The sequence below is a fragment of the Hemicordylus capensis genome, chromosome 2, assembly GCF_027244095.1.
Source record: "Hemicordylus capensis ecotype Gifberg chromosome 2, rHemCap1.1.pri, whole genome shotgun sequence".
Lineage (NCBI taxonomy): Eukaryota > Metazoa > Chordata > Lepidosauria > Squamata > Cordylidae > Hemicordylus > Hemicordylus capensis.
The window spans coordinates 171,607,950-171,723,869 of record NC_069658.1 but is presented as its reverse complement, the minus strand read 5'-3'; the positions used below and the strand labels follow the sequence as shown (position 1 = coordinate 171,723,869).

At 45.5% G+C, this 115,920-nt stretch overlaps 2 protein-coding genes and 1 long non-coding RNA gene across 7 annotated transcripts; all 3 read right to left on the bottom strand.

Moving 5' to 3' along the window:
* Positions 1–1,067: 1,067 nt before the first annotated feature.
* Positions 1,068–58,008, bottom strand: PHC1 (polyhomeotic homolog 1). Of its 4 annotated transcripts, none has more exons than XM_053303023.1 (15): positions 57,856–58,008; positions 34,738–34,896; positions 32,087–32,197; positions 29,533–29,610; positions 27,813–27,962; positions 26,701–26,856; positions 24,901–25,402; positions 23,514–24,292; positions 21,551–21,710; positions 21,097–21,293; positions 20,646–20,760; positions 13,782–13,890; positions 13,151–13,298; positions 5,128–5,359; positions 1,068–2,141 (listed from the first exon to the last, which is right to left on the bottom strand). In XM_053303023.1, exons 1-15 carry the CDS (start codon positions 57,877–57,879, stop codon positions 1,987–1,989), a joined length of 3,075 nt encoding a protein of 1,024 aa, XP_053158998.1. In that variant the 5' UTR covers positions 57,880–58,008; the 3' UTR covers positions 1,068–1,986. The 4 variants fall into 4 exon arrangements, with proteins under 4 accessions (XP_053158998.1, XP_053159001.1, XP_053158999.1 ...); XM_053303026.1 differs by having other exon boundaries at positions 25,093–25,402; XM_053303024.1 differs by lacking the exon at positions 57,856–58,008 and adding an exon at positions 57,432–57,808.
* A 12,033-nt stretch (positions 58,009–70,041) lies between these two features.
* AICDA (activation induced cytidine deaminase) lies at positions 70,042–93,091 on the bottom strand. 2 transcript variants are annotated; one of them, XM_053298800.1, is made up of 5 exons: positions 93,084–93,091; positions 92,275–92,422; positions 76,539–76,809; positions 75,401–75,516; positions 70,042–71,057 (listed from the first exon to the last, which is right to left on the bottom strand). In XM_053298800.1, exons 1-5 carry the CDS (start codon positions 93,089–93,091, stop codon positions 71,004–71,006), a joined length of 597 nt encoding a protein of 198 aa, XP_053154775.1. In that variant the 3' UTR covers positions 70,042–71,003. The 2 variants fall into 2 exon arrangements, with proteins under 2 accessions (XP_053154775.1, XP_053154774.1); XM_053298799.1 differs by lacking the exon at positions 93,084–93,091 and having other exon boundaries at positions 92,275–92,519.
* A 7,128-nt stretch (positions 93,092–100,219) lies between these two features.
* Positions 100,220–110,283, bottom strand: LOC128348100 (uncharacterized). Its single transcript, XR_008317922.1, has 3 exons — positions 110,096–110,283; positions 109,847–109,920; positions 100,220–100,340 (listed from the first exon to the last, which is right to left on the bottom strand). It is a non-coding gene; the product is annotated as an uncharacterized LOC128348100 (long non-coding RNA).
* Positions 110,284–115,920: the final 5,637 nt, after the last annotated feature.

The following is a 115,920-nucleotide window of genomic DNA, read 5'->3' as shown; positions in this document are numbered from 1 at the left end:
TATTTACTACAACTGCTACTGTTGCCACTCCATCCTCAGAGTGTTATATTACACTTCAGGGCCCTGTATGTTACAATATAGTTATTAGGAAGGGAAGGTAGAACAGCCCACCCTTAATAAAAAGCCATGGCTATCATCTGACATTGCAAGGCCTTCCAAATTTGGTCTTCAGAGAGTCATGCTTAAAAAATATAAATGATGGAAGATGTCACCCACAAGTCTTTCTTTCAGACTTGTTCCAAACAGATGGAACTAAGCAGAAATATCTATTCCAAAATGTTTACTCAAAATTTGAAAGACACAGATATAAAAGTTACAAGTGCCCATTTGTTGCCAATATTTTGAATACATGCATTCATGGATGTAAGTTTACTTCTGCACTTAGAAATACAGCAGTACAGCACTTTTGAAAATCCCTTAGTTGTTAATAGGGGTTCACATAATTTTTAAGACTGGGTTCTCAAGTACCAGCAGAAATAGTTCAATACTCACAGATATATCAGACATCTGGCTAGCTCCTCTTTCTCCTCATCTACCACTTTGGTGATGCAGCCCTTCGCTCAAAATGGACAGCTCCTGTTGCCCTTGCTATTGGCTCTCCAGGCCCCTGCAGACAGGAACAGGGCCTTCCTCCACTCTAAGCAGCCCGAAAACTGCTGAGAATGGACTGCATGTTGTCCATTCCCACTGGCTCTCCAACCGCTCAAATGTTCCGTTCCTGTCTGCTGAAGAAAGAAAGGGGCCTTTTCTCCTTCTGAGTGGCCTGGAGAGCCACTGGCAAGCATCAGCAGTGAGGGCAGCTGACAGGAGGAGGGTTCAGGCTAGTGGAGGTGGCCACAGACAGTATTCATTTGAATATTTTCTGAATGTTTGGGATATGCTTTTACAAATTTTGGATACTCATGAGTACCATTTATGTTAATCCCTGGTTAACATGAACTTGATTTCTTTATTCAGAGCCTGCTAGAGATTTCCCTTTGATAGTCAAAACACTGTACTGTGTCATTGTTATGTACTAGGCAAGTGAGAGTGGGGAATGAAATCCAGTCACAAAAAGGAGCAGTAGCTTAATTTTTGAAGCATTTTTCTTTACTGAGCAAGAGAATATTTGTATAATAAACAAAAATAAACAGACCTCTGACAGAGGATACACACCTGCTAGCAGAAGCATTGTCCCATAGGTTCTTTCATGGGAGGAAACAAATTACAAAACTGATAAAAGAAAAATTTAAAAAGCAAGATAGAAACAACTGGAGCCTCAGTATACCTGAATTCTCCTTTGGATCTTGAGTGGTATCTCTGAACCCCACAAGACATAGTATTAAAGATCTTGTGTTAAAATTCCCCCTTTCTCCAATGCCACTGTCAGAAATGCCCATATTGTCTTACAAAGGACCCCATTAAATGTCAACAAGTCTCAATCTTTAAGTAATCCATGTTTTGCCTTCAGTGTTCTGTATGGAGTAGGTTTGCAACTTACTTCCACCCAACACCATAAATTCGTGATCTAAACAAATAGCGAGGGAAGAAGTCATTTAACAATTATAGTTTTCTTCACTGTTCCAAATGGAATCTTCCAAACTTCCCTCCATCAGCAAGAAAAACATGGCCAAGCTTCAGCATTAATTGGCTCCCTGCAAAGTGAACCTTACTGTGCAGAGAAAGATCCCATGGGAAGGAGAATGTGACAACCCACCAACTCTACTCTGAAAAGAGGAATCGACTTCTCAGCCCTTCTCCCCAGGAGCCCCAGCAGACTATTACAGAAAATATCTCCTCTTGGCTGTATTATCTTCTGCAACAATTCAGAGGCTAAAGAACTGACAGGCAACACAAGATGCTCTTGAAGAGAGAAGTTTCAAGGCCTCCTGGAGAGCAGCTTCTCCCCTACATAGCACCAGGACACAGGCTTATTTAGTTAGATCAATTTCCCTCCACTGGGAAATTGATGGAGGAGGGGGAGGGGTGTGTTAGCTTCTCACACTTCTAGGTCTCTTTGAGGATGTTTATCTTGGCGCAGATCTTGAGGGCAGGACCCAACTTTATGTTCATGGCACTCATGAGGTGCTCTTCCTTCAGCAAAAGTAGAGCCTGACCATCAATCTCCTGGGAGCGAAACTCCTCTGCAATCTCCTGGCAGCCTGAAAAATCAAGTAATGAAGAAACCTTGCAAGAGGTGTAGCAGATAAGCAGTTGCCCTACCCCAGCCTTCCATGTTATTTTAGAACATGCATGTTTTAAACCCTTAGAATGTATGTGTAGTACTTTCAGGTGTTCAAGATGTTTCACATACTGTCTCATTAATTCTCAAAACACCCCTGTAAAAACGGTTGTATTCTCCGTGTCATGAAAGGCCTCTTTTAAATCACATACCAGAACCTTCCGGGATTCTAAAATCGATTTTAAAGTTGTCTGACCTCACATTTGTTCCATGTGTGCATGCCTCTTTGACATGTAGCCAACCTGCTTGCTATATGATCCCCTTCCTGTGACCAAGCCATCAATGCAAATAGGATCTTTGCAACTAAGATCTTTGCCTAACACCAGGAAAATGAGAAAGGTACCTCGTTTATATATTTTGACCAGTAGCCTTGTTTGCCTGTAAACTATTTCCTTTTATATATGTATTTAAAGAATCTACATTTTTAGTTGCTTTAAATACTGTCTGTGCTGGAAGTGCTCAGTTCTGCCTTGCTCATGATGCCCCACTTGGAGTCACATGCTACTTTGAAAGGTTTTGAGACATTTTTATATGCTTGAGTTTACCCATTTCTGGGTTAAATAGGGAAGAATTTTTAAAGAGTATCTCTCCCTCAGGATAAGGTTAAAATGGAGCCTGGGAGGCACAGTGAGGGAACTGCACCCCTGCTGGCTGTGATAATCTCCATAATGCAGATGAGAGTGGAGGAGAGAATCCAAGGTGTTAAGGGTACCTGGTTGAACTTGGACCTCTTAGGCCACAACTCGTACATTTTAGCCATTATGCTACACTTACACCCACAGAAAGTCACTGTCATCCCCAAATGCACAATTCCCAAACCACAGCACTACTACTAAAATTCTACAAAAAGCAGCCTTAACCATGCCTAGATGCCCAACTTAGCCCTTCGCTTCCAGGCTAGTATGTGCCCCTTACCCCTCGAATCAGTATTTGGAACCAACAGTTACTCGCGGTGACTTTTTAAATGAGTTTTTTGTGGACAAAATATCTTGTATTCAAACAGACTTATATTCAACCTCCACGATTGTTACAGTATCTGATGCTGAGGTATCCAGCAGCTCCTCTTATGTGGTGACCCTGGATCAGTTTCAGTTTGAGACTCCTGAGGATGCGGACAAGTTGCTTGGAATGGTGCGGCCTACCATCTGCCTTCTTGATCCCTGCCCCACATGTCTTATACTATCTGGCAGGGAGGCTGTGGTAGAGGGCCTGGTAGAGATTATAAATGCTTCTCTGAGGGAAGGCAGGATTCCTCCTTGTCTTAAGGAGGCAATCATTAGACTGCTTCTGAAGAAACCTGCCTTGGAGCTAAGCAACTACAGGCCTGTCTCCAACCTTCCGTGGCTGGGCAAGGTAATTGAGAGGGTGGTGGCCTAGCTCCAGGTGGTCTTGGAGTAAACTGATTATATAGACCCATTTCAAACTGGCTTTTGGGCAGGCTATGGGGTGGAGACTGCCTTGATCAGCCTAATGGATGATCCCCAACTGGGAATTGTCAAAGGGAGTATGACTCTGTTGGTCCTTATGGATCTCTTGGCGGCCTTCAATACTATAGACCAGTGATTCTCAAACTTGGGTCCTCAGTTTGGACTTCAACTCCCATAATCCCCAACCAAAGGCCACTGAGGCTGGGGATTATAGCAATAGCAATAGCACTTACATTTATATACCGCTCTATAGCCGAAGCTCTCTAAGCGGTTTACAATGATTTAGCATATTGCCCCCAACATTCTGGGTACTCATTTTACCGACCTCGGAAGAATGGAAGGCTGAGTCAAACTTGAGCCCCTGGTCAGGATCGAACTTGTAACCTGCTGGTTACAGGGCGGCAGTTTTACCACTGTGCCACCAGGGGCTCATTATGGGAGTTGAAGTCCAATAACACCTGAGGACCCAAGTTTGAGAATCACTGCTATAGACCATAGTATCCTTCTGGAACATCTGAGGTGATTGGCGGTGGGAGGCACTGCTTTAGGGTGGTTCCGCTCCTACCTCATGGACAGATTCCAGATGGTGTCTCTTGGAGACTGTTCTTTAAAATTTGAACTATGGAGTCTCTCAGAGCTCCATACTGTCTCTGATGTTTTTTTAACATTTACATGAAGCCACTGAGAGAGATCATCAGGAGATTTGGTGCAGGGTGTTATCAGTATGTTGATGACACCCAGATCTATTTCTCCATGTCAGCATCACCAGGAGAAGGCATAACCTCCCTAAATGCCTGCCTGGAGTCGGTGATGGGCTGGATGAGGGATAACAAATTGAAGCTGAATCCGGATTAAGATGGAGGTACTTACTGTACAGGGTTGGAACTCAGGAGACAATTTTGATCCGCCGGTTCTGGATGGCGTCACGCTCCCCCAGAAGGAGGAGTCTGGGAGTGCTTCTGGATCCGAACCTCTCCCTGGTGTCTCAGGTTGAGGTGCTAGCCAGAAGTGCTTTCTATCAACTTTGGCTAATATAACAGCTGAGTCCATTTCTTGAGATTGAACGACCTCAGAATGGTGGTACATATGCTGGTAATCTCCAGACTGGACTAGCGCAATGCGCTCTATGTGGGGCTGCCTCTGTACATAGTCCAGAAACTTCAGTTGATATAGAATATGGCAGGCCACTTGGGGACAGGTCTTCTCTGTTACTTCCCCTGTTGACATAAGAGCCTCCCCATTTCTGGCAGCTTTTAAACAGGCCCTGAAGACATATTTGTTCACCCAGGGATTTAATTATATTTGTTTTAATGTGTTTAATGTTGGGTTTTAAATGATTTTAACATTTTAATAATTTCTGATTTTGTTCAATTTGTATTGTTTGTTGTTGTGCACCACCCAGAGACGTATATTTTGGGCGGTACATAAATACTTTAAATAAATATAAAGTGGATGGCACAATGTGTGCACCATACTCACCTTGCAGGGATGCGATGAACTCGTACACTTCCTCTACACTCCAGCGGCTGGGGTTGCTGGACAGAAAGACTGGGTTTATGCCATGCAGGTCAGGGGTTGGAGGAGTCATGTTGGAGCTGGCAGGGTCTCGCTCTCCATGACTGCCCCTCACAGACAGGGGTCCTGGAGATGTAGGGGATAGAGCTTCATCATAACTTGAATTATCAGATCCTCTGCTAGAGTCTTCTTGGCCCTGCAAAAACCAAGCATCAGAAAATGGAGCAGGGCGGGGGGCATTAAATGAAAATAGAAGACAATGAACACAAGCCAGGATACACAATCCCATGACTGCTCTGTTGCAATAGCAACCGAAGAGTCTCCAGGAATGTTGCATAGCTGTGGAAAAGCCACATAAAAATCCTATCTTTACATGCACACACGGGCCCAGTTTGACGCATGGCTGGTATACCCAAGAGGAACCTTTTACTGATATTGAGAACTTACTTTAATGGGAAGAATCTTAGTGGTGAAAATGAATATCTTGCCTAAAATGTTATTTCTCTTTCAGACTATTCCTATAATCAATACTTTAACTTGTTTTAAGCAATGGCAGAAGGATATAACGAAGTTTGTTTTAGGGGTGTGCACGGAACCGTGGAGCTGCGGTCTGGCACTTGGGTAGGGGGTTCCAAAAGGGAATAGGGGGGGTGTTACTCACCCCCTCAAGAATGGCGCCGTATTTTATAGAGTAAGCGGGTGGCATACTCCCTGCCGCCCGCTTCATTCCCCCCCCTCTCGGCGCGGCTGCAGTCAGTCATTGCAAATAATCTTCCTCCTCCGTTTTGAACACGCAATCGGGCGGCAGGGTATCACTTCCTAGAAGCCATTTGCAGCTCAGCGGGCGAAGGGGACGGGTTGGCAGGGGAGTTCTCCTGCTGACCCGTTGAGTATGGGAAGGGAAGGGGCGGCAGGGGTCCTCGGGCTGCGGGGGGCGGCCGCCAGCCGAGCCGGGAGAATTGAAGAGCTGGGCGGCAGGGACTGGGTGATACCCTGCCGCCCGATTGCGTGTTCAAAACAGAGGAGGAAGATTTATAATGAATTAAAGAAAATATTTAAAATGACATTTCCTAGGAAGCCAGAATCCTTCCTGCTGGGAATAACACAAGGTGTAATTTCTACAACTAATTTAACATTTTTAATGTATGCTTCTACGGCGGCCAGAATAATATATGCACAGAAATGGAAGAATAATGAACTGCCTTCAAAAGAAGATTGGCTGATAAAAATTTTGGAATATGCGGAGATGGCAAAACTTACAACATTTATAAGAGACCAAAACTTAGAATGCTTTAAAGAAGATTGGAAACCATTTTTATTGTATCTAAAGAACTGTTTTCCTACTATGGACTTTACAGCAGGGTTTGAAATTTAGTAAAAATTGCAGGTTGGGTAGATTAACTGTGTTTGTAAGGGTTTAAATCTATGTTTTGAATTATTATTATAGCAAGGATAAATTTTATAGCTGATGATTCACGAAGAGATGTGTGTGGGAAGTCCACTTTTGTTTATTTGTTAATGATAATATTACTATTGTTAAAATCAATAAAAATTGAATTTGGGAATTTAAAAAAAAGATATTGAGAACTGACAGGAGAAAGAGGGCTGTCAAGTACATATTGGGTCCAGCCTACGAAAGACTCCAAAGCTAAAAAGCTCTACCTTGAACTCTGGGCAAAGTACTGGAAGGTAGCCAGCCTATACTGCTTGTAGAATGCACCCCCATCAGGAAACACGCCTCCATGCTCTGTATCACCAGAAGCTTCTTGAACAGAATTCAGCTCATTACAATTGTTTAATCAAAAATCAAGTAATGAAGAAACCTCACAAATGAATGGCTCAAACACAGAAAAAAGTGAACATCTTCTCAACTGGATAATTAACTCTCCTTGACTACCATCACTAGTCTTTTAACTCTCAAATATTGGTCAGGAAAACACTACAGCTTCAGACCTTGAGAGAATGGAACACTGGACTTTTTTTCCAGTGAATGGAGAATGGGGGTGTGCCCAAAACGTGGTTCGAGCACTTGTAGGGAAATGCAAAAGAGAACTTTAAGAGAAAGGAGAGCAGATGCTTACCTGCTCTCCACTGTTCCTTCCAGCTTCCTGCACATCCCCCAAAGCCCCGCATGCCATCAGCATGCATACGGTTCCCTTTTGCATTTGCCTACAAGTGCTGGAACCGCGCTGCAAATTGCAGTTCAGGTACATCCCTAATGGAGGATATCCCTAAGTGGGTTATTCCTCCCACTCACTTCAATAGGCAACTGAATGTAGCATATAGCTATGTTAATTTATTTTTGCCTAGTTACTTCCTATAGGAGGAGATTAGTGTTCCCTCTAACAGGGATTCCCAGATGTTGTTGACTACAACTCGCAGAATCACCAGCTGCAATGGCTTTGGCTTGGTGATTATGGGAGTTGTAGTCAACAACATCTGGGAATCCCTGTTAGAGGGAACACTGGAGGAGATCCCTACCAGTTTCATGTATAGTGCAGCAGAAAGCAAAACAATTTTTTTAACACATTCTTCAACAATTATGAACTTTTGAACAGGCTAGAAAAAGGCTCCCAATTCAAAAGGCAAAAATGCTCTAAGATCAAAGAGAAAGATGGTAGGATAGAAGATAATCCCCAGGACTTGAATTATTCTGGGAGCTGGAGATAGATCCACCAAAGGAGAGACACCCAGGAAGGTAGGATACCTTCCATTCAGTGAAGAGAATGAACTTTGCACAGCAAGTCCAACATTTCCCTCTTCTTCAGTGGAAGAAGGGATCTTCAAAGTGGGATCTCCAGTAACAGTGTCCAACCTGGGCGACAGTGCCCATCCTGGGGTAGGTATGGTTTATGACTACATGTGTATTCCCACCACTGAAGTACACACCCCACAAAAGCTGCTTCTCCTGAGCTGAAAAAGTATGGCTTTTAACAATGAACTATTTATCAGGTCACAGTTGATGCAGGGTGGCTACCCATTATGGCTGGGTTATTGCATCACTTTTCATCTTCCCCTTATCTAACTGGTGGCAAAATGAGAAATAAAAACCCTGTGAGGGGAAGATACTTTCTCCCATTGCCTTAAGCTCAGTGAGCAGACATAGGAAGTTGCCATATACCAAGTCAGACCATTGCTCCATCTAGCTCAGTACTGTCTACACAGACTAGCAGAGGCAGGAAGCTCTCTCTCTCAGTCCTCAATTGGAGATGCCAACTTGGAACCATTCACAGGCAACCAGGGTGGACCCTGCTTAGCAAAGGGGACAATTCATGCTTGCTACTACAAGACCACGCAAACTCAGCTCTGACAGTCTTAAACATCAAAGGAAAGGATGGACATGATTAGCTGCGTATTCTCTGCCTGAGATTCAGCCATGCTGGAAGGAGCTCCTGCTACCTGTGCTTGAAACTGCCCAATTTAACAGGCACATGTGCTAACCCAACTCCCTTCCCACCCTAGACAGCTAACCCAGGGAACACAAGAAAGAAAAGGTCCAGCCTCTTCTCAAGTAAGAACTCAGGATCAGAACTGGGAGGCACTAGGCAAGAGTCACATAACACAATCCTAGAGGAACTTCATGAGGGAGCTTATTCCACAATGTCTCAAAAATAAACAAAGGATGCACAAATTCATTATACTGAGACTCAAGCTAAAAACAAAGTTTCTAGCTCTCCAGGCTGCAAATGTATGCTTGGAAGTGTCTGGGCAATGCCTGTTGAGTCAGACTGCTGAAGCCTGAGAAAGAGGGCCTGAGAAAGATTCCCAGTAGTCAAAAGGCAGTGCCCTTCAGAGCTCCTTACCTCTCCATATGAATCAGTACAATAAACGTTTATGCAAAGCAACAACATAAAGGTTTGGACAGAAAATTCCCTTACCTGTGAATTCTCCTGCTTGTTCACACTGGCAGTGGCCCACTACTCTGGAGTGCTCTTCAGTTCATCCACTAAGAGGAAAGTTCTTTGAAGAAAAACTTGCTTGGAGGCACCTCTTTGCCTAGGAGGCACTTCCCACGTTCTCTCAAAGCCAATCCTACTGTTGTCCTTGAATGGTCCAGTACTCTGGGGCGTACGAGGGCAGGTGGACTGTCTGGGCTTTAAGACTGCAGCACCGCCCTACCAGGCTACTTCAGAGGAGATAAACAGGTTGGTCTTGTGAATGTGTGTTTGGACATAGCAGCCCAGTGAACCTCATCAAAGGCTTTGGAACTAATAGGCCAGGAGTGGTGGCTGCCCAGGTGGAATGGGGTAAAATGCCTCCAGGCAGGGTCCCCCCCCCGCCCGATGAACTGTATGCTTCTGTAATGCACACCTTGAGCCACCTAGAGAGCAAGGTCTTGGAGACTGTCTGACCTCTGCCCTTGATTCCTGAGATGGCAAACAAGGTAAGAGTCCCAGTGGAAAGGCCAAGTTCTTTTAAGCTGTACTTTGAGGGCCCTTAGAATGTCTAACCTGTGCCATTCCCTTCCTCTGGGATGGGACAGGCTAGGACAGAAAGTAGCCAGGACTAATTCCTGCTGATGGTAAAGTGTCAGCTTTGGGAACAAAGGAAGGGCCAGGACTGAGTGCTATCCTGTCTTTACAGAAAATAAAACGGGCTAGATCAGCAGGCAACATCAACATCACCAGTTCAGACACTCTGTGGGCTCAAGTAAGAGCTACTAGAAAGAAAGTCTTGATTAATAGGAGGCCTCTTTTAAAGGCTCAAAGGGTGATCCCATAAGACCACACTGAGTTGCCAGGTTGAGAAACTTGGGGTGAGGCTGAAAGTAGCCCTGAGGAAATGGCTGATTACAGGGTTAGAACCAAGTGGAGGTGTCCCTCACCTTCAGTACCTAAAAGCTGTCTGTCGGCATAGAGTGTTGGGCTGGAGACCAACTAACCAACCAACCAACTCTAGCCCATCCTGGAGAAATTCCAATATGGATAGAACAGAAGCTTCTCTTCTATGAGAACAGAAGAGAAGCTTCTCTACTGTTCCTCTTCTTGAGGAACAGGAATAACTGAACAAAGAGGCAACTTTTAAAGTGGCCATTCTTTTATATTTTGCAAGGGGAGAGCAACAGGCCCTATCCAACCCCAGCATAGCATCCATCCAATACAGTGGTGGTTGTTGGTGTCTACCTTATGTTTCTTTTATATTGCGAGCCCTTTTAGGAGAGGGGCCATCTTATTTATTATTATTTCTTCTTCTATGTAAACCACATTTTGCTTAATTCCCCCCCCCCCCCAGGACTGAGCAGCAAGGCCTCAGTCAGCTGCCTGCAGCAAGTCTAACACCTTGCTTGGCCAACCATAAGCAAGCGTTGCTTCTTGATTCCTGTGGAGCCCTCTCCTGGGAATGGGAGCATTAACCCCCCCCCACCAAATGTTTTTAAAGAACAGAAAATTAAAATTAAGTGAAATTAATTTCTTAACGGAGATGCATGAGAATGGCTGATTGTATAGTCTCATGAGTGTACAGGATCATCTGCGAGCCCAAGTCAATAAGATTTCCACCTACCCCTGAGTTGTATGGCATAAACTCAGTCTCTATGTCCAGTCAAATGGCTGTCAAAATGAGAATGCAAATGCAGTCACTCAAAATGGCCACCATGAATGCAGGCAGTAAAATCTACCATTCAAATAGCCACCAGCAGATGGGAACATGAGGCTCCAACAGCAACAGCCAGATAAAGAGAGGGGGAGTATTTGGGGTTGGAGGAGGCTGGAGACTGCCCCCCCCACCACCACCAGGGCATCCATTCCTGCCTAAGCTGGGCACCCAGGACAAGCTCTCTCTCTTTTAAGAGAGCTGGACCATCTGGATGATCCCATGTCCACCTAGCACTTGAAAGGAGTGCTTCATCCAGCCTACTCCAGCCCTCCTCCAATCCTGTGCTAGCCCCACCACATCACCAGTTGTAGCCACATCACTTTGCCAAATCCATTAAAAACGGAGATGGCAGGGACTAACCCCAAGAGACCGGGGGCAGAGTCAGAAGCAGGACAGGGAAGCAACACACACACACCCATCACACATTTGTGGGCAGCGGGGGAGTGTCATGCCCTCGATCTCAGACAGCGAGGAGGAAGGGGAAGCTATCAACTTTCCAGGCGATGCAGGAGTGTCTGAGGGGCAGAACCCGGCTGTCAGTGAAACAGCTGTGGCTAATAATTCAGAGCAGGCACAACAACCTGAGGCAGCAGAAATTGTGAAAGACCAATCTGAAGAGGAGCTATGCAACCAACCCCCGCTTACTCCACAACAGCAGCGTGTCACGAGACACAGGGATCAATTGGAGACTATTAGGAGAAGCAAACACCTCTTGCAGAGGGCTGATAAGCCTTGAATTCCTGCCAGCTGGGAGCTCTCGGCTTGCACTATAAACCACGTCACCAGTCTTCTACTCACTGCTGAAAAGCAACATTCGTCAACCTATGTGTCGACAGTGTGCAGCCAAGTCCAGTCAAGACGAACTTCCCAAGCCGTATCCAATTTCAGCAGCTCCGCTTTGTATTGTGATCTTCCCTGGCAGTTGGCCAGACCTTGACAGTGAGGACACACATTACTTGCCATATCTTGGGTCCTTCTCTGCAGAGTTCTGTGCCACCACCAATGGCTAGAGCTGCTGGGTCTAGGCACACAATCCTCTGCAGTCCTGGATCACAAGGGGGAGGGATCTGCTGGGTGTTCAAGGGACAGCACGGAACAAGCCCATTAGAAGAGGGCAGGCTAATTGTAGCCTGCTTCATTCTTCTCACTTGACCATTGGAGAGGGAAAGACAGCCAGCTATAGCCAGTACCTCTGGCCAGGCTGTGAACTTGTATCCATACACAGCAGAGGCAGTAAAGAGACTGGCTCTGAGAGGAAGTGGGAGTGGCCTCCTAGGTCACATTCAAGCAAGTCTTTCTTCAAAGAATCTACCTCCAAGTGGACCACTGAGGAGCGACATGTAGGAATAATTCGGCTTTTCTTAACACAAAAATTGGGTCCCAGATTTCATGCAGAAATTTCCTGTTTTTACATGCAGTATACACAAAAGCTTTGCACAAATCACAAGCCCTGCTGGATATCCCTGTTTCACTTCCATAACAAAGGATGTAACTTACAGATGGACTAGAGCTCACAAGCTTCTCATGTAGAAATCAGGCACTATATGAACCTTATAGATATAGAAGAATGGAGAAAGCAGGAAAATGTAAACAGAGGAAAAGCTGCTACTGAGGCCAAGCCCAGCCATGTACTACCACCCCACTGTCAAAGCTATTATGATATGAAGAGCTGGTTTGCACAAGGCTCTAAGTTGGTAGAGCCCACCCATGGAGTGGAGAAGGGGACTCTCTCTCTCTCTCTCTCTCTCTCTCTCTCTCTCTCTCACACACACACACACACACACACACACACACACACACACACACTTTCTCTACCCACAAGACCTGCCTGCTATTCCCCATGCTTTGATGAAACACTGGAATAGGGTCTGTGCAGTTAACATATGCCCTATTGTAACATCAATACCAGCTAGGAGATCTCAAGCATGACCCTGTTTTCCCCACCATATGTAGGCTCTTCACAGCTGGAGGTGTGTGTGTGTACACCAGTCCATCGTGTTCTGGGGAATAAACCACAGTGATCTGAGCATGTATGTGCTATAGATTGAGATGAAGGTATCTGAAAAAGTAGGTCATTCACAGCCTACTATGAAGGATGTGGCATCTCCATAGCTGGTATTAGGACACCATGTGAAGACTGACTTTTTGCAAATTATCCTACTACTCTGGAACAGCGGAAAGGGAAACAATGCGGAAGAGGTCTGATGCATGGAATAAGGGTCAGATACAAAAGAATCTTGGTTACACTAAATTATTCAACACTCTGCTTTCAGTCTTAGCTAGATGAACCCCTTGCAACAAGAGGCAACCTCTTGCAACAAGAAGGGTACAAAAAAATCTCCAAATGAAGATTGCCTCTCCTAGGCACTGCAGAAGAAGATTACATCCTCACCCGGTGACGCTTGCCCTGGATTTTGGCTCGGGCAATCTCCGAGCTGCTGCGTCGAGGCCCACGCCGCCGACGGGCATAGGTTGCTTCCTGGAGTTCCTTAATCTTTTTCCTTTGCAGCCGAAGTTGGTGGCTGCAGCCCACATTGTACCTATGAAGAAAATGAGTAAGTCTTGTTCTCTACAAATAAAGCAAGGATCAACTCCTTTACAATCTTAGTCCCTTTCCGCAGAACAGTTTGGTGCTGGGGTTCTAAAATCCCCACATACTTGCAGGAAAAGTATGACGCAGCCAACTACCAGGCCATAAATCCATCAGGGTCAGCAAAGTTAGACACATTTGCATGAGGGACACCAAACAGGAAGGGTAACAGTAATATCAGCCAATAACCCTTAACTCTGAAAGTAATGGTAAAAGCACAACAGCTTGACAGATCCATTTCCCAGGAAAGCCAGCATTATCTATTATTTATATATTTATCAAAGCATCTGAAAAAGTACTATATAGGTACTAAAGTTAAATAGATCCCTGCCTGCAGGCTTACAAGTTACCACCACCTTGGAGGCAAAATCAGATTACTCCACTGAAGTATAACTTAAAACATTAGGTTAATCAAGTTAACACAGAGAGTTACCTTTTGGCACATGTTACGGAACAGAACCTCTTGGAACCACGGAACTGATTGGCTGGGCCATATTTTCCACAGAATTCGCATTTCAAGAGGTTCCCTTTCTTGTCTTGCTCTAAGTCAGAGAGGTACAGAAATATTTAGACTACTAAAGAAACCGACTTCACTGACACGCAACAGCAAAATGCAAGCTTAAGATCTATGTGAGAGAAAGTTTCCTTTCTCAGTTGAAAGACTAGCAAGTGATTCAGGCATGGAAAGGTCTCCCCAAGAAGAACTCCTGGAACGACAGGTTGTTGACCTCTAACTTTGGTTCTTCTAATGATCATCTGTGCTCTTACACAAATGGACTTTGAGCCTGCGCAGAGACCTTGTCAGAGCTTTCCAAGCTAGGATCTCAGACTTTTGGCGGTAACCCCACCCCCTCCATATATATGCAGCTGCACGGGCTTCCCTCCTCAGTCTCCTGAGTCTGCAAAAACTGGAAAAGACTAGCAGAAAACATTAGAAGAGGGGAGGAAGGGAGGGCATGTAAGAGCGCAGATAACCAATAGAAGAACCAAAGTTACAGGTAAGCAACCTGTTCTTGGACGTGGTCTCTGTGCTTTACATGAATGGGTGCATAGCAAGCTGCACCCAGTGCTCTACTCACCTGGAGGCAGGTTAAGGAAAAGATAGATTGCAGTACCGCCCTGCCAAACGCAGTGTCTCTTTTGGCATGAACATCCAGGGCATAATGTTGAATGAAGGAGTGTTTTGAAACCCATGTAGCTGCTTGGCAGATGACCTCTAGTGGGATAGCCCTGTCAAAGGCTGTCAAAACTGCGACGGCTCTGGTCAAATGTGCCCGGATCGAGGGTGACAAGGGTCACTTGGCTAGTTAATAAGCCAACTCTATGGTACCTACAGTCCTTCTGGTACTGTCAAAGGCTGTCAAAACTGTGACGGCTCTGGTCAAATGTGCCTGGATCGAGGGTGACAAGGGTCACTTGGCTAGTTAATAAGCCAACTCTATGGTACCTACAGTCCTTCTGGTACTTCAGTATTGAGCAGATGCTTGTTTGCCCTTGGCAGGGCCAGAATGTAGAACGAAGAGAGATTGTCACTTATGGAACGAGGAGGTTCTATCTGCATAGAAGGCTAGTGCCCTGCAGACATCTAGGGTGTGGAGCCTTCATTGAGCATCATCAGATGGGTCGGCAAAGAAGGTGGGCAACGAAACAGGCTGAGAATGGTGGAAGGAGGTAACCACCTTAGGTAAAAATACAATATCCGACCAAAGGACCACCTTATCCTTGTGGAAGATGAGGTCTGCTTGGAGCGCTCTGAGTTCACCGACGCGTCTGGCCGAGGTGATCACTGTGAGGAAGATGGCCTTGCAGGTTAAAAGGTCTAGAGAGATAGTGGCAAGGGGTTCAAGTCGATACGCCATAATGGCAGAGAGAACTAGCGTAAGATCCCACGCTGGGGCCATGGTGGGTCAGGGTACAACTGCGAGAGGCCCTTAAGGAATTGTTTAACAGTGGGATTTCGGAACCAGGACTGAGTAGAGGACAGTGAGTGAGCCATTATAGCCACTAGGTGCACTTTCAGGGAAGGCAGTTTGAGGCCTGATTCTTTGAGCATGAGAAGGTAGGCTCATATATGGTCCACAGAGAGCAAAGGTAGCGGAATTGAACAGCCACAGAGAAAATGCAGAAAACGAGTCTATTTATGTGAATATGAGTGCTTGGTGGAAGGCTTTCGGGCTGCGTCGAGGAGCTGTTGGAGGTTCACCGGGAGGGATGAGGAGCCAAGCCATGAGGTGGATGAGGAAGGTTGGGGTGGAAGAGGCGGCCTTCTTCTTGGGTGAGGAAGGTACGGCAAGCGCCTGTAGCGGTGCTGTGAGAGAAGGAGAAGGCAAGGGAACCAGGGCCTCCTAGGCCACCAAGGGGCGAGCAAGATGCAGCTAGGTTGGTCTTGCGAGATCTTCTGGAGAACTCGAGGGAGGAGAGGTATGGCTGGAAATACGTAGGTCAAGAGGTTCGTCCATGGTATGGTGAACACATCTCCAAAGGAGTTCCAACCGGCTCCGGAGCAAAATTTGCAGCATTGCGCCTTTTCTGCTGAGGTGAATAGGTCCAGGTTGGGAGTGAACCAGAGGGTGAAGAGAGATTGCAGAGTTGGCTGGTGGATCTGCCATTCGTGGGAGGACACCCGGTCCTGCTCAGGGCGTCCGCTGTAATGTTGGCTGTCCCTTGAATGTGCACTGCTATGGGTGTGATCCCATGCTGAATGTACCAGAACCAGAGGTCCATGGAGACGTGGAGCAGTTTCTTGGATGAGGTACCACCCTGGCGGTTTAGGTATGCTTTCACGGTTGTATTGTCCGTTTGAATGAGAACGGATGTATGTATGATAAGTAGAAGGAAGCTCCTGCGAGAGCTTTGAAGATGACCAGCAGTTCTAGGTAATTTATGTGTTCCAATGCTTCTCCTGGGGACCACAGGCCATGAATATGTTGACCCTGAGCATGCGCACCCCAGCCCTCCATGGAGGTGTCCGTGGTGAGCACCAGGGCATGTCGAGGGGCTTGAAACGGGGTTCCGACCTGTTGGCTGGTACCGTCCACCATGTGAGAGAGTCCAGCATGTAAGGTGGAATGTGTACAGGGAGCAGGATGGAGTCTGTTTGAGGGCAAAACACGGAGAGGAACCAGTGTTGAAGGGTCCTGGTCCTCAGACGGGTGTGCAGGAGAACATAAGTAGTGGGTGCCATGTGGCCCATTAACTGCTGAATGACCCGTGCTGGTTGATGGGGGAAAGATATCAAGTGAGAAGAGAGGTCCAAGATGGCATGGATTCTGTATTCTGGAAGGAATACTTGTGCCTGAACAGAGTTGAATAGGATCCCCAGAAACTATAGTTCTGGAGGGGGTCAATTTTGATTTTTCGGGATTGAGTTGGAGCCCAAGGGAGGTGAGGAGAGTGGTGACCGCCCACAGGTCTGCTAGCAATGAGTGAGCGTTGTCTGCCACCAGCAACCAGTCATCGAGAAGTGGGAATAACTAGATTTTTGTTGTTGGAGATGTGCCACCACCATGGCCATATATTTGGTGAAGACCCTCGGTGCTGACGCGAGTCCAAATGGAAGGGCCTAGAATTGGTGGAGTCGCCGATCTGGAAGCGGAGGAAGCAGCAATGTCGTGGCTGTATGGTAATATGATAGTATGTGTCGCGTAGATCTATCAATACAAACCATTGATCATTGTGGAGCAAGGTAGTGATGGTGAGGATCGTGACCATGCGAAAACGACGGTATGTGACATGTTTGTTGAGGTCATAAAGATCCAGGATTGGATGAAGGGAGCTGTCTGGCTTTGGGACCGCAAAGTACCAGAAATGAAATCCCAGGGTGTGTCGATTCTTGACAGGTTCTATTGCAGATTTGGAGAGAAGAGATTGGACTTTGTCCAAAAGGGCCTGAGTGGCCAGAGTGGAGGGTTATAGGGCAGAAGGGAGAATTTGATGGCGTAGCCTATGCGGACTACCGTCAGCGCCCCCAGAGTCTGTGGTGATTTGTTCCCAATTTTGGAGAAAGGGAGGAGCCTGGTACCCCATGGTGGGGGTGGGGTGTGAGGTGAGGGAGTCATTGTCGCTTGGAGATGGGCTGAGATTGCCTAGGTTGTTTTGGGAACCATTTTTACTTTAAGAATTATTTTTCTAATATGGACCTTTCAGCAGGGTTTGAAATATAGCAATAACAGGTTAGGTTGGGTAAAATCGAGTAGCAATGTGGAGTATGAATGTTTTGAATTATTATAGCAATGGTTTATATGTATAGTTAACATGAACTGCGCAGACTAGTAAGCGGGAAGTCAATATTTACTTAATCAAATAAATGAATGTAGTTGATTGTAAAGTTATTGTAAAAGTCAATAAAATTTTAAAATGCAATAATTGGCTAGGGTGTTGAGGCTGTTGGTTGGTGAAGGAAGAGTGTTTCTTGTATGGCTGAAAATGGTGGGGGGGGGGGGGAGAGAAAGAACCGTTCTTGAGTTTGGTATTGCTGTTTCCATTGCTATGTTTTATAAGGGCGAAAGGAGGACTGGTGCCTGCTCATGTACTGAGTGTTGTTATGGAGTTTTTGGACCTTTTGGAGAGTATAGTAGGTTTTTTTGCCGAATAATGTTTCGCCCTCAAAAGGAAGGTCCTCTATGTGTGCCCTAGCATCTGGGGCAAGACCAGAAGAGCGAACCCAGGCATGTCTGTCGAGGGCGACTGAGGTTGCCATGACCTCTGATGCCCCTTCTGTGGCATGACAGATGGCGTGAAGTTCCTGTTTGGATACTTGTGTCGCCTCACGTAAGACGACCTTTTCTGGCCCTTGTTGGTTTTGAGGAAGATGGTCCAGAAAGGGAGTTACTTGGCTCCAGAGGAAAGATTGATAACGTGCATAATACGCTTGGTAATTGGTGATTGGTCAGCAGAGAAGAAATCGAATACAGATGCCATCCAAAGGCATCCAATTTCCTGCCCTCCTTATCAGAGGGTGAGGAGAAAGTCTATCCGCGAGATTTAGCCAATTTAGAGATTCTACTACTACTGAATTGGTAGAGGGATTTTTCTTGAGAAAAGAGTCATCTTGTTCACCGGTGGCTTGAACCTTGTAGAAATTATCCAATTTCTTGGAGGTTTGTGGCAATGAGGAAGGTTTTTTGCCAAAAGGCCTTGGTGACCTAGAGTATAGAACCATTAAGAGGCAGGGATAATGGAAAGCGAGTATCCTCTTCTATAAGTTGGAAAAGCAGGTCAGGCTCAGTATTATCATCCTGGGATAGCTGCATCCCTAAAGAAGATGCCGTATGGGAGATGAAATCCACGTAAATCTTGTAATCTTCCAACAGTGAACTAGGCCATATGTTGGAGAGTAGAGCGGGTGTCAAGGAGCCCAGGGAGAGTACGTAGGAGACAAGTCTGGACAATTGTCCTCGGAGGAAGAGTCAGAGGAGTCGTCTTCCCTGGAAATAGGGTTTTGCAGAGGCCTCTGAGAATGTTCGGGCCAGGCACCTGGAGTGACTGTGACTGCTTGTACAGGGTAGCTACGTGGTGGCACTCTTGGAAGTGGGAGAGAAGTGGTCCGATGAGGAGGAGACGGTGGCACCTCGGAAGTTAGAGAGCGCGTCGGGATCGAGGCCGAAGTAGAATATAGGGGAGAACGAGAGCGGTCTCTCAATATCGTGAATTCACCAACGTGAATCCAGTGTGGTGCGTTCCAATATAGGCCAGTGAGTCTTGTGCGCGCTTTGCTCTCGTTGAGCATCGGAATCTTGGGCTAGCTATGGAGCATAGCGTTCATTGAGCACTGCTTCTAGTTCCTGCGTAGTCCAACGACGGGGTTCTTCATGAGCTTCCCTGTCCGAGTAGTGTTCAGATTCGTAGACCGGGTCACCAGGGCTCTAGAGGTAGGACGGTCTCTGTTTTAATGGAACCTCGAGGGGGTTCAATACCGACAACCTGTCAACTTATCAACTTATGTCGAGTTGAGGGAGATTCTTCCTCCTCGTGAATGTGAACCCTCTTCTTTTTCTTCTTCATAGGCGGTTCCGTGGAAACCAAGGGTGTGGCCATCGATGTCGACGTCTTCAGTATCAAAAGGGGTCTCGAGATCCAGGTCAAAGTCCGAGCTGCAGGATAGACCGGTAAGTTAACTTCAGGTGTCGAGACTACGATCCCCATGGGGGTGGTAATGAGCTGTGAGCCCCTGGCTGGGGTGAAAGTACTGGCCAACGCCTACATGGTCTAATTAGGTGAGGGTTTCGACTTTGCCGAGGTAGAGGATTTCAGGGCTTGTTCCCAAAGCCAGGAGAACCCATTTTTTCTAGCCTGTTTGGTGAAGGTGGCACAGTGGGAACAAGACTCGAGTCTTGTGGCACAGTGGGAACAAGACTCGAGTGAATCCTTATGGGATTCACCGAGGTAAAACAAGCAATGTTTGTGGCTGTCTGTTGAAGGAATTTTAGCCCCACAACAGACGCACCATTTAAAGTTGGTAGTCTTGGCCACAGGTCGCAAAATGGCTAACGGGGGCACCAGGCCTTAAGGCCGCAGCGGTGGGGAGTAGAGGGACCAAGTTTAAATAAAAACGCTAAAGATAGGGATAACAAACTAAAATATTGGGAGAAAAATGAGAGAAGATGAGTACTTATCGATCTAGCAATGGTAAAGCTCTAGCTATGTCAATCTGTCCGCAGACGAAGAAAGACTGAGAAGGGAAGCCTGTGCAGCCGCATATATATAGAGGGAGCGGGGTTACCGCCAAAAGTCTGAGATCCTAGCTTGGAAAGCTCCGATGAGGTCTCTGCGCAGGCTCAAAGCCCATTCGTGTAAAGCACAGAGAGCACGTCGAAGAAACTTCATTACACTGCAGAAGCAGGCCGCACAACTTTGGCCCTGCAGCTGTTTTCAAACTACAACTCCCATCATCTCCAGCCACAATGGCCAATAGTCATGGTTTATTGAAGCTGCAGTCCAACATCTGCAAGAGGAGAGCCAAAGTTGTGCAGAACATTACACATGCTTCTCTGGAGAACTTTACTGATGGATTTAGCTACTTTTCCTTACTGAAATCAAGTGGACAGTTTCTCAATATAGATTTTGCAATACAACCAAACATTTCTACCAAGGTTTAGAGCAGCAGAACTCTTATGTTCCTGTTTTCCAGACACCCACATTCAAGAAAGTAATCCAGTCTGAGCCCCTGGCTTGGCTCTCAGTCAATTACATTCTTCTTGGAAAAGGAGAGAACCAAGTAGTCAACGGCAAGGAAACAATTCATCTTAACCCTTCACTATTCCTTCCTGATCAACTACAGCCTCCAGAAAAGACTCACCTGTTGACATACTTTCTCCTCCTGGGGAGCTGCCAGACTGGTTCTCAGTCTGCCTAGGGGAAGCCCCTCCCGGAAGAGGTTTTTCAAACTCTTTTAGGAGCTGAGAGCAACCCACCTGCATTTAAGGGGGAAAGAACAGATCAGCAAGCAACCTTGCCCAGAGCATTCAGCATGCTTTTCTAGGAGGGGCTTCAAGAATAATCAATTTCTTCCAGGTTTCAACACACAAATGTAGGCTAAGTTTGGCAAGTTGGAAGGAAAGACAACAGGCAGCATGCACACTAAAGTTAGTCATGATAAAGTCAGATCTAAATTAATGGGATTTAAATTAGCCATGACCAACTTCTCTCACTGATTTCAACAGTATGTAGTCATGACTAACTTGTCTGGATACTGCTCAATGACAACAGCAGTCCTGGTCCAGGGTACTCTATACTCTTTATCCTCTTACCGGGAAAGGCTCTGCTCCTTCCTGGATGACAAAGCCCTCTATGATGTGTGTAAGAATCTGGGGCTTGACAATGGCTTGTGGGGGCTTGGAGTCTCCACTCTGACGTGACAGCATAGCCAGGGTAGGCACAGCAGCACAAGTTGGAGTGACTGAGCCTGGGTCACTTGGTGCACTTGGGGTGGCACTGGGAAAAGACTCTGAAAGAACAGAAACAGTATTCACAATTCTGTCTTCATTATGCAAATTGGCATACATTTCCAAAATAGGCTATAGTTCAAATGCCAATAGAATTGGAGCAGTCTTGCACCAATGTTGCCTAGAGCATGAAGCCACAGAACAAGGCCTGGCCCAAATTCCTCCCTGAGACTGAGAGGCTTTTTCAGCCATATTCTGTGTTCAGGGGATATCTTTGCCCAACTGTACAACTGATGTAGTGGGAGGATACAGAACTCACCCCTGTTCCCTTCACTTCCAAGGCCACCTTTATCTTCTGTGGCTTTAGGATTCTCTGCCACAGGAGATTTGGCAGGCAGGAGAGAAGGTGGTGCACTGGACTCCTCCCTCTCCTCTTCAGATTCTGCCTTGCGCTTGACAGCCAATGTCTGGGGCTTGCTCTGTGTGGGGAGAACAAGATTTAGACAGGAATGGACTACATGGCAGAGGCTATCTGGAAAAAAGTGTTGTCACCTCTTACCAACTTTCACACAGAGGGGATTGAATCTAGAGAAGTGAAACCTGTACCAGAGAGTTTTCTGGTCTCTTCCCTTTTGCCACAATCCCTTGCACCTCCCAAAAAACCTACTCCAGACCCCCTGGAACTGTGGCATAAGGAGGGGGACTGCATCACATGGAAGGAATTGGTAGAAGTCAGTGAGGGATGCCCTGTGTGAGTAGAAGTGCTTCCCACTTACACAAGAGACCTCTGGCTCCCTGCCAGAAACACCACCTTCAACTCTGTACTATCGCTTACAGTGGCTGCCATGTTCTCACCCAGGAAGAAGCTATGGTGCCAGCATTATTCCACTCAACTACCATCTTCTTCTACACCCTGCCATATGAAGAACACTTCCTGTGATGAAGTCAAAACTCAAAGCTCAGAATTAGTTATTTTCTCTCATCTTAACTCTCACACAAACAGAAGAAAAATCCAAAATGGCCATTTTGAGAATGTAGCATTCCTATAAACAGGGCTGGCCTTGATGTCTCAGTACCTGAGGCAGAAAATCTAAATGGAATTCCTCCTCTCACTAATAAAGGACACCGTCCTCTATGAAGTTTTCCTACTCTAGCCCCAATGAATAGAACAAGAGCTGCACAAGATAGTAATGAGGCTGTGGGAAGCTTCTCAGCAGATTGTAACCATGATGGTTCCTCTGCACACTTCTAGCTTTAATTTCCTATCTGAAGAAGTCCAAAAAATACCACAGCATCAATAGCAAGGAAACATCCTGCAAGCACTGAAGCAGAGGTTCATGTACTCCAACAGGAGACAGGACTTACAACCATTAGAGGGGAATGGTCTAGTAACAGATGGAATCACTGGATACAAGACATGAGCTAGGATCCTCCAAAGTACCATGAGAAAAACTTTCAAGTAATTGGTTTGCTTTGGAAAGCTTTATATCCAGAGATTGGGGATAAGACTGTAGCTTTCGATGCAGAACATTTTCCACAGAGAGCTTTACAAGCAGAGCATCTGCTTTCCATACTGGGAGAGACTTCTGCCAATCAGAGTAGGCCAGGGCTAACTTTGGTCCTCCAGCTGTTGGACTGCAACTCTCATCAGCCCCACCCAGCAGCCAATAGTCAGGGATGATGGGAGCTGTAGTCCAACATCTGCAGGACAGCCAAAGTTGTGCAACCCTGGTGTAGACAATGCTAAACTAGATAGACCAGGCCTGCTCAACTTAGGCCCCCCAGCTGTTTTTGGACTACAACTCCCATAAGCCCCAGCCACAGGGGCCAATAGCCAGGGATTATGGGAGTTGTAGGCCAACATCTGCAGGAGGGCCGAAGTTGAACAGGCCTGAGATAGACCAATGGTCTGACTCGGTATAAGGCAGCTTCCTATGTTTCAGAGGAAAACAGATCACATTTCACCACTCATGGTTTGCCAAAAACCTGAAGGAGCAATGAATGCTGCTTTGGCCAATAACTTTAAGGAGCACCTTTCTGTTCCCATTAACAAAGACTATCAGAGAGCCTACACCATTTGTGACCTACAAAGCCAAATGTAATCCAGCAAGGCTTCAACATACTCGTTTTGCTCCCTGCCTAGGTTTGCAAATAGGGGGTTACAGAATATCTACCATCTTTTGGTTAATGGCGACCTAAAGTAGGCCCGCACCCCCTGTACAGCCAAATTGGGGAACCCACCCACCCTGCATTGTTCCCCATTCCATTGTGGTGTCACTTACAGGTAACTGGACAGGCTGGACATAATATGCTGGTGGTGGTGCTTGAGCCATGACTGGAGAGGAAGCAGTGCTCTTCACCTGTGCAGTGCCTTGCACTTGAGCCACGTTGACTCCAGGAGTGAGTGGGGGAGGAGCTTCTTGGAGAGGAGGAGGGGAAGAAGAAAATGAGGCAGAAGAAGCTTGGGACAATGGGGATGCTGTGTGGGTCTGCGACACTGGCTGGACGACAGCTGGCATGCCCCGGGGAGCCTGCACAGCTGTGTTCATCTGAGGAAGGCCCAGTGCTTGTGCCTGGGCTGAGCCTTGCTGGCGGCTACCCACCACCTGCACTGGGATGTGAGGTGGGGGCTGCTGGGATGCTGACATTTTGGCAGCACCAAGCTGTGGAGATTTGAGAGGGGCTATGGGTGGCTTGGACTGAATGGGGACAGGCGATTTGGTGGATGCCTGGCAAAGATTGTCCTGCTGAAGCTGCACTGGCTGAGGCTGTGACTGTAACATGGGCTGGACGACAAGGGTCTGGGCCTGCTGTTGACCCTGAAGAGGCGGGGCCTGCTGCTGAGCCTGGGGCGGCCCCTGCTGCTGTTGGGCCAGAGGTGGAGCTTGCTGCTGCTGGGCCAACTGAAGGTGGGTAGCGGTGTGCAAGAGCTGGGACTGGCGATGCTGGAACTGCTGCTGGTGATGGATGGCGATTTGCTGCTGGATCACTACTTGCTTCTGGAGGTGAATCTGCTGCTGCTGTTGGATCAACGAGTGGGGCTGGATCTGGGTATACGTGGCTATAAAGCAGTAAGAAATATTATACAGCACCATCAGGATACATGGCACCTTACTAAATAAAATAAAGTAAAAGCAGCCAGGTATTTGTCCCAAGGAGATCACAATCAGGGGAAAGATGCAGGGGAGGGAAGAGTCAGGCTAACAAGGGATGGACACAGGCTTATGCAGTTCCATGCATTTATGAGCAGGGCGGACCACAGTTCAATGGCAGAATACATGCTTCTTATGTAGAAGGTCCCAGATCCTTTCACCGGCATCACCAGTTAAAAGGAACTCAGAGAACAGGGCAAGATCCCCAGCTGAGACCTTGGAGAGCCACTGCTTGTCAGGACAGAGTCCAACTCTGAACATACAAAAACTACCTTCTCCAATAAATAACCCATTTGCCCAGAATGAAGAACATATAAGCTCTTCTCTAGTGCACACTGGCTCTATGCCAGAAAGCCTGAAAATGAAATCTTTCATCTCCAAGTCCAGTCCCAATGAGAAGCAACCCACAGATTAAGATGGATCAAAGCCAATCTTTCCTATGGCACACAGCTGTAATACACAGATGAAAGCACTAAGCAGCCATGAAAGGCTCTCCAGAGCATCAACTGTCACCTACCAGAACTGATCAGAGTCTGGCTTGGGGCTGGTGTAGCCGTCCTAGTCAAGTTCATGCCCACAGTCTGTTGACCATTACCATCTGCTTCAGCCTTCTTTGCTGCTGCATTTTCTGCCTCTGTCTGGCTTCCCTGGCTCACAGTCACTGCCTGGGCAGCAGAAGCTACAGGTAAAGGCTGAACCACACCAGTACCTTTCCTTTGGCAGCTGCCCCCTGGGCCGGATGAGGTTGTCTGGCTCAGCCCGGTGGTAGCATGATTCCCCACAGATGATGCCACGCTCCCAGAAATGCCATTACTTCCAGCTGCCCCTTGACTAAGATTGAGCGACTGGCCCACATTGCCTGAAGAGGCTTGTGTCACTGTCAAGGTCTGGCCAGCATGAGCAGCCTGGGGCAGTACTGAAGCCTGGGAATTCCCTGGCAAGACAGCCTTTGGAACAGAAGGCTGGAGCTGAGCATTAGCTGCTGAGGTCTGCTGACTCCTGACAGCCAAATTCTGCACCTGGGGGGGGAAATGCAGAGAGGAAAAAGGAGCCATTAGCTTAAATTCCAAGGGTGGTGGCTGACAGAGCAGGGAGCCCTAGAATCTACTCTGGCTTCATCAGCAGTCAAACTACGGATGCTTGAAAAACCATTCCAAGGCTCCAAGGTTTTTGCTTTTGGTGCTGCCCCTTCTTTTTCATGTGCTTAAAACTAAGTGTTGACCAGTATTACAAGGTATCACTGGGAATGTGGAACAATCTGTAGAAGGATCAATCCCTTCAAAGAGGTATTAGTCTCAGCTCCCTTCTTTCTTATTTTGAGTAAAGTTAAAGATCTCATGGCACTTTCTGTAAAGAGCTTGAAGAAAATCCCTTCCTCAAGAGTACTTACTCAAGACTGTGGGATCTCCCTCAGACCTGTGCTGCCAACACCTTAATGGCTGCCTGCTCCATATTCTCCCAGTCAGAACTGGCCCTCTGCCCCTTCAGAGCAGAGCTTGGTATTCACTAAGCCAAATCATAACAAAAACAATTTGTTATGAAGTGCTTAACAAAAAGTTATTTATTATTATTTCTCATCATCATCTTATTGTGTGATAAGCGTTCCTTTTTGCTTGTACTTTTAGGATAAAGAAACATTAGTTAAGAGAGAAAACATACGCAGAACAAAGACAGAGCAGTTTGCTCTGAAATCCTTCTAAACAGTCTTCTGGGGAAAGGATAAGCAGCAAGTCATGGAAGCAGCCCAAACCATAACCTATAAGGGGAGGGATTTGGTCCATAGCCTAATAATTATGGCCAAAGCAGCCTGCTCAAGTTGCATGCCCTACCATACCAAATTCTCTTTCTCTGCTCCCCCTCTCTCCAAGAAACTCCCATAATAACCGCCCTGAGCCATTTTTAGAAGGGTGGTATATAATAAATAAAATCATGCAGAAGGCAAGCACTTCAGGTTTCTGGAACCCAATCAACGTGTGAGCTACCCTTGAAACCTGGAGCACTTGTTAATGTTTAATCAGCATGTAATATATCATGTTCTTTTGAGGAGGAGAATAAGGGCATTCCACACAGGATGACCAGTGAACACAAGTCATCTAGCTGACTAGAAGACTATATCAACTCCAGAATTGAACCCTAAACTTGAGAAGTGGTATGTCACTGGCTGAAGGGTGCAAAAACTGAATGGATCTTGTCATGAACTCCAGAGTGCAGCACAGTATTAATGCTCTACTCAAGGAACACTTGAGCTACAAGGACACACCCAAGACTGGGCTAGGCCAGGCTGGTCGTGGGAACCCCAGAAGAGGGCATCACTGACCTGGTCTGTGTCTGTGTGGACCCCAGGAGAATGAGCAGGTGGCGCCTCCTGCTGAACAGCAGCCACGGCCCCATTAGGCATCAGGATGAGCTGGGAGGTAAGAGGCACATTGCGGCCCAAGGTCCGGTTCACCTGCAACAGGTTCCCCAGCTGCGGCTGTCAGGGAGGGTTAGGTGGTATGGAGATGGGAAGAGTAGAAGGGAGAGAAAGGAGGAAAGAAAGCGAACCACAAGCAAATAGATTATAATGTGACATGGGGCCTGGGGTCTCCTAGAGACACTCATCCCATTTCAGCAGTGTCCTCTTCATCATGGCCACTATGAGGAGATGGAAAGCAAAAATGACTTCTTTCTAGAGACCAAATCACTGCCATCTCACCATGCTGGGCTCAACAGCACTGGTTACCTAGCAATAAATAGTTGTGGCTTTTGGGGTAGCAATGAAAAGGGAGGGGAAACATGTATTTGCTAGCTTAAGCCAACTGAGAAACATGTGCCTCATTTTAAAAAAGTATAACCAAGTCAATTGATTTGTTAAGTGCAAGTTGAAAAATCTGAGGCCAACTTGATCATATTATTTCACAAATATTTATTCATTCACAGATAATAAGCAATCAATTTCCAAAGTAGAACAGAGACTAGTGAGGGGCAGAGAGAGAGAGAGAGAGAGAGAGAGAGAGAGAGAGAGAGAGAGAGAGAGATAGGTTTGTTTCTCATTTAAACTGACTAGGTTCTTTAACTGATCAACGTGCTCATATTTCAGATGAGCACCTTACCAAGACTGGTTTAAAGAGTGATTTATGACCTATATCTGAGGCCCAGATGTGCCAAAAAGGAGAGATCTATATTCAAAAGCATCACATAAAGTCATACAAAGTGCCATGGGATCTTTAACATTTATGGAAAATAAAATTGTAAATTAAGTATTCTCCATCCCCACTGTACATCTACAACTGAGCTGAGAATCAAGGAAGTACTCAAAGAAATAGAAGTTGTCAACTTACAATCTATGTCATCCTGTGTTCAGCTGTTTCAGAGTTGAAAATTGGTCCAGAGACATGTAATATCACAGAGCAAAGTCAAAGTGATGGGGGAAACAATGTCTGTACATACCCGAAGATACATCTGAGCTTGTGACTGATTAAGAGGTGGCGAGGTGGTATTCCCCAGAAGTACCGATTGTGTCAGGGTGGTGGCACTAGGTGAACTCACGCTTTGTGAACGGCTGATTAATTGTGCAGCTGATGTGGTGGCCAAATTAATCTGTAAAGAGAAATACATACAGAGGAAAGGTTGAGAATTATAGTAACAGAGACTAAGCTGAAACTGATTTCAAGGAGGTGCAAGTGATCACCAGCAACACAAGAGAAACAAGGCCATACCCTACCAGATCCCTCCAGACACTTGTAACCACTAATTTCATGCCCTTTCCTCTGTTTGCTAACAGTCCTGTGAAAATTTGGAAGTTGGAGTTAGTCACACAAGCTGCTGTAGCTTGAGTGAAAAGCAGCTGGAGGCTTAACACAGCTCTCAAGAACCCTTGGTCCACAATATGCTTAGACCTTCAGTACCCAGGGGAAGGTCAGAAAGGGCTTATAAGCCAACACCATCCAATTTCTGGGCAAAGTACAAAGTGCTGGTTATTATTTTTAAAGCCCCGAATGGCTTAGCTCCGGGTTACCTAAGAACATGCCTTTTTCTACAAGATCCCCACTGCTGATTAAGATCATAGGGAGGGGTCCAGCTTCAGGTACCACCAGTTCATCTGGTGGTGACCTGGGATCGGGCCATCTCAGTTGTTGTCCCCGGGCTGTGGAACACACTCCCTGTATAAGATTATCTTCCTTGGAGGCCTTCAGGAGAGCCTTAAAAGACCCATCTTGTTAGCCTGACATTTGATATATAGTTTTAATTCTAATCTGGTGGTTTTTTTTAAAAAAAAATTGTTTTATTACAAGCAATATAAAATCAATGTTTTTTATTTTAGTGAAAACCATCCTAAGCCACTTTAGGAAGGGCGATACATAAATTGAATGACTGACTGACTGAATAAATGCTTTACACATCAGACTAAACAAAAGGATCATGTGCAGTACAATTCTGCGCACATGGCAAGTCACAAACACTATAAAGGAAGACCCCCCCCCCTTTCTGCAGATGCTGATGAAGGTGATGCAGATGCCCTTCCTTTGAGCCACCTCATTAAGCCACGATCTCCCTCTTAGATATGCTCCTCAGTCTTCTTGCTCACAAATAAGAACCTCCCAATAACAGATCTGTTTCCTTCTCCTTTCCCACTGGCAACGTATTTGTCCTTTTCCCTTTCAAAGCAAACATACTATCTTGGTTCCATATACTCAAGCCTACCCATGAACTTTCCCCTTCATAGCCAACAAATTCTCCTAGAGAAATAAACTCAGGAAAGTAAGTCACACAAGGGCAGACATACAGGTGGACCTTGTTACTCATGCTCCTGGCACCTGTGGCTGGCCAATTGACACCCAACCTATATAGGTGGTAAATAAAAGGGTTAAAAACTGCATGTCCACGGTTCCTAGGTGGCCAGAAAGAAGTTCCAAGGTAATTTCCAGCCACCATTTTGCAGTGCAGAGCTATTGTGTGGATTGGGGGGAGGTGGGGAGAATGTGCATGGGATGGCACTTTCTTTCAATTATTGCTTCAGTTTTCACCTTTTATAACCCATTTTTTCTCCAGGAACTTAACCTCCCGATTCCCATTGCCTCAATGCTTGGTTATCTGCGGTTTTGCTATCTGCAGCTTCAGCCAAGAACGGAACCCCCATGGATAAAGAGGTCTACCACTATTTACTTACAGAGGCCTGTGTAGTTGCTGTCTGTTGAGGGGTGCTTGTGTTTGGAGAGTTTGCTTGTCTGCTGGCTGCAATCGTGGCCTGCAAAAAACAAAACGCAGAATCAATCTTTTTAGAATATGATTTGTTGGCAAAAATAGGACTTCCTTCCAAAATGAGAGGACCATATAGATGTAACATTTTCCAGAAATGTTTAAGCCACTGCGGGGGGGGGGGGGGAGGTGGAGAAGCCCCCCTCCTGACTTTTTTTTAAAACATGGAAATATATACAATACTTATTTTAATATCATATTTATACTTGTTCTAAAGACACAAAATCAACTATGTACAGTTGATTTTCCTTTTTAAAAATAAAATGAAGGCAGTTCTATTTTTACAAGTGGACTTAACAATTACAAATATATGTAGTGCTAGAAATTGTCCTGCAAGCTGATGTATCTGGACATGGTTGGTATTTTACCAACTGAAAGATCAGGGAGTATGGATCAAAAGATGCTGTAAGATGAAGTTTATATACTTCCTTTTATGGATCTTGTTGTCAAGGCGGAATGGGATGAGACCAGGAAATTGCTACCCAATTTGAATGTTCAGGTTTCCTGTGAGGTCTTGCTACCCACAATGAGCCTCTCTCAGCATCTGCCCCATCTGACTTTCTTTTTACTCTCAATATCCAACAGGTTAAAATCTATAAATATCTTGGCCTGGTATTGCATGCGTGAAAATCATGGAAACCTCACTGCGAGTATGCAGCTGCTAACGCCCAGAGATCTATGGCAGCGAAAACCAAAATTCTTCTTTACTAAAGGAGCTCATTATATATCGGCGGCGCTTAGGGTTTTGAAAGCTAAAACCCTGGTGCAGATGCTGTATGGAGCGCAGATATTTCCCACAGGCAACTTACAAACCCTTGAAGTTGTTAAGGCGAGCTTTTTGTGAGCCATTTTTCAGCTGTCTAGATGTGTCCCAAATGCGGCCTTACGTTTGCAATCTGGAATGATTAGGTTTGTGGTGCAGGTGTGGTTGCGCACAGTCACCTTTTGGCTCAAGGAACATAGGAAGCTGCCATATACTGAGTCAGACCATTGGTCTATCTAGTTCAGTATTGTCTTCACAGACTGACAGCGGCTGCTCCAAGGTTGCAGGCAGGAATCTCTCTCAGCCCTATCTTGGAGAAGCCAGGGAGAGAACTTGGAACCTTATGCTCTTCCCAGAGCAGCTTCATCCCCTGAGGGGAATATCTTGCAGTGCTCACACATCAAGCCTCCCATTCATATGCAACCAGGGCAGACCCTGCCTAGCTATGGGGACATGTCATGCTTGCTACTACAAGACCAGCTCTCCTCAAACTTCACACTTACTCTTCGGGCCTTATCCCACTAGTTTTGTGGGATGACTTTCAGTCTCCCTGGATAAAGAATGTCCAAACCATCTTAGGTAAATCTGGCTTCTCAGTACTATTTATTCATACCACAATGTAGCTAAAAAGATTTTCAAAGAGACCTAAGTTTGATTGCTCCTAGGAATATTTGTGGCAGTTTTTTTTAATTACCCGGCACCTGCCACTTATTTAACTCAACCCTCTACTTTAAGGTTAAGAAGAGTTCTTTCCCAGGCACGACTTAATGTTCTTCCCTCGGCTGTATTAGCTGGAAGATATAAAAGAGTCCCTCTAAGGGTCTACCTTGTGGTGTAGGCACTGTTGAGTCAATAGCTCATGTTTTGCTTCACTGTTCCTTTTATAAATCAATTCGTTCCATTTGGATTGAGCCTTATATGAAAAAATGTTCTGGGCTTCCTGAAGATTATCATGTTGCTTTCTTTCTAGCAGATCACCAGGAGGAGACTACTTACAGAATTGCATGTTTTTGTGCCGCAGAATGCAAAATAAGATCCTTGCAAACTGGAGTTTAAATTTATTTTATTTAGTTTTATATTTGTAATTGTGTACTTACTGTTCAGGTGTTGTTTTGTTTGGTCACTGACCGTAAATAAATAACTAAACTAAACTTTTTACTCTCTCCACACAAGCAGACAAGGCAATCTGTTACTTACTTTCCTGTAGCAAGGTGAAACACGATATTGCAGTACTTTTGAGGTAAGAGAACGTCTCCAAGATGAAGGCAGGCTAAATCAGGAGAACAGTATATCTACCACTCTCCAGATCAAAGAGAAAGGCAGGCCAGAGGACTATTAGAGGATACTGTGTACATTTTTTCCAACACTTTGTCCTCCTGCAGCATCCCTGTCAGTGAGAGTTATGCCACCAGCAACTGGGTTGCAAGTTAAATCTACATGCAAAGCAGATGCTTTGCCAACGAGCTACAGACCCATTACTTAAGGGGAATATCTTACAGCAAACAGTGCTCACATGTAATCACAAACTAGGGCAGACCATGCTTAGCCAAGGTCACTACTGCAAGAACAGCACTACTACTCTCTACATCACCTACTTGGACCCTATCTATCCAAAAAACTTGTCTTTATTGCAAACCAGGTGCATTTATCTTCCCAAGCTATCCCATTTCAGGTGGTTCTGGCACTTTTGTCTGCATCTCACCTGCTGGACTGCAGCCAGGCTGTGCAGCTGAGCACTGTTGAGCTGTTGTTGGAGCATGAACTGATGGAAATACTGGGCTGCATTGGGCTGTCTCTGCAGTGCTTGAAGGGCCTGCAAGTAAAGAAAAAACCCAGATTCAGAACACAGAGCACACAACCTAACATGCTCACAGCAACATATGTCTACAGTGCAGTAAGACTAAAAGAACGAGAACATCAGCCCTACATAAACTGATCTGGACCACAACATTTAATATTAAATTATTCAGCTTGACCAGATCATGCAAGACTGGACTGGTCTTGTTAACAGATTTAAAGCAGGGATGGCCATCTGGAAACTCTGCTTAACCTTTTGGGGCCCTTGTCATACCTCCATGCACCAGACTGCGAGTGCAAGGCACAGTGCAATCTCTTTATCTGGCAAGTACTTCTAATTTCCTGACAGGGGCACCAACAAGGACAGCAGCACCAGCACTTCTCTTCACCACTGGGAAAAAGGTTGTCTCAGAGGCCTTTGCCCCGCACTCCTTCCCCACTGGTCAATGGTAGGGGTGGAGCAGGGCCCTTCTCACCCCACCCGACTGCCAGCCTCCCTCTCACCTTGCCCCACCACAATGCTAACCCCAGCTGTGCACTGCAGGCTGCGCATTCACCAACTTGCGAAACTTGGTGTGAATGAACAGCCCTGCACATCTGTAGTTAATGCTGTGGCAGGGCAAGGTGAGAGCGAGTGGGCAGCCAGGCAGGCTGAGAAGTAACTTCTATCCACCCCACACTGCAGAGAAAGTCGGTTTAAGAAATACATGCAACTCTTGCATATTGCATTTATTCAAGTCAATGCCAGTCTCTCAAAACAGCAGTTTATCACAGAGGCCTTTGCAACATCCTCTCCTTGTCCAATGGAAAGAGTGCCTGCTAGGTAAACAGCAGCATGTGACTTTCCAAGCGCAACTTAGGAGACACCCCTCTCCCCCGCCATCAACTTCTTGAGCCAGGTCCAGGGATGGGGGGGAAAGAAGAGAACTGTCTTGACAAGGGCTGCGCCCAGGGGAGTGTGCAGGGTTCCTTGTATATAATTAAACATTTCCTGTAAAGGGCTTCCAGAAGCCAAGTAGTTCACAAGCCACACAGCTATGCTACACAGCTAGGAACAGGGCTGCCAGTTACAGCCTGATCTCATCAGCCTTGCCTTGGGCTGAGAGGTCACCAATGGCTCCCTTACCAGCCTCCTCCTCCAGCATGCACATCCCATACTGTAGCAGTGTGTATCTAACAGCTGCTGCACTTGCACAGGGTTTGTTGTCACCTCTAGCCGCTCCAGCAACAGCAACTCACTTGCCTATCCCTCTCTCCAGCACTGCACTTGTACTAGGGGTGTGCACACACCAATTCGCAGGCCATGATGGAGACCTGAGAACCAGTTTGCTGGTCCGCATGTGCTCATGTCGGCGGCGGGCGCATGCGCGCCTGTTACTTCTGCATTTGGGCACTAACAAGGGGGCAGGGCGGCAGGGAGGACCGCTGCCGCCCCAAAGATTCTGCCAAAAACTACAGCGCTGGAGGGGGGGAAAGCAGCAGGAGGGGCGAGTACAACCACCCCACCCTTAAAGCAAAACACACACGCTAGCGTCAGACCGCACCTTCATGGTCCATGCATATCACTAACTTGTACTGCTTTGATTCTTCCCTTCAAGCATCCCACAGAAGAAAGGATGCCTGAATGGTGGAAACAAAGCAGTACAAGTGTGGTGCTGGAAAGAGTGATAGAGGGATGAGCAAGCCAGTTGTGAGAGCAGCTGACAATGACAGCACACATGGACCCAGAGCAGGTGGATGCCAGTAGATGCACTGGTACAGCATGCAAAGCAGCAGAAGAAGAACATGCACCAGAAATGGGAGGCTGAGGCGGAGGAAGACAAGAAGCTTCCGTGGCCTCTGGCCCAGGGTGGCACATTTTACCTCTTTGCTTCAAGTGGCAAATTGCACAGAACTGCTGCTGCACCATAGCCCTTGCAGGAGCTTTTATAGAGCATTTCCCAAACTACAGGTCCCTGGAACACAAAATCTTCTTATAACCACTCCCGGCCCTTCCTCAGCTCAGACAGACAGCTGGGCCAGTCCATTTCAGGTAGTGACAAGCTCCAGGCATGTGACCTGTGGGGCCTCTCTATCCCTGATTTACTGTATTAGGGATAGCCCTGCTCTTGACCAAGCTGCTCGGGGAAGGAGGCTATGACATAATGTCCAATGGTCCCCAGCTCACAAAGAGCTTGCCCTCAATTCATCCCTCATCTAACTATTACAACAGGGAAAGCTGCATCCATTGAGCGGAGAGATTACAAACACAATGGGACAGCCATTGTTACCCTCAAAGAGATGGATACAAGCTAGAGACCACTGGTTATTTGGGCACAGAAGGAAGAACTAAACACTGAGCTGTCTGCTGCGGAATGAGGGCTGAACTAGTACAGAAAGAATACCAAACTGAGCAGACCAATGTTTTTGGTCTGCAGGGACTTGAATCCCAACATCTGATGGGTGCTGGGTTCTTCCACTATAAACAAGTTGAACACTTTCATCATTCATTCTATGAGGAAGCCCAATATACACCAGGGCAGTTTGCCTGTCCCAAGAACAAAGATGGCCCCTCACCTGTACAGCCTGTCGCTCATAGAGAGTCATTTGTGATATCTGAGGACGAGTGCTTCCTCCCGAACCCGAGCTTCCACTGGCTGAATTTGAGTTCTGTTCACTTTCTGTCTCCATAGTATCAGGTCCTGGAGATACTTGCCTGAAGCTTTGTCTCAAGCCCTACAAAGGAAATTAGAAGTTACTTTTCATCAGAGAAAAGAGCCATACTTGCTTTGCTCTGCTTTACAAATTACTTGATCACTTCCTCCCTGGGCTTTCCATGCAGCTTAGCCAAAGCCTCTCAAAAGCCTGCCCTACATTATAGCCAAATGAGTACACTCAATTGTTAAGGCTATCGTTTTAAACAACCACTTCAAGTTACACAAGTTCAATAGCAAATCTCTCCGATTAATAACCATGCTTCTCTAGCAGTAAAATAAAGTTCAAAGACAACCAAAGAGGTTTAAAGGAAAGAAAGTGGAGAGGAGAGCTGGTCTTGTGGTAGCAAGCATGACTTGTCCCCTTAGCTAAGCATGGTCTGCCCTGGTTGCATATGAAAGGGAGACTAGAAATGTGAGCACTGTAAGATATTCCCCTTAGGGAATAGAGCCGCTCTGGGAAGAGCATCTAGGTTTCAAGTTCCTTCTCTGGCTTCTCCAAGATAGGGCTGAGAGAGATTCCTGCCTACAACCTCAGAGAAGCCGCTGTCAGTCTGTGAAGACAATACCATACTGTACTAGATAGACCAATGGTCTGACTCAGTATATGGCAGCTTCCTATGTTCCTAAAGTGAAGAGTCATATGCTGAATATTCATTCCGAGCAGTCATTCACCTCTGATGTTCAGCAAGGATTTCGCAAGGATGCAAGCATGAGAAAAGAAAATATGAGTGATTCATTCTATATCATATTTATTTCACATATAATGTTCCTTTTCTCCTGTATTAGAATTCAAGGCAACAAACAAGGGGTCCCCAGAAAGGCTCCCATCCAGGCATTGGCTAGAACCAAACCTGCTTAGCTTCAGCAAGGCCGCTTGCCTTATTACATACAGAAGCATTACCATGCCTCTATACTTAAGGTAAAGACAAAAGGGAAAAAAACTTGTTTTCCTATGTAACCTTGCCTAAACCCTTTTGCATTCTAGAAATTATAACATCTATATCCCTCATACAAGCACTATCACATAGCCATATTTTGTCCAATCTTAACCAAAATTGGAGGAGATAAAGGAGACTAAATTTTTTTCTATGTAAGCTACCAGAAATTGTTGCAATTTTTAAGTATTGTTCTTTGAGTTCAAAGAACAAGAGGACAAACAAAAGTGCATGTTTCTAAAATATTACATGCTCGGGGATCCACAAATTTAGGATTAGCTCGTTAGCCAGGAATTATTTCTGGTCACCACCAATCAGTGTTCCCTCTAATTTTTATCATCAGTGGGCAGAGAGAATTTTGTTCTGGGTGGCGCACACTGTATGCACACACCTCTCCCTACCCACCCCCAAACACAGTGAAAGTATCCTGTGTTTCATCGCACCACTCATTAATATTTTTTATTTCCCCCGCCCCCAGGCCGCAAACGTGACAGGTTTTAATTATTTTTAAAAAACTGCAGTGGCAGTAGCTGTGGGGCAGGGGGGTTGAGGGGAGAGTTCTCCATTTTGTCCCCTAAAGATCACCACTGCTGGGGTGGTGGCTGGAGGAGCGAAGAGGGGAAAGTGCCCCCCTTTTAACCTCTGAAAGCCCACCGCTGTGCAGCGCAGTGGGATGTGGGGTGGTGAGCTCCTTCCACCTCCCTTCCTCTCAAGTGACTGCACGGGCTCTGCTCTCTGCAGCCCATTTCTGGCACTGCACAGCGGCGGGCCTTCAGAGATTTAAAAAGGAGGCAAAGTCCACTGTGCACAGCCGGGAGGGGGGGGGAGGTAGCGGCACAGTGGGGAGTTGGGGAAACGGGGCAATGCTTCTCAGCCAGGGAGAGGGGGAAACGGTGCCAGGCAGTTGGGTGATGGTGGCTGGCGCAGCAGAGACCATACGCCTGCCAGAAACTGCTGTGCGGGGGCCTGGGGGTTTGCACGCTGTTACCTTACAGGGAATAGTGCTAACAATCCCTTCTTTTCTGGTACATAGGCACAAGTCTTAGGAAAGAAGTGAGTCTTCTCATTTGCATGGGGATATGGGAATAGTAAGAAATAGTGGGAGCGCACTCCTACTGTTCAGAAAGGATTCCTGCCGTTTCTTACTTTCTCAAAAATGGCAGTGGAAAGGAGATTTCATATGAAGAAGAGTTCTAGTCTTCTGAACTTAATATTTCACTAATATGATAACTTAATATTTCAGCATGAGCAACACATCACAGTGCATAAGCAATAGCACTGTTTGAGGTTGCTCACATTACAACTCTGCCCACAAACATGGCCACCCACACTGTTACAACTGATTGGAATCACTGCCCATCCCTCTTTAATCATGTTCCACTGTACAATGTTGGGCCACAGCCTGGAGAGGTGAAGGCCTGGGAAAAAACCCATTCCCCCCCAACCCCCCCACCCCCAGCCTTCATATCTCTACACTAGCTGGTCTCCCAGAGTCCAGGAAATCATAGGAAGTTCAGTATGTCAACAGTTACAAAAACAGAAGGAAAAGACTTTACTCACCCACCCACCTCCAAAAAGGTTATCTACAAATACTGCCGATTTAGATAAACAGAACTTCAGAAATCAAATCCAAACTCCAAACCAATTCACCACTGAACCTGTTCATCCCTATCAAACAGTGCAGACGTGGTATTTCTCTCTAAGTGTAACATGGACACTATGTAAATAGTTAAAATTCTGTTTTATTTCACAACAGAAACTGGAAAGTATTCATACTAGAATATCACGAAGAGTGCCCTCAGTGAAAGAAAACTGTTCAAGTCAGACCACTGCATTAGCAGTCAAGTAACAGCATATCTTAAACATGCTCAAAAGCAGTATATATTATTTCTGTTCAGGGCCATAACCTTATATGTAAAATTAACGTGGTGTACTTTCTCTTTTAGTGTTTTAAGCTAAATACAGAGGACAAACAACATGCCATATAGATTTATTCATTATTTGGGGGAAATTTGCAAGGTAAGCTGCCAGGGAATTACCGTCCTATCAGTCTTCTTAGCACAGAGAGTAAGTTGTATGCTAGACATTTGTATAACTGTCTGGAAGATTGGCTCGACACAGAAGAGGAGCAAAATGGTTTTAGGGCAGGTTGCTTGGTAGTGGACCCAGCCTTGGTACCGAAAAATATACAGGAAAGTCAAATTCTACATTATAGGCTGCGTTCGTAAGTAAAAGTAGTATTTGTTGGAGATTGCTGTGATGAGTTCCATTTCTGGCCTTGAGGCTAACTTGTGCTTCACTCACTCTGGTCTGCTCTGCATTGCAAGATGTACTCTAGGTGTGGCTGAAGTTGCTCTAGTTGAGTTATGCTTGCTGCCAAGCATTAAAAAAACTAAAATTTATTTTTTATACACATTTTTAACCTTTACTCAAAACCCCCATAGAACCCGAACCCAAGGGGTGTGTGTGTTGTGGGAATGGTTAAAAGTTTAACATCACCCACTTGCCCATTTCTTGTGTGGTAGGTAGCATCCATCATGCCCTACCACACAACCCACTTTGGTGTCCCTAGGAACTACATATGGGGTTTTTTGAGTTCCGATAGTTCCCTATGGCCAGAACACTGGAAATGTTTCGAATTTGTTTCGTTGAAACAACTGAGGTCAACCACTGTTTCGACGAAACATTTCAGCCTGGAACAAAACACAAAATCCGTTTCATGCACATTCCTACTGGTTATATTTTGTGTAGCAGGACATGCAGGAAACTGTCAATGTAGATGCAAACCAATAAACCATATATGCAACTAAAACCAAATTATGTAAACATTACACCTATTTTCCTAATTGGGTATTTTCAACTGTATTTAACTCTTTTAGAAGTTTACTTAAGTTAACATGTAAATTGAGTACGTAGTGTAGACATGCAAGACAGACATAGCACCAGCACTGTAAAAATATTTCACATTCTTAAGTGTCAAGGTCAGATGTTTAGGCAGCTAGGATTTTTCCAGTCTAGTATTGCAATAGGGAAGGACCAGCAGCACAAAGATATAAAGTATACAGCATTACAAGAGGAACTGTAGCACCAGCAAACCCATTATTTTTCTGTTGAGGCACACAAAACTTTGTGTTGAGAATATCCACACTCTATACCAATCAAATTCAAATTCTGCACTTCCTATTTATATCAATGAATTTATATATTTCAAAATTAAAGCTGCTCATTTACCTGAAGTGTTTTACACTTTTACAATTGGCAGACCTGAAGCAGAAAGTGGTATGGGTGATAGATGGGCAAATAGTTTACTAAGCTCTAGAGTTCTTTTAAAGCTATATATATCCCTCTTGGAGCATTAAACTATGGTTTTAAAGGGCACAGAAAGAAACATTGTTCTTACCTGTGAAGGGTTCTTTTTCGTAGAGTCTGAGGTCATCCTGAATACTGGGTTGTGTGCCAAATCATGCCTCAGGAGACAGGAAGAAGATTTTAAAAGCTGTGATTCATATCCGGTAGTTAGGTAGGAGGCACCGAAAAACCCAGTTCTGGACTGTTGAGCCAGGTAACCGTAGAAGCTATAAAAGAAAGTTTAAAGTACTGGAAGGACAGAGAGGGGAATACTAGTGATAGGAAGATAGTAGGCGCCATGTACCCCCCCCCCAAAAAAAGAGTTAGAAGAAGAAAGCACTGTTACCCTGGGAGTCACCACCTCCTACAAGTGCACCCAAGCCCAAGGGAGGGAAGGAGCGTCCACGGGCGGGGCGGATGACCTCAGACACTGAGAAAAAGAACCCTTCACAGGTAAGACCAATGCTTCTTTTTCAGCAGTTGTCTGAGTTCATCCTGAATACTGGGACATGCCCAAGCAGTAGAAAGAGACAGGGAGGGAAGTGCGGACTAGGGGTGTGCATGGAACCGCCAACTGCGGTCCGGCACTGGGGTGGGGGGGTCCCTTTAAGAGCGGCAGGAGGGTTTACTTACCCCTTCTGCCGCTTTTCTGCTCTGGCGCCCGTAATCCGTAGAGTAATTGGGGCGGCAGGACACCTCCCTGCCACCCCTTCCCCGACGTTGCTTGAAATCCCAGGAGTCCTTTGCGTGCACGCACGTCAGGATTTCAAGCAACGTCGGGGAAGGGGTGGCAGGGAGGTGTCCTGCCGCCCCAATTACTCTACGGATTACGTGCGCCAGAGCGGAAAAGCGGCGGGAGGGGTAAGTAAACCCTCCTGCCGCTCTTAAAGGGACCCCCCCACCCGAACCGACCAGGTCCGACCGGTCCGGAGGCTATTTTAATGGCCTCCGGATCGGTCCAGGCCCATCCCTAGTGCGGACGGTTAAACAACCTGCTGCAGAACTGTGCGAGCCATGGCCGCTTGATCGGAATGGAAAAATGAGACTTTATAATGTTTGATAAACTGAGAGATAGAGGACCACGTAGCCACTTAACAGATGACCTGAAGTGGAGCGTTAACTGAGAATGCGGCTGACGTACTGGTACTACGGGTGGAGTGAGCAGTGATGCCCCTGGGAACTGGTAGGTGCAGTGTTTTGTACGCCAGGTAGATAGTGGCTCTGATTAACTTAGCTAGGGTAGTCTTGGATACTTTGTGTCCTAGAGAATTAGGGTGAAAGGAGACATATAGGTCATCCCAACTACAATGAGGTTTGGTACGCTTCAGGTAAATTCAAAGTGCCCTGCGTATGTCTAGAATGTGCCTCCCTCCTGGAGGGACGACAGAACTTCAGGGATCCCCACGGTGATGGGAGAGAAGTGTTTCCTGCACAACCATCTAGAGAAAGCTGACCAAGTGGCTTGATAAATCCTGTTAGTGGAAGGTCTCATTGATGCCAGTATGGTATCCTGCACTGAAGCTATGTATCCAGTTTCAGGGGGGGTGTTCAATCTCAAGGAGCATAGTTGAAGCTGGTCTGGATCCGGATGTAGTATGGGGCCCTGGGCCAGCAGATCTGGGTGATGGGGAAGAGGCCATGGTTCCCTTGAGGACAGAGTGATCAGATCCACAAACCATTACCTCCTCAGCCAGCATGGGGCAATGAGAATTATGTTTGCTTTTTCTATAATCAGCTTCTGCAGGACTTTGGCTATGACTGTTGGCAGAAAGGCGTACAGGGGCCCGGGGTGCCAGGATGCCGTGAGGGTGTCCATAGCCTCGGCTAGCAGTGAGTGGAACCTGGTGTAAAACCTGCTGAGGTGGTGTTTGGACGGGGACGCGAAGAGATCCACGATTGGGAGACCGAACTCTGCCGTGATCTGTTTAAAGACTTATGTGTAGGGGCCATTCCACCAGATCTATGGTCTGATGGCTGAGCCAGTCCACCATCATGTTGGTTGTCCCGCCGAGATATTCGGCTGTGATTGAGGCTAGATGTTTCTCTGCCCAAGTGAACAGTAGAGTGGATTCTTTCATCATGGGCCGGAATCTGGTGCCACCCTGATTCACGACATGTGCTTTCGCTGCTACATTATCTGTGTGTACTAGCATGTGTTAGTCCTGTATCAAGTGAAGGAATTGTCAGAGGGCAAGACGAATAGCTCTTAGTTCGAGCAGGGTGATGCTCAATGAGGTCTCTCAGGAGGACCAAACTCCCTGGGCAGGTTGTTGGAGGCAATGTGCTCCCCATACCATCAGGCTTGCATCTGTGGTGATGATGATCCTGTCTGGTGGGGAGTAAGGCAGACCTCATAGGATAGCAGGTGACACCCACCAGCGTAGAGAATGCAGAACTTTCGTGATGAGTACAATCGGCCTGTGAGTTCTGGATATGATGAGGTCCTGGAAGGGGAGAAGTAGCCATTGGAGCGAGTGGGAGTGCCAGTGTGGGTGAACTCCAGGCAGGATATCATGGAGCCTAGTATGTGTGCCAGAAAGATGAGATCAGCTGTTGGTCTGATCAGAAAGGGGAGGATTAATGTTGCTATCTTGTTCCTGCGGTCTGTTGGTAACTAGATTGTGCCCTGAATGCTGTCGAAGAGGGCTCCCAGATGTTGTAGGGATTGAGAGGGAACAAGGCAGCTTTTTTGCCTGTTGACTACAAAGCCATGTGATTTCAGTAGATGTAGGGTCTGCCGTACATCCCTGTGAGCTTGGGAGAGAGACAAAGAGCGGATGTGGAGGTTGTCGAGATATGGTTGTGCGTGTAGTGTTTCCACACGCATCCGGGCTATTAAGGCTACCATGATCTTGGTGAATACCCTTGGAGCGGAGGAAAGCCCAAACGGCACTGCTTTGTATTGATAATGGATGGATGTGAAAAAAGAAGTATCTGTGGTGGGACAGATGGATGGGAATGTGGAGATATGCCTCCGAAAGGTCTATGGAGGCTAGGAACTCCCGATTGTGTATCGCTTCCTTAATGGTACGGAGGGACTCCATCCTGAAAGGTCTTTTTCAGAATCAATGGTTTAGCCTCTTGAGGTCTAGAAGCGCCCTCCTTCGGTACCAGGAATAATATGGAGTAAATTCCCTGAGTGTGCTCTATTGAGGATTGGTTCAATGGCATGGATCTGAATTAGATGTTGTATTGCCCAAGACATCCGCCGCATTTTCGTTGGATTTCTGGATGTGGGAGTGTGTGTAGGAATCATGAGGAGGTGTCGTGAATTCCAAACGGAGGCTGTGGGAGACGGTTTCTAGCACCCAGGCATCTGATGTAGAATGGCTCCATGTTGTTGAGAAAAGACGGAGCCGGCTCCCGACAGGTAAGGAGTCATTGTTTTCTTCCTTGTTGGAATCCAGATCTGAAGGGGTGCCTTGGGGCTTGGGCCCTATTGTTTCCTCTGAACCGCTGTTGCTGGCCCTGTTGTCGCCAGGAGGGACTGAAATTGTTATTGAATGGCTGGTAGTCTCTGGAAGAGTTGAAGGAGGATCTCTAGGGACGAAAACTGTTCGGAGAGAACCTACCTGGTCGGTTATATTTCCTTCTGGACAAGGACATCACCTTTTTCTTATCCCTAGAATGGGTTCCAGAGAATCCCAAAAAAGCTTTGACCCAGAAGAGGGGGATGAGGCCAGGTTAAGTTTGGATTTGTGGTCTACTTTCCAGTTCTTCAACCAAAGGCATCTTCGTACTGCCACTCTTGCAGCCATAGATCTAGATGCGTGTTGAATACAATCCAAACTAGAATCAGCCATGAAGGCTGTAGCTTTAGCTAGTTTGTTAATCCCTTGTCTAAGCTGCTTGTTCTCAGGGGGAATGAGTTGCATCAATTCTTTTGCCCATAAGACTGATGCCCATGCGAAAATGGAATTAGCAGTGGTTGCTTTGACCACTGTTGCCGCGCCATCATGTACTTTGTAAGGGAAGGAAGTCGCACTTCTTATCTTTGGGAATTTTTAAGCTGCTCGTCCCTGTCCTTATTCATGAGTGTTCCGAAAACCAATTGTGCCACAGGAGCATCTACAATGGGAGAAACCAATAAGGCCATAACAACGTCAGGTAGAGCATACAGCTTTTTAGGATATGGAGCGGTTGGTTTGGGGGCAAAAGGCACTTTCCACTCAGAAAACATGGCATCCCTGAAGAGGGGGGGAAAGGGTACAGTGGCAGAGGAGTCTGAGGTGGAAGGGAAAACCACTTGGTCAAGGCCTGGTTGCGGCTGAGCAATGGACTCTGGGGAGATATCCTTAATAACCCTCCGTGCCTTTGCTAATAAGACCTCAAAGTCAGATGGTTGAAACAGTCTGAATGAACTGACTTGCTGAGAGGGAGATTCCTCCTATGATAGCTCGCCTTCCTCTATATCAGAGGAGGAGGAGTCATGAGAGGGTGGGCTGGTGGGCTGGTTAGGGTTTAGAGGAGCAGGGGCAGGAACCAGAGGTTTGGGTACTGAAGGGAGGGGGCTTGGAGCCAAAGGAGGCGGGTGCATGTGTCTTGCGGGGGAGGGGGAGTAGGGTCCTCTTCAGATGAGGAAGAAGAAGGGGAAGGGCAGGCAGGCCTTTTCGTTTTTCACTGCCTACGTGGTCTAGGAAGAAATTGTCCCCGTTCATTGGGGGCTATGACCCCTCTAGTTGGGTTTGATCCAGGGGAAGAAGAGAGAAAGCTAGGTTTGGCTGGGTGTGAGTTGTCCCATTGTGGCAGAGGAGCGATTGCAGAAAGCTCCACGCGAGCAGCCTGCCTGTTTTGTAGCCCAATAGTGAAAGGTAAGGTACTCACGCCCTCTGCTAGGATCCGGAGTCATTCCAGAACGGTCCCCGCGGGAACCAAAGTCGGGCTCGTGGTGCTTGGAGTTGCTGGCTGGGATGCGCAGGAAATGACCGGCAAACCAGGTTCCCCCTTCCCCTGTAGATCGCCAGTATCCGCTGTTGTGGGCGCACATAGGTTGCCCATCTCAATGGCTGCTAAATCTGCCCCTCCCTGAACTCTGAGCAGGGTGGGAGAGAGGCCAGTCGTTGCTGTCAAACTGCCTGCAGTAGCAGGCACTCGCTCAAGCAACTGGAGGATGTTTTCTTTTTGTGCCGCTTCTGCTGCTCATGGGCTTGTTTCTGCTTTTTGGAGGACTTAACTCCATCTCCTTTGAGGTGCTTTGATTCCTTAGGTGCCTTTCTAGGTGAAGCCTCAGCATCCTCCAACGTAAGTGTGGTTCCCAGTATGTTAGGGAGGTGGGCTGAGGAGGCAGGAAGAGCGACGCTGCCCAAATCAGCAGGCGACAAGGAATGGGGAAGTTTGCTGCTGCGTGAGTGAGATTTGCGAGGCTTTTCTTTAATGGGTCCCGTTTTAGGTTCTGAGAGGGAACCCTCCAATAGATCTCCTGTGTGGGCAGGCTCCATAAGGAGTAGAGTGAAGGCAAAAAACAAAGTTTAAACAAACTAAAAGGTAAGATGAGCCAATGGACTGAATCAGAATTTTAAAAATGTTTAGCATTTGAATAAAAGAAATAAAGATACTCCCTTCCCACCCTTGCACAATGGAATAGGACGGAGGGGATGGCAACGGAAGTGGAGTTTTGGGTGCGTCCTACCTAACTACCAGATATGGACCACAAGTTTTAAAATGTACTTCCTGTCTCCTGAGGCATAAATTGGCACACAACCCAGTATTCAGGATGAAAAGACAACTGCGGAAAAGGTATGAAATTTACAAACATATTGTGTGAAATTTATGGTAATAATAATAATAATAATAATAATAATAATAATAATAATTAGATTTCTATACTGCCCTTCCAAAAATGGCTCATAGATGGACAGATAGATAGATCCCTGTCCCCAAAGGGCTCACAATCTAAAAGAAACATAAGATAGACACCAGCAACAGTCACTGGAAGTACTGTGCTGGGGGTGGATAGGGCCAGTTACTCTCCCCCTGCTAAATAAAGAGAATCACCATGGTAAAAGGTGCCTCTTTGCCAAGTTAGCAGGGCGTGCAACCTTTAGGGTTGTTTCCCACATTCCTACCCCTGCCAATCACCCTCTCTTATGCAACAACTGGATTTCAAATCATACCATTAAATGAGGAATGACAGGACAATTCTGTGAAGACTACATACAATTACATCAGTTACAATCTACATAAGCCCATACTTCGACCCTACATCTGTTTTAGTTTGATACCCTCTGCGGAGGATAAGGATTAATCCTCCACTATGTTGAATTACTTATTATCTTTCTGTTGCTTGTATTTGAGTGTCGGTGTACAGGTGGACCTCATTATCTGTGTTGGTTCTGTTCTGTCCTACAACTGCAGGTAGCAAGACACTGAGTGAATGATAATTGAGGGGTTCGGTTCTTGGAGGGGATAAAAGGCTGACAGACAAAAAAAGTCAGAAATAGTTTCAATGTCTCCAGCAATGTCCCTCAAAACCCCTAAATTTGGCCAATTTCCTACAAAAAAATCAAAGGGAATTTTTTTAACCAAAGAGCCACAAAGTGGCTACTTTCAGCAAAATGTTGGCTGGAAATGACGGAGAGCATTTCTGGCCACCTAGGAACCACCAATTTTAACCCTTTGTTTAACTGTATATACTAAGGTCGGATCTTCATTGTCTGACTGTGGATATGCAAAACCATAGTTGTCTGGACCATGTGCGATGAGGTCTACCTGTTTTCCCCATGTTCTGTTCTGTAAATTGTGTGGAAGGTCAAAAGTTCATGGTTTCCCTTCTTAACCAACCTGTGAACTGAAAGGAAGTTTAAATTTAATTGGTTTTTAAAATTGGAGGGAAATATTATTGGGTGCACTCCAATAGTGGAGGGAAAAGGTTAAGCTTATAAGGGAGGCTGTCATGCACTGAAGGGCTCAGTCAGTCAGTCTGGGTCCAGTCTGGAGACATCAGCAGCAGAGATGAAGGAGCCAAGAGAGCTGCCAGAAACTGCTGAAAAGAGCTGAACTTCACAGAGCTGAAATCACTAAGAGCTGAAAACTCCATTAGAGTGGCTGCTGATGACAGGAGAGGCCAATTCTGCCAGAATAGAGGGAATCAGACCTGCTACAGGAATCAGAGAGGCTTAGGGAAAAGGCTGATCTAGGAGCTCTGGCGAGACAATTTTGTAAGGTCCAAGACTTTTTTTCTAAGCCCTAATATCCATATAACTGTTTGACTTTAAATACTTTTTTGAACTAAAATGATGTTTTAGAACTTCTGAATCTTTCTCGTCTTTCCATCTTACCGATTCTACCAGTTTTGAAAAAAAGTAAATGACAGAGAATACTAAGGCTGATTTCCAGCCACAGCAATTCCACCTTGGGATTGTTTGAAATGAAACAATGAAAGGTGGTATATAAATTTATCAATCAATCAACCAGACACTTCTATCTAGGGCTGGCTGAGCCAGATCCCTGACACCCTCACTCATCGGTCAAACAACTTGTCTACCAATGGTGACTCAGGAATCATTACAAGACTGTTTTGGCACCACTGCAAAATGGATAGAAGTCAAATGATTTTTACCATTTTAAAATGTTATTTTTTTAAAAGGAGATCTTAATTTAATGCAAGCTAACATGTTATGAATATCTTAATCTGAAACAAATACCATCTATTAAAAAAAATACTGTTTAAGGCTGATTTTCTATACAAGAGAACACTATGGGCAAAAATATCCAACCTGTGGTAAAGCATTACATGCTTCAGAAGATGCTGCATGGGAGAGCAACGCTAAAATCTTATTCTAGAATTTAAAACCACAATTAGTTGAGAAAGGTTACGAATTTTGCTCATTCAGTCTTAAGCAAAGGAAGTCTCAATTCCAATACCGCGTAAGTAGTTATGCTGCTGCTTTTATTTTCAGTTAAACATGAATCACTTTCCACTATGCAAGAATTGGCTGTCAAAATTAAACATTGAGAATTTACAGGACTATATCTTATTCAAGACTGGCATCCCACTGACAATTCTGATTCCAGCTTCAGAATTGTCCCCAACGCAAAGCAAGCTGGGGCTGAAAAACAAATGCAAACTTTGGGTGCATGGAGGCTAAGTTGTAGGTAATGCACTGCAGAATGTACTTATATACATAGTGCATTATTTAAGAGGAGCCACCTTAACTTGCAATTATTATTTATTTATTATTTCTTGTTTACACAGTCAAACAGGTGTTATTGACTGGTTTGTTTTATCCAGACATCGAGTCCTTCCCAAGGACCTAGGATGGCTGAATTTTATTATCAATATTATTATTATAGATATCGTCGTAGAATATAGGCTGTTCCCAGTAAAGTTGCTTTTTGTAGTTGGCTGATGGTGATTTCTGTGGCCCCTATGGAGTTGAGGTCTTCAAGGTCTTTTGGAATTGCACCTAGGGTGCCAATTATTATTATTATTACTTGCAATTTCCATTCTTTTTAGTGCAGGAGTTTGTTCAAGTGTTAACTCTTACAATCAAATGTTTTTAATCCTGAAATGTCCTTGAGTGTTTTTTATTTTTTAAGTTTATTGATTTGCTACAAATCCTCTTATTGGAGGGAAATTCAACCTCAACTTCATTGTGCTCCATAATTAGCATTTATGCTGTGCTTTAATATGTAGAAAGCCTTCATGTTTATTATCTCAGTAATATTTAAGTCAACATTAAGGTAGCTAATTTTTAAAATCCCCATATTATTCCTACTTTAATCTTTTTGTACTTGTCCAACAGTTTAAGAACTGCACTACATATAAAATGCAGTCCATTGTTTTGCATATGATTCACCCAGGGTGGATATGGGGGCTAAAACTCAAGCAGTCAGTTATATGGGGCAGACAACTTCCTGAAATGAAACATTTTCCAGGTAGTTTTTACACAGAAAATTCTCATTTCTAATTCTTTCATACAAAAGAATTGTATTTTCATAAAATTAGTAGCACTATTGCCACATTGGGATGTTTTAAGGTGGCATACTAATACTAATAATAAAAACAAATAATACATTAGGAGATGTCAAACTGGGCAGTTTCAAATTTTCCTGATCATCCTTTTCTAACTTTTCATCCACATATTTAATCAACAAATGGAAGGAACACACTCATGACTGCTGGCCCCTCCCATGACCTCAGTAAAGTGGCTCTGCCCCACCACTTTTACACATTCAGAGGAAGGTGAGAATGTACACATGAAGAGACTCTTAGTAGCTTCCACTGAATGCATGGTTAGGGGCACAAACTATTCTACTTTACACCCATGTTATCAATACCTAGAAATTCTCTTTGTGTTTGTAATGCAACTCCCTGTGTGTGCTACAACTAGTACGTTGCCTTCATTTGTTTCCTTTAAATTTAAAGAAAGTAAGGGAAACTCCTACTGCTGGAAAGCTACTGTGCTCATTTAAGTAAGTGTTGACTAGGAAGACCAGGGTTCAAACCTCCTCTCAGCCATGAAACTCACGGATGACCTTAAGTTAAGTCAGTTACTTTCTCCCAGTAAAACCTACCTCACTGGGTTTTTGTGAAGATAAAATGTGGAAAAGAATGAAGTATGCCACCCGGAGAGCCTTCAAGGGAAAAGGGGATTATAATATAGAGTATAAAATTTACAAGGTATTATGAGTATCCCAGCAATAATTTCTAAATCTAACACTTGTATTCCATAAAAACCACATAACTGGACAAAGCAACTTACAACAAACCTGGAAGGTCCACTGTTAGCACAGGCAACAAATAAAGTGAATCCATGGCAGAGATCTCAGAACCGATGCGGAGCATATCACTCGTGAAAAGGGGGTAAACCGGAAAATTACAACTGAAGCCATTATATGGATTATACAATACAATTTTTAAAAATAAGGGACAGGATTTGATTAATGTAAATTCTCTCTCACACACACAAACACACAAACGCTGTTCCCTCCCCCAGCTTACTGGCTTCTAGGGATGTGCACGAACCTGTTCAGACCCTTTTAAGGGCCTCCAAAACAGTTCAAGCAGCCGGTTCAAAGGTGCGGGAGGGTGCACTTACATCTCCCTCCGCTTCCTCCCACTGCTGGTGCTCCATTTTTCAATGCTCCTTCGGTGTGGCAGCATACCTCCTTGCCGCACCATCCCCTCTTTGCCCGGAAGTACCTGGAAACACCAGGAGCACATGTGCCCGCCAGGTGTGTGCACATCGTGCTCATGCTCACCCAAAGTGCGCACGTGCCCAGCGTGCACGCCAGGTTCTTCCAGGCAAAGAGGGGATGGGGTGGCAGGGAGGTATGCTGCTGCCCCCAAGGAACCTTGAAAAATGGAGCACCGGAGGGGGAAAAGGCAGAGAGAGGAAGGGGAAAAGCGGAGGGAGGGATAAGTGCACCCTCCTCCAATTTTAAAGTGTGACCCCTCACACACACCTTCAAACCACCCCCACCAGGTTCTGTGCACATCCCTACTGGCATCTGCTGCTGCAGCTTGCTCAGTCCAGCTTGGAAGCAGGCTCCATAAGTAGTCTGTAGGTCAGAGGCGGAGTGTCCTCCCCTCAAAAACTGATTATGTAAAAAATACTGAACACATTTAATAAGCAACAAGGACCATATGGTGACTAAACAATGTTACTAATACAATAAAGTGTTTGTGAAAAGAAGAAAATAAAAAGCAAGTTATTCTGTGATACTTATGTCAACACCATGGACAGTGAACACATTCAACACCACACTAAATTGGAACTTCAAAATTTTCCTGAAAATGTTTTTAACTAAGCATACAAGTCTTTATCATTGTTATCTGCTTCAAGGACTATTTCAGAGTCACCCTCATCTTCACCAGCTTGGTTGTCACAGTGCGTGCCAAATGTCAAGCCATTCTTCATACAAGTTACATGCAAACCTACATGGCAACCGTTCTGACTCAGGTGCTGGGTTTCTCAGCCACCCACTGAATGGAAAGCATTTCCGCCATCTCCTAGCCACAGCTATCTGGACCATTCTCCACACAGAAAGGCTACAAGATTTGTTTTATTAGAGGAACATAAGCATGTTTATTTTTAACATACTGCCTTATCTTGCTTTTACTGTTTTATCTTATGGCCTTCTACTATGTTCTTGTACAGTGGAGCACCATTACTACCTCTAGACATCCTTCTTTGAATTCTTCTTTGATGCAGTCTAGTATACATTGAATATCAACCCTTTTAATGGTCCTCTATTACAAGTCATATGAACACATTGCTAAAAAGGTGTACATACCAAGAATCACCCATCCACACCAAAAAATAAATTTTTAAAAATCATGCAATATAACCAAATAGTCAAGGCTTGAATTATATTGATTTTCTGGCAGGTACATAATAAACAAATAAATATTAACAAAGAAGACAGCCCATTTGATATATGGCAGTTTCAAACTAATAAGAACAATTATTCCAAATTATCAATAACAACGAACCCCATCTACAAGATCTTGCCAGGATCACAGAAGTCCAGGTTAAACTTTTATAGATTTTCCTATTATAGGCAATTAGAAGGTTTGTGGGACGTCAGGTCTTTCCACAAACCACCAAAATGGTTGTAAAGTGGTTGTAAGGAGTTCATGGAGAAGCCAGATGCATTTTGACCACATTAGTGTCTTCCTCATTGGTTTTAACCAAAGGATATCAATCTTATAGTAACTTCAATAAAGTGCTAAAGTTTATTCAAAAATACAGTTAAAATCCATAAAATGTGTGGATGTACAGATATAATACATTTAGAAAACATGTAAAATGAAAAGTTCTCCTATTAAGATAAATAGCAAAATCATAATTTATTATTTATTACATTTATAAACCGCCCCATCCAAAGACTCTGGGCAGTATACAACAATAATAAGAGTAAAAACCTTAACCTTACAGAAAAATCACCTCACAGGCTCTGTAAAATGTTGCTAATGACCAAGGAACTGGTCCAAGAAGACAGCCCATGACATCTCAAAGACAAATTACAACGCTATGCCATCAGAACAATCTGTCCATACAGCTTGGTTGATGTTCAGCTTAACTCCCCCCCCCCCTTAGATAAGGGTTGAAACTCCCTGACCCAGCTTCCAGACATTCCCAGGCCAGATAGCTATGGATGGAGAATGACAGGAATATTTACCATTCAGTGGATGACTAGAAAGCAGCACCCAAATGTTCAAACCTTCAGGACAATGGTTCCAGAACTGTCTTGCGCAGCACTCACATACAACATGTGTGAAGAACTGCTGTGCACAGCAATATGGCATGTACAGTACCATGACAATTAACTGACAAGGATGAATTTAAAATAGCCCTTGAAGCAGATAAGACTTCTTATTAGTTAAAACATTTTAAAGAAAGGTTTTCAGTAAACATTTTTGTTTTCTTGAATGTGTCCAGTGAATTCATGTCAACATACTAACCTAAGTATTAAAACGAAGTAAATGACTTTTTCGTTTTCAGCTGTGCCTATAACTTTACATAGAATAAGCTGCACATATGGTCCTCATTGCTTTGGCTTTTTTAACATAATAAGCTGCATCCTGAACTTCTGTCTGTGGCTTGCCTGGATTGTGGGGGCACTGTTTGGAACATGGACTGCTGGAGTAAGGGGGGGATGCTTGGAGGGTGGAATGTTTGGTAAAATGCCCTTTGGGATTTGGGGGCAGTTATTGTGTGATTGAGACTTGGGATTGGGGATGAAGGGGGCTTAGATCCTTAGGTTAGGTAAGGTCTGGAATTGTTAAAAGCTATGTTGAAATAGAGAAGATAAAGACTCCTGATCTAATAGACTACAAGGAACCTTCAGTACACCAGATGCATAATTTGCCTCGGGTTCATGACCCATTAATTAAAAATGATCTCATTCTTTAGGAAAGCATACTCCTCAAACTAGTACACAGGAGCAATGCAACATATTTTTGTCATCCTAATTTGTACTTAAGGGAGCACCTTTGCTGTCATGAACCCTGTCACCTATTAAGATCAGCTGGAGAGGTCTGGTAATGGTTGCCACCAGCTTGTTTGATGGCGACCTGTGACTGGGCTTTCTCTGGTGCTGCCCTGGGGCTCTGGAATACACTTCCTCTTGAAATAAGAGCATCTCTTCCTCTGTTTGCTTTTAGGAAGAACCTCAAGATGTACCTGTTTCCCCAAGCTTTTAATTGAAATTTTAAAACCTTTAATATGTTTTAGGGGATTTTTAAAAACTTGTTTTTTTACTTGTTTTGTGAATTTTAACTGTTTTATAGTGTTTTACATTCGCTATGTTATAACTTTATATATAACTTAGAAATGTCTATATCAGGCAGTATAGAAATATGATAAATAAATAAGTCTAAACTACCAAAAGCAGAAACCAAAAGGTATGTTCTAGATGGGCACAAAAATAGTCAAATGTGTACTGTTCTCCACCTGCCCCACACACATAAACAAGTTATGGTAATAACTAATCTGCCTACTTTGCTTTCACTACAATCATAATTGATAATTACCATATTCACAGGTTAGCCCACTTCTGTCTCAAATGTTCACACATCCAGCATCTTGAATTGAGGTGAACGGCATCACAAACTACGCTATTAAGGTGTTCCTATAATGGTACCAAATTTGGTTCAAATTGGTTAACTGGTTCACAAGTTAACCCACTTGCACTTCAAACGTTCATATATCCGCCATCTTGAACTGAGGTGGATGACATTGTCACAAACAACCATTTTGGGAACTCTGGTTGAAAAGTGGTATATAAAAATCATCATCATCATCCTTAAGGAAAGTAGGCTAAAAAATTTAAACCATTTCAAAACCATTTTGAAAAAAATCAGCCATTTTTTCTAAAAAATACAGCCACATCATACCCTTCACCAAGTAAAATATTGGTCTGAAACTTCATACTGATAAGACAAGTTATTTTGATTATTAGAAGACCTATTAGGCTCCTGTGGTTCTGTTATTATAAGAGTAACCACCAACTATAATGCAATAACTCATACAGGGTTTATTTGGTTTAAATCAAAATGATTTATATCACAATTTAAATCACTTCACAAAAAGACTCGGTTGTTTAATACAGTCAATAAGTCTGTATTGTCTAATAAGTCAAAACCTAAATACGTATTCAGAGACAGATGTAGGTTTCATTTTTAGAAGGTAGGTACACACTTCTCATAATGCTGTTTGATTCAGGCAACGAGGCCTAAAATTTCTTTGTTGCACTGTTTGTATTTTGCACACATGCCTCTCAACCACATAAACTCATTAAAATATTCCCAAATGGGGTCTCTTAAGCCTGCTGCAATGATAGGTGCTTCCCTTCTGCAATGGAGGATACACAAAAACATTTCCTCAGAATTGCACATGTTTTGTTCACTTTTGTTTTCACTTTCTATCCCCCTTCCCAATTCTGTGCATTTATAATAATTTATATCTTCTCCTTGCTCAGGTCTACTCCATCCCCCCAAATCCTCCATTTATTGGCCACCTTTATCATTGCACTTTTAGAGAGAGAGGGGGGTAAGGGCTTGAATATGTGCATGTCCACCACCTGCAGAATAGGAGTGACCAGGTCTGTTATCTCTCATCCCCATATACTGCTGCTAACATTTCCACAGAATATAATGATCGTTGAGCTAGGTTCTTTTTAATGATTAAAAAAAATTTTTTTTTAGATTTTTTAAAGTCAGTTTAAATTTTAAAAAATGTGATTTAAAAAAAATATTTTTATCAATCCTGCCCATAAGTCATCTTATTTTTTAAAACAAAATATTTTATTTTAAAAAAGAACTCAGGACAAACTCTTTGTGGAAAGTCAAGGAAAACAGAAAAGAGCTCACTGGATAGTGAATCTTCTCAGATCCATATTGGTGGTTCTGACTCTTTCGTGCTCCCTGCCCCTTGATCTATGGCTTGCCGCCTCTCTAAACAAATGATGAGGACTTTATTTCAGCAGGCCTTCCTCCAACTCTATTTGTGATTGCCTTGGTTTAATTAATCTTATTCTGCAGTTCTATTTTTTAGAGACTTGTTTTACTCTTAATTTTGTTGTAAGCCACCATTAATTCATTTATGATGAATGGCAGCTTATAAATCTTTTAAATAAATAGAATCTTACTCTGGGGACATACAAAAAATCAACACAAGCAAATGGATGCTATGTTACCCTGATATTATCTAAAAGGAATTATGTTTTGGAGCAGGAGACCTCACCCCCAGCTACAACTTATTGTGGCTGGGATGATGGGAATTGGTAGTTCAGCACATCTGGAGGCCTGCAGGTTGGGGAAGTCTGTTGAAGCAGATAAGGAACACTAAGATGGCCACTTCAAGTGTTCCCTCTAAGGCTTGTGCGCATGCTCATATATTTTTAATGTCCGCTCAGTTAATTTTAGATCCCGCTCAGGTTGAAATGGGAAGGCCCCACCCTGAACGCATGTGTGCACACACTGCCTTGATATTTCTGCTTAGAACAAATCTAATTCAACACACAGATGAAAAAAATTAGAGAACACTGGCCACTTCTAGTGCTGCCATTTTCACTCCTGTTACTGCTCTCACAAGCCACTCCTAACACAAAAACCTTAATATAGGAAAAATTTATACATTAGCGTCTTACTAATGAGAAGCAGATATAAAGAGCCTCTTCTGGAGTTCTCAGAATACCCATATATGAAAACTATACAGCATGACCTTCTTACCCTTACCAAAAGGAACCTCCATGTTTGGAAAAAGAAATTATGTATACTGTCATGTGGAAAAGCAAAAATAGCATGTCATCGGTTTTATCTTAATTATATACTTTTGGAAACAAGAGTGCTTTCTCACACAAGTAATCACAATAATACAATTTATTTTGAACCAAGTTTCTCTCACCTGTGCAGGGGGAAAAGTGTGGCAGGCTCCCCCTCCCCCAAGTTCACTCATGTCCATCCTATTATCTACAAAAGCAATTATTGATTGATTTATTCCTAGTTTAGACATATTCCAATATAACCTTGGATCAAATCTTTGGTTAGCCTTGGGCTTAGACTCAAATTGTATGAATGGGTGAAGGCTTCTTTCTATCTCTGCCAACAGAATTTTAGCTTTCTGTTGCCCCTAAGAATTCAACCAACTCATGTAGACGAAAAAAACCTATTTGGAAAAAGGCCACCATAAACCAGTCCTTCTGCAATCCAATTTGGAAAAATCCCACCATAAACCTGCAATCCTTCTGGATTGCAGTAGAAAGAGGCAATGAAAATTAAGTGTGCTATAAAAGGATTGCTATATGCATTAATATAACAGCTATGTTTGCCATAACTACGCTATTACTATTATTATTTATATACCACTGTTCAACAGAAGTTCTCAAAGCAGTTTACTTAAAATAATATTTCATTTATTTATTTAACATATTTCTATACCGCCCAAAACTTACATCTCTGGGCAGTTTACAACAAAACAAAATAGGCATAGTATAAGATGGTTTCTTGTCCCCAAAGCAGCTCAGTCTAAAAGGAAATACAAAAGATAGACACCAGCAACAACCACTGGAACAATGTTATGCTGGAGCTGAATAGGACCAGTTGCTCTCCCGCCTCCCCCCATCCCACTAAATATAAAGAGAATTCTTTCTTTGCCCAGTTAGAAGTGTCACACTGCTGGGATGAGGGTGGATTGATTTAAATCAAGGCAATCACTGATTTAGATCGCTGTTTAAATCACCAAGAGAAAACCTCAGTTGAAATAATAGATTAAAAAGATGTCTTCCACTGATTCTACATGTTAATTTAAAATTCAATAGAGCATGTACAACATGTAGGAGGGTATACATTATGAGATCTTTGGACAATTTTTCACTAATTTAGGATATCGTATATAATACCTGGTTTTTAAAAAATGTAATGGATAACTTTACTCATTACCTGTGTCAAGCTGCCCTCCTGTATCTCCTTGTTGCACTACTTAACATATTTTCCTTTCTGGGGAGGGCATTTCTCCAAAATATTCCTGTCTATTACACCCAGAAGCTATGGCAGTTTTGGGGTGGAATAATATGGGGCAATACAGGAAGCCATGTACTAAATGCCTTCCCTTCGTTCCCCTCACTTTTTTCCTACTCCACCTCCTTTCCTATATACATATTCAGCTGTCTTGGCCTGGCCCCACCACAAAAACCAATTTTAAAAAATTAAGCCACTGATATTTATCCATCCTGGGGTCACTGGGGTCTCACACAATAAAAGTGTCGAGAAATATGGGTAACAAAAATCACTTCAAAGCTGGTTTAGCAATAAACCAAGAGCATAAGCCAGAAAGTTCCTGGTTAAATACCAAACACTCACTAAGTGGCCCTAACAAGGCACTTTTCTCAGCCTGCATATCTCCATATGCAGTGTAAGAATTATAAATATTGGCTTAACTTGCAGGGTTTTTGTAAATAAGGTCTTTTGAACACCTGAAAGTGTGCTCTCAAAGGCCACTTTACATTTGAGGCACTCTATTCAAAGCAACTTTACTGGTGTTATCTACAGTTCACTTGAAGAGTGAAAGGCAGATATGCTTCTCTGAACATTTTGAGACATTTGCCAGGGGTGATTTGCCACAGCCCCTAGTGCACGCCCAATGGCATGTTTATGGACATACATTTGAATGTACAGTATTGCAGGAGACTCTGGTGTGATACCAGACAGTGCAGTTATGACAAACATGGATACCATATAAAGCATGCAGTAGCCCTTATATAGGACATTTAATTTGCAAGTACTTCAGCGATTATCCCAATCATCTTTACAACAGCCCTCTAAGTCTGTATTATTATTCCTAAACACTGTACAGTGATATCTAGGTATTATCAAAACCTTTGCATACTACTACATATATACTGGGGACCACAAGATAAGTTTCCAAAGATTAAGGAGGATAGAAGAGTGACAGGACAGCAGCCAGGTGTCCTTCTATAGAAAAAAGGAAAGCAAAGAAATGAAACGGGAGAAGAGAACACCAAAAGCAACATCTTCAAGTGTGTCTGTCAGGGAGAGAGAGAGAAGCCTCTTAACAGACCACACTTGCAGGAACACCCTGAAAATTTTCTACACCTAAAAAGTAAATAAGACAACACACGTGTTTACACGCACAAGTAGACTGATCAAGAAAAGGGACGCAGCTGCATTCAGGCGGGAAACGCCGGTTTACGCTGCATAATGTGTGAAAGGGCCCCGTGTGGAAGTGAAGCGGGAGACCCGGCAGGCAGAGGCGGCTCGTCGTGCCTTTGGCCAGCGATGCGGGCCCCGGCGAGCCTTGCTTACCTCCGGCTCCAGCAGGGCCCAGCGGGTTCCCTGCGCGGGGCGCGCCTCATGGGGGGAGCAGCAGAGGAGCAGGCGGGGCCCCCCCGCGGGAGGCGGAGAGGGAGGGGGCGGGGCCGGAGCCCAGCGGCGGAGGCCGAACAACAGCCGCACCCGCCTCGGCAAGCCCCCGCTCCTTCAGGACCGGACCCAGTTTTCACTCTCACGGCGTCCGACCGGCTGGCCTCCCACTCTTTCTGCACCACCGCAACCACCTCCTTCTCCTCCGCCTCCTTTTGCCACCGCCTCCCGCCCGCCGCCAAGTGTTTGATTTCTTTGGCCACGGGCCTCCCCTTCGGTCCCGCCCTCTCGCCTTCTCCCACTTCCTGCCAGAGGGGGCGCTAGAAAGCGGCTCTTCCGGAGCACGTGACCTCGACCCTCCTCTTACCTCGCTGAGGTTTGTAGTTACCATGGAGATTGGAGTTTAGGTCCCGCTGGGCCTAGCAAAGCCCTTTTTTCTCCGCGCGTCTATCCTCCTTGATGCTTCCTCAGACATTGTTGTGCGCCCTCTGCCGGCCAGCCTCCGTTCGGTGCAATCCTTCTTCGCACTCTTATTTACTTTGGAAGTCAAGCTCAGCAGCGCCGCCGCCGTTTTCCTGACGGGACTCCCCCTCCGCCGCCCGCCTCTCTGCCCCGGTTGAATTTCTGTCTGTTACACGCCTTTCAAAGGCGCACAAGCCATACGAGAAAGAAAGGGGACAGCTTTACCAAGAGCCTCCCAAAGAAAAATGTCTGTAATATGTTAGCAACCTTGGATCAGTCTGAGAAAAACAAAATGTTAGCATTTTAAAAGACAGAATGTGATACTCTCTCTGGTACCCTCTGCTTGTAGTCCACTATCCACAAGTTTAAACAGTCGAGCAGCTTGGGCAGATTTTCCTCAGCCCCAACAAACTTACTCTTCTTTCTAATAATAATAATTATTAACATTTATATCCCACTCTTCCTCCAAGGAGCCCAGAGCGTGAAGTAGGCTAGGCTGAGAGAGAAGTGACTGGCCCAGAGGCACCCAGCTAGTATAATGGCTGAATGGGGATTTGAACTCGGGTCTCCCCGGTCCTAGTCCAGCACTCTAACCACTACACCACGCTGCTCTATATTTCTTTAAAAGAGCTGAAATGGGATAGCAGGACAAGTAGTCTTTCTTCTTACAAAGAGGAAGGCGGCTGAGGGAGCAATTTTAAACGTAAAAACAGCCCCGAGAAAGGGTTAAGCAGCCTCTTCTCTTGCCCTCCCTGTACTTTTCATTCATTCAAACTGTCACAAGCTGTGCCTCCTCTAGATTTCGGAATAGGTGTTCAAAAGATAGGAGAGCATGTCAGATGTTATGGTTTACTTATTTTTACTGCAAACAAAGAAAAACATGCAATATGCCCCTGAATATGTCTGTAATAATTATTCATGTATATGTTTATATTTTATCTTGCAACATAACTTCTAACAGCCTACTTTACCTAACTCTATGTAATTTAAGGACCTAAGCCACTCCCATTCCCAATCAGTAATCCCAATGGTTTCCCCAGGCATTCCACCCCTCCCTCTTACTCCAACATTGCATGCTCTGAACAATCCCATCCAGTCAAGCCATAGACCAAAGTTTGCTACAAAAATATACTTGGATAATGAGAAATAAATAGCATGGCCACATATGCAAAGGAAAGCAGCTCAGATTCCATCTTCTAGTTAAAAATATTGGGATCCTGGGTTTTTGTGCAAATAATAGTTCGATAATAGAAAATTCTTATTTATTTATTTAACATATTTTTATACCACCCCCAACTCATGGTGGTAGCAAATTCTTGCTACTGAGATATAAATAAATAAATAAACATGTGAAATAGGAGGGCTTGGAAAGGACCCATTTTCGGGATTACTCAGATACTGCTGGAGATAGTGGTGCAGTGAGGAGGATTGAATGGATAAGCTTCCAAGGAACCACAGGGATCCTCAAAACAGAGTTCGAAAACCTCTGCTTTAGACTTCTGTGGTTATTTGCACAGAGAATTAATAACAGAATTTTCAGTGTACATACACAATCCCATCCCCCTCCTGCATTTCGGAATAAGTTGTGAAATCAGTACCGTCTCTGCAGTTTTATTTATTTTGTATAAATCTGCTCAGTTTGCATATTTTTCTCTCTGCATTCAGTATTTGTATCTTTGCACAATGTCGATATTTGTGGTTGTTGGAAACACTGGTATGCTGAGTGCACCTCATATATATGCTTGAATAATCAAGCATGTTGTGAGGTTTTTGTTTTTAAAATGAACAAACATACGCGCTGGGATATGCACACTTGTCAAAGTGTTGTAGAAATGAAGTGCTTCCGCCCCACCCAATACTGTTATATCTGCTACTGCTTATGACAAAATTTGCTACATTCCCTTATCTTATGACCAGATTGCTACAAAACCACAGTGTATTCTGAAAGGTCTTAAATAGATTTGAAAGACTACCATATGATAATGGAGGAGGAAGTAACCAGTGACATACTTGGAACATTTTTACATGTGAACATTGATGCAGTCAAGTGGCTAATTGTGTGAGCTGGGAAGTCCCCAGTTCAAATGTGACTCAACCATGAAGTGACCATTGGCAAGCCAGTTTTCTTTCAGCCTCAGTCCCCCACCATGTGCAATATGGAGATAATACTGGCTTGTTTTTTTCAGGGTTAATCTTGAGGTAATAGTTGTGAAGAACTTCAAACACTCAAAAAGTGCTATACAGAGCCTCAAGAAATTATTCCCTGTTGTTTGCAAACATTTTCAGTGATGTGGAGAAGCATCTCCCCTTTCCTGTAATTTTTTTTTGGGAGGGGAAATGTTTGAATATTTAAAATTGCCTTCATTTCCTTTAGCCCTCATTGTCAACAAGGACAAATTTGATTGGCTGTGATTCTGTTTCCAGCCATTTGGTGATGTCATAACATCAGATGTTATTTATTATTTATTATTTAGTACTATTACTACTACTACGAAGAATATCTTATATATATATATATAATTCTCTAAAGTGCACCCGTGGCTAATCCCATGCGTGGCAGATCTCACGAGAGTTAACGAGCAGAAGCACCGTGGTGACTGCGCAGTGGAGCTTCCATATGCAGATAGGGAGGAGGAACCTGTGAGAGCAGAAGCACCATGGTGATTGAGCAGTGGGGATTCCATATGCAGATAGGGAGGAAGAGCCCATGGCACTGTGGTGATTGGTCAGTGGGGATTCAGAGATGCACCTAGGTAATTTTGGAGCCTGGACCTATGAAGCCCCCCCGCCCACACACAGAGACAAATTAAGCATCATCATGCTGGAGGAGGTGGGCAGACGGCGGGCAAAGCCCTACCAGCTGGGAGAAGGAGGTGGGACGCGGCGGCGGGATGGCCTGGCCCTGGCCACGACCAATGGGGAGAGCTGCGGGGGGAGAAAGCAAGCTAGCTAGCTGCGGGGGGAGAGAGCGAGCGAGCTGTAGGGGGATGCCACAGGCTCAGTGCACAACTGCACAGATGCTCTGTGTGGGGTCAGCTAGTATATATATGGATAGCAAGCAGGGGTCTGCAAAGAAAGGTGTCATGAGGGAGGAGCCCCTTCAGGAGAAGGAGGCTGCCATGTGAATTAGATGAGGAAACAAGATGAACAAGATCTGTTAACTCAGGAAGGGAAAGAGCATGGAAAAAAGAGAAAGGAAAAAAGAAGCGGGGGGAAGAAAGACTGGAAAAACATAAGAACAGCCCTGCTGGATCAGGCCCAAGGCCCATCTAGTCCAGCATCCTGTTTCGCACAGTAGCCCACCAGATGCCACTGGAAGCCACAGGCAGGAGTTGAGAGCGTGCCCTCTCTCCTGCTGTTAGTCCCCCGCAACTGGTACTCAGAGGCATCCTGCCTTTGTGGCTGGAGGTGGCATGTAGCCCTCCGACTAGTAGCCATTGATAGACCTCTCCTCCATGAAGTTATCCAAACCTCTCTTAAAGCCATCCAGGTTGTTGGCTGTCACCACATCCTGTGGCAGAGAGTTCCACAAGTGGATCACGCATTGTGTGAAATAGTACCTCCGTTTGTTGGTCCTAGACCTCCTGGCAATCAATTTCATGGAGTGACCCCTGGTTCTAGTCTTGTGTGGGAGGGAAAATAATTTCTCTCTCTCCACTTTCTCCACACCATGCATGATTTTATAGACCTCTATCATGTCTCCTTGCAGTCGTCTTTTTTCTAAACTAAAAAGCCCCAGGTGTTGTAGTCTTGTTTCATAAGAAAGGTGCTCTAGGCCCCTGATCATCTTGGTTACCCTCTTCTGTACCTTTTCCAGTTCTACAATGTCCTTTTTTAAGATGTGGTGACCAGAATTGTATGCGGTAGTCCAAGTGTGGCCACACCATAGATTTGTATAAGGGCATTATAATATTAGCAGTTTTATTTTCAATCCCCTTCCTAATTATCCCTAGCATGGAATTGGCCTTTTACACAGCTGCCGCACATTGAGTCAACACTTTCAACGAGCTGTCCACCATGACCCCAAGATCTCTCTCCTGGTCAGTCACCGACAGCTCAGATCCCATCAGCATATACTTGAAGTTGGGGTTTTTCGTCCCAATGTGCATCACCTTACACTTGCTAACATTGAAGCGCATTTGCCATTTTGTCGCCCCCTCCCCCAGTCTGGAGAGATCCTTTTGGAGATCCTCACAATCAGTTTTGGATTTAACTACCCGGAAGAGTTTGGTATCATCTGCAAATTTGGCCACCTCGCTGCTTACCCCAGCTTCTATATCATTTATGAATAAATTAAAAAGCACCAGTCCCAGTACAGATCCCTGGGGGGCCCCACTTCTTACTTCCCTCCATTGTGAAAACTCTCCATTTATATCTACCCTCTGTTTCCTGTCTTTCAGCCAGTTAGCAATCCACACATGTACTTGTCCCCTTATCCCATGACCGCTGAGTTTCCTCAGGAGTCTTTGATGAGGAACTTTGTCAAAAGCTTTTTGGAAGTCCAGGTATACTATATCAACTGGATCACCTTGATCCACAAACTTGTTGACACTCTCAAAGAACTCCAAAAGGTTGGTGAGACAAGATTTACCTTCGCGGAAGCCATGCTGGCTCAGTCCCAGCACAGCCTGTTCTTCTAGGTCAGGGGTTCTCAACCTTGGGTCCCCAGATGTGTTTGGACTACAACTCCCACAATCCCCAACCACAACGGCCTTCAGCTGAGGATGATGGGAGTTGTAGGCCAACCACATCTGGGGACCCAAGGTTGAGAACCCCTGTTCTAGGTGCTTTATAATTTTATCCTTGAGGATGCTTTCCACCAATTTGCCTGGAACGGAGGTTAGGCTAACTGGCCTGTAATTTCCTGGATTGCCCCTGGACCCCTTTTTGAAAATCTGTGTTACATTTGCTACTCTCCAGTCCTCTGGTACAGAGCCCGATTTCAGGGATAAGTTACATATTTTAGCAAGGAGGTTGGCAAATTGACATTTGAGTTCTTTGAGGACTCTTGGATGGATGCCATCCGGCCCTGGTGATTTCTTTTTCCCCCAGACAGTTTAGAACATCATCTCTTGTCACTTCTGTCTGACTCAGCTCTCTAGACTCCATCCCTAAAGAGCCTGGTTCAGGAACAGGTATATACTCAGTATCCTCTGCCGTGAAAACAGACGCAAAAAACTCATTCAGCTTCTCTGCAACCTCCATATCCTCCTTAATAATCCCTTTCACTCCTTCATTGTCTAATGGTCCAATCGCCTCCCTGGCAGGTTTCCTGCTTCTGATGTATTTAAAGAAGTTTTTGTTATTCCCCTTGATACTTTTAGCTAAATGTTCCTCAAACTCTCTTTTTGCCTCCCTTACTGTCACCTTGCATTTCTTTTGCCTGAGTTTGTGTTCCTTTCTGTTCTCTTCATTTGGACAGGCCTTCAAATTTCAGAGGGAAGTCTTCTTCCCTTTTATGGCTTCCTTGACGGTACCCGTGAGCCATGCTGGCATCCTCCTGGACTTAGTGGTACCTTTCCTCCTTTTGGGTGTACAATCTAACTGGGCTTCTAGTATTGTGGTTTTGAGTAAACTCCATGCACTCTGGAGCGAAGTGACAGGAGAGTCATTTTCCTTTCAGCTTTCCCTTTTCCTTTTCAGCTTTCTTCTCACCATACTCCTCATTTTGGAGAAGTTTCCTCTTCTGAAATTCAAAATGTCCATGTTAGACGTCCTTGGTGATTCTCTCCCCGCATGTATGCTGAATTTGATGGCACTATGGTCACTGTTCCCTAAAGGGTCGATGACACTGACATCATGCACCAGGTCCTGAGTGCCACTCAGAATTAGGTCCAAGGTTGCCTTCTCTCTGGTTGGTTCCAAGATCAACTGTTCTAGGGCGCAGTTATTTAGCGTATCTAGAAATTTGACCTCTTTGTCCTGACCTGACTGTGAATTTACCCAGTCTATGTGTGGGTAATTGAAGTCACCCATAATTACAGCCCTTTGATGCTTCCCTTATTTCCTCCTGCAACTCCCAGTCACTGTCGGTGTTCTGATCCAGAAGGCGATAGCACTTCCCCAGTAGCACATTCCCTTTCAGGCCTTTTATTTTCACCCACAGGCTTTCTTTGGAGGACTCCAGTCCACCTAGGTTTTCTAGCTTGTTAGATTCTATCCCTTCTTTAACATGCAGTGCTACCCCTCCTCTAAGGTGCCCCTCCCTGTCCTTTCTATAGAGTTTATACCCAGGGATAACAGTGTCCCACTGGTTCTCACTGTTCCACCATGTTTCTGTTATGCCCACTATATCTATTTCTGCATCAGCAACCAAGCACTCCAGCTCACCCATCTTGGCTTGGAGGCTTCTGGCATTAGTATACGCTGAATCTCTCAGTGTGCTGTTCTTTTGACTCTTTGACCTGCTGGCACAGGCTTTCATCTGCTCTTTATGAGGTTCTGCTCTGTCCCCTTCTCTGAATCCTTTGCACCCGCACACCTTAAGGGATGGCTTTTGCCAAATGGGATACTGCCCAGCTCCCATTGGCTGTTCCCCAGGCATCATTTTAAAAGCTGCTCTGCAACCTTTTTGATTTTAAGTGCCAGCAGTCTGGTTCCATCTTGGTTCAAGTGCAGCCTGTCCCTTTTGTACAGGCCTTGCTTGCCCCAAAATGTATCCCAGTGCCTAACAAATCTAAAGCCCTCCTCCCGGCACCAACGTCTCATCCATCCATTGAAACCCCTCAGCTCTGCCTGTCGCACTGTACCTGAGCATGGAACAGGTAGCATTTCTGAGAATGCTACCTTGTGGGTCCTGGACTTCAAAATGCTACCTATCAGCCTAAATTTGGCTTTCAGGACCTCTCAACTACATTTTCCCACATCGTTGGTGCCAGCGTGCACCGCAACAGCTGTCTCCTCCCTAGCACTGCCTAAGAGCCTGTCTAGATGCTGCGTGATGTCCGCAACCTTGTCACTGTGCGGTCAACACGCGGGTCACAAACCCATCTCTCTATACCTCTAATGATAGAATCACCCACTACGAGGAGGCCCCCACCCCCCAGAGAAGTATCCCCCATGCAAGAGGATATGGGCTCATCATCCATGGAAGGGGTCCCTTCTAAAGGAGCATTTCCCTCTTCTTCAGACCGATGTCCTCCTTGCCCAAGACCTTCATTCTCCCTGACAGCAGAGGAGCTACCAGCCCTGGAGTGGGATGCCTCTATCACATCCCTGGAGGTCTCATCCACATGCCTCTCTGTCTCTCTGAGCTTCTCCAGATCTGCCACCTTGGTCATTCTCCAGATCTGCCACCAAGAGAACAAATTTGTTCCCTGAGGGCCAGGAGCTCCTTGCACCGAGCACACACCCATGACTTCTCCCCATGGGGCAAATAGTCAATTTAGTCATACATGTGGCACTCTGTGCAATATACTGGGAAGTGCCCCTTCCCCTGCTGACTTTCTGTCTTCATACTGTTTTTGTTGATTCTTTACAGTATTTAGAAATAGTTTATTAGAAGTAGTTTATTATCTGTTTATTAGACAGTTTATTAGAAGAATAGGTCTCAGCTGTAATGGTCAGCTATTTATCTGTCCAAGAATATGTGGGATACGAGGGAGGGATTTGTACTTACATTCTCTTCTCCACCAGGCTCCTTGTGATCACAGGGGCTTGTTCAAGGCTCCCCCACACACTTCCTGCTAAACTCCTACAAAACTCCTACGTCCTGTTTGCTATCCCAAAACTCCTACATCCTGTTTGCTATCCCTGTTCGCTATGCTCTGTTCACTATGCTCTCGGGCCTCCACCGTAGAGTAGCCTTCCAGCTCACACACTGGAACTACTCCAACTACTTCCAACTACTCTACAGAGTGAATGGAGGAGAGAGAGAAAGAAGGGAGGGGAAGAGAGAAAGAAGGGAGGGTGAGGGATGGGCCCGAGCCTGTTAGCAGCTTGAGGGGAATGAGCAGCCATGGCAGTGCCTATTGGCAGCAAAGAAGGGCCCAGTCAGCCACTGCTGCTGTTTGGGGCTGCTGAGGCCGGTGGCAGAGGGAGGGATGTGCTTAAATCAAACCACATGCTGCCAAACCATTTTGGTCAAACCAACCTGCTGGGTCAGTCTGTTTGAACCGGATTGGCGGTTCAAGCAGCTAATACTTATAAAGGGGAATCTGGTGAGGGTTCCTGAAAGGCCTGAATCAACCTAAGGGGTGGCAAAATAAGTAGTAAGGTTCTTACTCAGCTGGTGCCCTCCCACCTCGCCCCCCCCCCAACCAGCATTGCCCCAAGTGTGCATGATGCCTTATTAGGCATCTGCAGAGGCCGGAATTACACCTTGTTAGGCATCCATGGAGGTTGGAATTGTGCTGCTGCCATGCAGGCAGCTTCCTTACAAGGCATTGTGCATGCTTGCCGCACTGGGCAGGTGGGGGGGGCAACAGTAGCCATGCCATCCAGGTAAGAACCTTTCTATTTCTCTTGCTGCCCCTGCCCAGCCACGCGTTTGCTGCCAAACCAGTTCACCCAAACCAGAATTGGTTTGGTTCAATCATGCGTCAAACCACCCCTGATTCGGTTCACGAGTGAGCTGCAGTTCAAAGTTAACCACTTCAGCAGTGAACAATTCGTGCACACTCCTATTATATGATTCTTGGTTAGGCGAGATCACCTATGTTATTAATTCAGAAAGGAGAGATAAATTGTGGGAGAAGGAATGATGCCAAAAAGAGCAATATCCTTGTTGGAGATGCAGCTCCTGATGGCATTGACTCTTAGCACTAGCAACCCTGTTGACCACTAGGGGCATTGAGGTAGAGATAGCCAGTAATGGCATTCCCTTAGGGGTGTGCAAACTGGCTCGACATTGAGCTAGTTTGACATTGAACCGGTTCAGTTTGATGGTTCAAGGTCAAACTGAACCACTCCCTGTTCAGTCCAACCCCAGACCAAACACCACCCAAATGTTTGGGGGGTTCGCAGACCTTTTTATGTTTTTTTCTTAAAATTTACTATATCCCCCTCTGGGGAGTTCCTAGAGGCAGTGGCAGGGTCCGCGGAGGTTCCCCCTCCCCCTGCTGGCTCTCCTTATTGCCCCTTCCAGCTGGTTTGGCTGCTCATTGGCCGGTTTGGGGGCTTGGCCCAGTGGCCATTTTGGAGGCCGCGTGCCTGAGCGATTGGCTGCCACGCTGCTGGGAGAAGGCCAAAAAATGGCCACCGCGCCTCCGGGAGAAGGCCAAAAACCGGCCGAAGAGCCGGCCAAACCGGCTAGAAGGGGCAATAAGGAGAGCCGGCAGGGCGGGGGGACATCCACAGACCCTTCCCCTCACCGCCTCCAGGAACTACCCCAAGGGAGATAAGGTAAAAAAATTAACATAAAAAGGTCCGTGAACGCCCCCTCCCCAAACCAGACCGAGCAGGGAGGGGGGTGGGTTAAGGGGGTACCGGACCGAAGTGGCCCGGTTGGGTTCGAGTCCAGTCCAGACTCGAACCCAACCGGGCCAGCCGGTTCCATGCACATCCCTACATTCTCTCTCTGACCATGCTTTCTCTATTCTCCTTCCCCTTTGTTAGACTGGTAGTCTCAGGTTTCATTCTCTCACTTGGGGAGAGAGACTTCCATCTTCTCCTTTCCCTTCTTCCTGTATCTAGCAAGGAGCTAAGCATGTAGGCCTAATTTATCTCCCTGATGGATTTCCTAAATAAACTACTTTATTTAGAACTTTAACTCCATGTCTCCAGACAATATTAATTAGCAGTGCTCTCCTTACCTGTGCACTTCTGATACAATATAGGTTTACAGTTTAGATATGCCCTTAAAGATTATTTCTAAAGGATGTTCAACTTTCTCTAGATTCTTCAATTATAGGATCTAGATTTTGTTCTAGTACTTCTACTCTTGCTCACTCCTCTGATACAAACTGTCATAGCAAATAATGTAGGCTTGTATACATTAGGAACATAGTTCATAGGAAGCAAAGGGGACAATTCATGCTTGCACAAGACCAGCTCTCCTCCCATTAAGCAGCTTCTCCAAGGTTGCAGGCAGGAGTCTCTCAGCCCTGTCTGGAAGTGCTAGGAACGGAACTTGGAACCTTCTATATGCCAGCATGCAGATGGTCTTCCCAGAGTGGCCCCATTCTTACAGTGCTCACACATGCGGTCTCACATCCAGGTGCAAACCAGGGTGGACACTGTTGAGCATAGGGGACAATTCATGCTTGCTACAACAAGACCATTAAAATGTATTTATTTATATACATGAAATAAGCAGCACACTACCCAGCTACATACAAACAAATTAATGCTTAGCAAAAAAAATTCACAGTTACTATGATAGGCTTCTCTCTCTCAGGAACTATAATAATTAAACATTGAAGAACTCTGGATGAAATGTAGAATTAATTGTCTTTCAGCTACAGATGGAGCAAACATAATATCTGAAATACTAATACAATTGCATGTCATCTCTTAAATATTGTAAAGTACTAAATACCATTACATATCAATTATCAAATATTAAATACTGAAATCAATTTATTGCATGTCAAATATAGTCATACATAAAATGTTTGCTGGATATTTGGCAAAGATCTGGTTACTGCTTGATATCAAAGTTTATATGGGAGACTTTTTAGAAGGATTTTGGAGAGCAAATTAATTTTGGCTCTACTTCTATCTAATAACCAACTAATACACATCACTAGCAGAGCAATCCATTTTCACAGCTGTCCTTGACATAGTGTCAATAGTTTTCTACAAGTGGCAGTGTGAGTTGTCAGAGTCCTTGGGCTGTGCCCCTTCAGGCTGTAAGTGTGTGTTGTGGAGTTATATGTTTACCCTAGACCAGTGTTCTCTCTAAGGTGTGCACATGTACATGTGCTTACAAGTTTTGTGATGTTCACTCAGTTAATTTTAGATCCCACTCTGGTTGAATCAGGAAGGCCCCATTCTGAACGGACATGTGCACAAACTGTCTTGATAATGCCACTCATAACAAAATTCATTCTGCACACAAATGAAAAAATTTAGAGAGAACACTGCTTTGGACCTCCTGCAGCAATAGCAGCCAAAACACCTGTGCTGGAGTGAGAATGGTTGCCATCTTGTCTTCCCAGCCATTGCTGCAGAGAAGAATAGATGGCAGCCAGGGAACACTCTTACATCTCCAGGCCAAAGGACAAGACATATCTGCCGCTTGCTAGCTCAGCTTCTTCTTGGAAGCATTTTTCTTGGATGTAATTTATATCAGGCCTGATGCATCTTTAATAGCCACCAGCAGCCACCATTTATTTTATTTTATTTTTATTTATTTATTTACTGACGGTTTGGTTGACTGTTAAACTGCTTTGAGAAAGAAGACTTGGCCTGAAGGGTGATATAAAATAAATCAGATAAATAAATAAATATGTGGGGTGTGGGGAGAAAACTCCCTTTATGTAGAAAACTAGTACAATAGAGAGAAATGTTCGGTTTAGTCCTCTCCACAGTGTGCTATTTACTACAGGTAAGGAGTTTCATTCAAAAATATGCCCCCCCACACAAACTTTCCTCCAACTTTTCCTTTACACACACACACACCTGCAGTCTGAAGTGGTTAAGTCAGGATGGGCTCCAGGTTTGAAGGGATCCTAAAGGGATGACCTCTGGTGACCCCTTGACATGCTACTGAAGGTAGTTTTCTTTCATTCTCAGTGGGTCAGCAGCAACAGCATTGTAGCCAGTAGCTGCTGCTTGCCCTGCCTCCCCCCACAATGATGCCCCATGTAGCATTATGAACCCAGCCCGCCCAATCCTCCATATAGGGCCAGGCCAAGCATCAGCAGTGGGCTCTGAGCCCTTGGCAGCTGCTTACAGGTGCCTTGTGCTGTCACCAGCCCTGAGTCCAGTACAAGCATCACAGAATTTCTGTATTGGTATTCTGAGATACAAATAGAGAATCAAGTAGACATGACCATAGAAGCTTAATATCTCTTGACAGAGATTTTTGAAAACATCTCAACTTTTAAAAGTCAATTTTAAGTTTTAAAATGTTATCATATATTAAATTCCTGTAAAAAGCAAAATTCCTGTTGCTTAATACTGAGTCAGAGCATCTAGCATAGTACCATCTACTCTGGCTGTAGCTCTCCCAAGAGCTCAGACTTTTCCATCACTGCTACCTGATCCTTTAACTAGAGATGCTAGAAACTGAACCTGGGACCATCTGCATGCCTAGTACTCCTGGCTTCATTTCCAGGCCAGCATATCTTCACCTCCTTGCCACTGTGATGTGATAAGACACGAAAGGAAAGCTTGCTAGGTTCTTTGGAACTTTGGGGGGCGGGGGGCGGGGGGGGAGGTTCAGAACAATCCAGTGTTGAAACCACTTTCAAAAAGGGTATCAGACCTCTGAAGAGCATTTCCACCAACATTTACAGTTGCCTGCAACAAGAATCCAACTTAAAACCTTGGCACAATGAAGACCCCATGACACAGCTGCATGCACAGCAGTACAAAACCAATGCCAAAGTGGCAGTGCTGCTATCCAGTGGCGGCAACATGGTTTCCAAGTCCATCCAGTATCAGTAAATCTCTGTTGAAAACATATGTGGCCATCAAGATTTGAATTTCACTTTCTGCACCATGTAAAGCCAATGTTCTTTGTAGACGTTGAATACTTCTGCGATATTAGCTGAAAGTTTGAAGTTTTTAACTCCAAATCGATGGTGTTGCTAAGCAATTCAGCTAGTCTTTCTCCAGCACTAACTGATAACTCTCTAAAATGTCCATTTGTCTAGCTGTCCTCACTGATAGGAATATAATCAATAGGGACAAATTACTTGACTTTTTAACTTGACAAATTACTTGACTCTGTTCGAAGAGGCTTTGACCCCTTCCAATAGAGAGGGAGCACCAAACAGTGTGCAAATAAAGACCCTCAGAGGGTCTTTCTTATTGTTTTTCCTGAAAGCTGTGATTTTCTCAGGATGTGGATGTTCATGACAGTAAAGAAGGAAGATAACAAAGGGTTAAATACTTCCGGAACGCTGTGTCCAGAAGGTTTGGATGCAACATCTTTTCCCCCTTCCTTTAAAGTCCAAGAATTCGGAAGGCATCTCGCAAGTCATCAATTTCATAAAGTGGCTGTGAAAGAAGGGGAAAGAGTGGTCAGATTGCAAGGAACAGTGGTTTAAGGAGCAAAGGGGAAGAAAAACAAAAAGTCAGAGAAGACCAACAGCAGGAAAAGGAGGGGATGTTTAAAAAAGAGAGAGATAGGATTCATGAGGTGAAAAAAGGGGGGGAAGGAAAGTGAAAGAGAAATGAAGAAGAGAGAAGGGTAAAAGTGCTAAGGGCAACTATGAAACACATTGAGGGAACAGAGGTAGCTGCCATATTCCGAGTTATACCTCTGGTCCATCTAGCTCAGTATTGTCTACACAAACTGGCAGTGGCTCTCCAAGGTTACAGGCAGGAATCTCTTGGAGATGCCAGGAAGGGAACTTGGTTGGAACCTGCTGCATGCAAGTATCTTCCCTAAGGGAAATATCTAACAGTGCTCACGTGTAGTCTTCCATTCAAATGCAAACCCTGAACATAAGAACAGCCCTGCTGGATCAGGCCCAAAGCCTATCAGGTCCAGAATCCTGTTTCATACAATGGCCCATCAGATACCTTGGGAACCCACAGGCAAGAAATGAGGGCTTGAGCTCTTTCTTGCTGTTGCTCCCCTGCAACTGGTATTGAGAGGAATGCTGCCTCTGGCAGCTGGAGGTGGCCTATACGCACCAGACTAGTAGCTGTGACTAGTAGCTGTGATTTGACCTGTCCTTCATGAATTTGTCTAAGCCCCTTTTAAAGCCATCCAAGCTAGTGGCCATCACCACATCCCATGGCAGAGAATTCCATACATTAATTATGTGGGATGTGTGAAAAAGTATTTCCTTTTGTCCATCCTAAATTTCCTGACCTTCAGTTTCATGGGGTGACCCCTGGTTTTAGTGTTGTGAAAGAGGGAGAAAAAGTTATCTCTGTTCACTCTCTCTACTCCATGCATAATTTTATACACCTCAATCATAAGTATAGTTGCCTCTTTTCCATACTAAAGAGCCCCAAATGCTGTAGCCTTGCCTCATAAGGAAGATGATCTAGACCCCTGATCATCTTGGCTGCCTTCTTCTGCATCTTTTCCAGTTCACAATATCCTTCTTAAGATACAGTGATCAGAACTGTATGCAGTACTCCAGATGTGGCTGCACCATATATTTATATAAAGGTATTATAATACTACCACCTTAAGTGGCACAGCGTGGAAATGCTTTACTAACAAGCAGAAGGTTGTCAGTTCGAATCCCCGCTGCTGCTATATCGGGCAGCAGTAATATAGGAAGATGCTGAAAGGCATCATCTCATACTTCTTAAGAAGCCTTCCCTAGATCGCTCAGTGATGGACAGTTATAGGCCAGTCTCCAATCTCCCATGGTTGGGCAAGGTGATTGAGAGAGTGGTGGCTAACCAGCTCCAGGCAGTTTTAGAAGAAACCAATTATCTAGTCCCATTTCAAACTGGCTTTCAAAATGGATATGGGGTTGAGACAGCCTTGGTCGGCCTGATGGATGACCTTTACCAAGGAATCGACAGAGGGAGTGTAACTCTGTTGGTTCTTTTGGATCTCTTGGCGACGTTCAATACCATCGACCATGGTATACTTCTGGATCACCTGGGGGAATCGGGGATAGGAGGCACTGCTTTGCAGTAGTTCCACTCCTTTCTCTCAGGCAGATTCCAGATGGTGGAGCTTGGTGACAGTTCCTCTTTAAAACAGAAGCTATTATATGGAGTCCCTCAGGGCTCCATTCTGTCACCAATGCTTTTTCATATTTACATGAAACCACTGGGTGAGGTCATCAGGAGATTTGGTGCAGGGGTGTTATCAGTATACTGATGACACCCAAATCTATTTATCCTTATCATCATCATCGTCATCAGGAAATGGCATTCACTTCCTAAATGCCTGCCTACAGGCAGTAATGGGCTGGGTGAGGGATAACAAATTGAAGCTGAATCCAAGCAAGACAGAGGTGCTCATTGTGGGAGATTGGAATTTAAGGGATGAGTTAGATCTTCCTGTGCTGGATGGGGTTACACTCCCCCAGAAGGAACAGGTACACAGCTTGGGAGTGTTCTTGGATCCAGGCCTCACCATGGTATTTCAGGTGGAGGCTATGGCCAGGAGCGCTTTCTATCAGCTTTGGCTGATTTGACAGCTGCGTCCATTCCTTGAAGAGAACGATCTCAAAACAGCAGTGCATCAGCTGGTAACCTCCAGGCTTGACTACTGCAATGCGCTCTACGTGGGGCTGCCTCTGTATGTAGTTCCGTTCAAAATGCGGCAGCCAGATTGGTCTCTGAGGTAACCCGGAGAGACCATATTATGCATGTCTTAAAACAGCTGCACTGGCTGCCGATATGTTTCCGGGCAAAATACAAAGTGCTGGTTATTACCTTTAAAGCTCTGAACAGCTTGGGTCTGGGTTACCTTAGAGAGCACCTCCTTCTGTATGATCCCCATTGCTCGTTGAGGTCATCTGGAGAGGTCCATCTCCAGTTACCACTGGTACGTCTGGTGGCGACTCGGAACCGGACCTTTTCTATAGCTGCTCCTGGTCTATGGAATGCACTCCCAGCAGATATCTGCAATTTAGGCTCGCTGTCGGACTTTAAGAGAGCCCCAAAAACCTATTTGTTTGACCTGGCCTTCCAAAGCTTGTAAAGTGTTGTTGTTTTTTAAAAGTATTTTAATTGGTTTTAAATGGTTTTAATCATTTTTGAATTGTTTTTATATTGTTTTTAGCACTGTGTTTGAATTGTGAGTTTTATGTCTCTTTAAAAAGTTGTTGTACACTGCCCAGAGCCTCTGGAGGAGGCGGTTTATAAATGTAATAAATAAATAAATAAATAATTAAATAATACTGCGCAGGAGGAGGCAATGGTAAACCCCTCCTGTATTCTACCAAAGACAACCATGGGGCTCTGTGGGTGCCAGTAGTTGAAATCGATTTGACGGCACACATTACCTTATTATAGTATGAGCATCCTTATTTTCAATACCCTTCCTAATGATCCCTAGCATGGAATTTGCCTTCTTCACTGGTGCTGCGCACTCCTTAATAATCCCTTTCATGCCCTTTCAGGGTCCAACCACCTCCCTGGCAGGTTTTCTACTTCTAATATATTTAAAGAAGTTTTTGTTATTCCCCTTTAACACTTCTAGCTATGTGCTCCTCAAACTCTCCTTTTGCATCCCTTATTGTCTCCTTGCTTTTTTTTTTTTTTTTTGCCAGAGTTTATTTTCCTTCCTGCTCTTCATTTGGATTCCATTTTCTGAAGGAAGTCTTCTTCCCTTTTATAGCTTCCCTCACTCTAATTGTTAGCTACCTCCTGAACTTGGTGGTACCTTTACTCCTTCTTGGTATATATTCCAACTGAGCTTCTATTATTGTGGTTTTAAATAAGTCCCATGTTTTCTGGAATGATTTGATCCTCCTGACTTTCCCTTTTAGCTTCCTTTTTACCAGTCCCCTCATATTTGAGAAGTTTCTTCTTCTGAAGACCAACACATCTATGTCAGACTTCCTTGGCCAGGGGCATAGCAAGGTTGGAGTGGGCCCAGAGACAAGATTTTAAAATGGGCCCCTCGCTGATATACACACACAAACACACTTCACAATATATAGTGAACTCACACTCACATCTCCATTATGAATAAGAAATTCGGAACATACCTGCTAATACCAGCTTTTTGCATGGAAAATCCTATCATTCTTCCTCTCTCCCTTACAAAGGTGTTGCTAGGTACTTAAAAGATCCAGGGGGTACAACACGGGTGGGCGGGGAGTCATGTGACGTGCCTGTGGGGGGCCCTTTGAGGCAGTGGGGCCCCGAGACAACTGTCTCTCCTTGCCTAATGGTAGTTATGCCCCTGTCCTTGGCAATGCTCCTCTCACATACAGGGTATAAGCAGCTGAGCAAAGGGGACAATTCATGCTTGCTACCACAAGACCAGGAACATAAGAAGCTGCCTTATACTGAGTCAGACCATTGGTCCATCTCGCTCAGTATTGTCTACACAAACTGGCAGCGGCTTCTCCAAGGTTGCAGGCAGGAACAGGAATCTCTCTCAGCCCTATCTTGAAGATGCCAGGGAAAGAACTTGGAGCCTAGATGCTCTTCCCAGAGTGGCCCCATCCTCTAAGGGGAATATCTTACAGTGCTCACACTTCTAGTCTCCCTTTCGTATGCAACCAGGGCGGACCCTGCTTAGCTTAAGGGGACAAGTCATGCTTGCTACCACAAGACTAGTTCTCCTCACTGAGCTATCTGGGCAGAAAGTGACAGAGGAGCAATAAGGAAGGAGAGAGAAAATGGAGAAGAGAAAGGGAAAAGAAAACCCCCATCACTGAGAGTGAGGGGGGGGGACAATTCCTCACCAAAAGGATACGTCGGAGCTTCCTAGCAAGACGTACAGAATTTTCATGAAGTCCTTCCCACGCTTTGAAGGTCGTCTTGCGTTTCTCCACAAAGGTATTCCAGCAGTAAAAGTAATCTGACAAGAGAGGTAAATGGCAGATTCAAGCTCAGTTTAGTCTTTTATGGCATAGCTCCATTACCAACATATACCTGTTTTATTGATATCACTAACTATCACAGCTGCTCTTAAACATAGCTCAGTGGCAGAGCAGCTGCTTTGCATGCAGAAGGTCCCAGTTTTGATCGCTGGCATTTCCAGGTAGAGCTGTGAAATATCCCTGTCTAAAACCTTGAAAAACTGCTGCCATTCAGAGTAGACAATCCTGAGCTAAAGAGACCAATGGTCTTTCTAAGGAGAAGGCAACACACCCAGGAAATGGCAGTTCAGTCCGTGAAGGATCATTCTTTGTTAGCAATCCCTAGGTCTCATCTCAGTTTCCAGAGCTGCCTGGGGAAGTGGACAAGGCTGTCCTTAGGGCAGGGCGAGCAGGGTGACCACCCCAGGCCCCACTCTTTTAACCCTGATTAAAATTAACTGGAAGGGACCTGACACTGACTGATTTTCCCCAGGCTCCGCACCCCGTCCAAGCTCTCTAAGAACAAGTGGGAATGACAATTATTTGTCAGTTCAAATCTATTGTGTAGGTCTGAGGAGGAGAGCTGGTCTTGTGATAGCAAGCATGAGTTGTCCCCTTTGTTAAGCAGGGTCTGCACTGGTTGCATATGAATGGGAGACAAGTGTGAGCATTGTAAGATATTTCCCTTAGTGGATAGGGGCTGCTCTGGGAAGAGCACCTGCCTGCTTGCATGCAGAAGGTCCCAAGTTCCCTCCCTGGCGTCTCCAAGATAGGGCTGAGAGAGACTCCTGCCTATAACCTTGGAGAAGCTGCTGCCAGTCTGTGTAAACAATACTGAGCTAGAGCGACAATGGTCTGACTCAGTATAAGGCAACTTCCTATGTTCTTATGACCTCAACTTCAGTATATGTTGCTTTTTTCTTAGCCTAGCTTGTGTTCTCTGTCTCTCTCTCCTCCACCCTCCCCTCCCCTCCCCAATACCTTTTTCCATTTCCTACATTCTCCTCCTGTTCTGTCTCACCTTTGAAGGTCATGATGGCAATCTGTGCTCCCGCACGGTGGAGACGTCGCAGCCCTTCAGGCTCAGCATTGCGATCCTCACAGAAGTATAGACGGGCAGCAAAGATGCGGAGTGTTAGGTTAGGATAGGCACGCAAGAAATCAGCCACATGCTGGGCACAGTCATAACAAGGGCTCCATGAGGTGAACCAGGTGATCCGATAGCAATGCTTTGGATCCAGGTCCCAAGCAGAGATGTAGCGCAGGAAGAGAACTTCAACATGGACACCTGACTGAACCAGTGACACAGAAAGGAGAGTGGTGGGACCAAGATATAACCAGTGAACAGTCAGAGCATAGTTCACAAGAAGTGAGGGCATGAGAGTTAAGACAGGCCTGCTGATCCCCCACTTCCAGGTTAGGCTACAACTTATTAGGACTAGTAAACCAACAGAACAAAAGCTTTTCCTGGACTCAGGGCCAGCCCTAGATAAACAGCACCTTGGGCAAGGAGTGACTTCAGTGCCTCCTCCCGTCCCATGGTAATTGATGGAAGTTCATTTTTGTAGTTAGTACCCAAACAACTTGCAGAATATTGAATCAAAGGTGAAAAACACTGCTTTTTCTGTAGGGGAAGAATGGCAGTTCAGTCCCCAAATAGCAAAGCAAAACCAGTTTGGTGAGAAAGCAGCAAAGCAAGAGGTCTTGAGACAGTTCTTTAGTACTGAAGAACTACAAGGATATATTTATTTATTTAAAATATTTCTATACCACCCAAAACTTGCATCTCTGGGCGGCTTACAATTAAAATTATTTAAAACATTAAATCAATTAACAATTAAAATCATTTAAAAGATTAAAAACATTAAAAACCCAGTATTAAAATTATTTAAAACTGTAAACCTAATTAAAAGCCTGGGTGAATAAATGTATTTTCAGTGCCTTTTAAAAAGTTGCCAGAGATGAGGAGGCTCTTATTTCAACAGGGAGCACATTCCAAAGTCCCAGAGCAGCAACGGAGAAGGCCTGTTCTGGCAGCTGTCAGAAGAGTTGGTGACAGCCTCAGGCGAATCTCTCCAGATGATCTTAGCAGGCAGTAGGGCTCATGGCGAAGAAGACGTTCTTTTAAATAACCAGGGCCTAAGCTGTTTAGGGCTTTATAGGTAATGACCAGCACCTTGTATTTTGCCCAGAAACATATCGATAGCCAGTGCAATTCCTTCAAGACAGGAGGTCTCTCCTAGATGACCCAGAGACCAACCTGGCTGCCGCGTTCTGAACCAACTGCAGTATCCGGACTATGTAAAAAGGCAGCCTCACATAGAGCGCATTACAGTAATCCAGCCTAGAGATTACCAGCAGATGTACCACTGTTTTGAAGTCATTCATCTCAATAAATGGATTCAGCTGGCGTATCAGCCGAAGCTGATAAAAAGCACCTCTGGCCACTGCCTCAACCTGGGACACTAGGGAGAGGTTCAGATCCAGAAGCACCCCCGGACTGCACACCTGTTCCTTTCGGGGGAGCATGACCCCATCCAGAACCAGGAGATCAAAATTGTCTCCCAAGTTTCGACCCCGCACAATAAGTACCTCAAGGCTCCGTTCGGGAGCCAGACCATGCCCCCTGTGTCTGACGTCAGACGTGGGGGCGGGGCTAGCCCCACATCTGATGTCACATGCAGGGGGAGGGGCTAGCGGGGGGCCCGCCGTGGCCACACATGGGCCATCGGCAATCTCGCTACGCCCCTGAAACATAGATAGATAGATAGATAGATAGATAGATAGACAGATAGATAGATAGTGCGGCCACACCTGGAATACTGCTTACAATTCTGGTCACCCCATCTATCCCCCTATCTGAGACTTGTGAAGATAATAATTCTTTCGAAGGACTTGTACCATACAAAATGCTATCCTTAGAAAGAACACAGAGCTGATAAGTCCTTTGTGAGGATGTCTCGGCAAAAAACACTGAATATCCGGACAGTTTTTAAGGACTTACCAGTGAACGAATTATTATTACAAGCTCCATATAACAAAACGGACTATTATTACAACACATCTCTTTATGTCAAGGACTTACAAACGAAAGAATTATTATCTTCACAAGTCTCAGATAGCAGAACGGACAATCATTACAGCGTATTTCTCTTTGTCAACTACTTTGGGAAATAGTCAAATTGTTTTGGTGTTCTGTTGTTACATTACAGTCCTTCATACTGATTTTGCAAGACTGGTATTTTTACCATCTTCATTATTCTGTGCTCCTGGCAATTTTGGACATTTTCTAGTGTTTACTGTATTTAAAGAGTTTAAAGAATTATTTAAGGAATTCAAGGCACATATATTTTAAAATATAATTATTTAATTTTTGAATTTGCATATTTATATATAAGATGTGGTGACAGCCAAGAACCTGGATGGCTTTAAGAGAGGTTTGGATAACTTCATGGAGGAGAGGTCTATCATCAGCTACTAGTTGGAGGGCTATAGGCCACCTCCAGCCTCAAAGGCAGAATGCCTCTGAGTACCAGTTGCAGGGGAGTAACAGCAGGAGAGAGGGCACGCCCTCAACTCCTGCCTGTGGCTTCCAGCGGCATCTGGTGGGCCACTGTGTGAAACAGGATGCTGGACTAGATGGGCCTTGGGCCTGATCCAGCAGGGCTGTTCTTATGTTCTTAACATCAGAGACAAAACAGAGCCCTGAGGGACACCATACAAAAGTTCAGATTTTGAAGAACAGTCTCCATGAGACACATCTGAGCTAGGAGCGGAACCACTGCAAAGCAGTGCCTCCCATTCCTAGTCCCCTCAGACGTTCCAGAATGATACTACGGTCAAGAGTATCGAAAGCCGCTGAGAGATCCAAAAGGACCAACAGAGTCACACTCCCTCTTTCAATTCCCAACTGGAGATCATCCATCAGGCTGATCAAGGCAGTCTCCACCCCATAGCCCGCCCAAAAGCCAGTTTGAAATGGATCTAGATAATGAGTTTCCTCCAAGACTGCTTGGAGCTGGGAGGCCACCACCTTCTCAATCACCTTGCCCAACCATGGAAGGTTGAAGGCAGGCCTGTAATTATTTAACTCTGAGGGATCCAAGGCAGATTCAAGGCATTTATTTAAAGAAAAGGTTACAAACAGATGTAAAAAAAAGCCTGTAGCTTAATTTCAGCTGTAGCGCATGGCTGAATAGAGAGACTGAGCCATCTCTGAAGAGACAAAATGGAAACTAACACTGGAAGAACAAAGGGGAGGAGTCCAGCACTTTTATCCATGACCCTAAAAACCCCCAGTGGTCACTATGAGACATTGCAGCTGAGAGCTGATGCTGCCAGGGTCCTGACTGATTGATTGATTAAGTGCCATCAAGTCGGTGTCGACTCTTAGCAACCACACAAATAGATTCTCAGGGTCCTAGTTCCAACATTTTCTTCTCCCTAGCTCACTCCCCAGTTCATCCATGAAACCGTGAATGACCCAGATCAAGATGTTCCCTCCTCCCCAGGTAGGCAACCTGGGTGACTACCGAGCTGTCTCATCCCTAAGGCTGTTGATTCAAATAGGATAACTGCATGATAATAGGATAACTATTTGAATGTTGATTCAAATGGGATAACTGCATGGATTGCTTGAGCATCTTTCCATGTGAAAGGCTGTAGCAGACACTCTGCATTTAGGCACAAGCTAAGTAAGGTGCACCTTAGGGCCTCACATTATGCCCTCAATCCATGCAATTATCCTATTTGAATCAATGTATGGATTTACCTTCGCCTAAGCACCTCCATGTATATTCGTCTCTGAATACCAAAAAATGACTGAATTTCAAGTTTTATAATAGTTTGAAATATAACAGAGATTCTAAAACAGACATTATCATTCTTCTAAAACAAAAATATGCTTATATGGCTACACAATTATTTAATTTAATAATTGTATGATTATGAACTCAATAGAGTTCATAAACCTGTGCAGAAATAACTGTAAGTTACATTAAAATTTTATTAGACCAGAGATCGGTTTAGACCAACACCCACCATTGTGGTTACAGGCAATGTCCGTCTCTTCAGATGAATGCTGCTATAACTGTGAGCCAGGGGCGTATCTAGGGTGAGGCAGGCAGGGCACATGCCCAGGGTGCCACTTGAAGGGGGGGGTGCAATTTTTTTTTTAAAAAAAATATTTAAATGGCCACCAAAAACAAAATGGCCACTGTGTATGCTCAAATGGCCTCTGTGAGGCCCTAGGTCATGCCAGGCCTCACAGAGGCCATTTGAGCATGCGCTGTGGCCATTTTGTTTTCAGTGGCCATTTTTTTAAAAAACAGTTCTTCTAAGTGGTCTCTGTCCATCACACGGATGGGCTTCTAAGCAGCGCCAGAAGCATCCGGAACCTCACAAGCTAATCTTTCTTTCTTTCAGTATCTGCTTTATGATAGGTAGCTAGGCTCCACCCCTGTACACCTTGGTCACATGACCCTCACCCTCCTCCTCAGTTCCTTTTTGTCCACCAAAAGAGAAACATCTTGAATTACCTCACAGGTTACTCTATTAGGATTTGTAATTTTTGGTTTATTCTTTCTGCCTCCTTAACATATTTCTCTCTATATCATTTTGCGGTTTCCTCTTATTCGTGTTTAGTATTCCTTCTTAAATTCATCCCTCATTCTGAGGTGAATGCTGAGGTGATTTTATTCACTGCATGGCCTGTATTCTGGCCTTTAAATGTTGTTTGAAATGCAAATCTGCCTTTCCCTCTTCAGACGTGCATAGCCTGGTTCGTCTCAGTGTGTGGCGATTCCAATGAATCAGGCCCTCTTAGACATCGTTCAGAGTTATTGGGAAAAACCGTCTTCTGTCCAGGCAGTTTCCAGAAAAGTATAGAACGTGTATAAAATTTGAGCAGAGGACTCTACTTTCTTGCTTAAACACCCTGCATTGAACTCTATTATAATAGAGGCAGCACAGACTAAGTCTAAAAATAAACTCCTCTCCACCCCAGTGGATAGGGAAGGACGCAGGCTGGATGCTATGGGCAAGCGAGTGTATTCCAGTTCTGCGATGCAGATGAAGATCGCGAACTACCAGGCCTGCATGCCCAGGTACAACCATCTGTTATGGGGAAAACTGTCGGGGCATCTAGAGTCCCTCCAACCACCACAGCAGGAGGCTATCCTCTCCCTTCAGAAGGAGGGTTACAAGCTGAGTAAGCAGCTCCTTCATACTTCCAAACATTTGACCGATTCAGTGGCCAGGTCTCTGACTACATCAATCTCCTTGCGCCGTCATGCCTGGCTTTGGTCCTCCGGCCTACATACTGAAGCAAGGACCAGAATCGAGGACCTCCCATTTGATGGTTTGACATTGTTTGGAACTCAAACGGATGAGATGATGGAATGTGTGCAGAAGCTGCGAAAGACAGCAAGGTCCATGAGCTTCGTCCCTGCATCTTCGGCACCTAGATATAATAGATCCTTTCGCTCACACCGCCCGCACCAACACCGCCTGTCTACACCCAATACTTATGATCAGTCCTTTCGGCAGCACCATTACCTTCAGTACAACCAGCAGTACAGAAAGCGACAGTACCAGACCACCAAGCTGAACTAGCAGAAGTCCAAGCCTGTGCCCTTCCAGAAAAGGGCATGACTACCCCTTTCTTGGATCCCGACTGAAACCATTCCTGAGCTGATGGGAAAGCATAACTACGGACCCTTGGGTCCTCACCATCATCAGGCTGGGTTACGCAATAGAGTTCTTACAGCGTCCTCCAGACTCAGGCATGGTGTCTACCCCTACGAACCCCATACTCAAAGAGGAGATATGTACCCTCCTTCACAAGGGAGCAATCGAGCGTGTGTCAGTTCATCGGCCAGACGGCCATTTCTCCCGGTATTTTACTGTACCAAAGAAAGACGGAGGCCTAAGGCCTATTTTAGATCTTCGTCTTCTAAATACTTATGTGCAGTACCATTGGTTCAGAATGCTTTCGATTTCAGACATTATGACCCTCCTGTCGGAAGGAATGTGGTTCGTGTCCATCGACCTCGAAGACGCCTACTACCACATTTCCATCCCCCCGCAAAACCAGAAATACCTTCGATTTCAAGTAGGAGAAGACATTTACCAATTCAGGGCCATGCCTTTTGGACTCTCCTCAGCACCAAGAGGGTATACAAAATGCATGGTGGTTGTCGTGGGTTATCTGGAAGAAAGAGGGGTTCAGATATTTTCGTACTTCAACTATTGGTTGCTGGTAGCCCACTCGCCGGACCGCCTCCGCAAGGATCTTGATATGACTATACAACTACTGACAGATCTGGGTCTATCAGTCAATTACAAGAAATCGCAACTACTCCCCACACGATGCATCAGGTTCCTGGGGGTCATGTTAGACTCTGTGTCCATGACAGCGCGTCTGCCGGAAGACCGTATTCGGAATATTCAGCAGTTGGCATGCCATGTTTACAGTCAGGCTCTTCACCTGGCAAGGACACTGCAAAGAATGTTAGGTTTCATGGCCTCCACGACGGCTACTCTGCTGACAGCCAGGCTACATATGAGACCTCTGCAGCGATGGTTCCTCGATACCTTCAGACCAGCGAGAGACCACAATTCCAAATTTCTGCAGGTCTCGACTCAGATTCTCCATACTCTGAAATGGTGGGTGACTGTATGGAATTTGAAACAATCAACTCCCTTCCACAAGCCATCTCCCCAAGCGCAAGTGACGACAGATGCTTCAAAAGATGGTTGGGGAGCGCATCTGAGAGACCTTCGCATAAATGGTCATTGGACTGAAGAAGAATCCAACCATAATATAAATTTCTTAGAACTCTTGGCCGTATACAAGGCCTTGAAAGGTTTTTTGCCAGAGGTACGAGGCTGTCATGTACAAGTCATAACAGACAATACAACAACCAAGGCCTACATCAACAGGCAAGGAGGGACGGGATCTCGTGCTCTTTTGACGCTAACGCTCGAACTCTGGCATTGGGCCCTAGAACACCACATGGTCCTTTCCTCCGTGCACGTCAAGGGACTGAACAATTCCTTGGCAGACTCTCTGAGCCATTCAAGTCACACATCTCACGAATGGCAATTGGATCTGGACGTATTGCGTACCATCTTCAGTCTCTGGGGCTCCCCAGTAGTCGATTTGTTTGCAAGTGAGGCCAATCACCAGTGCCTTCTCTACCACTCCAGAGGAGGAATTGGGAAAGGTTAGAAGGGCGACGCATTTGCGACCAGTTGGTCGGAGAAGTTTCTATATTTGTTTCCTCCAATTCCCCTTCTGCCTCAGGTTCTCCAAAAGTTGGACCTGGACTTGGCAGACTGCATTCTGATAGCCCCTTGGTGGCCGTGTCAACTGTGGTTCCCTCATCTCCTGCACCTCTCGGGGAGCCAGTTCGTCCGACTGCCTCTCCAACCATCACTTTTGTCAATGCAGGATGGCCGGATTCTTCATCCTGACATACAGTTGTTAGGTCTGACGGCATGGAGAATCCAGCTGTCTGGTCATCTGAATTGAAAGAGGTTTTGGCGGCCAGTAGAAAGCCATCTACAATGAGATCTTATATAGCAAAGTGGACACGTTTTTCAGAGTTCGCAGCCTTGAAAGGTTTTCATGGCCCGACCCACACAACACTTGCAGTAATTCTTGCGTATGTATTGGATTTAAAGAAGTTGGGGCTCTCTATGTCATCCGTCAGAGTGCACTTGGCTGCCATCTCGGCATTTGGGGAAGATGTTGTTCGTAAACCGTCCTTGTTCATATTAAAAGAGGTTAAACAGTTTTTAAAGGGTCTCGCCCAATTACACCCAGATATGCCCTCAGTAGCTCCTCCCTGGGATATACAATGTGTGCTCACGGCACTTATGGGTAAACAATTCGAACCACTAGCGACCTGTGACGTAAGGTTGCTGACTTTAAAAACTATGTTCCTTGTCGCAATCACGTCAGCCAGGAGGGTAGGAGAGCTGAAGGCCCTGGGCTGTGACCCCCCGTTTCTGTTGTTTCAAAGGGAGAAAGTGGTGTTTCGATTTGATGTTTCTTTTCTCCCTAAGGTAGTATCATCCTTTCATAGGTCCCAGCCTATTTCATTGCCTGTATTTTCCCCCAATCCCACCACTGCCTTAGAGCGTAAGTGGCACACACTAGATGTCAGGAGAGCTCTGGCCTTTTATATTGATAGAACTAAGGCTTTCAGGGCCTCCCCGTCCTTGTTTGTAACTTATGGTGGCCCCATAAGGGCCTTAGAGCTTCCTCGTGGATTGTGCAAACCATCAAGCTAGCTGGACGGACTCCCCCGAGTTCGCTACGTGCTCATTCCAAAAGAGCAGTAGCTATGTCCACAGCATTCGACAGGGGTCTCCCTTTGCAATCGATCTGCCAGGCAGCTAGGTGGGCATCGCCTTCATCCTTCATAAAGCATTATGCCTTGGATGTTAAAGCTTGTAAGGATGCTTCTTTGGGGAAATCAGTTTTACAAGCTGTGTTCGATTGACTGCTCCATTCCTTGTATTGCCGATGATTTCTATATGGTTTCCCTGCTGCTTCTCTTGCTGTTAAGTTCAATAAAGTTGTGTTTGTTCTACGTTAGCCTTGTTTTCCTGGCTCTGTGTGTTGTATTTGTGTAAAAAGCCTTGTGTCATTGGCTCTGCCCCTCCTCCATAGTTCTGGAGGCTGCTATGCGCCCATCTGTGTGATGGACAGAGACTACTTAGAAGAACTGCAAGTTGCTTACCTGTAACTGTAGTTCTTCTGGTGGTCATCTGTCCAGTCACACACTCACCCAACCTGCCCCACGCAGAGCTGGATTTGGCGGACTCTGGAACTGAGGAGGACGGTGTGGGTCATGTGACCAAGGTGTACAGGGGTGGAGCCTAGCTACCTATCATAAGGCAGATATTGAAAGAAAGAAAGATTAGCTTGTGAGGTTCCGGATGCTTCTGGCGCTGCTTAGAAGCCCATCTGTGTGACTGGACAGATGACCACCAGAAGAACTACAGTTACAGGTAAGCAACTTGCAGTTCTTCTAAGTGGTCTCTGTCCATCACACAGATGGGCGCATAGCAGCCTCCAGAACTATGGAGTAGGGGCAGAGCCAAAGACACAAGGCTTTTTACACAAATACAACGTACAGAGCCAGGAAAACAAATAACCTGCAGTTATTTTTTAAAATGGCCACCGCACATGCTCAAATGGTCCCTGCAAGGCCCTAGAGGCCAGTGGGGGAAGGGGGAACCTTTGCAGACCCCCCCCCTGCCTTTAGGAAGGCCCCCGAAGGGGCTACAGGTAATTTTTTTTTTAAAAAATTAATATAAGTCACTGTACACATATTCAGTTTGGCACTATGTACAGAAAATCAGGTCTTGTGAATAACTGAGCTGAAGCTTATGAGCTAGGATTGTATTCATTTGCTCTTACTTTGCTTCTTTTGATAAGTGAGTTAAATGTGATGTCTTAATAATATGGCTATTAATGGTGAGTTTGTCTTTGAATCAGTGTGAAATCCTTAGTATTAAGGCCCACTGGGAGTTTCTTGCTCTCTTTCTCCCATTTTAACTGTCTTTCTGAAATACTAGAATATATTCCAAGCAGTGACACAGTTTACTCTGCATATCCTTTAAATATTTTCAGAGTATCTGGGAAAAGTCAAATTCTCCATTTATTTTTAAAACTTATGTAATAGTGATGCTACAATGCACAGTAGAGAATTGGACAGGCACTTCTGTTTAGTTTTCCAGGTTTACCTCCACATAGCATTTGGGTATTTCATGAGCCCCAGCATACTGAAACTGGTAGTTTTCCAGCATATTTTGGTCTGGCTACGTCCACTGCTAAATAGTTTTTGAAATATTAAAAGATTAACGAGCTTGACTTGTATTTTTGAGCTGATATTATGGTAAAGTTATCTGAAAGATGGGGGTCAGGTGTTTGGACAGGGGGCGCAATTTCAGTGCTTGCCCTAGGCGCTATTTTCCCTAGATATGCCTCTGCTGTGGGGGGGGGGGGAGGTTGGCAGAGAGTGATGTGCCAGGCCAGGACTTCTGACCCCTTTCAATAATGTTATGGGGCCTTTTAAGCTTGACACAGTTTAGGGCCTCAGCATGTCATAAGCTGGCCCCAGGTATTTTTCACACAGGGCTTTTAGCTCCCATCTCCCCCGGAATGAAGGGTGTATATTCACATATCAGCCAGATTTACCCTGAAGTATTTGAGAGCTATTGGGGAGCACTTCACACACAATTTGGGTTTTTCATTGTGTGTTTAGAGTGTAGCCAAACTTATATTTGTTTTTATATATTTTTCATTGAATGTTAGAGTGTAGCCCAAGTGCCCTTGCCAAACGAGGTGAGACGGGTGACTACTAGGGAGAGGGCCTTTTCAGTGGTTGCACCCCATTTATGGTAAAGCCTCCCCAGTGAAGTTTGCCTGGCTTCATCACTTTGTTCTTTTTGACGCCATGTGAGGACCCTTTTGTTCACTCAGGCCTCTTAAATTTTAAATTTTGCTCTGATTTTAACTGATTTTTTAAAATGTATTTTAAATTGCTCTTTATTGTGTTTTTTTATTTTCTTTCTCCTCCTTTTTGGGTCTGTTATGATTTAATGTGTTGTGTGTTTTTATCTCATGTTTTAATGTTGGGCTGTAAGTCGCCCAGAGAACTGCTACGGGGTTACAAATAATATCTTTACAAATAAAGATGATGATAAGTATTATTATTATTAATTATATCCAGAGTTTTTAAAAATCCACTTTTTGTGTCTTGAAGTGGGGGCAACTTCGAACTTGCAGTAAAGCCTTGCAGTAAACTTGCGGTAAAGCCTGCTGTGTGAAAAATGCCCTGGCAGCAGAGTACAGTTGTAAGACTGGAATCCTTGATCCTGGGCTTGACATGTGCTCAGAGAGGCTCCTTGTTCCTTAATCTGAAGTGTGTATCTGCCCTTGCTCCCAGCCTCCATGGTTCACTGGGATCCAGTTAGTGGGCCTTGGGGTTCTAGGTGTTGTTGTTTTTAAGTTGGACACACAAACCTGTCCAGTCTGTCCTGTCACTGCTGTCGTGACCTCATTCTGCACTGGACTGTGTGACGTGTTTAGGTCAAGTTTGCTTTGAAAACAGAAAAGAGTTCCCTGGGGATCCTGCCTGCTTGGCAACAGAGCTTTCCAAGACTCCACTCATTCGTAATGCCAGAGGTGGGATATCTAGTTGGGTACCTTTTCTGCATATGTTCAGAGGCATCGTTGCTTTGTCCCAGGGCTGAACCTTATTACCATTGAAAGCAAGTGCAGAGGTTGAATATTATTGGGTTAAGCTCTGTAAGGGGGGAAAGGGGCAGAGTAGGGGTGCATTGGGTCCTGATCCTGCTCATAGGAAGGGAAGAAAATAAGAAAAACCCCAAGTCAGCCTCTTTCCACTCCTGCTTTGGGCTCTCCTCTGCTTTGGCTACCTGCTCTTCTGCGTTTCCAAGAGGTTTTCAGAGACCTTCCTACAAATGCTTGTACAGTCCTAGTCTATGCATGTTTACTCAGAAGTAAGCCCTATTGAGTTCAGTGGGGCTTACTCCCAAAGAAGGGTGCCTAGGACTGCAAGCTGAATAACTTTCCAAGCGTTACTAATCAGTGGCTGTAAAAAGGCTTTTAAACTATTAACAGTTGAATCCAGCAGCCTTTCTCTCCCCCTGCTGCCCTTTCAAGGAAAACTGGAGTCACTGTGCAGGACTTTGGAAAGTGCCCTCTGCACAGAGAGAGAGGGAAGAACTGAAGTGAGGTGTTAGAAACTGTGACTAGTGCAAAAGTCAAGGGAGAAGGTTTAAAACAATTTTTGCATTGTGCTGGGCACACAGGGAAGAAAGAAGCAGTCCAGATAACACCTCTGGGGAGGTTTCTCTTGTGAGTGCTGTATGAAATTAGGCAGGTTCCGACTCCAATGCCCTCCTTCCAGGCTTTCACCCTATATAGATAATAGTAATAGTAACTAGCCGACCCCCACACAGAGCATCTGTGTGTTCTTTGGAGCCGGCTACCTCTCCCCCCCACCTGCCCCAGTCTCCGGCCGGGCCCAGGCTGCCGGGCTGAGTGGTGGCCAAGGTGCCACCGCTGTGGCTGGGCCCGCCGCCGCCTTGCCTCAGCGGCCGCCGCCACCACCATGCCTCACCTCGCCTCCACGACCTGCCGCTGCCTTGCCTCTGCAGCCAGGCTCGCCGCTGCCTCGCCTCCGCGGTTGCCCGGCAGGCCAATTCTCCTGGGTGCGCCTCAGCCAATCAGGCACCTCCACCGCCCAGCCAATCACATTCCAAGGCATGCCCAGGAGAATTAATATAATAGATTGTCTTGCACTTCTGCCTATATTGCCACCACACAACTTCACCAGCAGTGCACTTACTCCTGGGCTTCCAGGCGGAAGTCCAGGGCCTCCATATCCCCTGGAGGCCCCCAAATCCGCTTTGGTCTGTCCCAGGTGGTGTGATCACTGCACTGCACCCCATGCTGTGCCACACAGCCAAGCATGACCTCTGTTTTCCAGGCAGAGGGTGGGGAAATGGGGAAAGGAATATGTGGGATGGGAATATGTTGTTTCGTGTTGAAATATTTCTGCTAATACATATTTGCATAAATATGCCTGTTTTATATTCTTATGTTCTTACTAGTGGGCCCGGGCACAGAGCATCTGTGCCTCAAGCGGGTCCGCCGCTGCCTCTGGCCTCCCCGCAGCCAGGCCAGGCCCACTGCCACTGCCTCTGGCCTCCCCACCGCCGCCGGCCTCCCCGTGGCCGGGCCCGCCACCGCCGCCTCTGGCCTCCCCGCGGCCGGGCTGGGCCCGCCGCCGCACCTTTGCGCCACGCATGCACAGAACACCCGCAAGAGACACGGACGCAGGTACCTTAGGGTTTTATTATATAGTAGGGATGTGCAAAACATTTCGGGCACAGATCGATCTGTGCCCAAAATTAGCAATTTCGGGTGATTCGGGGCCGAACCGAATCACCCCCGATGCCCCCCGATATTTTTCGTGTCCGAGCTGAATCACCCCTGATTTGTGCCCGAAAAATTCGGGTGATTCGGGATGTCTCTTTGAATTTGTGGATTCAAATGATAGCAAAAGTGTGGGTTCTATGATAGCAAATGAGATTTTCAATGAAACACCATGAATCCACTCTAATTTGCTATCATAGAATCCACGCTCAGAATACCTCAGAAACAACAGAACCCTGTACCCCATGGGGGTGGTTGGCACTCTATGTGCATTACACCACCACTCGCTCTGGGACACCCCAGCACCCCCCAAGTGCACTTATGGGGCTGCTGAAAGCTCCATTATAACTTATTATGAGGAAAAACCTTAAAGACACGTAAACTTCAACAATTCACCAAAAATCAGCCCTCTGCCCAAATCCTTTGAAAAAATTCAGGTAGCTTCCTTGCCCCTACCTGGCACTACCACCAACCCCACACTGCTCTAGGCCACCCCTTTGCCCCCCGCGTGAAGCTATACATTTGCTGACACCTCCATGCTTCTTTATGGAGAAAAACCTTAAAGATGCATAAACTTCAACAATTCCCCAAAAATAATCCCTCTGCCCAATCACTCTGAAATTGGGGTGGTAGCCTCCACCCATTAGGCACTACCACTCCACCCCACTCTTTTTGCCCAGATCCCACGCTATGCCTCCGAACTGCCCCAAAGACACCAAAACTTCAAAAATTCCCCAAAAATCAGCCCTTTGCCCAATCCCCTGAAATTTGGCTGGTAGCCTCCACCCATTGGGCACTACCACCCCACCCCACTATTTTGCCCCTGGGACCCGTTTTCCTAACCTGAATCAATTCGGATTCGGATTTAATCTGAATCCGAACCGAATCAGGGGTGATTCGGGTAGCCCATATTCGGGCACAGAACAGAACGGGGGTGATTCGGTTCGGGTCCCGAACCGAATCACCGAAAACCCAAATTGCATACCCCTATTATATAGGATGAGTTCAGTTGCTGTTTGCGTGTGTGTGTGAGTGTGTGTGTGTGTGTAGGAGGATGATGCTTAACTTGCAGGGGGAGGGGGGGTCCAGACTCCAAAATTACCTAGGTGTGCCTCTATTCACCAGTTGTTATTTTTGGTAGCTTGTGGTGAGGGCTAAGTGTGTAGGCACTGGTAGTAAAGAGACTTTGTCACACTCTCTGTTAAAATAGTGATTAAAGTTTCTGTTTACAAGTGTGACTGAAGTTGGTTACAGATATAACTTTGAAACTGCTTTTTGACTATTTGACCATGGGTGGTATGCTGAATGGTTACACTACTTAAAGATTTCTTATGGATTGGATGATATTTTGTTCAGTTGATTTTACAGATGATGATTTTAACTGGACTGATTTTACTCAGGATATCCCAGGGCAGGCGGCAGTAGTAACAGAGGCTTGCTGTTTGCCAGGGTTGATTAAAAATAAATAAATTTTAAAAATTGGATTTTGATTTTTTTTTTTAGTTAAAAAAATCCGATTTAAATCAAAATCAGATTTTTTAGTAACTCAGTTTTTTTAAATTTAAATTGATTTTAAAAAATCAGAAAGAACCTATTCAAATATATCATCATGAATAGTAATCATAATTATATTCTGTTAACATGGGGATGACAAATAACAGACCAAATCAGTCCTATCAGTGTCGTGGGTGGAAGTCACGCTGTGGTCGCCACGCTGCCGGCCTACACTATACCGGGCAGCCAAGCATGACTATGACCTGCACTGAGCAGCCGGGAGTGACGTCTGCTTTAGGAGGAGGAAAGAAATATGTGGGATGGGAATAAAGTTCTGTGTTGAAATGTTTCTGTTAATGCATATTTGCATAAACATAAGTTTTTTATATTCTTACATTCTTGTGAGTTCAGTTGCTGTTTGTGCCCGCAAGAACTCATGTGTTAAAAATACTGCATACTGTATGTGTCACATTGTGTGTGTGTAGGGGGGTGATGCTTAACTTGCAGCGGGCGGAGAGTGTGTGTGGGGGCCTCCATAGGCCATTAGGCTCAGTCTCCAAAATAACCTGAGTGCTCCTGAGTCCTATTCTGCAGGTGGTGTACATGCAGCAATCACACACACACAGTCAAGCCCTTGTTCTGCCCTCCCACAGCCCCTCAAATGCAAAGACAAAGAAGGTAAATGAATGAATAGAGGATTTGGAGGGGATGGAATAGATCTGAGCAAGGAGGAGGAGCTTGGATATAAATGCATGGGACGCGGAAGGGGGAGGAGGGAATAGAAAGTGAACAGAACATATTCATGCAGTGCTGAGGAAACTCTTTCTGAATGTATCCTCCATTGTAGAAGGGAAACAGCTATCAGGGCACTAGGCCGTAAAAGAGATCCCATTCGGGAATATTTTAATGAAGAAGTTGCTGTACCTGTGGATAAGAAAAATAAGCATGCAAAATGCAAACAGTGCAACAACAAAATACAGGGCCTCATTGCCTGAATGAAACAGCATTATGAGAAGTAGGTATCTATTATAGTGTGTATCTTACTTCTAAAAATGAAACCCACATCTATCTCTAAATATGTATTAAGGTTATATTAGACACCAAGAATGTACTTTTATAGAAAGTAGGAGGGGTCCACAGGGCAGGGCAGAATGCTGAAGGCTCTCTGGAACCAAGAGTTATATGAAACCAAGATGGATATATGGTAGGTTGTGTCTGTAAACAGGCAGAAGGATGTGTCTACTGAAGTCCTGAATGATGTGACTTCATCCATGTTCTGTACCTTATTACGTAGATATCCAAAATCCAGGGAGCAGGAGGTGGCACTATCCCGCCGCTTTACCACATAGCAAAGGTATGTTTCATGACGGCCTTTGGCCCAGCGCAGGTTCTTGAAGTTGTAGAGGAATTTCTTTTGTTTCATAAGAAGGCTGCAGGGAAACACCAGCATAATAAGAATTAACATCATGTGGGCAAGTACAAAGGTGATGAGGTCACTGGCAGAAGTCTAAAGAAGAGTGCCAGGGATTACTCACCCTTCTCTTGAAAGGTGGAGCTCTGCTTCAGAACGCATGGAGGCTGCAGTTGCTCACTGGTTATTTACTGCTCTTTTATCCCTCTTTTCTGCCATCGTGGAACTCAAGGTGATTTTATGTATGTATGTATTTGTTTGTTTATTTTTATTTGATTTATATACCACCCTTCCAAAAGTGGCTCAGGGTGGTTTATACTAAAATCAAAAATACATAACAATTAAAATAAAAAACCCCAATTAAAAGCAGATTAAAATTACAATTAAAACTAGGTAAAATTAAAACTAGATATAATTAAAAGCCAGGCTAAAAACATGGGTCTAAGACTCTCCAAGGAAGGCAATCCTCTTATATCTGTGGAGAGTGCATTCCACAACCTAGGGGTGACAACAAAGAAGGCCTTATCCCAGGTTGCCACCAGATGAACCAGTGGCACCCAAAGATGGACCCCCCCTCCTGATGCTCTCAGTGAGCAGTGGGGATCTTGTAGAGAAAGGTGCTCCCTCAGGTAACCTGGAACAAAGCCATTCAGATATACACTGGATTTCCAGGTAGTCACCTATCCATCTACTGACCAAGCCCAGACTGCTTAGCTTCAACAAGGTGGCTGTATTATATGTCCTTAGACCATGTTTCCCAGGTTGCCATGATATCTCTTGTTAGGAAAAGTCATGTAATGTGCTTTACACACTTTTTAAAAAAGCAGCTATACAAATATCTATATTATTAATTCTCCAAGATGGGCCATGCGTGGGGACGTGGTAGAAAGGAGGCAATTGGCTGACAGAGTTTGCAAGCAGAAGCACCTGACTGGGCAGTGGGGATTCCATATGCAGATAGGGAGGAGGAGCCTGTGAGAGCAGAAGCACCATGGTGATTGGGCAGTGGGGATCCCATATGCAGATAGAGAGGAGGAGCCTGTGGCATTGTAGTGATTGGGCAGTGGGGATTCCCTATGCAGATGAGGAGGAGCCTGTGATGGATAAGGTCAGTTGGAATGCATGAAGGGAGGGGGAAGAGAGACAGAAGGAAGGACAAGGGATGGGCCTGAGCCTGTCAGCAGCCTGAGGGGAATGAGTGGCCATGGCAGTACTGGCAGCAAGGAAGGGTCCAGTCAACCATTGTTGCTGCAATGCTGTTTGGGGCTACCAAGATCATTGTCAGAGCGAGGCAGGCAGGCAAGGGACTAGCCCGAGCCTGTCAGTGGCCTGGGGGGGAACGAGTGGCCATGGTGGTGGCAGTGAGGAAGGGCCCAGACAACCACTGTTGCTGGTTGAGGGAGGAGCAGGAGTGGGGTTCAGGTGAGGGTGGGGAGGTCTCTGGGGATAGAGGGCTGCAGCTTGGCCAATAGGCGGCAGCGGTGCTGCAGCCACGAACAAGAAGGATGAGGGGGATGGAAGCAACAGGATGGAGGAGGAGCAGGAGTGCAGCTTAGGTGAGGGAGGGGAGATCTCTGAGGTGAGGGGAGCAATCAAGTACTAACGCGCAGATGCTCTAGAGCGTGCAAGAGTTCCAGTATTGAAGCGGAGAGAATTAATGGCGGTGGCCAGGATGCAGAGGTGCAGGGCTGGCAGGCAAAGCCCTCTGGCCAGAAGAGGTGGACAGACGGCGGGCAAAGCCCTGCCAACTGGTAGGAGGAGGTGGGAGGTGGTGGCGGGATGGCCTGGCCCTGGCCCACGCAATGGGGAGAGTTGCGGCAGGAGAGAGCTGTGGGGGGGGGGAGAGCGAGCGAGCCGCGGAGGGAGGGAGAGCGAGCCAGCCGCGGTGGGAGGGAGAGCGAGCGAGCCGCAGGGGGAGGGAGAGCGAGCGAGCCGCGGGGGGAGGGAGAGCGAGCCAGCCGCGGTGGGAGGGAGAGCGAGCGAGCCGCAGGGGGAGGGAGAGCAAGCGAGCCAGCCATGGGGGGAGGGAGAGCGAGCGAGCCAGCCGTGGGGGGAGGGAGATCGAGCGCGCTGCGGGGGGGAGAGCGAGTGAGCGTGCTGCGGGGGGAGAGCGAGCGAGCGCGCTGCGGGGGGATGCCACAGGCTCAGTGCACAACTCGCTCCCCCCCTGCAGCGAGTGAGCGAGAGTTCTGCGGGGGGAGCGTGCGAGTGAGAGTGCTGCGGGGGGATCGTCAAGCGAGAGTACTGTGGGGGGAGAGCGAGCAAGAGCGCTGCGGCGGGGATGCCACAGGCTCAGCGCACAACTGCACAGATGCTCTGTGCGGGGTCAGCTAGTATTTCTTTCTTTCTCTAAGGTATATCCATCGCTAATCCCATGCGTGGTAGCTCTCGCGAGATTACACGAGCGAGGGGAGAGGAAGGGAAGCAGCCAGTGAGAGGAAGCAGCGGCCAGGCCAGGTAGCAAGAGGAAGCAGCGGCCAGGCCGTCCAGCCATCAGGAAAAGATGAACTGGGACTGAAGTGGGTGGAGAGAATGAACCAGGTCTGAAGTGGGGGGAGAACAAACTGAGGCTGAAGCGGGGGGGGGAGAGGGAGAACTAGGGGCTCAGATGCTCCATGCCAGGTCAGCTAGTTGTTATTATTACTACTACTTTTATTTATTTATTACATAATATTACTTCCTATCTCTGTTTGTTCAAAGAAGGCGTGTTGCCAAGGATGATGATGTTAAATTGGCATGGTTAACTAAGGAGCAGTGATGCTCCTTAGCAGCTAAAGCAGCTGCTAAAAAAAGCATATACAAATGCTAAGTCAGTCTATCTATCCAACTATCTATCTATCTATCTATCTATCTATCTATCTATCTATGGCATATCCGTCGCTAATCCCATGCATGGCAAAACTAATCATATTTGAAAAAGACTTTTTTTTCTGGTTTACACCACTGAGGACAATGTGCTATAACATGCCTGAATTGGGAGCTATCTGGAATTAGACATGTGGAGAAATTGGATAATATTTTGGCGTGAGAGAAAGAGAGGACTTTTTATTTTAAGCAATCACATCACAAACAGGGGAAAACATTTTTTTTTTAAGCAGCTTATAGAAATAACTTTTTGGTTGCTTAAAAAGAAGACAATTTGAAAATTAGGGGTGGGGGGAAGTAAGAAACCAACCATGATATCTGCTACAGCCCTCTTTCTGTGTAACAGCTGCATTTTAAAGTAGGGTGGGAACAGGAGTGTGAAAAGGACAGCGGGGGTGTGAACAATTGTTCTCACCCAGGCGAAACATTCACCACCCCCAAAGGCAATGCAAAGCAGGAATGAACGGGTTAAAAATAATCCCAGCACCCTCATTCTCAGATGCATTCTCAGTAGCAGTGAGGGCTCAACCAGCTACTTGGTTTCAGGCTATGGTCCCTGCATGGATGACAGAGAGTGGAGGAGGCTAAAGTAGGATTGAAATTGAGGCTCTATTATTTGACCCACTTTATATGAATAACATAGCAGCCAAATTCCAAAAGAGGCAGCAGAAAACAAACAGACAGAAAAGAACCCTTTATCACTTTCAAGGCTTATTCCCTGAAGCAGAGTCAGCAACTTGGGTCACTCCTTCATACATAGTAACTATGTCATACAGGTAACGACTTCATACAAGCAGAAGACAGAAGCCTCTAACTACTGGGAATCATGCCAAAATTCATTCTCTGGTTATTGCATTCCCAGGGCTATAACTGGCATATATGACCCACCGGAAACAATGTCCATGGTAAGTTATACCCATCATTCTCTAGCACGTGCCTAACAGTGTGCTAGAGCAGACTAGTATTATGCTGTGACAGGACTGCTAAGATGCCATGAGACACTAATTAATTAGCTAAAGTTCCTAACCATGGAAGAAGCTGCTCAGTGAATCTTTGCTCTGACCTTCCTTGCCACTTTCCAATCAGCTTCTGCTGGGGACAGGTAATTCTGTAGCATCTCTGTACTGTGTGATTGGATCATTCAGTCACTTCTGACAGGATGAAGGAGAATCGGCCACCTTCAGAATATATTGCCTATTATGTCTCTGCATGAGGCCACTGTTCTGGACTCGCTTTCTTCCAGGCAGGAGGCATGCCCAAGAGCTGGTCTTGTAGTAGCAAACATGACTTGTCCTCTTAGCTGAGCAGGGTCCACCCTAGTTACATATGAATGGGAGACTAGAAGTGTGAGCACTGCAAGATATTCCCCTCAGGGTATGGTGCCGCTCTGGGAAGAGCATCTAGGTTCCAAGTTCCCTCCCTGGCTTCTCCAAGATAGGGCTGAGAGAGATTCCTGCCTGCAACCTTGGAGAAGCCTCTGCCAGTCTGTATGGACAATAATGAGCTAGATGGACCAATGGTCTGACTCAGGAGATGGCAGCTTCCTAGGTTCCAATGACTCATGCAGAAATACAGAGGAATGGGCTCCTCAGGCAGTGGATACTTTTTCACTTTTACACAGTCTAAGGGGACTGTGCATAATCTGAGTGTCTGGGCCACTGTGGAAGTGGCCCAAAACTTATGGTGTTTTGTTCAAATATACTTTAAAGATGTGATTGAGCACACAGTAAACTAGTTATGTGTGTTTGCAGCAGAAGCTGGCTGATTGGCTGGAATCAGGGCCATCATGAATTCTCCCCCATCAGTTATTAAACTTTTTTTTAAAAGGATTGTGCTTTGAAAAATAATAAAGAGACACATGTATATTTAATTGAATAAATGTAAATGGACTGCTTTCCAAGTTAAAAAAAAAAAAAGATGGATACCTTTCCTGAAGAGATGTAAGCTTGATTGCTGGCCTGTGCAATGTTGGCAGTGGGGTGAGGTTGGGGAGTAAACAAATAATTCTAAGTAGAACAGTGTCTACTAATGATGTCTACTTTCTGCTTCTTTTAACATGACTCTTATCTAGGACCCCCTTCCATGGCTATATTTTGAGTGGCTGCCATCATGGCATTTTGAGTGGCTGCCACGTGCGTGCACACACACACTCACACACACATATGCACACACCGCTGCAATCCCCTAGAACTCCCTTTCATGTGCTTTGAATTTGGTTTGTATCAGACTGTAAACACAAAAGTTATTAGTGGAGGAACATGCACAAATATGATATTTGATATCCCTTTTCCCCTCCAGAAAGGAGACTAAAAAAGTAGACTAAAAATCTGGTGAGTTCTGTTTTTTAAGGTTATATGCACATGTGCTAAAAATAATTTTTGGAGGCATTAACAGCAAAGTGTGCCTTTAACTCTGCGAGGTGGAGTGGAAAAAGAATGCCTCGGCTATAAGAGGTTTGGGACTCTGAGACATCTGGAGCTTCTTTCTGAGTCTCTCAGCTTGGTGGTATCCAGAAAACTCTGTTGCTTTCAACTGTTTGGATCTTGTTCAAGGGTCTGACCCAGGATAGTTCAAGGGATAGTCAATCCTGAAGCAATAATTCAAAAACTGTTCACATAGGTGTCAATTTTTTAATTCAGAACTAGTTTTACAAGGCAGGAATTTCTTGCAACCAAGCCATGTATTGTCAACATTAGCTTTCTTGTACAAAGCCCAGAATACCATTTTAGCCTCACAACGTGAGGTAGGTTTGGCTGAAAAATAATGACGTGCCCAGTGAGCCTCCCAGCTGAGTAGCGGTTTGAACTTGGGTTTCAATTCCAATATTCGAACACTCTGATCATGACACTGCGCTCAGTAGTGCTAGATTCTAACCTCCCATTTCAAGAAGAGCAGAAACCAGGGACAGGATCCAGCCAAAGTTAAGCACCTTGACAAACCAAGAGGAGAAATTTATGTACATGTTCTCTCTTCCAATGAAATAAATCACACTTAAAAAGTTAGGGACTTAGCCTTATACCAAATCAGACTGCTCTGCTGGTCCATCTCGCTCAGTACTGTATATGCTGACTGGCACAGGCTCCCCAGGTTTTCAGGCAGGACTCTTTCCCAGCCATTCCTGGAAATGCCAGAACCTGGGACCTTCTGCATGCCAGACAACGGCTCTCCCAAGGAGCTATAGCCCTGAACTACAAAGTTCTTGGTTTTGGCTGGATTGTACCCCCAGTTTCCATTCTTCTGCAAATGAGAGAGGAAGAAGACTGATATAATGGACATCAAAAAGCATATCATAAAGCATTTGCCCAGTTTACTGACAATATAGAGGCTTATGCCTCTTTATTTCACATTTATCCAGATTAATCCCAGGAAGAGTTATAACTCTTCCACAAGGTGCTACTTTTCAGAGAAAGGGGGAAACTCCAAAAACTGGAGCCCTGATCAAGGCAACTCAGGGCAGATTGCAGGATGAGGCAAAAACCATAACTGCACCTTGTACTATTTTTAGCAACCGATTGCACAAAAGGAGATACATGTTTGTGGTGGCTGCGGACATACCCAAAGACATCAAACTCAGTTGTGTTGCCGTCCAATTAAACCATGGAGGTGTACCAGAGGTAACTCATGATGCCCAGGGCTTAAGAAAAACCTCCAGGCAGAGTGAAGTGGCTCTTGAATTGCTGTTATGTATTCTGAAATTCTTAACTGAGGAATCTGTACTGAAGGACAAGCACATAATGACAAGAGAAAAACTGAAAAGCAAATATCTATCATTTGAAACCAAGCAGGTGAAAAAGAGCACAACTTAGGTTTGTTTTAAATTCATTTAAAATTCTTGTTTGATGTTAAATGCTTTTAAAATTGTTTGTAACTTGGAATTTTTATCAGTTGCCTTGGAGGTTCCATGCAAGCCAAACATTGGAATGACAAGAGATAGCTAGCTAGGATTCAAAAACCTCACAAGTAGATCTTACTGTAAGCTGCTGCCTTGCTAATCCTGAAATACAAGATATAATTTAATCAAGCAAGGTGCTATATTTATTAAGGTTAATGTGCAGGAATGACTGCTGATCCATTCATCTATAGTCTAAGCAGATGCTCTGTTAGATCTTCAAAGTATGAGAGATCTGTATTAGACAAAGAAAGTATACTTCTGGTAGGAGCATGTGAGCTTTAGCGTTACTCCAAACTCTACATCATCATTATTATTATTATTAGTAGTAGTAGTAATAGTAGTAGTATTTTACATTTATATCCCGCTCTTCCTCCAAGGAGCCCAGAACGGTGTACTACATACTTGAGTTTCTCTTTCACAACAACCCTGTGAAGTAGGTTAGGCTGAGAGAGAAGTGACTGGCCCAGAGTCACCCAGCTAGTTTCATGGCTGAATGGGGATTTGAACTCGGGTCTCCCCGATCCTAGTCTTGATTTCAGGCAAAAGGCATGCATTCTTCACTTAACTTGCAGTTGAACCATAACTATGTGCAACTATATTTGCGTATACAATACTCATATCCTGTTAACCCCCTTCCCTCTCCCTTTCTACCCATTGTCTCCCTTCTATGGCTTCTCTCACCATCAGTTGTGAGCAGTTTTGGACAGAGACCTGACTCTTTTGTTTATGGACACTGTAAAATGCAAATAAATAAATAAATATGCTGTACCTTATTGTCAAAAATATATGGAGCAAACTGAATGAAAAGAACAAAAGGATATATAAAGCAAGATCACATAGCCAAATTATTTGTAGGAGAGAGCGAGAAATGAGTAGAGCAATGACAAAAAAAAGAAAAAGAAAAAAAAGAATGAGAGACATGTGTAAGTGACAGTCAGAGGGAGACTGGGGTGACTGCGTCAAAGTTTTGGTTAGTGATAGAAATGGGAAGAAGACATCTGGAGAGCTGAGTCAGATGGGGAAAGAGCGAGCAGAACACAGAGCAAGTTCATACCAAGTGGGTTCTGGATGCAGTAATTATACACGGGGCAGCCGCTGCCCATTTACCTGTCCATGACTGTGCTGGGCTGCAATCTCTTTGAGTCACCAGCCTCCTACGTGGTGCCTGAGTAGCCCTCTGCTGTGAGGTACAGAAATGAGAAGTACTGGTGGGTGGGTATCCCCACCCAGTTCTCAACACCCCCTTAGCTGGTCTGGGGTGGAGTTACACAGCTCACTGGAGCTTTAGGCACCCATTCTAAAAAAGTGCTTGACTATGATTGGCTACCTACCTCCTCCCTCAGTTTTATCAGTCCCCTCCCTCCTAAGATAGATAGATATATCTCACTATATATCAATATATGTGTGTCAATTAATAAGAATAAAATATAAGTAAACAAGAAACATGTGGTCAGCTCAAATACAGAAATATAACTGGTTATAGCAGAAGGGCTGAGAACTAGGGGACCTGGGCTGTACTTCCAACATTCCCTTTCACTTGTTCCATGGCTGTTCTTGTGCCTCGGTTGACTTTCTAATGGATTATTATTAAATGGATACATTTACCCCATTGTGCTTCGTGAGAATGATCAAGCATGCTTTCTTTAAAAGTTATAACCTGCACAATAAAGGCTAATAATAATAATTGCAACAAAGTTCACATGCATGCTCTCAGTAACAACAACCCTACAAGGTAGGGTAGTATAGTTTCTGCCATATGGGAGAGGGATAGTGGTGTCCCTAAGGCCACCCCGTGAGTTCATCACTGGGCTGCTTGTGTGAACAGCCTTGATATCTAGCAAATAGATAAAACAGATATACAAAAATATGTGATGCCTTTGGAATCTTTGAGGGAAGACACAAATACTTCCTCCTGCCAATTAATCAAAGGCCAGAGGGCTGATATCAGACAAGCCTGTACTTCATAAATGACTGGACCACAGCCCAGGGCATGTGGGCAGCCTCCCGCCATCTGATTCTGCCTGTCCTCTACTGTTGTCAACGGAGGACCTTGTGTGCATCCCTTTGCCTTCTGAAGCATGATTTGCGAGGACATTGGAAAGTACCTTATCAGTTGTGGTCCCTAGATGGTGACACTCTCTAGTGGTTTCCCACTTTGCCAGGGGCCATCTGATTAGTTTTCTTTCCAGCAACGTTTGTGTTGGTCTGCTGTGCGCAACTGCTTTCTTTCAGGTGCAGGCTTGAAAAGCTGGCCAGTTTTTACAGTTGCTTTTTTGATGTGTATTGTTTGAATAGTTTATTGTCGTTTGGTGGTTTGTACCAGTGGGGAAACCTCTTGCCTAGGGAACAAGAGGTTGCTGGTTCGAATTCCTGCTGATATCTTTCCCAGACTATGGGAAACACCTATATTGGGTAGCAGCGATATAGAAAAATGCTGAAAGGCATCATCTCATACTGCACGGGAGGAGGCAATGGTAAACCCCTCCTGTTTACAAAGAAAACCACATGGCTCTATGGTCGCCAGGGCGCTTTCCAGATTAGCTGCTCAACAGCAGCAAAATGCTTCCATTCAGGCAAATCGCATTCAAAACGTAAACAGCAGGGGGAGCAGTCTTGCAAAAACTAACAGCCCCAAAAAACCAGCAACTTTTAAATGCCAGATATATGGTGTCATAGCACTATATCACAGCAATTAAATTTGGAACGAGGGATTGGAAATATGAACGGCACCTTGCTGTCAACTTAGGGACTGCGGTGTCACAACACAGGACGCACGGAAGCACACTTCAGAGATATATCGTTACCCCGTTGCAGGGTCTAATCTGGAAAGCGCCCAGGAGTCAACACCGATTCGACGGCACAACTTTACTTTAAGCTGCCTTGAATGCCTGCAGTTTGGAGGAGGACAGGCAGGCTATCAGTTATCTTTCAAATAAAAATAAATGGCAGCATTGCCAACAGAGCACACTGCCTTTCCTACCCCTACAGTCAGGGCTTTGGGGTCCTACATACTGAAGCTTTGACTTTGGTGTTCTGAGACACCATCCTAAGCTCTCCTCATTGCTGCTGTTGGCTTGGGTATTTCCACATCAGCCCAAAGTCAAAACAGTTTCACACAGTCTTCCAGCCGTCCTGGAAACAGTTTAGCTATGACTATTAGCAGATAGCAAAATCAGAGACATGAGAAGAGTGAAATAGAGATTTGGAGCCGGGGCTTCTCTGCTGCTGCTCCTGGGCCATGGAATGCACTCTTGGTAGAAATTTGTAGTTTGGGCTCATTGTTGGCCTTCAAGAGAGCCCTAAAAGACTTGTTTGGTCTGGCCTTCCAAGGTTTTTAAATTGTTTTAGAATGCTTTTTAAACTAGTTTTAAACTGTGTCTAATATTGTGTTTTATATAGTTTTAAGCCAATTGTTTTAAATGGTTGTTTGTTGTTGTTTTTGGTTGTTGCACACCACCCAGAGTGTTTGGATGGATAGGGCAGTACAGAAATGTAATAAATACAATAAAATAAATACAATAAAATAAAAATAGCAGACCCATTATAGAGAAACTGGGCTCATACTCATATGATGCATGTGAAAACATCTCCAGAGACATGTCATTGAATACACAGGTTCACATCCAGAGATTACTGCAACATTGTGGCAACTGGTGCTTGTGAATGGGGTCTTGCAGATATACTACTACTACTACTACTAATTATTATTATTATATTTATATTTATATACCACTTTTTAACAAAAGTTCCCTAACAGGTTTACATAGATACATAAAAATAAATAAATAAAGATGGCTCCGTCCCCAAAGGGCTCACAATCGAAAAAGAAACCTTAGATAGAGACCAGCAACAGCCACTAGAGAGGGGCTGTGCTGGGTTGGATAGGGCCAGTTGCCTTCCTGCTGCCCAGTAAAGGAAATCACCACTTTTAAAAGATGCCTCTTCTTTGCTCAGTTAGCAGGCAGAACATTTGCATTGCCTTAGATGCAATAGGTTTGTTCACACAACTGTTTTGAGGTGGGCAGGAGCCCAGGTGTTACCCTGTTTGTAACACACAAGCATCACCTCAGCTTGGCTCCATAAACCCGGCAAACACACAAGCATGGCTGCTGAGGGAGGCTGCATATGTTGAACTTGATAGATGCAAGCCCTGCCCCTTCATGGAAGGCCCTCTTAGGGGGTGCATGCCTTCCCAGCATGCTCTGTGCTGCTGGCAGACTGGGAAAGCCTCATTATTTCTGTGGCTGCCCATCCATTGGCTACAAAGCAGCAGGAAGCGGATATAGCCTTGACAAAGCTCCTCTGGCTTCAGGATCTTAGTGTGTGCTTCAGACTATCACATCCACTAATGGTGGCCACTGTATGCACAGCCCTCTGTGGTTTCCATGTGGGGGGAGAGGCGTGCTGGGTGTCAGTGACTGGGTAGAAGGGACACAAGGGTTTGTATGACTGGAGAATCAGGGGAGGGGGGCTTTCCTCCCCTTCACCTTTAGTTGAAAACTTTTAACTTTTTTAGTTAAAAGTCAGTTACAATTTTAACTAACTTTTTTTAAAGTTAAAAAGCTTTTAAATATTTAAATGCTATTTGTACAATAGGTACAAATGTTGGGTAGCCCTGCCAGGAGCAGCCGGGACTATTTATTTATTTATTTATTTATACATACATACATACATACATACATACATTTATATCCCGCTCTTCCTCCAAGGAGCCCAGAGCGGTGTACTACATACTTGAGTTTCTCTTTCACAACAACCCTGTGAAGTAGGTTATGCTGAGAGAGAAGTGACTGGCCCAGAGGCACCCAGCAAGTATCATGACTGAATGAGGATTTGAACTCGGGTCCCCCAGTCCTAGTCCAGCACTCTAGCCACTACACCGCGCTGGGAAATGCATGAGGGAAATGCATGAGAGTTCTGACAAATACGCAAATCTGGATAGCTCACCTCCTACTCTGTTTTTATGGTTGTGTGAATCCGCCTAGTGCTTTACAGTAGAGTCAGTTTGTCCACACATTCAGCTGCTATCCAAAGCCCTATACACACATTGGAGCTCTTCCTCCGTGTGAGCGAAACCAGCCTAAGGGAGCCTGTGGAGGAATGAGGCCTAGACCTCTAGGGTCTCTGTAAATAAACTCCTGTATTGTATAGTGTATTAATATTCCCCAAACCTCCTCTTCTTGTAAATAGCACTTGTATTATGAATGAATTATATATTGCATTAATATTCCTCAAATCTCTGCAATATTGTAAATAGGATTTCTGTGCTTGCAAGTCCTTAGGCATGGAGAAAGTACAGGGTCAAAAGTGCAGTCTTGTTTTTCTGTAGTTTCACATTTGGTTTAGCATTTTGACAGTTGGTTTTTGGCGGTGAAAGAGATTTTTTTTTAAATGGAGGAAATGTTTTGTTTGTTCTGATTGGCTGGGCTGAGGAACTGATAGGCCAGAGAAACTATATATATTGGGAGTGTTTTGAGAGAGAGTCCTGAGTTCTGGAAGGAGAAGTCAAGAAAGTCTGCTGGAGCAAGTCACAGCTGGAGGTTGCAGAAGAAGGAAGAGAGTCTGGATGGAAGTCTGCTGGAGTGAGTCCAGGGCGCTTTCCAGACTAGACCCTACAACGAGGTTAGGAAGTATCTCAGAAGTGTGATTCCACACTTCCTGCATTGTGACACCACAGTCCCTACATGGACACCAGGGTACCGTTCACATTTCCAATGCCTTGTGTCGAATTCAATCGCTGCGATATAGAGCTAGGACGTTGTATATCCAGCGTGAAAAGGTTGCTGTTTTGTCGGGTTGTTAGTTGCTGCGAGACTGCTCCTCCTACTGTTTATGTTTTGAATGCAACTTGCCCAAATGGAGGCATTTTGCTGCTGCCGAGCAGCTAGTCTGGAAAGCACCCAGGAAAACAGAGAGTGAGCAGCCAGCAAGAAGCTGAAAGCCGAGCTGAACTCACTAGAAAAGGGAGAGCCAGGCTGGATTGAGCCCCCGACCAGTCTTGTAATTACAAGAGACTACCCAGCCAGCCAGAAGCTAAGACAAAAAAAAGCACAGAGGACTCTGAGTACGGACCAGTATAGACCCATAACTGTTTTGAATGTGTACTTTTTTGCTGCAAAAGTAATGTTTTAATTGAACTATTTTTTCTAAAAGTAAACTTTCTTGTTATAAAAAAATTAGAAGCACGTTGCTGTCTCCACCCCATGCCTATAAGCCTTTCCACATTACTAGAGTTTTGGAAATGTTTGAAGGGCTGTTGTAGTGGGGAGGGGGGTCCCCATAATGCACTGCACACTTGCCCAGTGCATTGTTGGAGCTCCAGGGGTGGGGCGGTGTGCACCTCAACCCTTGGAGCTACAGGCAGGAGCCGATGCTCGTCTGGGCGGACGACATGCCCATCAAAGGAAGACAGCCTGCTCGTTTGCGGGGAGGACTTTTGGAGTTCCTCCTCACAAATTGGGTAGCCCTTACTGGTTTTGAGAAAGGGCTCATTATCTTTTGCTTGCTCGTGAGAACCAGCGGGCTCGAGGGCAAGCCTGGTGGCTCCATGGCGGCAAGCCCACCTATTTAGCCACCTGGGTAGAAGTGACTGTGTGGAAGCAAGGTAGGAGGAAAAGCAACCCAACCAAAAACAGTTCCCAAACCCAGGCAGAATACAATTTTTTATTGTGTGAGTGACCTCAATGTGTGAATAGGGCTTCTGAATAGGGCTAATATGTAAACATACTGAGCAATGTACATACATGTGTAAACCAGGCCAATCAGTAATGCTTGTGCTTGATGCAAATTGCCTTAAAATATCCCTTGAACCGTGCATTCTTGCACAGGGCTTGGTTGACAAAAACCTGTGGTAAACTCAAACACAGAAAAGGGGTAATAATATCTGAAAATTAAATTGCAAGCAAAGCTTTGGGGCGGGCTGGGGTAGGCAGGCTGCCTGTTTTAATCAACAGGAAGTGGTGTGTTCTGGTGATACAGATATAAATAACTGTTTGCTTTCCACTCACCTCCTTGCTCATTTTGAACTGCGCGCCATTGTCTTCAGTTGGTTCATTTCTCTCTCTCTCTCTAGCCACATTTGAATATTCATTTCCTTTTGCCTAAAGTGAAAACCTCAGGGCTAAACTTTCTCTGCTTGCTGAAGGCAGAAGCTGAAACCATGATAGCAACTGCTCTGCTCTGTGAGCTGATCACATTACTCAGTATAGATATATCTTGCTTGATTTGTTTTTCAAATGCATGTTCACTCTAAGACGAAACACACCAGGTTTGTTCACATGGTCATTCAGTAGGTAGGACAAATATCCTACCCAGCTTCAGGAGCTGGTTTTCAGTTGCGTGTAAGTTAAAAGCTAGGTGAGAGAAGGGGAAAGTGATTGTGGGGGAGGCAGGCGGGCACAGGCTGTGACAATGCAGACTCCTTGGTAATATACTGAGTAAAAGTGCTGGGTAGGACAACTGCTGTCAGAGCCTGCTCCCACCACCTCCCACGTGACCACTTTCCTCTAGCTTTTAACGCACACAGGACCAAAAATCAGGAATGTACATAATTCCTGAAGGTGGGTGGGGCACTTGTGTTACCCACTTAACAGTCATGTGAACAACCTTGCCACCAGGGAGGAGAGCTGGTCTTGTGGTAACAAGCATTCAGGTCCAGGGTGGACCTTTGCTAAACAGGCTCCACCCTGGTTTGTATTTGGATAGGAGATCACATGTGAGCACTGTAAAATATCCCCCTTAAGGGATGGGGTCATAGCTTACTGGAAGAGCACTTGCATGCTTGCATGCAGAAGGTTCCGAGTTCCCTCCCTGGCATCTCCAAGAAAGTGCTGAGAGAGATTGCTGCCTGCAACCTTGGAGAAGCCGCTGTCAGTCTGTGCAGACAATGCTGAGCTAGATGGACCCATGGTCTGACTAGGTAGAAGGCAGCTTCCTATGTTCCTATATCCCAAACTGAGAGAACAAAAGCAAACATATCAAGCAGCCCCAAAGTCCCTGAAACAGAAATGCCTTTTCTGTCTTCCTAATGCTCTGAGTGAATTTCTCACAGTAAGCACCAACTGAAAAAGCCCCATCCTTACACTTTCCAGCCTAACTTCCAAAAGCCAGGACAGTCACAGGGCAAAGCATTAGAATGGACCAGATCACAAGAGGCTGTATATGGAGGAAGTGAGTCCTAATGCATCTGAGACCTAGAGGGTTGGAAACATTAAGGGTTACAAACAGCCCTTTGGGGCTGAACTGGGCCCCCAAACTTGCTGGAAACTGGTGGAGTTCCTCCAGGACTGGCATGCTCCCCATGGCTGGCACCAGTTAGTAAGTGGTCTGCCATGCTCTGTACTCTGTTAACTAAGTATCAAGTGCACATCTGTTGTCACGTGTGAATGAATACCATATGCAAAAAGTGGTGTGTGGTCTTTAAAGTGCCCAGAAGCAGGGGCCCTTGTTGTCATCTCTTTGTAATTTGAACAGCCATGCAATGCAAATTCTGCACATGCATGCCTTTCATGAAGAAGAGCATCTTTTCTTTGTGGGTGCTCAAACTCCACATGGGTCTGGCATTTCCACTCCCTCTCATGCTCCAGAACACCCTGTTCTTCCACCTTTCAGCTCCTCATACATTCCAACCTATGCCCATTATTCAGTTTTGCCTAATTACTAGACCGGCCTTGCTCAGAGTGCAGGGGCATAGCAAGGTTGGAGTGGGCCCAAATACAAGATTTTGAAATGACCCACCCACACACTGAAGCTCAGCTCATGAAGTAAAGAAATCTTAAATGAGGCTGAACATCCTAAATTATTTTTTTTAAGGTTTTGTAAATAGTGGACAATGCAAGTCATTTAATGGTACTGGAGAAAGACATGCTGTTCTGGTAGCTCCAGGTCTTAAGACTCACATCAATTTTGGAGGATGAATACAACTGAAGTAAGGCTGGGCAGGTGTGCGGCTGGGGGAGTCAGTCATGTGACCTGCCTCTGGGGGGCCCCCCAAGGCAGTTGGCCCCCAGACAACTGTCTCCCCTTGCCCTATTATAGTTACGCCCCTGTCAGAGTGCCATTTTAGCAGGTACAGGGATCTCATATTTGGTAGCAGTCAGTAGGTGTTTGACTGCTACAGATTGCACTGACACTGAAGGTGAAATTCAGCAAGGTCCAAATCCCCACACTTGCATATTTTTATACATTGCAATAGCCATGTTATGAGCACAAGACAATATCCCTTGCCCACACCCATACCTTTGGTCATGGAAGCAAAGAGATTTGTGGCCTAAAATACAGCTTTTCATAAATGGGACCCCTGGCCTTGATAACATCAGTATGCACCCTGCCAGTCTCTCTTCCCTCAGCCCAGCGTGTATTCTCTTCCCAAACACACAAAACTGGATGTTTATTCATCACTGAGGCAGACATTCTTTGGGGCACCAATAAGCAGGTTTATTCACAGTGGCTGGTGGTGGAAGGGAGACTGAGGTTCACAAGATCTTGCTGCATGGCTATGCAGGAGGATGTGATTTGAGCAGGATGCAGCCTGCAGCAAAAGTCCTGCTCATCTTCACCAGCAGATGACTAAGAGCATGTGTTCATTCAGCTGCATCACTCCTTGACATAAGAGGAGTGCAGAGGCAAGCAAACATCACAGCTCCAGAAAGGGCCTATTCACATATGTAACCAGAGCAGCATGACCGACAGACTCTTATGTAGGGGCTGTGGTAGAACATACATGAGTCCCAGAGCACAATTAAAAGGATTACAGGTAACTGTTGGTAAAATAAAGTAAAGTTGTGTCATAGAGTCGGTGTCGACTCCTGGTGCCCACAGAGCCCTATGGTTCTCTTTGGTAGAATACAGGAGGGTTTACCATTGCCATCTCCTGCACAGTATGAGACGATGCCTTTCAGTACCTTCTTATATCACTGCTGCCCAATATAGGTGTTTCCCATAATCCGGGAAAACATACCAGTGGGGATTCAAACCAGCAACCTCTTGCTCCCTAGGCAAATTACTTCCCTGCTGTAGGTTAGCAATATTAGGCTAAACTCAACCATGGTTTGATTCAGGGAGCTTTTTATGTGGCAAGATCCCACACAGCTTACCCTCTGGAATTTAGAACTACTGAGCTTTTGTTTAGCTCCCATTCACTTCAATGGGGCTTGTGCAAAAGAACTTCCCAGTGAATGATTATGCCCCAGGATGGTTCACATCTTTTGTCCTCAGCAGTGCCTCACACTGGCCACTAGAGGAGTGAGGCCACTGACTCATGAAGCCTCATAAATACTGTGACGACAACTACAGTTTGTGTACAGCCACTGCATGAAAACCCCAAGGCTTTGGAATGCGCTCCCTAGTGAAATAAGAGCCTCCCCATCTCTGACAGTTTTTTTTAGAAGTCTTTAAAGACACATCTGTTCACCCAGGCTTTTAATTAATATTGTTTTAATGGCTTTAATTCTGTTTTAAAATATTCTTTTAAAATTTTAAATTGCTGTAATGTTTTAAACTTTTCATTTTTGTTTTAGCTAATGTTTTACTTTGTTGCAAACCAAAGTAAACCAGAGATGTAAGTTTGGGGCAGTATTAAAATGTGTTAATAAATAAATAGAAAGTGGGGAATCAGGACTGCAGGGATAGACCTGCCCCTTGACCGACACATATCGTTATTATTATGATAAATAAATAAATATTTACCTTACTTTGTGCACACATTGAGCCTCTACTCATATAAGCTGTAGGCACATAGCTTCTGTCTGCATGTTCTGTACCTTGCAAAAAAACACAGAGTTCAAATTGTGTGGAGCCTGCGTACAAACAGCTTGCATGTATGTTCTGCACTCTGTGCAGAGGAGTTGACTTAAGCATGGGGGCCAAGATGGGACGAGTAAGTGTGATCCTTGCCTGCCCCCTCCATGCATTGAATGGATTAACAATAGTAATTACCCCAACACAAAATTTGTGGCGCTGAAGAAGGAAATTGCTCATTTGCTTGTACTTCATCAAACTGCTACTAGATGTCACTGTGTGCTCTTGAAGCTGGCTTTTGGCCTCCAGAAAACTAGAATTGCTTCTATGAAGTTGTCTAGATGCTTGATTTCCAGCTTGATTTCCATGAGGGATGTTGTGCTGCATCTAAAACTATCCCATTCTATCACGAATAGCCCTGAAATGTGCATCAAAAGTAGAATTTAAAAACACAGCAAAAACAAGCATCTATATATTTAATTCTAACTAGCTGACCCTGCACAGAGCATCTGTGCGGTCGTGCACTGACCCTGTGGCATCCCCCCCCAACGCTCTCGCCAGCTCTGGCCACCCCCACAATGCTCTCGCCCACTCTCTCCGCCCCCACAACACTCTTGCCTGCTCTCGCCACCCCCACAACATTCTCACCCGCTCTTGCCACCCCATAACACACTCGCTCGCTATCTCCCCTCGCAACTCTCTCACTCGCTATCTCCTTCTCTTGCTTGCTCTCTCCCCCACAACTCTCTCACTCATGCTCTCCCCTCCACAACTCTCACTCTCTTTCCCCCCACAACTCTCTCTCGCTCTCTCCCTCTCCACAACTCTCTCACTTGCTCTCTCCCCCCCACAACTCTTTCACTCACTCTCTCCCTTCCACAACTTGCTCACTTGCTCTCCCCACAGCTCCCTCTCTCTATCTCTCCAGCATGGTGTAGTGTTTAGAGTGCTGGACTAGGACCGGGGAGACCTGAGTTCAAATCCCCATTCAGCCATGATACTAGCTGGGTGACTCTGGGCCAGTCACTTCTCTCTCAGCCTAACCTACTTCACAGGGTTTTTGTGAGGAGAAACTCAAGTATGTAGTACACCGCTCTGGGCTCCTTGAAGGAAGAGCGGGGTATAAATGTAAATCATCATCATCATCATCATCATCATCATCAATCATCATCATCATCATCATCTCTCTTTCTGTCCTCCGTCTTTCTATCTTTGTCTCGCAGTCCTTGCTTCCCCTGCCACTGCCAGGGACTGTTGCCCGCTCGCCTGACAGCCTCCCTGCTCCCTGCCGCTTCACGGCGCAGCTCAGCCAACTGTCTGTCGCCCGCAACCCCCAGAGCCAACTGTCCAGCTCATGAAGCTGCCCCCAGCCTCCGAGCTCCCTGCTGCTTCATGGCACACCCGAGCCAACTGTCAAACTGCTTTCCAGCCGCTCCAGAACTCTCTCCCCCTCTGTCAGCCAATCACCTCCTCCCCCTCTGTCAGCCAATTGCCTCCTTTCTGCCACATCCCCACGCTTGGTCTGTCTTGGAGAATTAATAATTTAGATCCCGTGTGTGGCAGCTCTTGGGAGAGTTCACAAGCAGAAACACCTGATTGGGCACTAGGGATTCCATATGCAGATCGGGAGAAGGAGCCTGTGAGAGCAGAAGCACCATAGTGATTGGACAGTTGGGCTAGGGAGGAGGAGCCTGTGACACTGTGGTGATTGGGCAGTGAGGCTTCCATATGCAGATAAGGAGGAGGAGCCTGTGATGGTTAAGGTCAGTTGGAATGCAACTATTATTGGTTGGAAGATGTTCTTGATTGTAGAGGAGAGGTATCTATATATCATCATTATTTTTAATCCTTGTAGACATGACCATCCTGATGTGTGGAGAGTGCGTCCCAGCACTCAGCTGATTGGCTGAGCTGCGGAGGCACCAGATTGGCTGGGCACCAGTCAGCACTCAGCACCACTTGCAAGAGCGGTGGGCTGCTTAAGGAAGCGGGTGGCTGGTGGTGGGCTGAAAGTGGAGAGGAAAGCAGGCTGGCTGAAGGCAGCAAGCAGAGAGTAAAGGGGGAAGGAGTTTGGCGGCAAGCGGAGAGGAAAGTGGGTGGCTGGCTGAAGTTCAGCGGCAAGGCGGTGGCAAGTAGAACTTGGTAGAGCAAATAAAACAGGGCAGGAGAGCAGGCGGGGAGGTAACAAAGCTTGGGAGTGCCAGACTTCCCACCAAAAAGAAAAAGAAGAAAAACCCCTTGGGACTGTGAGGGCCAACAGCTGAAACACTCCCCCCTCAAAAAAAACAACACCTTGGGACTGTGAGGGCCAACAGCAGCCATTGTCCCTCTGCTCTCTCTCTTGTTCTCTACCCCCCACCGCTCTCTCACTCGCTCTTCCCCCCCACTCTCTCGCTTGCTCTCTCCCCCTCACAGCTCGCTTGCTCTCCCTCCCCACTCCTCGCTCGTTCTCTTCCCCCACTCTCTCACTCGCCCCCCACCGCTCTCTTGCTTGCTCGCTCCCCCAGCTCTCTCGCTCTCTCTCACACACCCCCACCGCTCTCTTGCTTGCTGGCTCTACACACACACACACACACACACACACACACACACACACCACAAAGGGTAAGTGTACTCATGCACAGATGATCTGTGCAGGTTCAGCTAGTGTGTGTGTATATAGATAGATAGATAGATAGATAGATAGATAGATAGATAGATAGCAGGCGAGAGTCTGTGAAGAGAGGGGTCATGAGGGAGGAAAGAGCCTCTTCAGGAGAAAGAGACTGCCATTGTGTGAATTAGATGAGGAAACAAGATGAACAAGATCTGTTAACTCAGGAAGAGAGGGAGAGAGAGCAAAAAACATTAAGGGAGGGGGAAGAAAGAGTGGGGAAGAGCAAGTAGAAGAGAGAAAAAGAGAAAAAGAAAGGAAGGGAAGAAAGACAGAAGGAAGGGCGAGGATGGGCCTGAGCCTGTCAGCAGCCTGAGGGGAATTAGCAGGCATGGCAGCACTAGCAGCAAGGAAGGGTCCAGTCAACCACTGCTGCTGTTTGGGGCTACCAAGGCCATTGTCAGAGGAAGGCAGGCAGGCAAGGGATGGGCCTGGGCCTGGGCCTGTCAGCAGCCTGAGGGGAATGGGCGGCCATGGTGGCGGCGGCAGCGAGGAAGGGCCGGGTCAACCACTGGCGGGGCTCAGGTGGGGAGATCTGGGTATAGGGGGCTGCAGCTTGGCCAATAGGCACCAGCAACACTGAAGCCGTGACCAAGAGAGGTGAGGGGGATGGAGTAAAGGGATGGAGGAGTGACCAAGAGGGGTGAGGGTAATGGAAGCAATCAGATGGAGGAGCAGGAGCAGGAGTGCAGCTCAGGTGAGGGTGGGGAGATCTCTGAGGTGAGGGGGCTGTGAGGGGTGAGGGGAGCAATCAAGTACTAGCACGCAGATGCTCTGCGCAAGTTAAGCTAGTTTTATTTATTTATCGTATTTCTATACCACCCAAAACTTGTGTCTCTGGGCGGTTTACAATTAAAATCATTTAAAATCAGTTAAATCAGTTAAAACGCAACATTAATAGTATTAAAACTATACATCTAATTAAAAGCCTGGTTGAATAAATATGCTATTTGAGGGCTGTTCGCAGTAAATAGGATGTGCATAGTTTTATATGCAGCACAACATCCCCCATGGAAATCAACATTCCAGTTGGAACAAATATGCACCTAGACCTTAGTCTTGTAGCATTGCTGAGACATTGTTCTAGTTGTTCTAGTAAGAACTAATCTGCCTACTTGCCTTTCACTATCTCTACAGCTGGACTAAATTTAGTCCAAATCTGTTAGGCAGTTCACAAGTTAGCTCACTTGTACCTCAAACATTCATGTGTCCACCATCTTGAATTGGGGTGGGTGACATCATCACAAACTATGCTGCTGTGGTGTCCCTAAGTGTCCCTACAACTGTACCAGATTTGGTTCATATTGGTCCAGTGACAGACAGTGGTCTGACTCAGATGAGGAAGTGGCTGGTTCACAGCCCCCCCCCCCCCCGCCGCAGCCTCCTGTAGGAGGGTGAAGAGAAAGCCCCTTGGATGGAGCTCTCACCTGCTGCAGAACAGCAACAGCTTGCCGGGAAGCCATTGCCTCCTTCAAATGGGGAGGAGCCAGGACCAAGCAGCCGACCCGTCAGCCATGTACAACGCTGGAGAGAGCGCCAAAAGGGGCAGCGTGCTGGGCAACAAAGTCTGACAGGGCTGGCATCTGAACTTGCAGAGCCAAGGCAGGCAGGGGTCTTAATTGGCTTCACCTGGTGTGGGACCTTGAAGAATGATAAAACCAGACCGCTCCCTCTGCCTCATGCTGGTTTCAACTGAACGCTTTGGCGTGCAGTTCCAGCTCCTTGTGTTGTGCACCTCATTCCTGATTACTCCTGTGTTCTTGATTCTCGGCCTGGCTATCGACTCGTGACTCTCTTCGGCACCCCCTGGACTACGGACTGACTATCGACCTCTCTCCTGGAATTGACCCTTACTGGACTGGCCCCTGACTACGATTTATGGACTGATTACAAGGTGATACTTTCCTTTTACTTCACTTTCTACTAGTAAAGGCTTATTTTACACATTCCTGTTGCTGCTTGATTTATTGTGGGAGCACGCGCCCGTGACATCCAGGCATTGCAAAGTAGATAGGGACACACACACACACAGTGCACCTAGGCAATCTGGGCACCTGGATCGCCCGTAACGTCATGGGCTTGTGGCACTCTATTCCCACCGTTCAGGCACACCGGAGCACCTCGCAGTTGTCAGACCCCGCTGAGCCAGACAGTCAGGCTCAGCGACTGCTGCTGCTCCACCCTCCACCGCCATGGGTGTGTGTGTGTGTGTGTGTGTGGAGGCCTGCTCCCCCCACCCGCCCCCACCCCCTGGCTGCACACATATCAGCGGTTCGGCCTCATGGTGGGAAGGAGGGTTCACAGTGGTGGCAAGGGCTCGCAGTGGCAGCAAGCCATGGGTTGGGCCCCAAGGCCCAGGGGTAAGAGCGCCACTGTGTTCACATACACACACACACACACAAACAGAATGACGGGTGATCTCATAAGCCTACTGGAATGTAGGCTAAAAATGGGATGAAAAGAGGAAGTATACAATTTAAAGACACAGGAGCTCTGAAAAGCCATGCTAGTTGTGCACGTTTACTAGAAGCAACTGGTGGGGCTCAATGGGGCTTGCTTCTGAGTAGAAGTGTTCAGGATCGGACTGTACAAAGGAATGGAGGAGTTGCTCTTCATTTTCTTGCAGCTGAAAACAAGTGTGCAATTCTCTCCTTCAAATTCAAACAAGAGGAGTGCTGACGGCCTGATTTGAAATCAATCTACATCCGTTGCTGTGGATACAGCAGCTGCTCCCAAGATATCATCTCACAACGTCCCCTAAACTCCTCCCCCCCCCCAATTTCAACTTGTTCGGGAAGTTATTACCATGCATCCCATCTCCTGAGTATTAAGTACTCTCTCTCAGTTCTGGACATGTAAAGTGTGCCGTTGAGTCGATGTCGACTCCTGGTGATTACAGAGCCCTGTGGTTGTCTTAGGTAGAATACAGGAGGGGTTTACCATTGCCATCTCCTGCGCAGTATGAGATGATGCCTTTCAGCATCTTCCATGTAGCATGTGTATAAATGTATCTGTAAGGGACAGAGAGGAGTCATGAGATTTCATAACCACATGTGAATTAATGACCTATTCTTCTATATAATTAACTATATAACTATATAAATATATTTATATTTATATTTATAATTATATAAATATAACTATATAAATATCCACCATATTCATAATGGGGATGTGAGTGTGAGTGCACTATATATTGCCGTGTGTGTGTGTGTATCAGCAAGGGGCCCATTTTAAAATTTTGTCTCTGGGCCCACTCCAGCCTTGTTATGCCCCTGGAGCCAGCACATGATTACTTTACCGGCTTTCATGAGACCATAGGAGCCTCCACCTCCTGACCTTCAGCAGCATAACTTACATTGCCTGAGAA

What these genes read in the sequence shown, in the direction of transcription:
- PHC1 (XM_053303023.1), bottom strand. Translation starts at nt 57,879, where the DNA reads ATGGTAACTACAAACCTCAGCGAG. An exon ending in TCCAGCCTGTCCAGTTACCT is followed by an intron (nt 21,711 to 23,513) that starts GTAAGTGACACC and finishes CTCCCCACACAG; the next exon opens with AGCAAGCCCCAGACATTGGC. An exon ending in TCCGTAACATGTGCCAAAAG is followed by an intron (nt 13,299 to 13,781) that starts GTAACTCTCTGT and finishes TTTTCTTCATAG; the next exon opens with GTACAATGTGGGCTGCAGCC.
- AICDA (XM_053298799.1), bottom strand. Translation starts at nt 92,460, where the DNA reads ATGATGTTAATTCTTATTATGCTGGTGTTTCCCTGCAGCCTTCTTATG. An exon ending in TGCCATCATGACCTTCAAAG is followed by an intron (nt 75,517 to 76,538) that starts GTGAGACAGAAC and finishes CTCTCTTGTCAG; the next exon opens with ATTACTTTTACTGCTGGAAT. An exon ending in AGCTCCGACGTATCCTTTTG is followed by an intron (nt 71,058 to 75,400) that starts GTGAGGAATTGT and finishes CTTCTTTCACAG; the next exon opens with CCACTTTATGAAATTGATGA.